We start from the raw sequence: 144,179 nt of genomic DNA on the forward strand, positions 1-144,179 counted from the left end.
CAATTATTATTGGTATCGATTGTTCATTTTTGTTATTCATTAAATTGCAAATAATTTACTATCCGACTGTTACTTTATTGTTTTACCCAATCGAATATATAATTGATAATATTTACTTGTTTAATATTTGTTGAACATTTTAGTTATTAATTTTGTTCTTATAAACATTTTTTGGACATTGTAACAATAATTCTTTTGATATAATGCAATGTCTATGTCACTATTTCCTTCGAATTGCATCCATTTCTTTATACAACATGTTATTATTACTTTATACAACATTTCTTTATTACTTTGTTATAAATTTAGGTTTACTTGTCATAATAGTTAGTTAATGTTAGGCATAGTTATTTACTACATAGATAGGCAGTCCTTAGATATGACTAGTTGGCATGTTGGAAGTTGAAAAGGGACGGGTTGATGAATTTTATTTACTAGTAATGAAGTCATTTAGAAGGCTTAGTTGGTAAAGATGAGTAATATTTATTATTAATGCATCAGTCTATTGATCACCAGGCGAAGTTAGGGTTAAGAAGCCCTCTCTAACACTTAACATGGGGACCAACGTCTTAAAGGTGACATCGGAACCACCGCCAATTTATGGCCGGGCAGGCGGGCTGCTTGCAAGGATAGGATCGCTCAGCAGTCACCCATCCAAGCAGCAGCCACGCTCGACGTTGCTTGTTTCGGTTATCTTACGATAATCACTGTACCCGCCACACTCCATTACAGACACAGAACGAGAGAGAGATTAATACGTGAGAAAGTGTCAAAAGCATTTATAAAAGTTAAAAGCAGCTTCTAACTCTATTACGACATCTATAACCGGTAGTCCACGGCTCTACTTTTAATTAACCATCAACACGCTGCATTTAATTACTACATCTCATGGATCGTATTTTTAACGTCCACTTTTATAGAAGTGGACTCTTAAAGAAATAAATATATATGACTTTTAAAGCACGGCGGTAAGATCCTTTGTTGCAGGGACTTTTCAATTTTCTTTTCCCTTGAATGGCCAGGCAATATTGTTGCTATGGCCCGCAATAACCTGTCCGTCATTCGCGATCCAATAATATGGCCTCTCCCCTCTCAGATCATACTCTGTGTTCTAGACATTGCCGGTTTACAAACTAATTGTACCAGAGTTACTTTGCGTAACTTCTAGTTACTGGTTGTGGTTATAACTGTGGTCAGTGAATTTTCTTTACAAACAATTAAAGTGTCTCTAGCCATTAAGAAGAATAGTATTATAGAGGAACTAGGACTTTCCCGGGCATTTGCCATCGTCCAGTCATACGAGAAATCAGTGACACTACATTTCTAAATGTGCAATCTGCACTCTTCCTCAGGTGGATAAGTGACCTAATACATAACTACAATCTAAGTTTAAGAAACAAATCATACCAGAGCGTTTTGACACACAAGTCAGAAATCACAACACCGCGCACAATATCTCTAAAACAATACAGTTAATGGATAGGTCTTCACAGAAATAGTAATATTAAACAAAATGGCATGCTCTTGTAAGCTGTTTTCCATTTCTGTGTTGCATCAAGTAACCTATACCTGGTTACTAATGAACGGTCTGGTAACATTTCATCCAACTAAGAAATCGAAACCGGGAATCATGGCTCTGCCCTGTGATCCTATCTTAAGAAGATATTATAGTGGAAATAATAGAATGTGATTTGAATTTTCTAATCAGGTCACCTGACATCTCTTAAATGATACTGACACTCTGAAGAGGAGAAGTATTAGAATTTGGAATTTGTAAAAGGCCCCATTCCAATACAACAAAAACTGAAACCTTTGTGCCTGTTGGCACATATCTAGGAGTGCTGCCTTAAAAGAAGTATTACCTTCTGCCATTTACTGATCAGTTGTACTGTTTTTAATTTTTCTTACAATTTAATACAACAAGCAGCATTATTTTTGGACGTAAAAGGAGTACTAAAAAGGTCTGATAAAGTGTCTGAAAGGTTATGACCAGTAAAAACTAACTAACCATGTGCTTTTGCACTGGTTAGTGCAAAATTCTGACTGTTGCAAAAACTCTGCGTTTTTAAAACATATAATTTATAATTTTATTTAAATACAAAAAATTATGATTTTTTATTTTTTAATAATTAAAATTAGGTTCCAGCATATTGACCTTATAACTACGTATTTTATATGTATTTTATTCTTTATGGTATCTCATTATTAAATAACTGCTTTCCCCATGTGTGTGTATAATATTTTTATTCTTTGGGCTCAAAAAATATATTTACAAAACAATTTTAAAGAAATCTATAACAACATGCAAGAAATATCAAAGATATAGAATCAAATGACGTGTTTCAAAGATTGTATAAAAATAAAATAAAGTTGTATTTATTTAACCAATTGTAAAATTCCAAAAAGAGCGGAAGGAAACCATTCACAGTGACACGTATAGATGGCAGCGAGAGTTTCAGCAGAACAATTTCAAGTTCCCACCTGCTGCCTTGTCGTGTTGGGAGATTGACTAGACTACCTCTCTTGGCTTTGCCAATGAGAGTTTCAGCAGAACAATTTCAGGTTTCCACCTGCTGCCTTGTCGTGTTAGATTGACTAGACTACCTCTCTTGGCTTTGCCAATGAGAGTTTCAGCAGAACAATTTCAAGTTCCCACGTGCTGCCTTGTCGTGTTGGGAGATTGACTAGACTACCTCTCTTGGCTTTGCCAATGAGAGTTTCAGCAGAACAATTTCAGGTTTCCCACCTGCTGCCTTGTCGTGTTGGGAGATTGACTAGACTACCTCTCTTGGCTTTGCCAATGAGAGTTTCAGCAGAACAATTTCAAGTTCCCACCTGCTGCCTTGTCGTGTTGGGAGATTGACTAGACTACCTCTCTTGGCTTTGCCAATGAGAGTTTCAGCAGAACAATTTCAGGTTTCCCACCTGCTGCCTTGTCGTGTTAGATTGACTAGACTACCTCTCTTGGCTTTGCAAATGAGAGTTTTCAGCAGAACAATTTCAGGTTCCCACCCTGTGCCTGTCGTGTTGGGAGATTGACTAGACTACAGCTCTTGTCTTTGCCAATGAGAGTTTCAGCAGAACAATTTCAAGTTCCCACCTGCTGCCTTGTTGTGTTGGGTAGATTGACTAGACTACCTCTCTTGGCTTTGCCAATGATAGTTTCAGCAGAACAATTTCAGGTTTCCACCTGCTGCCTTGTCGTGTTAGATTGACTAGACTACCTCTCTTGGCTTTGCCAATGAGAGTTTCAGCAGAACAATTTCAAGTTCCCACGTGCTGCCTTGTCGTGTTGGGAGATTGACTAGACTACCTCTCTTGGCTTTGCAAATGAGAGTTTCAGCAGAACAATTTCAGATTCCCACCTGCTGCCTTGTCGTGTTGGGAGATTGACTAGACTACCTCTCTTGGCTTTGCAATGAGAATTTTAGCAGAACAATTTCAGGTTCCCACCTGCTGCCTTGTCGTGTTGGGAGATTGACTAGACTACCTCTCTTGGCTTTGCCAAATGATAGTTTCAGCAGAACAATTTCAGGTTCCCACCTGCTGCCTTGTCGTGTTGGGAGATTGACTAGACTACCTCTCTTGGCTTTGCAAATGATAGTTTCAGGAGAACAATTTCAGGTTCCCACCTGCTGCCTTGTCGTGTTGGGAGATTGACTAGACTACCCGGAGGGAGGTGATAAAGTCATCTACGAGCATCTTGAAGGACGATTGGTGAACCTTTTGGGGTCTTCCTCTAGGATTATTGTCGCTTCCCTTCCGCACCGCCACGACTTGCCACCATGCCATCCTATCAACCAGCGCATTCTCCTGGTAAATGCATATATCGAGGAGCTATGTGAGAGACATCCCCGTGTTGACTTTTTCGATTTCGCTGGCATCTCAAGACAGCATTTTACAAGGCATGGGATGCATCTTACGTTTCGTGGGAAGAAAGTCCTCGCGCGTCTGCTGTTGACTTGCCTTCGATCCGATGGAGGACAAAAATCGACTCAAGCGCCACGTTCGCTGCCGCCAGAACTGGACATGCTGAGCCCAAGTCCAGCTGACCTGCAGACTCCTCCATCGGAGGCTTCTAACCTCCAAACACCATCACGACAACAGCAGACCCACTCTCTGATGACGGAAGTTCCTCGTGTTTTTTTAGGGACCCCATTTCAAGGCGACGAGCAAAGTTGACACACTCAATCCAAATTGGCGAAACAAATACAAAATTTCAAAATCAATTTGTATTAAGGCTGCTCCACCAAAACGCCCAATTCGCAACGAATAAATTGGAAGAAATCCAGCTCATGTGTGAAGATCTAAAGACAGATCTACTTGTTGTAACCGAAAACGGTTTTAACAATAAAAACATTGAGCTATGCAAAATTCAAAATTTTAAATTGGCCAACTCATATCACTTCAGTTACCTATACGATAAAAGAAACGGACGATAAACATTTTGAAGCAGCCGGGATTAAACTTCAAACCCAAAATTCAAAATTGGTCGTCATCGGCATCTATAGGTCTCCCAGTGGAAACGAAGACATATTTTTTTCAAAATTAGAATCCTTGTTGATGGACCTGACTCACCTTGACCTTGACTTCGTCCTGATGGGCGATTTCAATAATTAACGCTTTGTTGGGGCAACAACCACCAATCCACCAAACGTCTAGCCGACTTGCTAAGTCTTTTGATCTTGAATTATTAATAAAAACCCCCACAAGAATAACACTAACGTCACAATCGGCTATCGATAATATCATTTCCAAACCTTCCCAATGTCGCAGTGTCTGTGGTTAATTACAGCGATTTCAGACCACTATGGTCAAGAAGCTATAATCAGCGGGAAGAAATTCAAACGCGAGCCCAAAATTGTTAAAACAGTAAGAGACACAAGGCCAGAAAATATCGCCATCCTCAATGTTTCCAAAAGAAAAGTGGGAATTTTTAAATTCTTCTCAATCTGTAGAGCAGCTTTTCAAAATTTTCGACGATTGTCTTAATTTTCATCTTAATGTCTGCTGCCCTACAAAAAACTGTCAAAGTTTGTCATAAAAAAACATGAAAAATAATTGGATTACCAAAGGCATCCTGATTTCGAGAGAAAAACTTAAATTTTTCTCCGAAATTAACAGAAACACAAAAGACAATAACTTTAAAGTTTTTCTTCCGTAACTATAAAAAGATTTATAGAAAAGTTATTCAATCAAGCGGCAAATCATATGAAACATTAAATTCGATAAAGTCTTCCAAAAACCATTTCAAAAACCATTTGGGGCATTATTAACAATAAAATTCAAAGATTCGAAAAGTCCAAATTAAAATTGGGGATCGAATTGTGGATGATGAGATTGATGGTGGCACATGAATTTAACAAATTTTTCGCAAAATGTAGCCTGTGAGCAGGGCCCTCGTCCGTCATCACATCAAGTAAAACCCATTCAAAGACAAAGTCCAGTAACCTCAATGGCCTTGGACACCTGTCGCTGAGGAGAGGTGGATAGAAAATTCAAGAATCATTCAGCAGCTTCTATCGAAAAAGTCCAATGATACTAATTTAATGTCATGTGGCTCATCAAGCAGTGCTCTAAGCATATTGTGAGGCCTTTGACTGTATTAGTTAATCTGTCATTTCGCACAGGAGTTTTCCCCTCGCTCCTAAAAATCTCAAAGTAATCTCTATTTTCAAAAAAGACGATCCCACACTCATCAATAGTTATCGCCTGTCTCGATTTTGCCTGTAATAAGCAAAATATTCGAAAAGCTTTTTTTATTACGAATGCTGTCAGTTTTCTTAACAAATACAATCAGCTCTCAAATGAACAATTTGGATTCTGAAAGGGCAAATCAAACGATAGACGCAATTGTGAGTCTTGTTGAGGGACGATTGTAGATGCGGGCTTCTAGAGAGTCGAAATCACACGTTAAGTGTGTTTCTCGATCTATCTAAAGCATTCGATTGTATTGACCATCTTACGCTGCTTGACAAATTGCGGGTCCATGGGCATTCGAGGCGTGCCGCTCTTGTGGCTTAGTTCATTTTTAAGCCACAGATCTCAAGTTTGTCCAAATTTCAAACCATGTTTCTAATTCTATGAAAATTATTTTATGGATAAGTCCTTCAAGGATCAATTCTCAGCCCTATTCTGTTCCTGCTCTATGTCAATGACATAGAATCATCACTACCACACGGAAGAATCGTGCAGTATGCGGATGATACGACTCTATGTTTTAATGAAACAACAAAATCAGTTTTAGAACAAAACACCTCTGTTTGCAGTTGTGTGCAAAATTTTCATAGCCTCAATCTAAAAAACAAATTCTTCAAAATCCAATGTTATAAATTTTTTCTTTGCGCTCGACAGACTGCGAATATGGCCCGGCCATCGTGTTGGATGAGGCCATATTGGAAGAGGTCTGTTCCTCGAAATTCCTTGGAATTACCATGATCAAGGTTTGACATGGAATGTTCATATCGATTACGTTTGCTCCAAATTAGCCTCAGGCATTTATGTGCTGAGGTCTCTAGCTAAATACTGCCCTATTCAGGTTATGATGACGGCTTATTATGGCTTGATCTATCCACATCTCACCTATGGACTAGTGCTGTGGGGTTGCATGTGCAAGTAACCAATTTTAAGAGCGTTCAAGCTTCAAAAACGAGCGATACGCATCATTGCAAAATTAAAATTATGAGAGTCGTGCAGGCCAGCTTTCAAAAGATTGCAACTGTTGACTCTGCCAAGCCTCTACATTTTAGAAACGACGTCATATTGTATGCTCAAATGCACCTTGACCAACGGACGGGATGTTCACTCGTACGAGACAAGAGCAGAGAAAAACTACCGAACCAGGAGACACAGGACGGTAGTTCATTGAACGTTTTGCACTCACAGGCAGGAGTTCATCTCATCAACAGCTTGCCAGATGAAATTAAAAATTCACCTACGCATACAAAAATTTAAAAACTCGTTTGAAAAACGCTGTTTAGTGTCCAACGCTTTTTATAGCGTGAACGAGTTTTATGACATATAAACTGGGAGACCGCACAATCAGAAGACTTGCTCTCGAATTGAGGTGGGTAAAAATTGGCGATGAATGGAGCAGAGTGAGTGTCAAATGTATGTATGAATGAGAGTTCGATGTAACATGTGTGTATAAATTATTAGATACTTGACGATTGCTATACAAATGTACTATTTAGTCTCCGCAATAATACTTGACTATTGACCTCTCTTGGCTTTGCCAATGAGAGTTTCAGCAGAACAATTTTCAGGTTCATCCTGCTGCCTTGTTGTGTTGGGAGATTGACTAGACTACCTCTCTTGGCTTTGCCAATGAGAGTTTCAGCAGAACAATTTCAGGTTCCCACCTTGCTGCCTTGTCGTGTTGGGAGATTGACTTAGACTACCTCTCTTGGCTTTGCCAATGAGAGTTTCAGCAGAACAATTTCAGGTTCCCACGTGCTGCCTTGTCGTGTTGGGGGGATTGACTAGACTACCTCTCTTGGCTTTGCCAATGAGAGTTTCATCAGAACAATTCAAGTTTTTCCACCCTGCTGCCTTGTCGTGTTGGGAGATTGACTAGACTTATACCTCTCTTGCTTTGCCAATGAAAGTTTGAGCAGAACAATTTCAAGTTCCCAGCAGAACAATTTCAGGTTCCCACCTGCTGCCTTGTCGTGTTGGGAGATTGACTAGACTACCTCTCTTGGCTTTGCCAATGAGAGTTTTCAGCAAGAACAATTTCAAGTTCCCACCTGCATGCCGTTGTCGTGTTGGGAGATTGACTAGACTACCTCTCTTGGCTTTGCTAATGAGAGTTTTAGCAGAAAACAATTTCAAGTTCCCACCTGCTGCCTTGTCGTGTTGGGAGATTGACTAGACTACCTTCTCTTGGCTTTTGCCAATGAGAGTTTCAGCAGAACAATTTCAAGTTCCCACCTGCTGCCTTGTCGTGTTGGGAGATTGACTAGACTACCTTCCTTGGCTTTGCCAATGAGAGGGTTTCAGCAGAACAATTTCAAGTTCCCACTGCTGCTAGACTGCCTAGATTGCTTTAGCACTCCCATTTGGAAAATTATGTATAGGGATTGCCACTCATATTAGCATTTTGACTGAAGGTGTAATATTTAGAAATGGAACGTACCATCACCATCGGTGGTTGCTGGAAAGTTAATACTTAGTTTATTATCTTAAATGTCCGGCCATTATCCTGAATCAGTCATGTTATGTTAACTTACGTTTTCATAAATAATTTATAAAACTTATCAGGACAAACTACAACGTGTCATAAATTGCATGTTAAAAAATTGTCATATTAAATAGAGAAAGTCCATTGAAACCAAGGAGACGAACAATAATGTCCAGACTTTATGCATGTTTTCAGGCAAAGCATGTTAACGCCCAAGTACAACCATGCATGTTGTAAGGATGCAAATCGTTAGTAATGTATATTTATTTAACACGAAGATTGAAAGTGTTTACATTTTTCATAGTTCAGTGTTCATATCTTTGTTACTCTGTAGGGTGGTAAATCATCTCTGTTATGAGAAGCGTAAGTGTTTGTTCGGACCAAACGGATATCGTGTATTTAATCGTTTTCAATCAAGTGATATATTAGTGGTTGATTAGCGTATCATAGCATTTTACTTCTTTTTTTTTTTATCGATTTTTAAACAAACGAAATCAATGTGCTGAATAATAGAGTGTGTCAAAACACGTCATGCACGTATGGCGGATTAAAAACTTGCTATGCATAATTAAGTCAATTGCTTAAAACTAATTTAATTATTAGCATTACCAATTGGATTCGTTACTGTAAAAACGAACTATCAGACTAGTTGTTCAATATTACTACAAGTATGGTAGTCCTGTTTAATGTTTAATTGGACTAAAGCTACAACAAATGATACTCCCTCGCAGTTTGGAAGCGCTGACTTTAGAGTTGCTATCCGGTGTTTCCTCAGACATTAACAAGAGCGTGACACAACACCATTCTTAAATAGCAAGAATTCCTTTGATTAGTCATGGCCATCTTCAGATCTTTCCCAAGTTTTTTTGTGGTCAATTCATCGAGTGTTAAAGTGAACCACTGGCGTGACGTGTGGAAGGAGACCAGTCCCACATGCGGTCCAGCAGCATTTTCATTAAACGCTTCATCTCTGATATGACAGGTGGATCTTTTTTTTAGGAGAGACCGATCCCCTTTTAAGCCTTATTCTGTCCGTCCTCATGGGCCACTGGCCTGTGCGAGGATCTTATCAAACAGAATAAGGCGGAGAGTCGATACAGTACAAGGTCGATGGTACTGATAAAAAGTGCAACGGTCACAGACAGGATTTGAACCAGCGCTATCTCTAACTCAGACCCAAAGTCCAACGACTTAGACCGCTCGGCCATCGGCACTCCCAATATATCGGGCAATGAATAAACGTCAACCTCTTCTGTCATCATCAGGGAACTTCTATCACAGTGAAAGTGACCGGCTATGTATTTGGCGTGCCTTGAATTCTAGAAGTCCCTTCAGTTCACATGAACCTTCCCAGGACTCCCTCGACCCCACAGGCTCTTCGCATTGTGGGCGGAGTCACTCTCAAGTCTCGATGAATAGACTTTTAGTTTAAAGACCATTCGTGGGTAACCTAAACTCTGAAACTGTTTTTAGACACTGAAACTTGAGTTTCTGATGCAAGATGAATGTCTATTAGCGTTATGATATCTATAAAAAGGTCAGTAGGGTGAAGCCCTGAAGCCCAGAGATGATACCCGTTTCCTGGTGGACAACATGCAATAAATGACTGTGCTAAGAGAAATCTCTTTAGAGATTTCTCTTAAATATTATATTTCTCTTAGCACAGACATCTATTGCATTTAGTAGATTTAGTATTTTTTGCCATTGGCGTAGCGTAGCGGGCACAACGGTTATCGCAAGATAACCGGAACAAACAACATCGAACGTAGCTACTCCTTGGAGGGGTGACCGCTGAGCGATTCTGTCCTTGCAAGCAGCCGCCACTGGTAGTGGTTCGGAAGTCATCTTTAAGCCGTCGGTCCCCAGGTTGTGTTAGAAAAGGCCAGCTTCTTAGACCTAACTTCACCTGGTAAAATAAGACATCTTTACTTAACTTTATAAATATCGGTAATTTGCTAGAGTTTATTCATTTCTAACCTTTAACACTAGAGGGCTGAATCGAATCAAAATGTTCATTTTCACAAATTTCACATAGATGCTGTACATGTTAAAAAAATAAAACGCTTGCTAACATAATCATAATAAAAAACTAAATTTTAATTTGTCAGTTTTCATGATTCAAATAAGACAAAACTTTATAATGTTCTAATACCTTTCTTACATTGTATTATATGTTTTATACCTGTAAGGGGTTTTCCCCTCTCTCACTAAACACTTCTATCCCGCGGGAAAACCCACCTCCGCACTAGTCTTTTGTAAGGGGATTCTATCCTGGGTCACTAAACTAAAATGAGAAACACAGTTTAAGTGAAACACTGGTCTGCTTTATTACATCTATCCCCAGTCTATGTACAATATATACAAATGAGCTCTAATTCCTTAACTCTAATATTTACAACTTGGTGTTCCCTTGAGAACTCCCGCACTGGACCTGGAGCTGGATGGCCGAGCTGGGTATCGAACCACGATCTCGTCAGGTGCAGTCCTGGGATCGACTGGTAGCCCCCGTAAGCTCCTTAACCTCCGTTGAAGTGCTCGAGGTCTAGTAGCAGGCTTCGGAGATCAGCATAGCTGTCATGACTCTATGGTCCCCGGTTGAAACAGTGGCGTATGATGTCCCCTAGCTCCGTGTCCTCTCGACTGGCTGGCAGACCATCACATCCAAAATCACGACTCCTACGAGTACTTCTGATCAGGTAGCGATCCTGCATCAGAATGAATCTGAAAACATACAAACTCTCTTTATATGTATCAGATAACATGTGGAAGGAGTGGGGGGCCATCCCCATCCAACCACATCTGTTACTAATGACATCGGTGGCTCAACACGCCCTTCCGATGTTCCGCGGGCTCAACACGCCCCTGCGGGGGTGTCGGGGGCTCAACACGCCCGTCCCGACGAGGTACCGGGGGCTCAACACGCCCGTCCGGTGTCCCGCGGGCTCAACACGCCCATGCGGGGGTGTCGGGGGCTCAACACGCCCGTCCGACGAGGTACCGGGGGCTCAACACGCCCGTCCGGTGTCCCGCGGGCTCAACACGCCCATGCGGGGGTGTCGGGGGCTCAACACGCCCGTCCGACGAGGTACCGGGGGCTCAACACGCCCGTCCGGTGTCCCGCGGGCTCAACACGCCCATGCGGGAGTGTCGGGGGCTCAACACGCCCGTCCGACGAGGTACCGGGGGCTCAACACGCCCGTCCGGTGTCCCGCGGGCTCAACACGCCCATGCGGGGGTGTCGGGGGCTCAACACGCCCGTCCGACTGGTCAGGCCGCTAGGGCCCGACTGCCTTGCCAGCTCCACGCCTCCTGCTTATCTAGTAAAAGAGTTGTGGTGGGGGTTGCCTGTTATGGTGGGGGCTGGAAAGCAGTAGGGCATTGCTTGATTTATTATACATTTTCTAATCCCATTTACATAAATTGTCTTATCTCTTTTGATTTTCTACGACCAAGTATTGTTTTTCCCTTTTTATTACTTGGGGACTCAAACACTTCGTTACATACCATACAGTACAATATTTGTGCACATAAAGTTCGCTAAATGAAAAGGAAATCATTATGAAAATAATTGAAGATTATATGTCTTTTTGGTATTATTAGGTAGATTTGAGTTTTCTTTAAATTTCCAGAAACAATATCAGTTGGTCAGCAAACGGATACTAAATTATAATAATTAAACAATACAGCCATAAAAATAAATACAATAATGCGATTAATATGCATACCAAGAATAACCAATTACATTTTACAATCAATGCTATTTTAAAACTGTACAGTTTTGATACAATATTTAAGTTTAAAATACAAGCGGACATAACAATGTTTGCGCTCGGTTGAGTATGCTTTCAACGAAGAATCAATCAAAGACAATGATTTCTAGCATTAATACAACAGGAATAAAAATAGGACGAAACCTAATTTCAGTATTGACTGTTATATATTATTTTGTCTAAAACCTTCACTTACTGAATAAACATGTTTAAAAAAAAACTAAAAATTCAACATATTTTTAGGTAAACGGCCGTTTCTTCAATTATTATATATGTTCTTTATTTTTTATATTTTAATATGTTTAGGTTATTTATTTAATATTCTAGGAGCTGTTAAATTGACAGTTAAGTATGGTGTAAAGATTGTCCATATTTAAAAGTTTCTGTTTAGAACAAACAATACCAAATAGCACAACTCCAATTACATCAAATGGGTAAGAATAACTCATGACTGTTCGTTTCCGAGTAAACACAGCGGTAACACGCGTACACGAATGTGAATACAGAGGTAAAACTCGTACACGAATGTGAATACAGAGATAACACTCGTACACGAATATGAATACAGAGGTAAAACTCGTACACGAATGTGAATACAGAGGTAAAACTCGTACACGAATGTGAATACAGAGGTAACACTCGTACACGAATGTGAACACAGAGGTTACACCCGTACACGAATTATTGCAATTATTCACAGTGTTTGGTTCTGTACTTTTCTATTTCGGTAACTATGCTTACTGAAGTAATTAAAAGTGTTTTGTAATGCGACGCCCATATGATAGTTGTGTAACAGTAGTAACTGGTGTGGCATAATTTCTTTAGCCAGTTGCATAATGTACCTCAGTGATAGACTTAAAGGTCTCTTGAAGAACTTTGTAAACAATCTTAATTCAATTAAAAGTTTAAGTATGGCCGTTTACGTCGTGTAGAAAGTTAATCCCTGAGCTATTTCCTAATAGTCTTGTTAATTAAAAGTTATTTATTGGCGGTGTTCTAGTTCAATTTTGAACTCAGATTAGCAAATATTTGCATTATCAACATCTTTTCATAATTTATATTGAACCTCTCTGGTTTTGTAAAACTTCTTTTAAAATCTAAACAGTGTGTGGAATCTAAGTGTTCTTCAAAGACTTATAAACATATTGCTATAACCTAATTTTGTTCAAAAATACCTACAAATACAAACATTTGTAATATATCGGTGAAAATATTTATCACGAGATTAAAAGACGCCGGTAACATAACTATGGAGCAAATACAATCTAAAATAAAAACGTATGTACTCATGATTATGAGACGGAAACATTTATTTATCTTCTGCAAAACAATGCAATGTAGATCGTATTGTAATGTGTTTATTGCTATTGAGTGTAGTAATATTATTATAATATACTTATTTGTTAAGGGTAGTCGATGGTAAAAAAAGGGCCTAATGGTTCTAACTTTGTCAATTACGCAAAGAGCTGATACATTCATTTACATCTACAGTATATTTCATCAATACAGTATACTATCACTACAGTATAGTTACCTGGTCCCTAATAAAAATATACCTTAGATAATTACGCATTATTCACAGATTAACGAACTTAATTACGAACAATAAACCTCCAACTTGCCTTAAACAAATAAATTCCTTCCTTGTAAATAAGATACTGGTACCATAACAACTTCAAGAAATAAACTTGTCCAAGAACAATATCGTTATAAATACCACTTCAAACTTAGAGATAACAAAATATTTGTATATAATCGCAGTTGTTTTCCACATCGCTCTGTAAGTCTACAAAAGGGGTAGACTCACAAATGGCCCGCAGCAGAGACAGTGTAGTTTATTGCTTTGGTCTCATTCTCATGCTGCCGGCAGGCTTGTCTCGCTGCTGTCAGGCCGAACTCTGCTTTACATCGATACTACCCTGTCACCGTCCAGGTCCCGTGATCTTTGGCTGCTGGGTCCTGCATGGCACACTGGTACCAGTGTAGTTTATTGCTTTGGTCTCATTCTCATGCTGCCGGCAGGCTTGTCTCGCTGCTGTCAGGCCGAACTCTGCTTTACATCGATACTACCCTGTCACCGTCTAGGTCCCGTGATCTTTGGCTGTTGGGTCCTGCATGGCACACTGGTACCAGTGTAGTTTATTGCTTTGGTCTCATTCTCATGCTGCCGGCAGGCTTGTCTCGCTGCTGTCAGGCCGAACTCTGCTTTACATCGATACTACCCTGTCACCATCCAGGTCCCGTGATCTTTGGTTGCTGGGTCCTGCACGGCACACTGGTACCAGTGTAGTTTATTGCTCTGGTCTTTTTCTCATGCTGCCGGCAGACCTGTCTCGCTGCTGTCAGGCCGAACTCTGCATTACATCGATACTACCCTGTCACAATCCAGGTCCCGTGATCTTTGGCTGCTGGGTCCTGCATGGCTCACTGGTACCAGTGTAGTTTATTGCTCTGGTCTTTTTCTCATGCTGCCGGCAGACCTGTCTCGCTGCTGTCAGGCCGAACTCTGCATTACATCGATACTACCCTGTCACAATCCAGGTCCCGTGATCTTTGGCTGTTGGGTCCTGCATGGCTCACTGGTACCAGTGTAGTTTATTGCTCTGGTCTTTTTCTCATGCTGCCGGCAGACCTGTCTCGCTGCTGTCAGGCCGACTCTGCATTACATCGATACTACCCTGTCACAATCCAGGTCCCGTGATCTTTGGCTGCTGGGTCCTGCATGGCTCACTGGTACCAGTGTAGTTTATTGCTTTGGTCTTTTTCTCATGCTGCCGGCAGACCTGTCTCGCTGCTGTCAGACCGATCTCTGCTTTACTTTACATTAGCCTGTCACCATCTAGGTCCCGTGATCTTTGGCTGTTGGGTCCTGCATGGCACACTGGTACCAGTGTAGTTTATTGCTTTGGTCTCATTCTCATGCTGCCGGCAGGCTTGTCTCGCTGCTGTCAGGCCGATCTCTGCTTTACATCGATACTACCCTGTCACCATCTAGGTCCCGTGATCTTTGGCTGTTGGGTCCTGCATGGCACACTGGTACCAGTGTAGTTTATTGCTTTGGTCTCATTCTCATGCTGCCGGCAGGCTTGTCTCGCTGCTGTCAGGTCGAACTCTGCTTTATATCGATACTACCCTGTCACCATCTAGGTCCCGTGATCTTTGGCTGTTGGGTCCTGCATGGCACACTGGTACCAGTGCAGTTTATTTGCTTTGGTATCATTCTCATGTTGCCGGCAGGTCTCTCTGCTGTCTGGCCGAACTTTACTTTACATCGATACTACCTGTGATCTTTGGCTGTTGGGTCCTGCACGACACACTGGTACCAATGCAGTTTATTGCTCTGGGCTCATTCTCATGCTGTCGGCAGGCTTGTCTCTCTGCTGTCAGGCCGAACTCTGCTTTATATTAATACTAGGTCATTAAATCTGTAGCTGCGGTATCTTATATATATATATACAGTGGAATAACACACAATACGTAGTTTATTTATAATTATCTAAATTATTCTTGATAGATCGACGAGCAGGGTAAGTATGACTAACTTTTTATCGCCATGAAGTCTCTTTACTTTCATTCTCTGGAATTACTGAGTAATTTATATATATATATATATATATATATATATATATATATATATTTTGAATATTATTATTATTTATTCGGCTTGTGTAGGTGTGCCTTTCTTATTATTTAACAGATTTTATGCATCTAAGGATGAATTTAATTTACACCATTTTTTGACGTAAATATGATTGCAGTCTTTTTGTAAGCCATTCATTAGTATATAAGTTCATAACACATACGATCTAGCTAGCAATATGTGTTATACTAGTCTGTTATGTCAAGATTGAGTGTGTGATCAATTTGGATTTCATAAGTCATCAAAATATCAGTTTCCTTAATTCAAATTTAATATTTAGTTATAAACTACTACTATTGGTTCACTTTTTAATTACTTTCTAACGAGAACGACCTGTAAGTTAATAATGTAATGGGTCTAAAAAACATTCATTATTCATTTAGATATTTTTTTTTAAGGAATACATAAGGCATATTTCATTTTAACGTTAACATCTGTAGAGAAGATACTTTGACTAATACAACACATTACACATGCTTTCATCGAACACTTCCCTTGTGCTTGTGCGGGGAGGGGAAGAGGCATACTTCCGTGGAGACAAAGAGGTATCCTAGGCCTTGTGAATAGCCCTTCACCTCAAGACCACTCGCAAATATTGTCAGCCGACCTCCTCAGGGTGTTATTACGCTACTCTACTTTGTGCTTACCTCTCACTCGTCCGCATTACCGCCCTTCCGTAACCGTCACTTGCCATTTTCCATCATTCCTTCATTCCTCTCCTTCTTATATACACGAGAGGGAAAAAGTGGAGGAACACTTCCGTTCTTTTCTACCTTCCCCTCGTACGCATGTCTACCCTACCATCATGATTACACGAGAAGAGATGATTAGTGCGATACTTCTGTCCTAGTCTACCTCTCACTAGTCATTATTTCTTCCCTTCCACCATGATTACACGAGAGGAGATGATTAGTGCGATACTTCTGTCCTAGTCTACCTCTCACTAGTCAGCATTTCTTCCCTTCCACCATGATTACACGAGAGGAGATGATTAGTGCGATACTTCTGTCCTAGTCTACCTCTCACTAGTCAACATTTCTTCCCTTCCACCATGATTACACGAGAGGAGATGATTAGTGCGATACTTCTGTCCTAGTCTACCTCTCACTAGTCATCATTTCTGCCCTTCCATCATGATTACACGAGAGGAGATGATTAGTGCGATACTTCTGTCCTAGTCTACCTCTCACTAGTCAACATTTCTTCCCTTCCACCATGATTACACGAGAGGAGATGATTAGTGCGATACTTCTGTCCTAGTCTACCTCTCACTAGTCAGCATTTCTGCCCTTCCACCATGATTACACGAGAGGAGAGGAGTAGTGCGATACTTCTGTCCTAGTCTACCTCTCACTAGTCAGCATTTCTTCCCTTCCACCATGATTACACGAGAGGAGATGATTAGTGCGATACTTCTGTCCTTAGTCTACCTCTCACTAGTCATCATTTCTTCCCTTCCACCATGATTACACGAGAGGAGATGATTAGTGCGATACTTCTGTCCTAGTCTACCTCTCACTAGTCATCATTTCTTCCCTTCCACCATGATTACACGAGAGGAGAGATGATTAGTGCGATACTTCTGTCCTAGTCTACCTACCTCTCACTAGTCATCATTTCTGCCCTTCCATCATGATTACACGAGAGGAGATAATTAGTGCGATACTTCTGTCTTAGTCTCCCTCTCACTAGTCAACATTTCTTCCCTTCCATCATGATTACACGAGAGGAGATGATTAGTGCGATACTTCTTTCCTAGTCTACCTCTCACTAGTCAGCATTTCTGCCCTTCCATCTATGATTACACGAGAGGAGATGATTAGTGCGATACTTCTGTCCTAGTCTACCTCTCACTAGTCAATCATTTCTTCCCTTCCACCATGATTACACGAGAGGAGATGATTAGTGCGATACTTCTGTCCTAGTCTACCTCTCACTAGTCAGCATTTCTTCCCTTCCACCATGATTACACGAGAGGAGATGATTAGTGCGATACTTCTGTCCTAGTCTACCTCTCACTAGTCATCATTTCTGCCCTTCCATCATGATTACACGAGAGGAGATGATTAGTGCGATACTTCTGTCTTAGTCTACCTCTCACTAGTCAACATTTCTTCCCTTCCACCATGATTACACGAGAGGAGATGATTAGTGCGATACTTCTGTCCTAGTCTACCTCTCACTAGTCATCATTTCTGCCCTTCCATCATGATTACACGAGAGGAGATGATTAGTGCGATACTTCTGTCTTAGTCTACCTCTCACTAGTCAGCATTTCTTCCCTTCCACCATGATTACACGAGAGGAGATGATTAGTGCGATACTTCTGTCCTAGTCTACCTCTCACTAGTCAGCATTTCTGCCCTTCCATCATGATTACACGAGAGGAGATGATTAGTGCGATACTTCTGTCCTAGTCTACCTCTCACTAGTCAGCATTTCTGCCCTTCCATCATGATTACACGAGAGGAGATGATTAGTGCGATACTTCTGTCCTAGTCTACCTCTCACTAGTCAGCATTTCTTCCCTTCCACCATGATTACACGAGAGGAGATGATTAGTGCGATACTTCTGTCCTAGTCTACCTCTCACTAGTCAACATTTCTTCCCTTCCACCATGATTACACGAGAGGAGATGATTAGTGCGATACTTCTGTCCTAGTCTACCTCTCACTAGTCAGCATTTCTGTCCTTCCATCATGATTACACGAGAGGAGATGAGTAGACGGATACTTCTGTCCCAGTCTACCTCTCATTAGTCAGCTTTACCATCCATCCATAACAATCTCTTGTTTTTCTCTTTATTCCTCTCTTTCTCATATAGATGAAAATCAGGAATAGTATTGCATGCAGAAAACATGTTTGGATAGTTAAATGTGTATTTTAGGGGAGGTTTGAAGCAATACTACGTTATCTCTTTTTTCTGTTTTATGTACTTTACGTCAATTAATCTTATCGCTTAGCAAATAACGTCAGACAGACTGTTCAGTTACGAGATTAATACATTATCTCTTAAATGTACCATCAATATTAATGTAAAACACTGTGCATTATGTAATATGACATCGTACATAATAATTTACTTTAATATCTCACAACAACTAATACCCGTTTATTTCATCAGTATAGTAAAACAACCTATGACTAACCCAACCTATCATAGCCTTGCCTGCCCTAACCTAAATAACTACGACTAAAGACAAAAATACTAGGAGCCTAGTAATATTAAATCCATACTGATCATTATTTTGTCATATTGGTCTCTGATTAGTTAAGTTAACCACTCTTTAACTCACCTGTGTAAGCTGACTTATTTTATTAGCAGTTTCCTTAACACCTGTCTACTAAGGTGGCTCCCCACACCGAGGTCGACATATTTGCAGAATGTATGGATGTCATTGCAACAGTTGTTTATGCTTGTGTTTTGTAGATTCACGTATATGTTTATGTGTATTGTAACACACGTTTCTTGTTTGCAGGCAGCATGCAAGGTCCTCACGAAAAACGACTCCTGAACCATTTGCTCAGCATGGACAACTACAATACCCTAGAACGACCCGTAGCTAACGAATCAGAAGCATTAGAAGTTAGATTTGGACTTACTCTTCAACAGATTATAGATGTGGTAAGTTCATAACAATTAAAGAAAGTTTAAATTAACAGATAAATTTATGGAACCTCTTTAACATACTATTATTTACATCGGTTTAACTCATCATACGGTATAAAAATAGAACCAAAAGATGAGTTTGTTTTGAATTGAATTTCTGTTAATGTACTATGCACGAAAATAGTCCAATGGTATATGAGGTGATGTTGTCATATAACTGTTTACCAACAGCTGTCCCCGCTATGGCATTGCTGAGGTCATATACTGTATGCTTGATTTATATGCCTGAAAAACAAATGAATGAAACCAATGAATGTAAACGTACTTACGTTTGTTTACGGTAACAGCTGATGGTACTTGCGTAAAACTGGCAACAGTAAAAGGCGTGGCGCGTAGAGGGGGCACAGTCACCATTGGACTGTTTTCGTGCTAGGTACTCTAGTAACAATTCAATGCCGCAAACCACCTGTATGCTTCTCTCACAATATTTATCTGTGTCATCATACTATTAAATATTTTGTTTTAAACGTAAATTTTCAGTGATGTGGTTCTTTTTAGTTGTGAATATAATTTTGAACATGTCTTGACATTAACTGATAAATATAAATGGAATGTTGAGTTTAGCTCCAGTTCACCTTCCTCTTAGTGCAGCGTCTGATATCTGACGCTGTCACAGACTTGACTCCTGGAATCTGGAGTCACGTCCGTTTGAAAAGACACAAAAACAAGTCGGCAACAATGAACCTCAAAATGAAATCTTTACAACGATTCGACGTCAGAGACAACCACACTAAAAATTTAGTGTAATCTAAATGAAGAGGTAGTCTCATTGTCTCATTAGATGCACAATTGAGTGCATCGCCGTGTTCTAGACACTATCTCTAAGCACGGTGAAGCAACCGAGTTTTCTCCACGTAATGTACTGTAAGTGAACTGGAGCTAAACCAAACATTCACATTGATTCGACCCTTTCTACCATAACTACACTATATGCAAAGTGTGTTTTATAAAGTATTAAAGTATGACAGCACACTAACACGTACGATACTATATAAATTTGAAGATATTATGTACTATATATCTCAAGTTTTTCATTCGTAAAATAAGTGTAGTATCGATAAGTTAAATATATTTACTAAATAAATGTATTAAAGATTTGCTGTTTCATAAATAGTAAGTCGTCAGCAGTGTAATTATTTATTGTGTAATGATAAGAAATATTAAACAATATACACAGAGTTAAAGAGCGAACAAAGATGTGTGTTCTCAAATATTTAATAAAGTAAACTGACAAAACTTGTTTTGCTGTTTGAAAACTATATAAAGTACCAGTGAAATTGGAAAGGATATTTATGTATTGCTTGTAGGATGAAAAGAATCAAATTCTTACAACGAACGCGTGGTTGAATTTGGTAAGTTGAGCCTAGTCTTAAATGTGATATTGAAGGGGGCTTGTTTCTTGCTGCAATTATTGTTAGTTTTTTTGGAAAATGCAACCTTATCAGACTACTTGGACACAGCATGAGCTGTTTGAATGATTGGCAAATTTATGTAACATTGAAAATTGCAGCTGGGAATTGAGTTCACCAGTCCGCAGTTGTTTAAATGTTGCCATGAATAACCGCTAGGTGCTGCTGTGTGAAAGCGAACTGTGAAAGCTAATTTTACTGTGAAAGCAAACTGGCTTTCTCAAGCGAGCACATTTACTCTAGTGCAAGATTTCCTGCTGACAACTGTTCCATTTTGGGCGAATAAACAACTAATTTAGAATTTGACTTAAAACACGCCAAAACCGAGACAAGATTATTATTTACTGTAGTTCTAATAATTTCAAATCAGTAATAGTGCACTTAGTGCTTTTCACAGTTATTAGCTTAACTGCTCTGATTCTAGTGGTTCTCACTGATATTTTCATAGATTAATGCTAAAGGTATTACAAATAATTCTATTGTAATAAATGTTTTTAATATCGTTCTGTGAACTTTGAGAAGTTAATTTACGGTGGAGAAATCGGTTTTCGATTATGTTGCTTTTTTATTTCACGCTCAAAACCTTGTAAGATGACTTCCAGAAAGACCGAAAAACTAACAATTTTGTAATTTCAGGGGGAATTCTATACATTTGAAATCGTAATTTGGGTTTTAATGAAATGAGTCCTGCAGAAACACTGAAATGTGAATATGTCATGAAATTTACATTACCTACATAAAATATTACTGAAGGTAGTGACATGTTTATGTATTAAAGCATATAATTTTAGTTAGTAACGCTTTATTGAAACCCTTTAACTTTATACAACCAAATTTAATTACAAAATCTCTTTTTCCAACGTCAAAATATATTTTTAAATAATTTATTCCATTAAGTAATAATTACCATATTGTACAATTCAGCCAGGTTTTTCTTGAACCTGGTTACCAAATTGTCCAAAGAGATTAATTTAAATACCTGTGATTAATTTTTAATCTTTGAAATGGTATTTTAAAATATGTCCCTATGAAATGCCTTAAAATTCAACTCAACCAAATTCAGATAGTATAACCTCAAATCATGTACGATCCATCTTATTTATATTTTTCTCGGATCTATTGCATTTCAGTATTTTAACCCAGATTCTTTTACTATATTGTTTTATCTTCAAAATATTTTGATTTGGGGGTTTTAAAAGAACATGTTAGTGAAAAATATGAAAATTTGAAGTTTTTTAGAAGATTAGGTAGAATTAATCTAAACTCAATCTATGTTATACGATTTACAAAGAAGTTCGAAGAGCAATTTGTGTACTTTGATAATTTGATGGCACAAAATATTTTTAAATTCTAGTGATCAAAGGCACCAGAGTATATAGTTGGTTGGACATGTACCTTGACGACCAATCGCCATGGTTTTACAAGGGTGAATCAAGTATAAACCGAACTTTCTTTACTACAGCGTAGCGTAACGCGTGAACTGGCGCTGTAGTATGGATGAGAACAGCGGGGGGGGAGGGGGAGGTTATCATTACATTCATTCCTTAGGGGTTACGTAGGTTATTTACACTTTGTAGTCAGGCGTTTTATATCTACCGCACAATATTCAAATAATACTAAATAATAAATTGTGCCTCTGAGGCTTTTGAGAGTAAGATTGTAACAGTAAAACACGATTCACATTACTACGGTCTGATTACTACGTTGATAATCAGTTGTATTGTCACCAAGTCGAGAACTGGCACTGATAAAATTTTTCAGTTTGGGCAAAAATGGATTTCTAAACTTTTCAGAAACGGTGAAGAGATGCGCGCACTAAACTGATTCCAACAAACGGGGATAAATCTTGCTGAAGATGGTGACTTTATAAAAAAATTCGTCCACCACTGTATTCACGAATCGATAATGGCAAATGCGTCTTTCAAAATAATTTTTACAAAGTCAACAGTACCATTTAACAAAACAGATGGGGTAATCTCCGTCTTCCGGACCTGTTTTAAAGAAGAAATGTACTGCTAGTACGAAACTGAATTATTAATTAATTAATCATCAATGAACAAAAATTTTCCCATCAGTGCAACTGCTCGGCCATTCGTGAATCCAATAGAGATACTGCAGTTGCTACAGCATACTTATAGCTAATATTTTAATAATGTTATAAATGTGAAAGTGCCTTTGTTTGGTTTCCTTTACTCGTAAACTATTAAACGATTGCACTGAAATTGTACATGAACATTCTGAGGGTATTACCTGGTATAAATTATAGGCATATTCTTAATTCGAAAATCCCTCCGGGCTACGCCTCTCTGGCCTTTAAAGCACAGAAAAATCCTATATTGGTATTTAAGCTGCTAAATATATATCAAAAGAGCATGTCTAATGTAATCAACTGTTATGTGTAAACATTGTTCTATGACAGCACAAAAACATGTTTAAGTATTTAACCACTATCTTCAGTAGGTTTATATTTTGTTGTTCGCCATTTTTACCCAGAGCATTATCCGAAAAACAGATTGAAAAACTTCTACAACTCAAAACCTATCATAAATGATTACCGAGAAGTTGCAAAACTTCCTAAGGATTCCCCTATATACCGGGAGTAGATGTTTTTTGACCGTAGTAGTCTTCTCAGTCCTAAGTATGTATGCATATTTTCTTCATCGTTACAACAAGGCAAACTCAGCTATGTCACTTGAAATATCTTAGACCGAAAGAAGATTGTAAGACACGTTAGTACAACCTTTTTGATAGAAGTAAGTTACTTGGACCTCCATGTCTATAATGTATATTTTCTTGGTCGGGACAGTAAATTAAACTGAAATTTGACACCGTATATACATTAGACCGGAAGTTAATTTAAACGGCCTGAAGTAGACGCTTTTTGGCCGAAGTAGGCTTCTCACCCCTACGTGTTTACATTGAGTCTACTTATGATGAGGATAATTTTGACTATAAATTTAAAGACTGTTATAAAACCCATATTAGTTGTTTTTAATAGAAATAGGCTTCTCAATTTTAGTTTTGTGTAGGTATATATATTTTCTTGATCGAAAAACAAGGCAATATCAACTATAAAACAAAAATACCACAGTAAATTAAAATGGCCATTAATATACACTTTTTGACATATCTTCTTGATCGTGACATGATTCAATATTGGCATCGGAATTATACGTGCAAAGCCTACGAAATTGTGTGCGAAGGAGCCGTTAACTGCTAGTAGTATTATATTTTTAAAATATGACAGCAAACAATTATTTACTATTTTTCAAATATTCAAAAATTGTCGAGAGCTCAGTAATAAGTATAAAATTAGAAAAATATGGAGATAATTTTTGGAAATTGTTAAGCATTCGAATGTACTGGTACAGATAATAATTCAACATCCATCGCTTGTATTCAGAAAACTGTGTAAGTTATTTGCCGAACAAAATCATAACTCTTCTAATTTCTAATTCCTTCCAAGGAAAGAATTGAAAAAGATAAGTATGAGAAGATGGGATTAAAATAATACTTCTTATTTTAGAAAAGATGGTAAATAATCTCGGTTAGCATCAGATGTACAAAGGTACTAACATGCCATACGCAGGACTAATACAGATGCTCTTAAATTGAACAGTAGGTATGGGGGTCATCTTTGAGTTTCAGTCATTGTATTATTTATATTAAATATCTTGCTTTGTCACTAAATTCTGCAATTTTTTTGTTTATGGTCTCTCATGGAATTCTGATTACACCGATAAGCGCGGCAAATCACTTGCTGCGGAAACAAAAGTCCGCTTCATACTTTGGTTCACCCTTCAATTAGAAATATTGACATCTCCCTCTAAGAAGTTTGCCTTCATCAAATTGTTTAACATAATATTGTTTTAAGAACAGTTCTAGTAATTCACGCTCTTTTGGTGTGTAAACGCAGAAATCGCGTAACAAAATTGGACAGTTGTTGCAGCAGGGAAGCTCTTGTCGAATTGTTGCATGGCACTAACACATGTTACTTTCTGTTGCTCGAAATGTTCCTCCTAGGACGAGAAGAATCAACTTCTAATTACAAATATTTGGCTATCTCTGGTAAGTCCTTACACCCTGTACCTCGCTGCCCACCCAAGCATACACACACGGCAGTTTTTTACCATTGTTTGTTAGTTTTGTTTAGTTCCAGTTCCTTCTGGTCAGTACAAGAACCAGGGTATACAGGAAATTAGTTGCTTTTCGTCTTTTTTCACAATTCACAGCTAGGATAGAATAGGTCCATGGGCTTACCTCAGCCGGTCTCCTAGTTTTTCTATAGAGAATGTAGTTTGAAGTAGGACTAAGTAGTCTTTAGCAGCCATCCTTGTAGATTTACAAAGTTCGATCGCTTTTATATACTGGGAATTTTTTGTTTGTTATAACAGAAAAAGACATCTCTGTTATTATTTTACATTTTTGCATTAAGACCTTTAACATATGAAGTGCATATATGTGAAATACCAAGTTATTTTCATAATAAGCTATATTTTTTGTAATCATAAAAACCACATGGTATGCTTTTTTTTCAAAATATATCTTTTGAGACAATGCACCTGTATCTGTGCTTTATGTATATATCACCACAGTTTTTTTTTTATTTACTCGTTCTTTCACAATTCCTTGTGTATTTTGTACATATTGGTTGATGTGTGTTCACATTTTGGACTGGGTTTAAAAACTGTCGTGTTCCAACCAACTGACTGTACATTTGTACTTATTTGGTGTAGCATCACTTTGATCAATTCGTTTCTCGCATTTTTTCCATTTGTTTTCTTCTTTTCTCTCTAATACCACTGTAGATATTAATTATGCACAGTAGTTTAACTAAGTTAGTCTCACTCGTGTCGGTCTACTATATTCGCTTCTAAAACTGTCAAAATGTTCCAAAACTGTTTGTGTGTTGTTTAATTTAAAACGTAATTTTAATGTTCGAGTAAAACGTTAGGACCTAATGGACACATTTTAAATTATTCCTGCAGGATATGTACGTTGTATAACTCCTAAAAGTAAAAATATAAACAAATCGACATGTTTGAACTTGTGCTCTTTAAAAGCGTCACCAATATATAAATTCTAGGAATAGCAAATAGAGGTGTATGCAGGATATTGTTAAACCATCCTTGACGTAGGCTGCCGTGTGTGTTGCATTGAAAAATAAAAATTCTTTACATTCCTCACCTAATCGATCTAAACACAAAATACGATTTAAATATTTTTGATTAACAGTATTTCATACCCTAAACAATTATAATTTTTATTTCAAAAAATCCAATCAATTAAACCTGGTCGTTTATTAATTTATCTTAACTGTCATTATAAAAACTAAAGGAAAAGATCTAATATATTTTTTAAGTATAAAACTTGTAAAACAGGAGTATATCATTGAACTTACTAGTGCTTCCATGAATGTCTAAAGCGTCTAAGTCTAAGGCTTAAATGGAGTTTGAGTAATTCAACGTAAGTCTTACTTTCTGCATGATAAACTTGCTGAGTTAAGTCGTTGAGTTGCACGTTTTCATGGTTTTTGAAATATTCTGAAAGCTTTGTGTGTTTTATTGTTACTGACTGTTGTGCAGCGTATTATTACTTATAATTATAACTAAAAATATTGATTTAGGTAACTACCTTTTATAGGTTCACATCATTTTTTTTTGTCTTTGAAATACATATTTCTTATTTTTAAGTTACACTGACTTTTGTGTTTTTAGTCTAAATACGATTTTGATTATTAAATTTATAAAATCTTATAAGTACGAGCGTGAGTGATGAAAATCTAATTAAGACCGTTCAAGGCAGCCATGATCTGGCCAAGTTTAGAATTTTCGAAAATCTTGATACTTTAGGTCATCAAACCTCATCCAAGTGTAAAGTTTTTCTAAAACCGGCTTCTGTAGGTATGCATACTTTCTTAAGCTTATTTACATACATACTTACATGCATATAAACACAGGTAAACCAAATTTCATCAACAAACTGATTTATGAGTATCAATAAATTTATTTTTGTAATAATTTCTTTCCATGTACTTTGGAAGGGGATGAGTAATACATTTCATGCAAGCAGTAATTTTCGTAAAGTATCTTTTTATTTTAGTAGCTTTTTATTAAGCAACACAAAGATGGCCCTGTACACGTAATTTTCTATTTTCCTAACGTAATGTTCTATTGATAACGTTGTTTTCATTTTATAACGCAATAAATATAGTAATATACTCAGAATTTTTAACTAAATATAATAATAACTCTGTTGTAACTCGTATTATTTAGTTTAAAATTATTTTCCTGGGGACGTTTTTTTGTGTCCTTAAAAATGTAGCTCAAACATCATAGGCCAACGTAATGAGAAATATCTTATTAAAATAATATTCAAAAGTTAACATTATCTTAAAATAATTAATGTCATTTATTTTACGTGTCAGACATTTTAAAATTTACTACACATTACATATGTGTAGCACAAACCGAGATATTATATTAAGATTTTAATAATTTCTATCATAACTATAATTTTTTAGTTTGCCTGTGTTGGTCATGTAAAGTTTTTTAGGCATGTACAGTTATTATGTCTAGTTCCTGTAATTTACTGTAATGATTAGTTGGGCGTTCATCGTTAATGTATATGTTGTTTGCAAAATAATTTTATTGCTATTTTTATTAGAATTAGTGGTCGTATATTCTTGGTGTCTGTTAGTGTAATTCGATGTATTGCTTTCTTCTTAATTGTAAATTATTTATAAGATTTTAAATTAAATTTAATTTTAATTTTGTAATATTACAACAAGAACTGTCGTATGGACAATATAAATAGATTATGAAAGGACACTACCTTGAACAACGTATTAAACTATATTCTTAAGTTGCTTTATATATATTTTTTTTACAAATTCACAAATTCAATTACTATCCATATGCTATTCTTAAATTGCGCATCTCTTTAAAATTCATTAAAATGCATCTTTTAAATCCTTTATCTCATCGTCCTCTCATTTACTGAGAACTATAGATACCGAATTCCTGTCCAGGTTTAGTGGAAGGTTATATGTTAATTACACGTCAAGAGTTTTTTATATTTATTTGTGTGAACTCTGTTTTATTAAATAAAGCATTACATATCTATTTGTTTTGCTCGTATCACCAACATATAGTCATTTTATAATAAGTTCTTATTATTTATACATCGGTTGGTACAAATCAGTAGTATTAAAAACATAACACAGGTTCGTAATGTACACTATCTTGATTGGACTTCAAAGAATAATGGTCAGGGAAGAAAAGAAATCTTTAACAATACTTTCGTGTAATCCACTACATAACGTAGCCTGGAAAAATTGGGGGGGGGGGGGGGGTAAAGACAACTGACTTTTCCCTTGGTGGACAGAAAGTAAGGCAAATGTAGTAAACCGCGCTCATTCCCCATTTTGTTCCTTAACAAGTTCTTGACCCGTTTCAATGTTGAGAACGATCTTTCAGCAGTACATGTCAGTAATAATCGTTTGCTAAAAAAGCAATTAAAATGAAATTTTAGGGGGTCCATCCCCTTGGACCCCCTCGCTGGCTATGTACTTGATCCCCTGCACGTACCCACTACTCTACATGCTCTTTTGGTTTCTACAGATTTTCACGAAAGTGAACTTTCCACATTTCCCTCTTCTATCTCGGACACTGAAAAGTTTCCTACGATGTGGATGCGAAGAACTCGACATAGAAATAAATAAAGGAACCTTTAATTGCTTTCTTGGAATTTCCTTATTTTCCCAGTCAATTTCCTCGCATCTACTTCTAGGAAAATTTAATTGTTAGAGATACAAGAGAGTTAGTTTAAAATGGTAGAAAGCTTACTAAAGTTTTGTGGAAATCTGTAGAAACCGAAAGATCATAATCTGTATTTGTGTAGTGTATTTACTCTAAACTATACACAATATTTAGGGTATCAAATATATACGAATACCTCTCTACTAAACTCTTCTACTACGAATTTGGAGTAAAAATCTTTACTAAATGTTGAATAAAATCATATTTAATTTTACTATTTATATTTATTTCAATTTATTAAAGATTAGAGAGAGAGACGAATAACTCAAGAATGTGTATCAACAAAACTCATCTAGTCATGAATAACATGTAAAATAAGAGCAAATTTAAAATTATTTTTAAGGTCAAATTTAATGTAATGGTAATGGCATTTTCAAGAGTTTAAATCTCAATAGTAATGGGTTGAACGCGGGTTTCTCTATCATTTAGTGGTGATAAAATGGATGATCTCAGTTAAAATTTTGGTTTGCCTTCCATCTTTGTCTTTTCGGGAAAGGGGATAAATAAAAATATATTTATTCAAAACAAGCTTTAAGGAAAACGGATTTATCCGGACATCTGCCATCGTTCAGCGATACAACAAATCAGTAAAACTACGTTTCAAAATCTGTAATATGACCTCTTTTTCAGGTAAATACCCTTCAAAGTCAATGTGTTAGGTTAGTTATTTACCTGAAAAAGAGATCAGATTGCAGATCTCGAAACGTAGTGTTACTGATTTGTTGTATCGCTGAACGATGGCAGATGTCCGGAAAAAATCCTGTTCCTTCACAATTATTCTTCCCTTGTCAAAAAGAAACTTCAAACAAACAAGCTTTAGGAAGTAAACAACCTTCCTTCCTCCACAAAATACTTAGTTATTATTTTAATTCTAAACGATGTTAAGAGCTGTTTATTCTAACTAGATAGAATAGTTCATTTATAACCATTGTTGTGAGCTTTGTCAAATACATTTAACTAAGTGGGACAATTAATTATTTAAGCCCATTTAATATATAACACGTTTAGTGTTTGTAATGATAATTTCGATTAATTAAGTATAAACAATTATGTATTGATACTTTTTTAAAGAAATAAAATATAGTAAATAAATGTTAATACATATACATGTATAACGTAGAACAGAAGCAGGTATGTTTATATAACGGACTGACGTGTGCGAGCATTCATTATGTTTTTCCACATGAAGGAATGGAACGATTACAATCTAAGGTGGAACGAGTCGGAATATGGAGGAGTCAAGGACCTCAGGATCACGCCGACGAAGATCTGGAGGCCCGATGTGTTAATGTACAACAGGTAATGTGCTACCACACATGTATGATATAGATTTTGGTGTTTATTGCACATGTGTAAAACAACGTATACTCTGTAATGAAGAATTCATATCTAACATCTCAATTGTACCTTACAAATGTGTGACCTTTCGTGTGACATGTACACATGTAATATATATATAAAAGGATGTGTGTGTGTGTATATATATATATATATATATATATATATATATATATATTATTTATTTATATTCATTTTCATAAATTTTAAAACACTCCAACAATATACCTTTTAATTTTTTAGGCCTTTCGTCCTCAAGGAACACATCATCAGACCTACATAACTGAATAAAAGTGGTTACAATAATAATACAAACAGTTTTGTCCTTAAATAAACACGCATGTCATTAAAAATTAATTTTAATTAATTAAAAAGGTAATATTTTATAACACCGTGTATATATATATTTATTAAATTTGTATAAGTGGCAATCGCCTAATTCAATTTCAATAAACATTGAATCACAAAAAGTACTTGCTCCGCCGGGACTTGAACCCGGATCTCTCACTTGCCGGGTGAATGTGCTACCCACCACAGAGCCCTTACTTTTTACGTTTCAATTATTTTGTATTTGGCCGTTTCTTTCACATGTGTGTTTAATAACTAAACTAACATATGATCGGAAGACCAAATACCTGTCAAATGACTTGTATTTACATTCATTAAATTTGTATAAGTGGCAATAGCCTAATTTAATTTCAAGAAACATTGAATCACAAAAAGTACTTGCTCTGCCGGGACTCGAACCCGGATCTCTTACAAGTATACCTGTATATATAATTAATAACAATCAACTTGATAGATCAAATAAAGTTAAGGTGGATTTTGAAAAGGCCCAGCCAGGCTCATTATTTACTAGATTATTTTGGTCCCCATTATAAAAATTGTTTCATATGCATGGAGGAATTTTTTATTTTGGATTTCTTTTTATAATCTTGCATTTGAAAAAGAGCGTCCAGTTTGAAGTGCATTTGTAGATACATTAATATTGGCATGTTTTTTAAAACTTTTAGTAATATCTGTAGATAAATTGTTGTAGGAAACAGATATCCTTTTCCTTTTTTCTGATTATTTACATTTGATTGCATAGAGAGTTGTTTTAGAATTTCTTTCAATAATTTTCTTTTTCTTGTTTATGATATTGTCAATCATATGTGGGTCTGATGATGTGTTCCTTGACCACGAAAGGCCTCTCAAAAATAAAAAAAGTATATTATTGGAGTGTTTATTTTTAAAATTTTTAAATAATTTCAATAAGAAAGGAGCTCCTAGAATATATTTATTTTTTGTTACAGATTTCCTTCTTTTCACTTTGGGTACTAATTACGGTGTATCCCAAATAAACCTATGTACAATTTCCCTTTCAGCTAAAATGGTATAAACTACAATCCAATCCCAAAAATCCTCAAATATATTTAGTAATCTACTATCCAATGTGCTTATTTATTTATCTAACATAAAGTTATTGGTAATTAATCAAATGTTTTCTTTGCTTCCAAAACTCACAACATATTAATAATTGTACTATTAAAATTTATTCAAACCTAATGTGCTAAATTAATGAAAAATACAAAAAAAACTGAAGATATTCCCAATAAAGTGAAGTTTGGCGCCTATTTCATTTAAATACGACATAAACATTTATATTGAGGATGTTTTGCTATTATCCAAGATAATTTTCAGTAGTAGTAATACTGACATTTTTCAATTTTGTATACTACAAATATTTAAAGGTAAACCACTATGAAACATTACAATGCCATAATTTAAACCGATCATATTTTTGAAATGATTAATACCAATTACCAACCATTTTTTGATAACGGATTTTTAAAAGTAAAGAATATGGGAAACCAAGCGTCTTGTCGCATACCTTCATAAGAGCATCCTTTGTCTTTTTATGAATAACCACGTCCAAAGTGGTAATTGATTTTTAATAATCCTTCTTCAAATTTGTTTCGGGGTTTTACATTTTTCTTATTGGGCTAAAATCCCGATGGCTACTACTACTACATCAGCCTAAAGTAAATTATAATTTCTGAAGTGATTATAGTTTCGAAGCAAGTGCATAAATAGCCTACTATCTGACATGAATTTTTACGACTTCATTAGAAAAATGTTCTTTATAGAAAGAAACAAACTTTAATATAAAATATAATATATTGTTTACTTTGCTACGCATTTAAGATTATCTTGTCATTTCGCTATTTAAATATATTGTATTTTAAATGCCTCAAATGTGATACATATATATTTTATGAAAATGGTGAATTTAATCCTTTCGCCACCTTTTGGTTGAAACTTTTTTTTTTCAAAAATTCCAAGAAAGTTTTTGGGGGCGCAAATGTTTTAATTCCGGGAGCCCAACATAGTTGAATCCGCCATTTCTGAATGTCCTGTATCGTTCCCATTCTAGCATATTGTCTCAAAGCATTTATCGTAGGCTTACATCACATTATCCTTTAATACGTACAACCGTTACACTTTTTGAATAAGTTATGTCTTGAGAAACAATGGTATATTGCTGGCGCATTTTCATGTGTTGAACAAACTGCCAAACTGTGTTAAGTAAGATTAATTTTACTTTTGTCATTATGTATTGCAATAATCTAATAACAAATGTAATGTGCCATGTGTGTGAGCAAGGTAAGGGCAGAAAGAAGAGGAGATAAGCCAACTGTAGAGGTATGACAGTCTCGCATGTACCATCCCCCACTCTTGTATCGACCCTCTTCTAGCTGTTGTGCCCTTTACCGGCCCTCGACCTTGCAGGATGGGTTTGTGCGGCTAGTATACGCAGCGTACCGTTACTGTGTGCCACTCGATCTAACAATCAGCTGATTAAAACAAAAAATAAAAAAGCCTCAATTCGCTTCAAATAACGTATTGAGCTCCTTTCTCTTGCTTTTGTACTTGTTTTTTTTATTATTATTCAACTACTGCACAAAGTGCTGTTACCATTTTTTTTAATTTTTTTATTCGTTAAGCAAAATTAGGATTTTCTATTGGACTTTTATCTATTTGAGATCAATTAGAAATAACATTTAAAGCTGCAAGGTACGAAACACTGTTACCATTTTTTTATTTTAACTTATTGCGGAGCAGGGAAGCAAATACGTCATTTCAAGCGAATTTGGTGTCCTGTTAAAAACCCTTCATAAACGTAAAAATAAATGTATAATAAAAAAACTTGGTCATGTAAATTATTAACGTTTATCCTTAAATGCTTCATTATGTTTTAATTATAATAAACATTCGATTTTTACGTATAAAATATTTGTAAAAAAGTAGTTTTAAATTTTCAGTATCATTGACTTTTAATTTCAAAACAAACGTAGTTGCTTAAACGGTGTAGCACAAACTAATAATAATGTAATAATGTTTTTATGTGTATCATTAAATGTGATTAATAGTCCTTAATTATATATAATCGAATCGATCAAATACTCATATCAAAGTGATTTAACACAATTGATAAAGTGTTAAATTTTAAACTTTTTTTAAAGCGTAATTTGTAATATTAATAATCCCTAATAAATATTTTAAAATAAAATTGTGGTACAAAGTCATTTTAAACAACAAATCTAATAGCAACATTGAGCTTAACATTTCAGAATTTGAACCACTCTCTTCTCATAAACGACAACCAAACCAAAGTTGCTGGCTGTTCATTCAAAAAGAAAATATAATGAATTTGTCATTGTGTAAGTATATAATATGTTGGACTAGTGCCGACGAGGGTTTCGACGGGACATACCACACTAATGTAGTGGTCAGACATAACGGTAGCTGCCTGTACGTACCGCCTGGAATCTTCAAGAGCACATGCAAGATAGACATTACGTGGTTCCCCTTTGATGACCAGCATTGTGAGATGAAGTTCGGTAGCTGGACCTATGACGGAAACCAGGTAGCCTAGTGTAACATAGCCTAACCTAGCCTAACCTAACCTAACCTAACCTGACCTGACCTAACCTAAACGTAAAGATCGTAATTCGCACCACCATGGGTTAACACGGGATCTAGACTAGATAAGAGGTAGCACATACACTAGCATGAAATAAACTGACCAAATAGAATGTAGGTCAAATAAACTGCATGCCTAAACAGTTCAGGATAGTACAGGTGCAACCAAATCACTAAAATGTTGCTGTAGTTTAATAGTTAGTCCCAGTTTGTTGTGAGGTTAGATTGTTTAAAATACCTGTAGACAGGTTTACCAATTACGGATACTAGAAGAAAACTTACGAAGGGATTTTATGAGTTACATGTCGTAGGCTGTAAACATAAAGTAGATTATTAAACGTAAAGCTAGGCTAATTGGTTAATATCTAGGAGCACACCCTACTGTAAACCAACGCCAAGTTAAATTGTTGGAAATAAAAAACCTATTTTTATCATCATTTGTTATTTTGATTATAACAGATAGTTTTCTTGTTTCTAGATATTGTATAGAATAAAATTACCACATATTATGTATTTAAAGAGAATATGATTTACAGTATTTTCCTACCCCTCCTTTTCTGGCGATCTTTTTATTTGTTGTCCCCTGTATGTAAACACTCACAAGTAATGATCATATTATCATTTTTATTATTGCACAATTCAGTTGCACAAATTGGAGGTTCTTACTTTGACCAATTGAATAATGGATGCATTTCCAAAGTAAACGTTTTCTTAATTTCTTACAGCACTTTTGCTAAATTTGTAACAAGGTCATGCCTACCTTTTTCTTACTGTGAATATGCCTGTAATCAGTGTGAATGAACATTCCATTAATACTATAAATTACTGCCTATAAAAAAATATATTACAATTAAAGGTATGTTTCTGGAAATATATTTATATCTTAGCATGAATGACAACGAACTTTACAATAAATTATGTCTAAATATTTAGTAGCCATAATTTCTTATAATTGAGCTTTAGTTCTGTAAGATATTTTTGTTTCTTCAACTATTTATCGATTATGTCTGAAGTATATATCAAAATTAATACTACGAGTACCGTATAAATTGTAAATTCATGTTATTCTTGTTCCATAATTCAAAACATACATTATTAAAACCAGAAATTATTTCTAATTTGTCATTGCTATATAGTATTGAACTTCACCAATATAGCAGACTGTACAAAAACTAAGAAGTTTATGTATAATAAATACCCATATCCCTATTTTATTATTTAACCCACAGATTTCAGCGATGGGAATTGTAAAATTGTGATATTATTTCAGTTTAGCGTAGTAAATACAAAAAATCAACAAGATTTTACAATTTAATTTTTTTTTATAATGTAAAATATTGAAGAATTATTATTCCTTGTTAGATAAAATGATAATCACGACAAGTAATACACCTTGGCCATTACGAATTTGTCACTTAGAGTTAAATGAATATTGATAAACGTAGATGATAAGTATAACTAAACAATAAACTGTTTTTACCTTAATAAAATACACTATATTAATGATAACGTTGATGAAATTACTGTATAGTAATTAATTATTTATATTAAGTGCATCAAGCAAGAATTGAGGTGAAGAACTCCACAGAAGACATACAGGTTTTACTGTAGCGTTGTTATAAATAAATAAAAATAATTATAACAGCTTTATTTTTAAGAGGCTTTCAGCTTTCAGCGACACAGCTTCTCACTGAGGGGTACCAATCCAGTAATGAAAACTATTTTGCATGGTGCAAAATACAGCATTTCTTCCTCTAACATTGTCTGATCAGACCACTATCTATAACCACTAAACTACAGACACTTCATGAAAACAACACAAATATTAAGAGCGTAATATAAAAAATGATCTAACATTGTTTTTCTTGTACGTCTATAAAAAAGGGTTATTTTTTACATCCATAATATTACCAAAAATCGTTATTCCAAAGAATTATTTATACCGGTTTCAACGTATGCTTTAATACAGACTATAAAGTTAAAACCGATCAAATAAATTAATATTTAATTTTTTGCTGAATTATTAGTTTATTCTTGAAGAAAACTCTTGGTTTAATTTAACTACATTACTAAATAGCCATACCACTAGAGAAACTATTTTCATTTTGACATTTCTACTTGTGATGAAAGTTAAAGTATCTATAATATTTGTTGTTGAAAACTGCATGTTCTACGGGGTATTTATTGTTACATTTCAAAACATAGAAGAAAAAGTAGACACCCATAACATAAAATTAATTAATTAGATATGATAAAGAAAGAAGTAAAGTATGTTCGCTTAGTGAATTCTTTAGGGTATTTATTTTAATAAAACCATAGATTTTAACGTTGAATTTCAACAAAGACGTCCTTACTAATAAATGGCTTAAACTTTCTTAACAAAGTAAATAGCAGACAGTGTTAGGGGTTGAAGTGCTGAGGGATAATAACTTCGGAAGCATGGATTTCCTACAAGCCTGAGCTCTCCGCTTTGCATGCAAGCATGATTGTCTAATATATGCAATTGCAAACTATTGGAAACGTTTCAAACTAAATTGAAATTCTTTCTATCACAGTAAAATGTTATACTCGTTCTACGTAGTAAAAAGATGCTTGCTTCGTCAGTACAATAATGTAAATACACTAAAATTATTAACAAGTTTCGTGACTCCGTATAAACTTGCTAGCATACTTGTTATGTATAATAATAGTCTCATGTTTATCATCAATTAACTAATGAGACAGTAAGTTTAGATAATGCTATTGCTATTTAACTGTTTCAAGCGTAGGCCTACAAAATACTTCCGAAGTAATGTCATACTCAAGTTACAACAACGAGAAACAAGATATGTAACACTCCTATCTCAAGCTTTACAAAGTAATTTGGAACAAAACTGATGACGTACAAGTTTTACTAAACGAATACTAAAAAGAACTAAATTCATTATTCTACTAAAATACTGGTTTACTTGGAAATTATGGAAAAGAACGTGATTTTACCGGTCTATAAAAATAAAACTCACATTTTATTATTTACTGGCTTATTGTATACGTGTTAACGACGGTAAATCTTAAGCTCAGCGACTACCGCTCCAATCGCCGTGATTTTTTGCATACTAACACAGGTTAACGTAATTTCACCGAAAAAAATAATCCCGATTATCGCTAACATATAAAAACCAGTTTTTCGGCAGTAAAATGTTGGCAATACAAAAACACATCGCTGAGCTTAAGATTTGCCGATATGTGTAAATGAAAAGTTTATCGATGTAGCAGTTAAAATAACAACGTTAAATCTCAAAATGTAATACATTATTAAACATATTTAAATATTCTTACAGTGTTCATAGGGCATTTCATTGGTTGCTTGGTTTATTATTTTTAATAAATTGAGTCTGTAATCGAATCGAACACAAAATTCTTTGTTTTGTTTTAAATTTAATTTAGAGCAGATTTGTAATGCTTTTAATTTTGAATTATGCCATTAATTTCATTTAAATTGATAGTTTATGAATAACCGAACTAGTGTATCGCTTGCTTTTGCTACCCAAATTGGACTACTTTGTACCTGCATATAAATGGTATGCTAAACAAATCAATTATACAGGTACATGTAGGGCCTGCATGAACACTAAGCAGCGGCTGGGCGCAAAGCGATGACAACGCTGTGCTAATTCAACTAATAATATCATTTTAAGCTGTAAATTCGCCAGTACAGAATCGTTTATTTTTATTTATGTTGTACAGTATATATAACAGGTAGTTTGTAACTAGATTGTTTTACAATATAACAGTTTAAAGTTCAGGACTTCAGAAACAAGGGAAAATAACCATTACGTCAAAAAAGTTTTAAAATTCGTATATTTACTGTTAGTGAATTATATCCTAAACCAATTTAATATGTAAAGTCAATCAGTTGTAATTTATAATGGATATGATAATATTAATAGATTAAATACGCGTTTTAATAATGCCATTCGTTCATTATCAACAATGATGCCAATTTCCAATGGCGCAGTGTAGCGGGTACAACGGTTATCGCAAGATAACCAGATCAAGTAACGTCTAACGTGGCTGCTGCTTGGAGGGGTGACCGCTGAGCGATGCTGTCCTTGCAAGCAGCACGCCTGCCCGGCCATTGATGGTGGTTCGGAAGTCACCTTTAAGCCGTTGGTCCCCAGGTTAAGTGTTAGAGAGGGCTTCTTAGCCCTAACATCGCCTGGTAAAATAAGACATCTTCACTTATCATCTATTCTCAATACACAATATTTGAAGATTTCGACTGGATTACTGAACCATTTCCAGTTATGTGACGAATCGTGCAGTATACATTCTATTCTATACGGCGGTATTTTTTATCTATTTAACTTACCATCTATACATTTGTCATTTATATAGCTATACACAATGTTTTATTACAATAATCGTTTTACTTCGATCAAAAAGGTCATATTTTCATTTTTAGACATACGTTGTAATAATGTAGGCTATACTGTCATGTTTTACAGTCTTATATGCATGTTGTATACTTATGTATGTTTTTGGAGAGTTATTGGACTTTCATTGGGATTATAATTATAGTGAATCAGTAAAACATTTCATCTTCAGCATGATTTAAACTTCAGAGTAAGTTAAAGAATTGTAGTGACCTTGGTAATTTTGTTTGACAGTAACTTAGTTCATCGACCCAATCGCATGCCTAGCTTCACTATTCTACATTAGTAACCTTATCTTATCTTATCTCTAATGCTTTACGATATCTGCAAAGCTTAAAACGTTATCAGTTGCTCTTCTCTGTATTTCGTAACGTATTTACTGTCCTGGTCTAGATCTGAATGGATAATCTGCTATTTATTTGTACTTGGTATAACAACATTTACATCCTGTGTATATCGAAAAATCTTTTTCAGTACTGAATGTATTTCACTTGTGCTTTGTAATGTGAATATATTAAACTTTTTCATTTTATTTTACAGCTAAATTTAGAATTAAAATCGGAGTCTGGAGGCGACCTTTCGGACTTCATCACCAACGGAGAATGGTATTTATTAGGTGAGTTTATTAAACTGCCTCGGCGTATTGAAATTCATGGCAGCACATATTGTAAGTATAGTTTGTTTATATTCATACAGTCCTTTCTTAGGTTAGCACTTTTAACCTAAACACGATTTCCACAGGAAAGAACAATACATTTGGTGTAAAAAAACAATAAGTTATAACAACTACTGGGTTTGTTTTTTATATTATTCGACTTTTTTGTATAATTTATAATACGCCGGGATCTGTTTGTATTTTTCTAATGTATTTGTAAAGACGTTAATCACATTCGTTTTTCGAAAACCATAACTTTTTAATACGACTTTTTATTATTTTCTAAAGGGTATAATCTATCTAACATGGTGGCACACCAATTTCTACCTCTAACCTATCCGTCCAAAAATAACATATAATTTAGTGTTCTAGCCTTTATTGTGTCGGATTAAACTAAGAATTGATTGATACCACAAGCTTGGCTTTAATTTGATTACATTTGAAAATATCTGCAAATTTTTAATTTATACTTTAAGAATGTTAGCTTCAATAAATAATATAATGTTTAACATAAAACGTCGTATTTTATTGAAACTAATATTCTTGTACTTTAATCACATTAAAGTCCAAATGTTGAGTTTTAATTGTTTAAGAATTTCACAGATGAAAATCAATATTCCTTATCCCCTGTTGATCCCGTAGAAGTTTGAGGAGTTTGACCCTTCTTCTTCTTCCACAATCCCTTCCAGAATAGAGTTGTAAATGAACTCCATTTGTTCAGAAGTAAGGAGAATTTTCGGAAAACCAGATTGAAGTATGCCCACCCACAGTCACTTGCTTGTATGACAGTTTGGTAGGTGCAGATTGCTCATTCGTGTCTCTTGTTATCCTTCATTCCTCTTTTTTTCTCAAATGTACCTCCGGAGTGGAGCCATTTAAGTGAGGTCTTTTTGGATTTCCCTCTCTTTGTTTTATGAGCCACGGGTGCTGTTGATTGTTTTAAGGCCAATTCCCTGGTTTTCTTCTTGGTAGTGCTCATGTCTTTCAAACCATGCCGTTCTTTTCCTGGCATCGCTTAGGACACTCCAGGGCAAGCCTTCCAGCTTAAGCACCCTGGTCCATTTGTCGGTCGTCTTCTAGTGTGGCATACTCTTCTGATGTATCAACTCGTACTGAGTCCGGGAATCCAGGACTTCTTCTGGGAAGCCTTTCTGTCTCCTTCGATTGTTCCAAGTGTTCAGGATAGCAAGGGTCAGATTCGCCCATTACTAATTCCTCTTACGTGAACTTTCATCCACATTTTGAGACCTGCTCGAGTTCTCTGGTTTGGTTTTTGGTTTTCAGTGCTACTCATAGTGTTTCCGCGAGTAGGTAGAACTAAAAGTCTCACACTCAAATCTACCCGGAGGTCATCAGCTATCCAGAGGTCACATATTAGAGATCAAGCTCCCTTTACAAGTAGCCCTCGGTAAATGCTGTTCCACCTTGGTTTGGAAATCGGGGGAAACTAAGCCAAGACAGCTTTTTGGGAGAAGGATTTCCCGATAGATGAGGGTAGACCAAAAAGAAACTAAGTGAGTGATAGAGGATAGGAATAAAGCCAGTCAGTTCAGCTCAGTCTGATTGGTAATAATGAGAAGATGGATCAGGCAATCCCCAGGTGCTTGATGAGACAGGATGATGAGATAAGGTGGCTATGATAGTGCTTCTTGCACTCACTGATTTGGCTCATGTGTTAGAATATGAAGATTCTGCCACTTTGCACACAGACTAACAGCGTAGACCTTATATGCTTATCTTCGAATCCCATGGAAAAATTTCCTTGGATATCATTTGAGACCATGTGAGACAACAAGTCATGTCATGGGACCTTTATTAAATAAATGACAGAATTGGCCTGCCTCAAAATTATTTTCTTCCCATAGATTTTACTTTTTTAGCAGAATACACATATGTAAAATATATATGTAACTCCACACCCCATTGCAGTAAATAAAGTGAGTAAGTCAGATTAAGGCTCTGTATCTTTGAACGAACAGGTCACATAGCATTTTTAATTAATGAACTTAACTTGTGATTAGCAAAAAAATATATATTTACATTAAGTAAAACTTCTATTTAGCACTCGTGTAATTATTGTAAGTAGGCTTTAATGTGTCTCCTTGAACGCTCTTATCGTGTTGTAATAGATCTCATTACATAACTTGTTGTTGTATCAGCAATTGCCATCGTTATAGGTTATTAAGGTATAACACAAAGTTTCGAGAATTGGAATCTACCCTCTTCGTCAGGTGGAGGAGGTATTAATACATACAAAAATAAAGAACAGAAAGAAGTAAAGGAGGGAAAGAAAAGGGTTCAAACATACCCCTTAAACAGTGTGATGTGAATTGTGATCCTCTTACTTGTGATTTGTACTCGGGACTAGCATCCTGTGCAGTGACAACGCCTGGACTGGACTCCAAGCAGCTTTTGGGTATGTTTGATCCCTTTTCTTTTCCTTCTTTACTTCTTTCTGTTCTTTATTTTTGTATGTATTAATACCTCCTCCACCTGACGAAGAGGGTAGATTCCAATCCTCGAAACGTTGTGTTATACCTTTTATAACCTATAACGATGGCAAATGTCCGAAATCCTGTTATCCTTTCAAACCTTCAATTACAAACTTTAAACAAAGAATCAGCAATTGATTGCTCTATTTCTCTTCCTGTACCTCTTCGTGTTGTATATATAATACATTCACACATTCACTGTACTGTTCATGTTTGTTTTTCAGGAATGCCAGGCAAGAAGAACGTTATGAACTACGCCTGCTGTCCTGAGCCTTACATCGATGTTACATTCACAATCCAAATCCGAAGAAGAACGTTGTACTACTTCTTCAACCTTATAGTGCCCTGTGTCCTTATCTCCTCTATGGCTCTGCTGGGCTTCACTCTGCCTCCAGACTCAGGGGAGAAACTAACCTTAGGTGGGTTTCCTTAGACAGTGAATTTCCGTTGTCTCCCAAGATATACTGTGGCAGCTGTAAGTTATGGCATTCCTTTACTGACTAAGAGAGTCAGTTGACGTTTTCTACGTTTAACGTATCCTGTGTCCTTTCCTCCACTAGGCTTTTCTGGCTCTCAGTCTACCTCCAGACTCAAGGGCGAAACTAGGTTTTGGTAGTCTTTCTTAGAGCAAACCCCTTGGCACCCAGAGGGAGTATTGGTAACAGAAAAGTCTTCAGTTTGTAGTTCAACTTGAGATCAAGTAATTTTTTCCCCACTAAAGTAGATTTCTTAGTAAACTGGTAGGTTTCCTCAGCTGACAATGAAAGATTGTCTTTGATGGTGACTAAAAGGTCAGTTTTCTTGACTTACTCCTCAAAATGAGATTCCAGTATCGTTGTACAATGTTAAGGTATATTTACAATCTACATTAAGTTCTGAAAAATAATATTTTACTTTAATATGTTTGAGCAAAACCATTATAAATTTATAATACCAGCTTATTATAACTATTTAAGTTACAATCTCCACTATCAGCCTAGAGCACTGAGTTTTTGTTGCCTGCCAACCTGAGTAACTCATTGAAGTTATTTAAGAACGAAATTGGTTTTTATTGTCGGTTAAGAACATAATGAGTTCCATTGTGAGCAAGATCAGAGTAATTTTAATTGTTAAATAAAATCTAAATGAGATTCCATTATGTATTTACCAAGTAATGAGTGTGTTTCCTTACTTATAAAGAGCAGGATAGATTGTTAATAAGATTTTGGCTATGCATTATCAATTATAAACGTGGAAAACGCTTCCATTGTGAACCGTAGCAGGGTTCAGTGTGTCATTGTCAGTACAAGCAGAATGAGTTTTCACTCTTAACAGGAACAGAATGAGTTCCTTTCTTAACCAACAGCAAAATGAGCGAATGAGCAAAATGAGTTTTAACTGTTATGAAAAAGAAAAATTATTAATAGTCACTAAAGTTTTGCCTATAGTTAATTTTTCAATGTTACCGTACAAAAACCTTAGAGAGTATGTTTAGATCAATTGAAAATTTTAAAATGTTAGGGCATTTATTTTCAAGACTGAAATTTTGCTCCTCTCAATTTCTAAATTTTCAATTATTACGCTTTTCAAGTAACAGGATGGAATGTTAAAATTAGATTAGTCATAATGACAGAGTTTAGTTTTATCTAAAGTAATTACAAATCGCTACAAAGGTACTTAGTGCAAAATTATAATTTTAACTTTGTTTTTATTTTTGGAATAGAAAAGTTTTGTTGCTGAAGTGGAGATTTCTGTTTTTGACTAAGAGATTCTCACAAATTTAGAGTAATTTTGTCCTGAGAAAATAGATTTCCTAATATTTTAAACCTTTTTTTGATTAAGAGAGGAAGGTTTTAGTGGTGGAATAATATGTAGTGTTTATACTGTCAATAGGTTGATATGTTTTCACAATCAATGAGGGAAAACGGATTTTAACACCCAAGAGGAGGTTTCCGTTCTTGATGTAAAGAGATTCTTAACCTATTGGATTGATCTTGAGAGAATGGATTTTCTACTGTGATCAGTCTTTTTCAGTAACTGTAGGAAGTTTTGTTCGTTGGTTGAAATATAGTAACTTTTACTATCATTAGGTTATATTATTATTAATTAGAAGTGGTTTTAATGTCCAAATAGAAATTTCCATTGTTGGCAAAGAGATTTCCACACACTACACTTTGATACAGCATGTATGTGAAAACAAGTACACCTACTGGATGTCCATGATACGTATCAGTATCCACTTTTTATCCAGTGACAAAGCACAAATATACAAAATGGCATTCAGTGAGTATCTTCACTAATATCAGTGCTATTCATTGTTTATACAACAACTATTCCATTCATTGTATGTTCATAAGCTCTGTATTTGTGCATAGTGTAAAGTTACCCTATGTGAAGTGGAGAGATAAAATGTATTCAGTGGATAACCACGATATCAATTCTTTTTAAAGGAATTTAAATCAGTTTACATTCAATGAATGAACTTTTTGTTCCAAGAATAACAAAAGCGTTGTCTCCGCTTCTGTCAACATTGCTCCGGGATTTTCAACTGTTATCCTCCCTGGACCATAGAACAGAAAAAAGAAATCGTTTCAACAGATATTTTACATTTACCAGCCAAAGTGTGATGTAATTTTATAATGCTCCTTGTATAAACCTTTTTACAAAACATATTTCAATACTATTATTAAAATAAACTAATTGAAAGATAAAACCCAAACTAGATATTTCATACATAAGTATGTTACAGTCATATAATTGTAGCAGAAACGTGGATGTCACAGTTTTAGTATATTTTAAATTTGGAAATCGACGAGAAGTTACCAGAAGTTAACTGTAAAACTGAATCGTTTCATTTTACTAACATATTACACTAACAAATCTCAGACCACTAATAAGCTCAAATCACACAAATAATTGTATTTCTGAAAATTTCAATGTAAATACTTAACATTTTTAAGAACTCTAAAACCTATCCATTACCTACGTACCTCAAAGATTTTTACTCAGTAATGTACTATACATAGTTATTTGTGATTGGTTATTTCAAGACAACTTGAAATTTTTGCATAAATTAATTAATTTTAAAACCTTTTTTGCTTTCACTAGTCCGATAATATGCACTCTTTAAATGTACGCTTTAGAAAATTTTAAAGGGTATTTGAATGTTTTATTCATAAACTTTTTTTATAATCCATTAACTTATTTAATTGTTATATTTATAACATTAACAACATATTGTGGAAAAATAAATACATTAATAAGTTTAAGAAATGGACAAACGTTTATAAATTTATACAAAAATATGTACCAAATTTATAAAAACATTGCCTATCCACAAGGGCCATTTTAATATTCATGCGCTGTTCTAGAATTCAAACTTATGTTTGACTATAAAAGGGTACTGAGAAACAAATATATTTTTATTTTTAAATTACAGTATTGTTATTCAATAAAACATATAAAATTAATTTTATTACGAATTTATTACTGATTTTCACTAAATTATGTAATAGCACAGAAAACAAATCACAGAAGTTTCACTGAAACACAGCTTACAACGTAATCCTACAGCCAGACTTAGGAACTACCATATTTTTTTACTTCTAATTATAGTTAGCTATCTCTAGGTTCAGAGTGTTTTTGTAAATCAGGTCTCACAGAATTGATAGTTGTTGACCCAGGGATTTTGATTAAAGAGGAAATCAGAAAGGTATAAATAAAGTTCAAAATTTTAAAAATGTTTATTATATTTTAAACCCAATTTTGAAAAAGTTTCAAAAAATCATCTGTTCATTTTAACAATCAGCGGATTATTAATAAGTGGTTAAACAACATTCATAACTCAATTTAAGGAATGGCACTCAGTAAGACAAATCGGTTATTATTTGTCATAGCGAAATAGTCTAGTATGAAAATTTTTGTGACCCAAATTTTACTACTCTTATAAATGTCATGAAACTTCTTGTTTTTGAGTTATTACCAGTATTGTCACCATTTTGAAACCAGGCATATTTTTCATCTATTTTTCAAAAACTAGTCTTAGACTGAACAGTTTAAACTTTATACTTTTATTCAATTTTAAGATATAATTTTTTTCCCTAAAAAACACAAACAGACAGACTGACGGAAAATTAAGAAAAATAACTTATGTGACATTTCTGGGTTAGTTTGACCTGAAAAATTAAACGGTGAAGATTTATAAAACAATTTATGGACATCAATCATTATATAGGCATTTGATTGACCTTTCTCATGTATCCATCCAGTCATAAAACGTTATAGGTAATAATATATGGTTTAGTCAACTGATAAGGATGGATCACCTTGCCAATTGAAACTGAGGAACCTTTCATTGTACTTGATCCCAAAAGAACTTTTACTTTCAGAAGGACAGGATATTTAAAACTGACAAGGTTGGAAGTAGGAGCCGCACCCAGTTGAGATTCTATGTTACAATGAGTAGGGATACATACTCAGTTGAGATTCTGTGTTACAATGAGCAGGGATAGGCACCAAGTTGAGATTCTATGTTACAATGAGTAGGGATACGTACCGAGTTGAGATTCTATGTTACAATGAGTAGGGATATGTACCGAGTTGAGATTCTATGTTATAATGAGTAGGGATACGTACCCAGTTGAGATTCTATGTTACAATGAGTAGGGATACGTACTCAGTTGAGATTCTGTGTTACAATGAGCAGGGATAGGCACCAAGTTGAGATTCTATGTTACAATGAGTAGGGATAGGCACCAAGTTGAGATTCTATGTTACAATGAGTAGGGATATGTACCGAGTTGAGATTCTATGTTACAATGAGTAGGGATACGTACCCAGTTGAGATTCTATGTTACAATGAGTAGGGATACATACTCAGTTGAGATTCTGTGTTACAATGAGCAGGGATAGGCACCAAGTTGAGATTCTATGTTACAATGAGTAGGGATAGGCACCCAGTTGAGATTCTATGTTACAATGAGTAGGGATACATACTCAGTTGAGATTCTGTGTTACAATGAGCAGGGATAGGCACCAAGTTGAGATTCTATGTTACAATGAGTAGGGATAGGCACCAAGTTGAGATTCTATGTTACAATGAGTAGGGATATGTACCGAGTTGAGATTCTATGTTACAATGAGTAGGGATACGTACCCAGTTGAGATTCTATGTTATAATGAGTAGGAATACGTACCCAGTTGAGATTCTATGTTACAATGAGTAGGGATACGTACCCAGTTGAGATTCTATGTTACAATGAGTAGGGATACGTACCCAGTTGAGATTCTATGTTACAATGAGTAGGGATACGTACCGAGTTGAGATTCTATGTTACAATGAGTAGGGATACGTACCGAGTTGAGATTCTGTGTTACAACGAGTAGGGATACATAACGAGTTGAGATTCTATGTTACAAGGAGTAGGGATGGGCACTCAGTAATGGGACCTTGGAAGAAGGGGAGGCTAGTTCTGCTTCAGGGAGCTCCAACCACTACATCTGTCATCCTGCATAGTAGACTAGACCCTTGTACCCCAATATACTGATATTAGTAGTCAATGATGTGGCGCTCCTGGGAATCCAGGGGATTGCCCAAATGTAAGTAACATGGGGTTTTCCTGTACTCAGTGTAGGTTTAACTAGAAATTATAAACCAGAATTGGTTTACAGAATTGATTTTTTACTGCACTAAAATAAATAGTCTTTGATTTTACCGCTCACTCAACTGAAAGAGGGTTTCTCTGATTATGTAGCAATAAATTTTCTATGGTTCATAAGTTATTGCAGTTTAGAACTTTACAATACATATTTTACTTTATATCAATAAACAAATACATTGGAATTGTACAGATATAAATTACTTTGTAAATCAATATTTGCAGCATCTGTAATGGTTGTTTCGTCCTTGGGTATATATAACTTTATCATTATTTCATTAGTTTAACACTTTTATTATGAATAGCAAAAGCAAGGGTATAGTTCAAATATAGATAACGAGCTATTGAACATAGTAAGTAAGGAGAACAGTGTTACAATATTGTAACACAATTGCCATCAATATCTTTAACCATGATATACAGTTTTACAAATACCTGTAACAAGCCCTATTGCTACCAATAGTTGGACACTTTATCTCAAGTAAGTACTCTTTGGATGAGTGTGTAGCACGGAGGAGTGCGAACTTTTAATTTCTAAAAATGATGAAAAATATTCAAACTTTCATTCTACAAAACTTGACCAGTCTTATATAAAGATTTTTCTTGCACAAAATCTTTAAATCTGTATTTTCTAAAACTGCATCTAAAATATGGAACGTTTACTATCCAGGTTGTTTTTGAACTTTGCTTACATTTTGGGTATTTGTTTTTTGTCAAGAGAACCACAAAACATAAAATTTCTAAAGATGTGAAGTGCTTACGCATAAAATATAAAACTATTGGTATCTTGTCTGCTTATTTTAAGGTAACTGAGAAAAACATTTTTCCTGATCATATGGAACACCTTTTAGCTGAGTTTATGTGTACTCAAAATGTATTTTCTCAGTTGTTTTATGATTTTTTAACAAGCAAGGTACCAAAAATTAAGTATTTCTATATTCTATCATTCCTTTTGTTATTATGACAATTTTTATGACATTTAAAAATAAGATCTTCAAAAACTCAGTCGTTTTGAGATACAATTTTTTCTACTTTATGTTCAAATTTATATTTTCATAGAGTCCATGGAAAATTTTAATAACATAGATAATGTATGAATTTTAATTTTAAAAAAGAGTGAAGAGGAGCAACAAATAGTTCAAATCGAAAGTTACACAGTTTTGTGCTTAGCTTGACTCAAAAGATCAAATCCCCGAAGATGATGAGATAATTCTGAAACATCCTGCCTGTAGCAGTTCGCCCGCCTACGTTGTGACTGTTAGACGTTAAGTGTTGTAAACTCTGTGATGTTTCCAGGAGTAACGATACTATTGTCGTTGACTGTGTTCCTCAACTTGGTGGCGGAATCTATGCCGACCACTTCCGACGCGGTCCCGCTCATAGGTAACTCTCCTACGTAGTCCAATCGGAGTGTGTGGACCAGTCTTTGATACTTGGAGAGTTGCAAGGCTCTCACTTATTGCTTTTTTTGCAATCGGATCTTTTGACCGACACCGGGTGTTTTTTACAGACAATAAATCCGCAAAAATCATGGTCCACTTTGATGATTCAGGAAGTTTTTTAATTCGGAAGACGACTTTTTAATTTTTGACAATTCCACAAACAAAACATGTGCAAAAACGATGTATGTGTAGCATTCAACTAATAATTTGTAAAAGTTTGCAATTCGAAGAATCATCGATTTTGTTGTATGATTTTCATCTCTCTGTCATATCCACCATAGTTTTTGACAAGCGTAGAAGATTTTTGCTGAGGTTCTTGTTGCCCCCGGGGGTGACACTCACCGTAGGGCACTAACCAATGTTCTGTTTCAGGCGTCACCATTTTACTGTCCCTGACGGTGTTCCTCAATTTGGTAGCCGAAACACTGCCCCAAGTCTCCGACGCTATCCCCCTGCTAGGTACCCACTGCCGTTCCTTTCGCTCTCGCTAGCTTGACTTATTATCTCTTCTATTTGTGTTTTGATTGGCTTTGATGTGTGCCTTGCTACTGGTACTTGGTTGTAGGAGGCGGCATTAAACCATACTACTGCCCTCCGTAAACTCAGCTCACCTATTCGTCAAAATAACCATTAAAATATAAAAATTACATAAAACATCCATAAATAAAATATACCACATCTCCTTAACTATTATTACAAACCATAGTACTGTTGAAAAGCTTAAACAAGTAACGGGTGTGTAATTTTGTATTATAGATTAATTGTGTTTTTATGACTTTCACTTGTTCGCTTTGGATTTGCTATGTGTAATGTTTTAATTCTTTTATCAATCATCAATATTCTATTTTGTATTTTTAATATTGAGATACATTATATATATTTGGTTAAATATAAAAATATGAAGTGAATCATCTATTAAAGTTTTTATTGTGCTTTTCAGATTGAAAACTCTATTTTAATGTCTACACGCTTCATTCAAATTATTAAAAATTCAACTTTCCCAAGATGTAATATGTGCGCAAATTATTAGTAAAATCATCTAGCACTATATAAAAATTGTATTGCCAGTAATTGTAATTACAGTTACCTTCTGAATCCTCATATGTGCATGTTTTATAATAATTTTTTATGTATTGCTTACCTAATAACTTTAGATTTAATTTCAGGCTGTAATACGAGAATTAATATTTGTACAGATTTTCAGTTTTTACACTACTAAAAATATATATCAACTTCATTTTAATAATTAAGGAATATGAGTAGTAAAATGTTACACCAAGCAGTTCAAATTATTTTTGAACAGTAGAGTTATGTAAAATCAAAAGCATTTTTACTCCAAAAATATCGATATGGTTTGTTCTGTATTTTTATAAAAAAGTTTTTGGTGTGTTATTTTTAAGACTTTTTTTACCAACTCTATTTTTTTAACTCTGTAATACAAATTTTATTTTGTAACTCAGTCACCTGCATAGCTCTTGACTTGTTTATTTCAGTACTTTATGATTTTTTAAAGCTAATAACACCCTTGACAATTATAACACTTGGATACCATCTTACACACAAGCTAGTTAACTATGATTATTAAAAATGAATTCAAAACAATATAGTTTACACATTTTACTAATCTAATAGAAAAATAATTTAAATTGCAGTGGAATGTGGATTTCTCCAATAAACAATAAACCAGCTTTAATAACACGTAATGTTAAATATTAGGTAAGTAGCTAACAGCTGAGTTTGCGGAGCTGCCTAAATATTGTTCAGCTTTATTTTGGCACAGGTCCAGTAAACATCTTAAAACTGATTTACCTAAGCATTCCATGTTTTACAATAATGTTTTTAAATTTTAATTTACAACTAAAATATTGGTCAATCAAATCGCAAGAACCTGTCATAATTCCTAACCTTAAATGCCATCCATAACTAAGAAAATCCATAAATAGATAAATATAATGAACGGACAATATCAATGTATCAAAATATCTTTTTTAAATCTATTTTAAACCAACATTTTGATCAGTTACTTCTAAAATTTTTTAACAAAGTCTATCTGTCTATTTTAGATTTTTCAAATTTTTGAATGTGACTTTTTTATTACTTTTGATTTTTTTACAACTACCTAGTTCCTTAATTTTCACAATTCAAATGCCATAAAAAGAACTTTAAAATTTTGACTAATTTAAACTAGTGAAACAACTTAAATTCTTTGTTATAAAAGTGTTCAGGGAAGTTATGTTTGGAGAAGGTACATTGTCAACACTTCACATGATTATTTTTTATTTGGAGGCTAGGTTGGTACGATTGTCTGTTCCAGGTGTAACAATTCTCCTGTCCCAGACTGTATTTCTCCTCCGGTTGGCGCAAGTTTTACCCCAAACCTCTGAGGCCCTACCAGTTTTAGGTACACATATGTACTAAAGTACAATTCAAAGTTTTGGGTTACAATTATATATAATACACATAAAAAAATGTATTTTACTACAGTAAAAAAGTTTATCTTTGAATTATAAAAAAACCTATCATAACCATAATAGATTTTTACAAATCTGTTAAAATTCTAGAAATTGCAAGGCTATAAACACTAATGACCTATTGGTATATTTCAAAACAATAATATTTTTTGTCATACGTGATTGACATACATAATTTATTAATATCATATTGGCATACATTAAAACTTACAAGAAATGTTTAAATTATAAAATAAATAGTAAAAATTATTTCTTTTTTTATTCAACATAAATATTTATTATCATGCACTAGGAAACATATTTACATTATACATTTATTTTGTTTAAATAATTTTGATATACATTATTATCTCTAAATGAATACATCAAAAACAATATATAAAAATATAATGTTAATTCTGCTTACACTACTCAAAATAAAGAATGGAAAAAATTATTTATATATAATTTGTGTTAATTTAAAAATAACTGAACCATTACGTCCAACTTCAAATAAAAACCAGTAGAAATCAATTAATATACAAACATGTAATTGAAACATTATTTATAGATTTTCAAAAACATTAATCATCAATTAATCATGTCCTGTGCCAAAACATTAATATATATTCAGATTTTGTGTATTGTTAAAATAATCCAATCTGTCTTTGGTTGGAATAATGTTTTTATTTAAAAAGAAATTTTTAGCCTCAGCCCTTTATATAATCTGTAGTATATGTTTTTCTTAAACAGGAAAAATATAAAACAGTTCCAGGAGGGTTGTTGGCATTTGAAGAAAAAATCAGGGACATCTTAGAATCAGCCCTAACAAAAATAGTTGGAGATTAAGATATTTTTTTTAGTGTGTATGTAATAAATGACTGGAAGAATCACATTTTTTTTATTAAAATATTTTGTTGATAAATATGTTATTTTCTTAAAATATGTTTCATAAAAATATATAATTGACTTAAGCGATAAATATTTTATATATTTATTTAATTCCTAGAAGCTACTTTATAAAATACTTTTTAAAGTTCACATTTTTATGTTTAGCTATTGTTATTTTAGCCTGGTTGCAAAATTTATGAGTACAAAAAGTACCAATTTGATTAATCAATTTGCAAAATTTATAATTTTTAAAGAGCTAAAAATATTGATAAAAATATAGTTTTATAAATATAAATTATTTGTAATAAAAGAACATATTTTAATAGTAATCTCTGATATTATTAATATTATTATAAAGTCTGTGTTAAACTTAAAAACATGAAACGTAGTACCCTTTAATACATATTTTTATTTATTGACACTTTCACCAATGCTATGAGCACGGTAGTTAGTCTCAAGTAAACTAAAAATACATAAATGTAAATAAATCAGGAGAAAAGAATGAATATGTTAATATTGCATAAAAAACTAAATTATTAGCTCTTTTGGCAATATTTAAGATGTTATTTTACATTTGAAGTACTAAAAATTGGGCAAGGAACATGATCTCATGCTTAGCACCTGTTCAACATGTCTCGTATATTGTTCCATGACAGTTCTATGATACATGTACTGTATCTTATTTAGACCTCTCTTTGAATTGTTACTGATTTGTAAATCCATCACTCGCTCTGTAAGATTACCACCACATTGTATTTTATGCCAGACCATAGTGCAATATGCCTGCCGCGTCATTTGTTCATATCTTCCTTTCCCAACTTCCCATCTGACATTTGACCACCTGATTACTCTCCACCAAGAGTCGGCTCCTATTATACAGTTGAAGCTATGGGAAATTTTTAAAACTAGATTACTCGAATACCGTCATTCAGCTCAATTAAAATGTGCTTGTTCAGGACATGTTTCAACATGACCAGACTGTGTGATATCGGTTATTTGGTCATATGGAAGTTGTCGATTAACCACAAAGTTTTGTCAAATGAATAAAATTATAATACATTATAAAACACACAACACAGCTAATAAATATAATAACATGAAACTGATAATTAATAAATATTGACATAACTTAATTATAGCAAGGGACAAGGTCAGACTGATTGGTTCCTAACAGCTTCATCATACTTATCAGATTGAATAGATACATGTGTAATTTTCTGTTACCAAAGAGAGTATTGAAAATGGTGTGAGAGTTGAATTAAATTTATATTTCAGTAGGTATTAAATGTGTACTTCATAGCTTTTGAAATATATATAGCCTATATATACATTGATTATTCTACAAGTATCCATTTTTTCTGTCCCATCACAAATTTATAATACTTCTAAGCTGTTTTCTATCTTACAACGGAATGATTATGGCCATTTAATTATTGCCCTAAGGTAGACTTTTCCCTGTTTATTTTAAAATTGGGTCGGTGTTTCTTAATACTAGTCTTAAATCCACATCTCATTTGATGAAAAAGGACATTAATCACCTTTTCTTGTATACACTTGAAAACTATTTTTTTCAAAACTGTCATTGTTTTTTTTTTATTGACTCATGCATTTTTATGCTTTGTAATTCACTTGACAAAGCTTCTGGATAATCAAGAACTTCCATCTGACAAACAATGTGCTATTGCCGAGCGAAAATATAAATACTGCTAGGTTCCTTCCAACACAGCAAAGAACCTGTTGAAATCTTTGGTTATATCACCACATTTCTTTATTTATATTGGCAAAGTGTGAGATAAACTTTCGTATAGGAAATGCCTCTTTATTTTAGGATTTTCTTGCCAATTTATTAATAATCTGCCAAAATTGCTTAGGGTCATTTTAAACATTCATTCAATTTGGATCTGTAGTAAATTAATTTAAATTTTTTTAAGATCTCCCCAAATGCTGTCTTAATGTTTGATATTGATTTAAAAAATTCAAATTTGATGGTTGCTTTTTTAATTTTTTCATGATTTTTAATGACTTTTACAATAATACTGAAAATCAACACTTCCCAATTTTAAGACTTTCAACACAATTATTTAGATCGGTAAAAAATGTTCCCTTGTTAATTAATAATAAATAATAATCACAATATGCACGTAATATGAAAATGTACGTTTGGGCTGAGTGTTTTGGCACATTCTGTACACTCTCCTTGATTAAATTTACGCACCACTTGGTATTACTAATCATTATAACCATACTATGAACGTACTATCTAATTTCAGAACTTCTGTAATGCATATCTAGGAAATGCTATAAAACTAAAAAGTATGAAGATTGCTGTGATACAAAAATAAAATAGAGGACAGGAACAAACTATTAAGATATAATAGTATACCTGTGTGGTGCAGTAATGTTTACTTAAACCATTATTAAGAATAAACTACCTAAAACATATTTTAGTTCCAAAAAAATGTTAATAAACCTAAAGTTAAACACTGATGGATTAGAAATCCCAGCTTATGCTTACACCAGCAGTAAAATTTAGTTTTATTTGCTAGCACTATAAAATAAACAAATTAATTAAACATAAGCTAACATTTATTGCATTGTTAAGTTCCTCGAGAATGTTGATGCACAGTAATAAAATGTCTTAATAAATTAAATTAGTTTTAATGAATGCATAACTACGTTTAATATGTTTTTAATGATTTAGGTTTGCACTGTGACCCAAAACTTTGAAAATATTTATGATATAAGATTGTGCATGGTGTTGAAGACACTGAGACTAATCCACCAATGTGTCTAAACTATTGCAGAGTGCTTAATCTAAAGAAAATGACTTTGTAAATTTTCAAAATGAAGAAGTGCACAGTTTTCGTGCCTATGAAGCGTAAAGCGCATGAGCATGACTAGTCCCCTCCTCATAAAATGGTAACAGATTAATGAGGAACAGAATATAATTAACAGCTTTTGAAGACTTCTGGATAAAATAACAAATGTATAACTGACTACCTGGTTTGTTCTAAAAGTATCAAATTAAACCTGTCTAGAAAATTTTGCCAAAACTAAACAAAATTGTATTACAATACCAAAACATACTACAAGTACAGTTTACTGTCACTATAGCACAGAGGGTTTGCAAAAATTATATAGGACATACAGAAAAATCTGTAAATTAAAACATAACTATGCCAGTAGCAAATTTTATATAATTGCTACAACAATTTTGAGCAAGAAACAACAGTATTCTATTTTAAAATTTCTTTCACATCAAATTGCCTCATTTCATGTTTTAAAGTGTAGGTTTCAAATTTTTGCCAACAATTTTACTGGATTTTTCCGTAAAACTCATTGGTACATTGCCATTATCATGTGGTAAACAAGCAATATTTTTGTATGATGTCTACTTACAAAATTATACAACCAGAAAACTTCTTTTTTATTAATAGTTAAATAGTCTAATAGTAAAATCAGTCATTAAAAAAATATATATGATATTAACAAAACATTTAAGTAGACATTGCTTAATGGTTCATTCTTTTATTGTTATGTACCTAGAAAAGACTGTTTTTATACCTAAATTAATTTAGAGCAAGCCAAATTCCATCAAAACCTAATTCAACATCCCAATTCCCAGCAATTTTACCAACAAATCACACTGAAAAGAAAGCACAATACAACACCTCCAGGTACGTTATTGTTAACTCTCTCCCTGGTACGAGTACTTGGGTAAGAGAGATTGCAGAAACAGAGGGTTCAAATCATTTCTGCAGAATGTTCCATTGGAAAGTTTCAACAACGCAAATTGTTGCGATACAGTGTTCGATATGGGGATAGCCGAGCATGTCTGGTCTTACATTTCTTTGCATTAGGATAGGATTCATGCCAACCGACAAGGGTGTAGCAATGGACGTTTACTAAAATTATAAATTATCTAATATTTTTAAAATTAAAATGATCAAGTATAAAATTGCAGTACTACTTTAATTTGCATTTAACATTCTATTATAATTTTAAAATCCACAATTTTGTATTTCCTGACTAACCCAAATCTTCGTTCTGAAATAATCCACAGGTGGGAAAGCGAATGGCTGAGCGTAACTTTGGATCTGAGTTAGAGATAGTGCAGGTTGAAATCCTGTCTGTGACTGTACCACTTTTATCCAATACCATCACCCTTGTATTGCATCAATTCTCCATCTCATTTCTGTCTGATGCACAAGCGAGTGGCCCAAGAAGAAGGACAGAGTAAGGTTTAAAAAGGACTCGGCCTCTCCTTAAAACAATTGAATTATTAGTTTTTATTGTTGTACAGGGAAAAGGAAAAAAGTTATTTTTAATATGAACGGCCCTCCCTCACTTTCCAGTATTTCATAAGTTTTGCCTTGTACAAAAACTACAAATTTTGGTAAAAAACTAATTTTGACTTTTTTATTGAAGTCAAAAACTTATTTAATGAGGATATTTTGAGTGATTTTATTCATCCTCTCAAAATGATATAAAACTATTTTAAATTATTTTAGAGTAACCCACAGTGGGGTTCTCATTCATATACGAGGTGTGGCTATAAATAACGCAATTGATGTTGTAAAAAATTATTTTATTTTTAGTTTATACATAATCACTTATTGTCATCTTCAATATACACTCGTTTTATTTCTCTAAAACGCTCCATGCGGATTTTCTATTATTAAAAACAGTGCTGGAAGTCAACTTCGGTCAGCTCCTTCAGGACATGTGCCTCTTTCTCTTTTACACCTTTCACAGACTCAAATCTTATCCTTTTTAATGCAGATTTCAAGTTAGGAAACAGGTAGAAGTCTCATGGTGTAAGATCTGATGAATAAGGTGAATGTTCTATCGCTGCGATGCTGTACTTAGCTAGGAACCTCTTGAAAGAACACAGAATGAGCTGGCACATTGTCTTGGTGGAGAATCGATGACTTGTTCTTCCACTTTCACAGCGTTTTTCCTTACTCTTTGGCGTAGTTTAGAAAGTAGCTCAAGGTAGTATTATTGATTAATTGTTTGACCTTCAGGAACACAATGGGGGTATATAATCCCATGGATATAAAAGAAATCATCATTGCTTTAAATGTTGACTTGCTCATACAAACCTTTTTAGCTCTCGGTGAAGTTGGATTCTTCCAGTGCATGGATTGGTGCTTTTTTCCGGAGCATAAGTAAAAACCCACGTTTCATCACATGTTATTTTCGTTTCAAAAAAATTTGGGTCATTTTCAATTGGGTACAGAGTGTTAGTACAAATGTTTCTGGGAACTTTGTGTTGTTCAAACGTTAGAATTTTAGGCACCATATTAGCACACACTTTTTGTATGTTAAAACTGTTGTATAAAATTTGCTGTACACATTCTTTATCAATTTATACAGGTTCACCAATTGGGCAAATACTTAATCGACTGTCAGACCGAATCAAATTACCAACATTTTCATCCGTTTTTGACGTTGAAGGGTGACCTGGCCGCAAATCTTCTTTAACGTCTTCTCTGCCATCTTTAAAACGCTTAAAGCATTAAAAAATATATGGCTGCAATAAACATTCACTGCCATACACTTCTATCCGTCCCTCACAGTCTAAAGGCTTATGGATATTCCTCGTTTAAAAACAATCTCAGACTGGCTTTGGAGGAGGAGTGTTTCACCCCTAAATAGCTGTTTAATGTAATGTATTATCGGCTTGATTAGTTCAATTTTGTATTTCTCGGATGATGATAGATAGATTTGTATGTGCCTTGATTGAAAATGTATGACTTGAGTTATTTTGAAAAACAACAATATAATGTTGAAAATCGCTTCAAATAAAGACGTTATTATTATTATCAGTAAATTATATGTTTCAGTAGCAGTTTTTCCAAGTTTCAAGTGAAATTTCACAATAATTCTGAATTATTTTATCCACCGAAACAACAATAACGTGAACGTAGGTTCTGACTGAACTGTGTTGTTTACAGAAGTGAGACTAGCTGCATACTAAAGAGAAAGGTTCACACTAAACAGCTGTTGATTATTAGCGGTTGGCATATACCTCCTTGATCCGCAGCAGCACAATCTTGATCTTTAATAGCCACACCTCGTATATTCAGTTTTTAGGTCATATTACCAACAAAAATATTGAAGTGTTTTACTTTTCAAAAGCGTTTAAATTCTTGTTATATATTTAATGTGCGTTATTAGTTGCATGATTTCACATGAAAAGTTTCTTGATGATCACTACACATGAAAGTCTGTCTTCAAGCCACGGAAATGCTTCTTGAGGACTTCACCACATACAGTGATGATCCACAAGACAAGGTCAAAAATGGCCTATTTTATTGAAGATTAACTAAGTGATTTTTAAATTAATGTTTTTAAGTTGAGGACCCCATAAAGACTGCAAAGTGCAGAAGGATTTTACAGAGAGAGGTCGTAATGGCCAAGCAGCTTCAAGAGTTAAAACACTACTGAGGGTAGTGCGCGTTGAGACCTGTCTAATTTTGGAATATATCCTACAGGGGTATGGAGAAATGGTTCACGTTTCTCATTCACTTTTACTCTAGTTTGATACAGTGCAACAATTGTGAAACAGGCACTCTGATCGCTGTTCAATCCAAATAAACAAGGATCTGCTTGATTTAAAAATTAGGTTACAGGAAACTAAATTCTAAAGAGATTAAATACATATTCCTAAAATCTGTAATATATTCACTTACACGTATAAAGTCAAGTCTTCACCGCTCATATAGTAGAGGGCATTGTAATATTAGGTTTCACTTAAAATAAATCAACACCATTCCAATGTGGATTTAATCTAATTTTGTATAAACAATTATCATTTTCATTTCACTTTTCTCTAGTGCAGTTGTATTCTTAAGTTTTTATATTTAAATTATTATTGTGTGTAATAAAAATAAATCAAGCCAACCGTTCACAAGTTAGAAGGTGTAGGATTTCAGTGGGGCTGCGAGAAAAGTGTTTTAAATTCGAAAATAATTTGTTTTAAATTTACTCTTGAAGTGCAGTCTTTTGTTTACAAGGAATACATTTTACATAATAAATACTATCTGAATGATATATCTTACATACAATGTTTATTGTGTTGTAATGGATATACACAATAAAAAGCTTTCATTGTAATTTATTACTTACACTTGTTATGAATTTTTATTTATTTGATTTTGTTTTCTAAAATTTTTAAATGGAAATTCAAAATGTTCAAGTGTTAAAGCACATTTTTTGACCCATAAAATGAAAGTAAAACTAAATTCAACACCATTTATAGCACTGTCATTAACATTAACTGTCATTTTAGCATTTAATAACTGTCATCCAGTGTAGATGTAAAGTGGTAGCAGTTTAAAATTTAAATTAATTTCACAATTCAAAATCTTTAGTTGCTCCCAATGCCTGTTAGGAAAAACTAAAAAAGTTTAAAATTTACAATACCAAATTATTGAATGACATACTTATAAGTTCATTCAATGTACCTCGAAGTTTTTTTGTATTCTTTAATCTAACATATTATAAAAAAGAATTCTGTTTGTTTAATTCACAAAATGTTTAAAACTCCATTAAACTTATAAGTTTCATTGGCTTGTGTTTTTTTTTAATGATATTTGTTACAAGATGGGGATTATAACCACTACCGTTGCAATTACCATTAAATGTTTAAAAAATTTGAATTCTCAAGTAAAAGGCTACAGAAATCTTCATATTTGCATGAATTAAACAAGATTTAAATCTATCCATTGAAGTGTGTCCTTAATGTAATGAATTTAATCAAACCAACCAAAATTCATTGTACCGTCTTTATATTTAATCTGTGACTAAATCTTTGCATTTTTTATAATTTCAAATGTTAAGATTAATTATGTATTATCTATGTACAGTAAATACAGTCATTATACAGTATATTGTATTACTGCACTACTGTATTTACAGCAGTTGTGGATTATGTAGTTATTTATTGCATCATGTTTAATTTTTGCAAAACATTATTTTTGTAAAAGTGTCCGTATGCTATATTGATCTATAATTCGTTATTTTTTTACCCACAACTATTACATAATGTATAGTACTGCACTTGCCTTTCATCAACAATCCAGAATTTTTTTATGTCCTATGGTATACAATTTTATAGATTTGTTCCATCATCTACAGGCCAAACAAAGAAATGGATGGCTTTATGACCTTATATAAAAAGTTGACAAAACCAAAGTTACAAAACAACACAATACACAAGAAAAGAACCACCATAAAATAAATAACAAATAAAACACTGCTGCTGCTTGTGAATAACATTTAAAAAATATTCTGGATTTTTATGGAAGGCAAGGACCCAACTAAAAAAATTATATAAATCAAATAGTTTATAATATTACCTTTTGAAATGTTGTTGAAATTTTAAGGAAAGGAGAGAAATACAAACTTATTTTAAAACAAAATACAAATAGTAACAATTGTTACGGTATTTCTTGTGACAATCATCTAATTTCTATGAAAATTACTGGCTCTGTCAGTTTTGGTTTAATATGTGGTGACTATAGATAGCTCCCCACAGTGAGTCCACAATACCTGAATATTTTAATTGTGTTAACAATGTTTCTACACAATGTGAACTGTAAAACCTAGATGATAGCCATGAAACTAAAATGTTTATTTGAGCTGATTAAAAGGTGATATTTTAATTCATTTTCATTCTGGATTCCTTTCCAACTGAATCGTTTAATTTGAGCTCTAAATTAATGTTATGCTAATATTCTTATACAAGTTCTGTACTAGCTTTTTTCAACAGTCTATAATTCACCCTTAATATTTTTTAATAGGTATACAGGGTGTATAAAATGTCTGAAAAACCCTTAACATTTTTTAAACTGTAGGCGATAAAATCTACAAACTTTGCACATACGAGCTACAAACTCGTATACGGCTATTTTAAGTACTTTTTTGTGCGATTATCATCACATGCTTACGTTGGTGAGACAACCTGTAGGGAGTGTCTTTAAAATTTGAAATACAAGTCTGTCAGTATGCATATCATTTTAAGGTATTTGTCATTGGAACGTATCACTGCAAACCACACCAATAACACCCAAATATTCCTTTTAATACCCAAAATTCAGAGTTTCAGTGGTATTAAGAAATTTAATACTCAAAGTCCGCTATTTTCTGATAGAATGATTCCAAAAGCATTCATCTTATACAAAATGGGGGTTCCTTAAAGGTCCAATATTTATATTGTTTCAATAGCCTCCATTTTAGTAGTTAATGAAATTTAAGAAGTGTGGTGTGCAGAATTACATTCTAATAATAGAGAGCTTTAAAATGATTTGCATATTACTTAGGCTTGCATTTAACATTTCCAAGACACTTCTCGTGGGCTTTCCCCCAATATAGACATAGATATACACAGTGCATTGCATAAAATGTAATTTAGATAGTCGTACAATACACCACTGTGCAAAGTTTAAAATAAAATACAATATATTTTTGTTTTGGATATGAATGTTATTTTGTTATTTGATTAAACGCCTATACAACACAGGTGTTAAGCTAAACTTATATTACTTTAAAATTAATTAAACTACAAACGTACAAAATCCTCTGCTATGCCTACGAATACAATGGCTCACTAATAGAGAAGTTACAGATTCAGTTGTCAGCAAGGGGAATAAAAATTGTCTGAATGGTTTTAGTATCTTTAATGTAGATACCAATCATTTTTAAAGAAGTTAACAACAAATGTTTAAATTATCACAGGCAAATTATTTTGTGCAAAAGTATTTTCGGGTATATGTCATAAAAAGACAAAAAATAAATTGTAAACTATGTGAATTTTTAAGGAATTTCTTAGCTAGTTTCATATGTGCTTAGAATTCTATGCCAATGCCCTACAACTGGTAGGTACGCAATCCTCTGAATTAATTTGCTACTAGTACAAGTATAGACACTAATGCGGTCTAATGCTTGTACTTGACTTCGTTGCTACGCCCTTGTCCACTAAACTACATATAGATCCACTGACCACATAGTGTTCAGCACTTAGCTACACTCAGCACAACTAGAACACCTGTAACACATGCCAACCTCTCTACAAACGCAAAATTGTGCAGAAAATATGCGGCAACAAAATAACTTGATGAAACCAATTAATCCAAACAAGATGATAAAAAGTTGAAAACTGATTTAAAACTTCACAATTGGAGTTTTAAACTTGGAAAGATTAACGAACATAAATGTCAAAAGACGTTCTGAATTTTAGAATGCTTAAGCTTCTTAACTGGACTCTTCTTCTTCTTCTCTTCTATATGTGCACATTTCTTTAATATCCTGAAAATACTTCAATACAAGTTCGACAATTTCTTTAACTATCTTTTCCCGACATGACTGTAATTATATTATATTTCTCAGTTTTTTTGTATGTGACCTTTTTTCTATTCTATTTTACAATTTAGCATTGTTTTCAAGTATAAACGTAACGTAAACGTATAAACGTAAAACTTGTCTCAGTCTATGTCGTGAACATTGAAGTTTTTTCAGGAGCCATTTCCATTGACACTAACTCTTCTATAGTTATATTTTACAGGACATCTCTTCTACAGGTGAGAAGTTGCTTTCACTTTTTAAATTTACTCTTAACTATCTCTAACTACTGCTAAATAAAAGCGTACGATAAATGTATCCAGAATGTAAATAAAGAGAAGCATCTAACAGAACATCTAACCGACATCTAACATCCACCTCCAAGTATCATTGACTAGTTCGAGTATATTCGATCTGTTTATGTGCTCCTAATTGTGCTAATGTGTTTCGTTGTTGATGCCTCCTCCTCATCTAACCACACCAGCTAAACCATCTAAACTAACCTGTACAGATAAATAACGCATGCACTAATATAAACTGTAAATACAGCAAATAAAGCGCACAGATAAATACATGTGATTCGTGTAAAATGTAATTCTGTGACACAGGCTTTTGGCTGACTAAAACCACTTTAAACAGAAGATAACAGGAATACCGGTAAGCAATAAGGTAAATAAAAGATAATCAATTACTTTTAAATAATTTACTTTTTAAATATTACGATTGCTTAATTTCAACTAAAAACTATGAATAACAAAGATAATACTTTTCTTTTCTAACTCTCACTTTGTTCTGTTCGTTTCACTTTGAACTTTCAAACATTCTATCACTTGGCTTTGCGTAGATATGGCGTAGTCTCATTATGAATACATCGGACAAGTAACATAAAACGCTCCACTCCGTTACTAAACAAATAAATGTATATTTAAAGAAACCTTACATAAATAAATGTATGCAACAAAGAGGAGGTTCCAGCGTGTGACTGTTATGTGTTGCTTGACTTTTTGTTCATTCCATGTCTGTTTGGCTACAAACGATAAATGTGTTATATTTGTTATTTATTAAACCATAAATCAGTGTTTGTAGCATTAGTCGGTTAATACAGCATGAATAGATTAAGTTCCTATTCTCTAAGTTATTACATTTTAAATTCACGTATTTTTAAAGTTGTTTTGTAACAGCACCTGTGGTATTTTGTAAAAATAGAGCATAAAATGATTAATAGTGATTTAAATTGTGTTTGTATTGTAGGTAAAACGTTATGACATTAGTCTCTAAGTTAATTTTGTATCAAAAACTCGTACTACAAGCATCTAATTTTCAGTACTAATTTTTTTTAACTGAATAATATTTATCATAATTCAAGACATATTGATTATGTAGTGTTGATTCTGTACAATAATGTATAAACACACAGTAAATGGGAGCACGAGTGCCGATGCCTGAACCAGACTTTAATTCTGAGTCAGAGATAGCGCAGGTTCAAATCCTGTCTACGATCATTATACTTTTCATCAGTACAGTAACTTGTACTGTATCGAATCTTCTCCTTACGAACTACCGGAAGACTGTAGAGATGGTCCAAAAGTGAATCTTTAACTCGATTGATTAAAGATCGGTTAGTAACGCTTGTTCAATTTTAATCCATTCTCTTTTACACTTCATATAAAACTAAATAATAGAAACCTTCTTCCGATCCTTGCTAAAAATGTTACGTCACAGTTGCTAGAAATTTCTCAAAGGCTTCTGAACCAAGAAGTAATCTTAATTTTTTGAACCAATCAGATTTGAATGAAGCTCAGCAAAATTTCAATATTGTGGATTTGTACAATATTTATTGATTAAAATGCTATATTGGTAAATGAGTATTAAAATTATTATATTTCTTAATTTACATTTTAGAACTAAGTAATGATTTTTTTATCTAACTAATGATTTTTTAGAATTTGAAATATTAAAAATAGTTTATAATGTACTTAGAGGTTCAATGATGATTTCAACATTATATTAATAAGTATAATTACAAGTTGAATTTAAACAAAATCAAATAACCTGTATTGCTGATATTGATAATAACAGTTTAGTTCTATTTTTTAACCAGTTTTCAATCACTGGTCAATATTTTATTATTCAGTTATTTAAAAATAATTTTAAATAAGTTATTTAAAATTATTTTAAAAAAATGCTTTAGTTGTTTCATTTTTGACAAAATTTTTATTTAGTCTAAAGAACTATTTTTATTATAAAATATATTTTGATTCAGTTTTTTACCTATATATAAGAACCAAAATTGGTCCTTTTGTTTGTTTATGATCATTACTTATACCTATATACTTGTATGTAAACATATAATGAATATTTTCCAAAAATAATTTTTCTCAGAGGCTCCAAAATTTATATTTAAATTAAAAATAAAATCTAAGTTTTTTTTACTTTTACAATATTTAAACATATTATGACAAAAAAAGTAAAAACAGAAACAAATTTTCAAACAAATCCACGTGAAAATGAATTTAAAGTTCTTATTCACGTTTCATAATATTAGTTAAATTATGCATACTACAAAAATAACATTCTCATTCAATAACATTTTAATTCGAGTGTTCCTCACATGATATTACAATGATTCTTTGATAATGTTTTTGTTAGTTTGTGTGTGATAAAAAATATTCTCTGTTAAAAATATCCATGGCGTTAACTATTTTTGAAGTCATCCATTATGAGTTAGTCTGGAAACTATTAATTGGACTGATTGTATACTAATGATTAATATTGGCTTCGTAGAATCTTTTACTGTGACACTACATAATGAATATTAAATATTCATTATTATTCAAGCTATCGAGCAATCCATTCTGACAAAATACTAGAGGTGCTAAAGCATGGTATGTAAAATACTGACTACTTTCAAGGTTTTTACCCTCTTTAGGATAAATGTTTGCATTTTCTATTAAAAAATATGTTTTATATATTTAGTACGTTTAAAATGTACAGGCAGTTGGATAATTATGGTAAACTATGCATATCCTTTTAAGTTGTTGTTGAAATGTGTATCATTAAAATCTTGTTTATGACATTTGTTTACCTTATCCTTGTATCTGGTGTTTGAATTTGAAGTGGAAAGCGTATGAGTGTGTTTAAGTGTTAAGATTATTTCTTTTTTAATCCTACACTAATTTTAGTCCTTTCAGCTGCATGGAGTTATCATGTTCTGAGTTATTAATCTACTGTAGGTTTCAACAGGAATTTTCCTCTGATTTTTTTGTATTTGTTAATCAGCCATTAGAAATGTATATCTACAAATTTTAAAGATCATATTTAAAACCGTTTTTAAATTGGTACATATTCAATTGAGAAACCAATATTGAAATATTTAATTTAGAGTGAAGTTCTTATTACAAATGTAATGCTTGGAAAATATGTCACAACATTTTGGTTTTTCAAAACAAGTTATAATAGTTTTTATTTGTATGAATGAAAACGGGGGTTGAATGCCAAAATGGGATCCAACAACCACATGGCACCATTTTTATAGATCATTTACACCATTGTAATATTTATTTATGGGTATTAACAACCAACTGGATAATTCAATATGGGTATTCAGATCAATCATTTTGGTATTTACTAATAACATCAACCAGTTTGATAATTTTGTTTTGGATAAAACTATTTGGATAATTGTTTACGGGTAACATCAACCAGCTGTATAAAAGATGAATAGATAAGATCAACCAGTTGGATAATTACTTATGGATAAGACTAACCATTTGGTAAATTGTAAGCATTTGATAATTATTGTTGATGGATGCTTAACCATTTTAATAATTGTTGATTGATAACGACAAACAGTTGGATTGTTGTTGATAGATAACATTAACTGGTTTAGGAATTGTGGTTTCATTTAATTTATTGTTTCACTGATGAACACGTGATTATTGAATGAATTATAGCAACTAATTGATTCTGGTAATATTGATTAGTTGGAAGCATTTGTTGGTGGTCGAACTCTATGAAAACTTATTGTTTTCTTCATTTTAATTGGTTTGTTTGTAATATTATTTTAAAGATTGAATCGATGTAAAGATCTATTATTTAACACGTTCACTGCAGTGGACGCACATTACTACTTTTACAGCTGTCCTAATGACTTTTATTGCAGTGAAGGTGTTAATAAACCGTTGGTTTAACAATGGATTACTGACGAATAATATGATATTGAAACTGCTGTACTAGGTATGAGTACACCACACCACGTGTTTTTGTAAAACGCTTTGCTGAGGTTGCATGACAAATTTCTATTCTATAACTCATTTAATTCTAGAGATGTCCTGTGGGCAAATAGACAGATAATCATACGGAAAAGAAATTGACACAAAAATTATAATCAGCTAAATTCCTTGGAATTTGTAACAGAACACATTCTTATCTATCTAGAAATGAATTTTCATCCAAAATTTTAAGTCTACTGATGAAATTTTAAGTCTCGAAAAATACCTTGCCACATGATACATTCAAACGATTGTTCATTAAGTTAGGATACATAGCAATGTTCAAATAATAAAAGTTTCTAATGAGCTGGGGTGCGCTGAAATCAAACGTCATAAGTTTTAATACTGACTGACTTTCCACTCTTTTTTCTTTTTTCATTAAATAATGAATGAGCCAGATCATAACATTCAACTGAACAGGATAAATTGGATGACCTGAATCTCAGATCAGTAAATGTTTTAGAACAATTTAGCTAGTTGTATAACTGTTTGTTGATAACATCAACCAGTTAGATGATTATTTATTGATAACATGTACCAACTGGACCTTTGCTGATAGATAACAACAACCAGATGGTTAATTAGTAATTGATAACATTATAATCAATATCAGCTATTGATGGGTCAGATAAAGTTTAATAATTAATATCAACCAATTGGATGGTTGTTGTAGACACAAATAAACCATCAGTTAATTATTGATAGATAATACCTTTCATTAGCTTCTTGATGAGTCAGCTGGATAAAGTTATATTAATAGCATCAACCACTTGCATACTTGATGGATAATATCAACCGGGATGATTTTGATTGATGAATAAACAATCTGCATAAAATCATAGTAATATCAAGTTTGTATTGTAAAAATCTTAAAATAATATCAACACTTAGTTTCACAGCACAATAGAACCAATTTAACCTAGAGTTTTTCATAGATGAAAGAAAGGTGCACTAAGTTAGGATGTTTTATGTGAGATGTGTTTAGTGTAGACATTAGTGGAAAGTGGTAAGTAGTGTTCTCAAATTTTATTAGGGAAAAGTATCTTATTAAAACGTTTATCCAAACAAGATTTTTCCTTCTGTACGTATTATGAGCCACAAGTTTTAGGAAACTAGTCGAAGTATGTAGTTGTGTTTTAACATCAGTTTGTGTAGAGTGCAATTTTTAACAAATAATGTAAGTGTAGTTGGCTTAACAGTTCTTAATAGAAAAACAGCCAAATTTGGTCACATTCATTCATAACCATATTATAAGTTGATAAAAAAGCACATTTTCACATGTGACTAGTAATATACTGTTGAATGGTTTCACAACCAAGAAGATTGGCTGTGTACAATCATAGTTGCAATTAATAGTGCTAGATAAAAAGATCCTTCCAATATCCAAAAAATTACTATTTTTAATAACCTTACAATTAAAAAGGTAAAATTTTTGTAAATTGAACCACTTTTGGGTGATGTCTAATCAGCTTTTAAACTCAAATACATTATATTGAAAACAAATTTAACATGATGATCAATATTACTTCAGTTTTAAAACAATATGAATAATTTATAAGAAAAAAATATTAAGAATTGCTAAGACCTCTACACGTAAATTATACTATTGATTGCTAGTGTAGTGTTTTCAAAATAAATGCTACAGACTTGTTTCTATTCCTATCATAACATTGCTGGTTCACCACTGCCCAGACCTACTACAGCTATAACTTGTCTAAGCTAACACACAACATGGTTATTTTTACAGGGACGTATTTCAATTGTATAATGTTCATGGTGGCTTCATCAGTGGTGCTAACCGTGGTCGTGCTCAACTATCATCATAGGACCGCGGACATCCATGAGATGCCCCCTTGGGTATGTACTTCAGTAATATATTGCTCATAGTACTTAGTTCATCAATAGTGCTGACCGTGGTCGTGCTCAACTATCATCATAGGACCGCGGACATCCATGAGATGCCCCCTTGGGTATGTACTTCAGTAATATATTGCTCATAGTGCTTATTTCATCAGTGGTGCTAACCGTGGTCGTGCTCAACTATCATCATAGGACCGCGGACATCCATGAGATGCCCCCTTGGGTATGTACTTCAGTAATATATTGCTCATAGTGCTTATTTCATCAAGTGGTACTAACCGTGGTCGTGCTCAACTATCATCATAGGACCGCGGACATCCATGAGATGCCCCCCTTGGGTATGTACTTCAGTAATATATTGCTCATAGTGCTTATTTCATCAGTGGTGCTGACCGTGGTCGTGCTCAACTATCATCATAGGACCAAGGACATCCATGAGATGCCCCCTTGGGTATGTACTTCAGTAATATATTGCTCATAGTGCTTATTTCATCAGTGGTGCTAACCGTGGTCGTGCTCAACTATCATCATAGGACCGCGGACATCCATGAGATGCCCCCTTGGGTATGTACTTCAGTAATATATTGCTCATAGTACTTAGTTCATCAATAGTGCTGACCGTGGTCGTGCTCAACTATCATCATAGGACCAAGGACATCCATGAGATGCCCCCTTGGGTATGTACTTCAGTAATATATTGCTCATAGTGCTTATCTCATCAGTGGTGCTGACCGTGGTTGTGCTCAACTATCATAGGACCAAGGACATCCATAAGGTACCTCCTTGGGTATGTACTTCAGTAATATATTTGCTCATAGTGCTTATTTCATCAATAGTGTGCTGACTGTGGTTGTGCATCAACTATCTATCATAGGACCGCTGCGAACATCCATGACGAGTGGCCACTGGGGTATGTACTTCAGTTTAATATATTTGCTGCATTAGTGCTTATCTCATCAGTGGTGCTGACCGTGGTTGTGCTCACACTATCATTATGACCAAGGACATACATGAGACGCATCCCTTGGGGTATGTTACTTCAGTTAATATATTGCTTCATATTGCTTATCTCATCAGTGGTGCCTTGGACGTGGTTGTGCTCAAACTATCATAGGACCAAGGACATCCATAATTGTAACCTTCCTTGGGTTATTGTTACCTTCAGTAATATATTGCTCATAGTGCCTTATCTCATCAGTGGTGCTGTCCGTGGTTTTGCGTCAAACTATCAGAGGACCAAGGGACATCCATAAGGTACCTTCCTTGGGTTATGTACTTCCAGTAATATATTGCTCACTCTTAGTTCTTAATTTCACCAAGTGTGTTGCCATGACCCGTGGTTGTGCTCAAAACTATCATCATAGGACCCAGCGGGAACATCCAATGAGATGCCCCCTTGGGTATGTTACTTCAGTAATATTATTGCTCATAGTCTTATCTCATCAGTGGTGCTGACCGTGGTTGTGCTCAAACCATCATAGGACCAGAAGAAAATCCGATGAGATGCCCCCTTTGGGTATGTTACTTCACAGTAATATATTGCTTCATAGTGCTTATCTCGCATTCAGTGGGTGCTGGACCGTGGATGTGCTCAGAACTATCCATAGGACCAAAGACTATAAGGGTACATACTTGGGTATGTACTTCAAGTAATATTATTGCTCATAGTGCTTATTTCATCAGTAGTGCTAACCGTGGTTTGTGCTCAACTATTCAAAGGCCAGGGTCATCCTATAAGGTACCTACCCCTTGGGTATGTACTTTCAGTAATATATGTGCTCATAGTGATTATCCTCATCAGTGGGTGGCTGACTGTGGTTTGTGCTTCAGACTAATCATTAGGGGAACCAAGGACATCCATAAGGTACCTCCTTGGGTATGTACTTCAGTAATCTATTTGCTCATAGTGCTTATTTCATCAGTGGTGCTGACCGTGGTTGTGACTCAAACTTATCATATAGGAACACAAGGACTCATCCATATGTACCTCCTTGGGGTATATACTTCAGTAATATTATTGCTCCATAGTGCTTTTTCATCAATTAGTGCTGACTGTGGTTGTGATCAACTAATCATAATAGGGACCGCGACGAAACATCATGAGATGCCCCCTTGGGTATGTACTTCAGTAAGATATTAATGCTCATAGGTTGCTTTATCTCAATCAGTGGTGCTCTGACCGTGGTTGTGCTCAACTATCATTAGGGACCAAGGGAACAGCCACTAAGGGTACCTCCTTGGGTATATACTTAAGTAATATAGTGCTTATAGTGCTTTATGTTCATTTTCAATAGTGCAGACTGGATGTGGTTAGTGCTCAACTATTCATCATAGGACCGCGAATCATCCATGAGAGTGCCCCTTGGGTATGTACTTCAGTTAATATATTGCTTCTTAGCATAGTGCTTATCTCATCCAGTGGTGCCTGACCGGGGTTGTGGCTCAAACTAATCATATGACCAAGGACATTACATGAGACGCTCCCTTGGGTATGTACTTCAGTAAAGTATTATTGCTCATAGTGCTTAAATCTCATCAGTGGTGCTTTGACCGTGGTTGTGCTCTACTATTCATAGAAAAAAGACCAATGGAACATCCATAATGTACCTACCCCCTTGGGTATTGTTACTTCAGTAATATATTGCTCATAGTGCTTAATCTCATCAGTGGGTGCTGTGACCGTTGGTTGTGCTCAATTTCCATAGGACCAAGGGACATCCATATGGTACCTCCTTGGGTATGTACTTCTGTAATATATTGCTCATAGTGCTTATATTATCAGTAGTGCTAACCGTAGGTTGTGCTCAACTATCATTTAGGACCAAGGACATCCATTAAGGTACCTCCTTGGGTATGTACTTCAGTAATATATTGCTCATTAGTGCTTGTTAATCTCATCAGTGGTGCTGACCGTGGTTGTGCTCAACTATCACTTAAGGACCAAGGGACATCCATAAGGTCCCTACCTCCTTGAGGTATGTACTTCAAGTTAATAAATTGCTCATAGTTCTTATTTCAACCTGTGGTGAGAGCATGTCTGTGGTTGTGCTCAACTATCATCATTAGGGAGCGCGGAAATCCTTGATAGATTGCCCCCCTTGGGTATGTACCTTCAGTAATATATCTGACTTCATTGTGCTTATCTCATCAGTGGTGCTGAACCGTGGTTGTGCTCAACCATTCATAGGACCAAGAAAATCCATGGAGATAGCCCCCATTCGGGTATGTACTTCAGTAATATATTGCTCATAGTGCTTATCTCATCCAGTGGTTGCTCTGACCGTGGTTGTGCTCAACTATCATAGGAACCATAGACATCCATAAGGTACCTCCTTGGGTTATTGTACTTCAGTAATATAATTGTCTCAATAGTATGCTTATTTCATCAGTGAGTGCTAACCGTGGTTGTGAATAACTATCATAGGACCAAGAACATCCATAAGGTAACCTCCTTGGGTATGTACTTCAGTAATATATTGCTCATAGTGCTTATCTCATCAGTGGTGCTGACCGTGGTTGTGCTCAACTATCATAGGACCAAGGACATCCATAAGGTACCTCCTTGGGTATGTACTTCAGTAATATATTGCTCATAGTGCTTATTTCATCAGTGGTGCTGACCGTGGTTGTGCTCAACTATCATCATAGGACCAAGGACATCCATAAGGTACCTCCTTGGGTATGTACTTAAGTAATATATTTAAATTTAATCTTGAGCTATTTAACCCTCATTGTATGAAGCCAACTTTATTTCAAAAATGTTAAACTGGAATTCTACTGAAGAACTTAGCTAACAGTCATGCAACATAAGTTTAAGTACTAAAATAAAATTGCAAACTTTCATTGAAATTTTACTCTCACATTTCTACAAGTATGTCCACTATAGTAGACTTGAAACAGTTTATGGATAAAAAATGTTAAAGTTTAAAAAGCTGTTATTAAAAACACTGAACTGATACTAATTTCATATAAAACTTGATCATGTTACAGATAAAAAGTGTGTTCCTGCAATGGTTGCCCTGGATCCTTGGGATGGGGAGACCGGGGAAGAAGATCACCCGGAAGACCATCTTGATGAGCAACCGGATGAAGGAGCTGGAACTGAAGGAGAGATCGTCCAAGAGTCTGCTCGCGAACGTGTTAGACATTGACGACGATTTCCGGCATTGCACGTCGGCAAACAGTAGTTACATGAGGGGGGGGATAACGATCGACGAGTCCGCCCCGTGTTCGTGGGGGCAGCGAGACCTCCAGTGTATCCTCAAGGAGCTGCAGTTCATCACCAATCGGATGAAGAAAGCCGACGAGGAAGCGGAACTGATCAGTGACTGGAAGTTTGCGGCGATGGTGGTCGACAGGTTCTGTCTGATAGTGTTCACGTTGTTCACGGTGATAGCGACTGTTGCCGTCCTGCTCTCCGCTCCCCATATCATCGTGCAGTAACCTCCCTACCCCCACTGCAAACAGCACATCAGACAATACACTAACATACCCCAACGACACGTTGTTAAAACATATACTTTACTTAAGCGCAACAACTAATACAGGTAAATAAATAGGTTAAACGTTATACTAACCGAGGTTTTGTAGTTTAATATGACTTAACCAAAATCATCTCTAGTTCATATGTTTTTACGTAAACTAATCGAATTTATGAACGCTCTTAATCGTGACCAACTAATACAATCATTTTAATACATATAGCTAAAATGTAATGAGTAAAAATTCATCTTTATACACCTAATAGATATTTTACTAAATTTTAACGATAACAAATACCTAAGTTTGATAAAGCACAATACATTTAAAACCTATAAGGTACATTGTTTACCGTTTTATAAAATGGCCAGTTTAAACTGGGATAAACTCATCCTTGAGAATTGTGTATTTTTCTAAAAGAAAATTAGTTTGACGTGTACATTTTAAAGCTTGTATTAAAGCTAACAGACAAATGTCTAAATATTGCATTAATAATACAGAATTTTCAGATTCTGATATACTTCAATGTCTAAAACTAATCGGGAGGATCTTTTGGGTAATATTTTGTTACGGTAACCAAAAAATTAGTTAATTTTAAAACGGGGCAACAATTTGTACTTCCAACGAATTATTAGTGTGTAGGTATTTCAATACATCGTAGTAAAAACTTGCACTTTTTCCAGTTACCATCCCTAACAAATTGTAAACGTTTTATAGGAACTGCTAGTATAGTATCTGAAAAATGTACTTTCCATTATGGAAAACGGTATAAAAAAGCATCTTGTACACATTCTGATTTTCACAGCGTTGTCTGCTTTAAAGTCTAGTTACACAAACGTAATATGTGACATTCGTATTTTATACAATCCTTTGGTCACAAAAGATAGAAGCAGTATAGCAGTATGACTAAACATGATAGACGATTGTTATAGATAAGTACAAAATTCCCAAAAGTTGTTAAGTACCGTATTGTAGAAAAATTCTATATTCTCAAGGATCGCCTTAATAATGAATATAAATAAGACGTAAACCTTTAGTTTCCTAAAAAAATATATATATATTTATACTACCAAGTACTCAACTTAGCCGTATGAAATTGGTACTCGTAAGTTCACTATGAACAAGGTGAATTCAATGTCTGTGAACGTAAGTCGTGGTGTGAAAACCTTCTAGTGAAAAACTTCAGCAAGGAAGTGAAGTATGAACGGGGAATATTTAAAAGTTTAGTGATTTCTGTGATATGTTTAATAAAACTTTGAATAAATAATATGAAGATTGTTAACATTGAAGCTAAAATAGGAGATTACGTTGTTTTTTATAAAATGAAGACCAATTTAATAAAAGATACTCTAGCACAAAATTAATAAGATTAATTTTGTGCATTTTGTTGATTAAGTGGTAAGATTTTAAAGCTAGTGTACAATAAAATGAATTGTAAATCCTGTTAATTTTTTCACTCGTAATATTTTTACAATGATAAGTTTTAGGTGTTTCATTTTAGTTGATTTTTTGGGCACTAATCACTAACTTAGGAGGCTCAAAGGAAGGCTGCCCTCATGCTTCAAACTTGAAACATCTAACAGTATCTTAGAACTTATTCAGTTCACGCTTTTCATGTTGGAAACACATTTTTTACTATAAATATAGTATGTGTTATAGTAATAAACAAAATTATATTTCATTTAATTTTTTTATCCACCATTAAATATGTTCTTGTGCTATACATAATTAAAAATCTGTGATACAAATTACAGATTAGTTAAATTTAGCATTAATAAATAATACATATCATTATTACATAAAAATATTATCTTTTTGTGTAAAACCTTTATTATAATACACTTTATATTATCAAAAAATATCCTTATCTCAGAATTGGTAAAAATGGATTTCTGTATTGTATTTCTTCCACATCAAGATTTTTTTTTCCAACAGCGAATTTACTATCAGTTTGAAGAAACGACCCAAGTCAAATTTGGGGCACTCCAGCTACCTAAGCACTGCTAATTGAGGGCAGGCTTCCATGTTTGTTCTGTTTACAAGGTGTGTGATACAGATTATTTACTGACAGCTGATACAAAGTGTCCGCTTTCAAATTTATTTTTTTGAAAAATAATAAATTTCAACTAAAAGGAATTGAGATTGTAAGGTTATGTGTGATTTTTTAAATAATTACATTAGATACATCAATGTTGTTAGACCATATTATGGGCTAATAGTGTCCTAACATATGTATGCTTGTTATAAGGTCGAAAATGTCTCTTTCTTAGTTGATTAAACATAATTTCGTGTTGTTTTGTTCATATTGAATGTTCTGTATTCGATGAGTGGTACCGTAGTTTACAGATGGAATTGTAATTATTTCAGCTTTCACGTTATATATTGTGGTTATTTTATACCGTGTTGGTTCAAACTATTTAATGAAACTTATTATAAAAGAAATTCAAAATTCATGGGTCTGATGTGCTGTACTATTTTATTTCAATTTAATTTACTTTTAATTCATTATCCTAGAATTGCAGTGTGTTTCTGAGTTTATGACATCAGCATTTAAGGATTAAAAATGTAACTTCTTCAACTGACATTACTCACCACTCAGAGCTAAAAGGGAACAAAAATTTTAAAATGCAAAAAGAATTCTCAATACTTTCAAATTTAAGAACATAAACTACATTAGTTGAGCTAAATAATATATCTGTCATAATATTGTTTTTCCTCAAACTTATAATTATTTAAAGATTTAGTTCAATAACCACAGAACTTTCACTTACTATTCAAATTACTTATCTATTGTGTTCTTTTAATTTTCATTAGCTGCTCCAAATGGAAATTCTAATTATTCAATCTTTTAACCATTAAAATTTGCAATATGATCAGTGTTGCGGTATACGATAGACAGCACCATAATACGACCTATGTTCCATTAATCGCATTGATAACCTCCTCTGCGTTATATAAAAAAATCATTTTATTCACATTGTCACCAATTTCCCACGTTTTTCTATACATCTTAAAAGTTTCAAAGTACGAAAAAACCGATTTCAAAACGACCACAATATAAAGCGGTGAAGGCTGGAAATATCGTCATTATAACTTTTTAACTTGTACTAATTTGCTTGTTTACCGATAGAATGAGTATAAAAAGCCACCATCACACTAGCGCAGTATATTTTGAAGGGCAGTAGTGTTTTTACAAAGCAAACATGACTCGGTGTGCCTACTCGGCAGCAGCTCACGTTTATACAAGTTCTACACAATTGTTGGCTGTGTAGAACACGACAAATGTAGAACTAAACTGTGTTATTACAAATATACTGTTATGTTTCGACACTGTCTGGGTTATTTCTTGTCAAGCTACAGCTACAGTACTAGTTAGCCCTGTGAGAACTTAACGCACACTGAGAGTGTGACTGCTGATACAAGAACAATAACCAGACGGGTAAATAGTAATAAACTGTTAGATGTGGAACTCAGATGCTCATGACAAATACGTAGTCATTTACGTTACGTTAACAACTACTGGCTCTTGACATTATGAAGGCCTTAAACATTCATGTTAATTACTACTTTAAGATCTGTGTCTGAAATAAAACTGTAAACTATTTTTAAACAAATCATTATAAAAAATGACTAAATCGTTTGCTAAACGGAAGTGCGATATTAGTATTTCGATAAATACATGTGTATGATATTTTTAATACTGAGATAATGAGAAGCATCTGTACTTTTTACAACATGTGTACTAGCGATAGTGTTTTTACAGTAAATTACAATTTAACTTGCAACGTTATGTTGATAATAAATAATGTTAAAATAAAACGATGTTGAGAGAAATAGTGTAGCATGTTTCCAGTCTGCAGTGTTTTTGTTCTCTTAGTCTTATACTGGCGTGAAAACAGCAAATAAAACTATTAACTGAACACAAAAACAAAAATTTCATAACAACGTAATCAAATTTTATACTTGACATATCACTTCAAAAATTAAATAGTAATGAAGCAAACTAACGTATACAATTAGTTTACAGGTTGCTTCATACCTCTATATGAAAATACCACTCAGTAAGATAGTATACATCATAAAAAAATCAAAGAAAAAATACTTAGTTTGGTAAAACTCCTGATAAAAACACAGACTACAATTTTAATATAATTTTAATTGGTCAAGACATTTACACAAAACTACAAATTTTCCAATCTTTAAATTAAAATAAATCAGGATGATAGGAAAAACAAAATATAAACGTACTATGATACAGCTAATTAATTTAAAAATAAATAATATAAAATTATACATGCTAATTATTATTCTGTAGATTAATTGTTGTGCCCAGAAGTTATTTGAAAGACTTCAAAATGATACCTTTGAATTACAAATTTAAAAGTACAAATGTTTATTGTAATATGTTTCAAAATTTATTGTATGGTGAATTAAATATTTTAAGATTTATTTTGGCCCTTAGTTAAATATTATTATTTACAAAGCTCATCTTAAATTCCAATTTATTTTATTTAGCAATCAATAATTGTTCTTTTAAAGCCAAATTGAAGCTTCTTTTACTGTTTACTACCACAATTTTATTGTGTTCACTGAACCATTATGATGGATAATGTGAACCATTCATTAGACAGTTAAAAGTCATTATTGACTTTATGCATGGCAATATAACAGTATGTATCTATATTGTGTTACAAATAAGTAACTTTTATATTTAAATGAATTATAGAAACATTGAACAAGTCTAGAAGTACATCAGCTTTTGTGTGAGTTCTTGTCTACAAGGAATTTTTAACAAGTAGACTAATAGTTTACAATGATTGCTACAAAGGTTCACTGTACACAGTCCTTCACTAATCGCTGTCTGAAGGTGCCCTAAGGCATTAAACTGATCACCATTAAAATACACTGATTATTAAGTTAAGCTTTAAATCAAACAGATATGTACAAGTGTGCAGTTTTATCACGTACAGCATGAGAGGAAAGTTGCGTAACACGAAGAAACAGTGATTACCAGAGTGTTGCGTAGACATTTCACGTGTTTGTTAGATACCAAAAGTGTATCTTTATACTTATTTTTGGGAAATTCCAAAAATTCTAATTTTCAATAGACGATGGAGGTTGAGGTTACTTTAGCAAGGTAAGTACTCGAGCGTTTACAATGTTTTGATCAATTATTGCATCAGACATAAATTCTGATTGAAGTTATCACTCCATATCTCACTCTTGATATTGACATTGATATGTAATATCAACTCAATGATCTATTACCAAATAGTGCTAAAAATATAGTCCAGAACCAGTAAGGTTGAGGACTTTTAGTATATTATACTTCCAGGTATCCAAAACATTGTCCCATAGTTGGTTTTACCACTTATTGGCTTTCCTTATAGACGTCTCACTTGGCCATTCATTGACTAGACTACACAGAATGCAAATTGGTTTTCAACACTAGTATCCCATCATTCCATTGTTACAAAATATCTTTATAACTTCTTATCTTGTGTACAATATCTAGACTAGGAGACACTCTTCCCCAACTCATGAGCTAAACCTGGCAATATGGTTGCTCATTTCTTACTTTATCATTAATGTGCTTAAGATTGTTAAGTCCTTTAAACATACACTATTATATAAAATATCAGGAAACAAGCTTTGCACAGTATTTTTTCCTGGTAAATCGTGTTTTGGGATTCATTTGACGATATACTTGTTCGCAAACGATAAAACTATAAATGCCAAGGCTATTTATTGTTCTGTCATCTTCTGCATTAAAGGATGCTAGAGCAAAAAATGCATTTGGTCCTTATTTTTTATGACTCTTCAAAATACGGGTGACGGTTTAAAAAAAGTCGTACTAATTCATTTGAAAATTTTGGTTGCTCCATTAAAATTCCTCTGTGCAAACAACAGTCACCAAAAGAAGTCCTAAGGAGTGATATTGCACAGCTGCAGTAACGGCACATTTATATGTTGGTAAATAATTATTAAGTTCTAAAGCCCTACAACGTCTTCCGTCTCAACGTCTTTGTTCTTCTAATAAGTATTCTCGCTGTTCGTCAGTAGCTAAACCTTTATGACTGAACACATATTTTATCAATCATTTCACCCCAAACCAAATAGCTATTGGCGTACTTCTCTCGTTATAATACATCAGATGTCATTTACTATACAATGTAAACAAAGAAATAAAAAATAAATAAATGTATACGTTGTAGCAGTTTGTCATTCAGTTTGCTTGAAAACACGGATAAAACAACGTTTTCTAAAAATGAAACCTAGCTAGATTGATGTATCGCCCTCAAAACCCCCCTTCATATTAAATTTCATGATAATCGTTGGAGCCGTTTTTGAGATTCAAGTTATATATATTGAATAACACAAGAATTGCTCATTTAAAGGTATTAGATATCCATTTAGAAGTATTTCAATATAAACATGAAAAAAGGAGAAATAATTTAATAAATAAAACAGTAATAAGTGGGAGAGAGAAAAGGTGGCGTCAGGGTCTATGGTATCTTTGCTATGGACTTGAGTTAGAGATAGCGTAGGTTCAAATCCTGTCTGTGACTAAAGCATTTTTTATCAGTACCATTGCAACTCTCTCCCCATATATTGTTTACTAAGATCCTCCTACAAGCCAGTGGCCCATGAGAAAAAGCAGAATAAGATTAAAGGGGGATTGGTCTGACCTTTTGTTAAAAAAGAAAATTTTTAAGGTGGTTATGTCAAAGATAGTTTCGTAATTAACTACTTAAAAATCAGTTTCTCAAATTTCCAGATTGTTACAAGTATTCCAGATTTAACCTTTGAATGTGTGTGTGTGTGTGTGTGTGTGTGTGTGTGTGTGTGTGTGTGTGTGTGTGTGTGTGTGCGCGCGTGCGCATGCAAGTAGTACTCGTATCCATAATTTATTTTGTAACTATAAAACTACAAGTTTGATACTTGTAGGTTTGGAAAAATAACTAAAATTATGAACTTTCAATTCATAGTAAAACATAGAAATATAATTGATGTACTGATTATAAAAATAATAATACAGTAATAATAATAGACAATTCCTTATTAACAATATCTTTGAGATGTGTTACAGTCATGAAAAAAGAAAAGAAATAGAATTGGGAAGTGATAGGGAAATTTATGATTTGGACGAGGTCATATTTCAGTTTAAAACTGATCATTCCATTTTTAAAGTTTATTATTACTGTATAGTGTATTATTATTAAATAATAATACAAATTTAATATGTAATGTAAGTGTATTGGGTAATAGGTAGAAAGTGCTTTCTCAGCAGTCAGTAAGTATAAAAAGGGCAAAAAGGAACGAAAGCTAAAATCGTTATATGACAAATCTGTTAAATTTAAGAAAAGTTATTAAAGTTGGTTTTGATGGAAGTGATTCATCTAACACTGCAGAGGTCAAAGGTTATAATATAATTTATTTTTTATGTTTCATTTCATTTAGTAGGTTTTAACCATTAATCAATTACCATATTTTGCATTGGTCAAACAATGGACTTTTGACCAATGAATGGGAAAAGGTAATGGGAAGTGAGCACTCAAGAATACTCCGGACCAGCTGTGTATCTGGAAGGAGAGTATGATGGATGAAACATTCCTAAAATGTACAGGGTGGCGCATATGTCAGTTTCCCTATAAATTGGGATATTTTATCTCGATATGTTGGTAACAATGTTAAGTTGGCAGAAACACAGAGTAAGTTCATTGTTGTCTGTTCCAGTGGCTAGTAAAAAGTGACACTCTTTGCATCTGTTATTTGTTTTTTGTGTATTTTAAAAATGTTTGCAATCCTTACAAGAGTTTACATCCTTCAGTTTTGGTGGAAGCATAGTAAAAATACTGCTATAATAAATGAAGAATTTAGTGGTAAATATCCAGGTGTCACGGTACCCACTCAAAAGTATATGCGGAAGTTAAATAAGAAATTTGAAAACACAGGAAGCGTTTTAAATGACCCGAAGTGTGGTCATCCACGATCAATTTGCAATAAAGAAAACCTGCAGACAGTTGCTCAAGTTTTTGTAGCCAGTCCCGGTAAATCGACTTGAAAGGTATCTGTTGAACTAGAAATATCAAGAAGAAGTGTGAAAAGAATGTTAAAGCAATTTAAATTTAAGCCATACCATCCATCTTTACTCCAAGCGCTTCATGAGGATGATTCTGATAGGCAATTGAAATTCTGTGAGACAGTAAATTGTCCACTCAGTGGCTGATCAAAATTTCTTGTGATCAATTTTGTGGTGTGATGAGGCATGTTTCTACCTAAATGGACTCGTTAATCAGCATAAATGCGTGTACTGATTGGATGTAAATCCTCATAACGTAACCCAAGCAGACCTCAATTTGCCTGGTGTTATGGTATGGGGAGCTATTTCGAGTACTGCACTGATTGGTCCTTATTTTCTTCAACGAAATGTTAACTCAGAAAGTTATTTACGGTTGCTGCACGATGTAGTAGCTCCCGAGCTCAGAAACAGTCCTGTTTTCATTATTCATTCGCTCATCTGGCAACAAGACGGTTCCCCACTCAGCACATTTCGATATCCAAGTTCGAGATTTTTTAAATAACACATTTAATGAATGGATTGGTCACCGTGGTACAATCGATTGCTGGCCTGCGCACTCTCCAGACCTGATCCCATGTGATTTTTCACTGTTGGGTAATATAAAGGAGACTGTGTATAGTTCAAAACCACAAAATCTTGACGAACTCAGAAACCTAATTAGAAGTGCATTTGAGCTTGTTAATAACGATAAACCTTTATAGCTAAATATTTGTGATTCTGTTCTCAGTCGTATGAAGTGTTAAAATCAAGGTCGACAACTGACGTGAATCAATTTCGAACAACTGACATATTCTGGTGAAACTGACATATGTGCCACCCTATATATAAAAAATGAGTTTGCAGCCCATTTTTATAGTGTAAATTTTATTTTATTAATAATAACGGTGAACAATATATACTGCACACATTACTGATATTATACAGGGTGAATTTAAGTTAGTGTCAAAAAATTTTTTGGGTGATACTACTCAGTATTATAGACCAAAATATGAAAATAAAAAATCCCTATCCCATCTATCTTTTAACTACGACCAATTTCGCTATTTTGTTAAAAAATCATGTTTTGTTTCAATAAAACTCAATTTCCTCCATTATTTTTAATGTTTTTTTTTTTTAATTCTGAATCCATTTTTGAAATCTACACAAAATTTTACATGGGAATAATGGAGAAAAACTGTCTTGAAAATGAGTTTGATACAAACAAATTGCTAATAAATCAAATTCTTAAGTTTTCGGCAAAAACATTAAAAAGATATTAGACCTGAGGAATTAAATGAAGTTAATTCTGAAGAGAGAGGCCAATACCACAAAAAACTTGCCCATTTTGTGGGCTTTAAAATGACATAATGCAACGTTACTTTTATTTTCATCTTCTACTGGTTATTAAAGAATCAGTATTGGAAAACAAAAAATTTTCCCCATTCCCCTTATCTTTTTTTAAATACGACCAAATTTTGCTATTTTGTTAAAAAAACAGGGTTTTTTTTCAATAAAAAAATCAATTTCCTCCCTTATTTTTAATGTTTTTTTTTTAAATTTTGAATCCATTTTTGAAATCTACACAAAATTTTACTGGGGAAAAATTCCCCCCCCCCCCACCCCCCCCCCCCCCCACCCCCCCCCCCCCCCACCCCCCCCCCCCCCCACCCCCCCCCCCCCCCACCCCCCCCCCCCCCCACCCCCCAGGAAAACCAATTAGTCACCACAAACTTGCCCACGTTTCATCAGTTGACATCATTCCTAGAAAATAGGTGTAATATTTTAGAAGCTATTGATCTAAATAGACCTTTAAACAGTAACACAAGTTTTAAACAAAGTAGTAATAAATTTAATTCAAACCATCAACAACTCAAAAAACCTTCTAGTTCATTTTTCAGCAACACACCATGTTGCCCCTTATGCAAAAAGGGTCATAAAATATATCAGTGTGATAGTTTTCAAAATATGCCTGTATTATCCAGACTACAATCAGTGAAAGATTTAGGTCTATGCATTAACTGTCTATCACATACACATATTATCAAAGGACTGCAAGTCAAATGGTTGCAAAACTTGCAGCAAAAAACACAACACACTTTTACACCTTCAAAAGGACCACTCCACTCCAACAGCAAAAATTTAAATTTTGAGTCAAGAAAAGGTCATCCTGCAGCCTTAACGTCTAATGTTACTGACAAACACATTCTCCTCTCAACAGCAGTAGTAGATATAGAGGATAATAATGGCGGGACAACAGCGTGCAGAGTGTTGTTGGATTCGGCTTCACAGTCGAATTTCATTACAGAAAGGATGGTGAGAGCATTAAATTTGCAAAAGGTACGCTCAAATATCCAAATCACTGGCATCGGAAATAGGCAAGCCTCCATCTCACACGTTGTCTATTGCACCATCCACTCACAACATAATGCTTACAAAACTACATTAAGCTGTCTCATTTTACCTAAAATAACTAACGATTTGCCCCACACTCAGATTGACACAAGCAATTGGAATCTGCCATCAACAATGACTCTAGCAGATTTTAATTTTAACTCACCAGGGCCAATAGACATGCTCATAGGAGCAGAGCTCTTTTTTAGTTTATTGTGTGTTGGACAGGTGAGACCACACAGATCGGCGCCAATTTTCCAAAAGACATCATTAGGTTGGGTCGCCTCTGGTAGGGTTGCTACTAGGAAACAAAAACCAACCTTGACATGCAATTTATCTATAGATGATCAAGTAACAAGGCAAGTGCAACGTTTCTGGGAAATTGAAGATTGTGACGTTCACACATCCCCAGCCAGTCAAACTACCACGTGTGAACGGATGTACACAGAGAAAGAACAACGTACAGGGATTCTACAGGCAAATATGTAGTTAACTTGCCATGTAGTGATGACATAAATAGTCTAGGTGAGTCCAAGAAAACAGCTGAATCTCGATTTAGTCAACTGGAAAGAAAAGTAGAAAGAGATCCCAATCTACATGCAGCATATTCACAATTCATGAATGAATATGAAGCACTAGGGCATATGGAAGCGGTGGAACCCCAACGTGAAGCCAGTTGGTCCAGTATATTACATTCCGCATCTACCTGTCGTTAGAGAAGACAGTTCAACAACGAAGCTCAGAGTTGTATTTGATGCTTCGGCCAAAACGAAGCAGTGGGTCGATCATTAAATGACTGTCTTTTAGTTGGTCCTACCATTCAGCAAGATGTCTTCTCAATCTTAACAAAATTTCGATATCATACATACGTATTAAGTGCAGATATAGAGAAAATGTACCGCCAGGTATACATTAATGAGAAACAACTGGACTTACAGCGCATACTATGGGAGACAAGGTAGAGATCAACCTCTAAAAGTCTATAGGTTAAAAACTGTCACCTATGGTACAGCAGCAGCACCCTTCTTAGCAATCAGGACCCTCCATCAACTGGCCACAGATGAACGATCAACATATCCTATAGCCTCATCTATAGCGCTATCAGATTTCTATGTAGATGATCTTATGACAGGTGCAAAAACACTTGAGGACGCTAAAGTCATTCAAACACAAATGTCGCAAATGCTTAACTCAGGAGGATTTAATTTAAGAAAATGGAATTCAAATTCGAAGGAATTGTTGGAAACAATCCCAGATAAAAATAGAGCGAAACAAAAACTAATACCAACTACATTGGCGGTTGTCAGCACTGAGCCACTAATAGATGTTGCAAAATACTCATCTCTAAGCACACTCACAAGAGTTACAGCGTATTGTCTTAGATTCATCAGCAACCTGAAGAATTCACATCATAAACTTACAGGTCCATTAACTACAGAAGAGCTCAACCATGCCACAAATCATCTCATCAGAGCAGAACAGGAACATTACATGAGAGAAGATTATAATAGGCTCATGGAAGGAAAGAAGATTAGGAAAGACAGTCCATTGTGGAATCTTCAATCTTTTTTTGGTCCCGAGAAACTCATCAGAGTAGGCGGGAGATTAAAACATGCAGAAATCAAAATAGATCAAAAACATCCCATTGTTTTACCATACAAGTCACATCTAACAGAACTTATTTTTCGTCATGAGCACATCAGACTTCTGCATGCGGCACCTCAACTGCTGCTTGCATCGTTGCGGCAACGATATTGGCCCCTTAATGGACGAAATTTAGCAAGACGTACCACACACAGTTGCGTCAAGTGTTTTAAGGCTAATCCAAAAACAACGCAACCTCAGATGGGTGACTTACCATCAGATCGAGTACGCCCATGTCGACCTTTCAGTAATACTGGCACTGATATCAGCGGCCCAGTATTTATTAAAGCCTCAAAAAGACGAAACAGTCCTACATCGAAGGGATACATAGTGATATTTGTATGTCTTGCAACCAAAGCTGTACATTTAGAAGTAGTAACAGACATGACCAGTGAAGCATTTATAGCAGCATTCAAGAGATTTATTTCACGACGAGGAATTGTTACAAACATGTACTCGGACAATGGCACCAATTTCGTAGGCGCAGAGAGAGAGCTTCGAGAGCTTCAAGATCTGTTTACAAACGAAGAACATCAGAGAAGAATCGTCGAAGAATCAACCGCTCACCTCATTAAGTGGCACTTCATTCCACCCCGATCCCCTCATTTCGGAGGCTTATGGGAAGCTGCTGTTCGGTCAGTGAAACATCATTTGAAACGAGTTGTAGCCAACGCCTCACTCACCTTCGAGGAATTTTACACTACTTTAACAATGATTGAAGCTTGCTTGAACTCTCGTCCTCTCACTCCCCTTTCCACTGACCCAAATGACCTTTCACCATTAACCCCTGGTCACTTTCTCACTGGTGATGCTTTAACCGCATTACCTGAACCGAACATTTGTTACATTCAATTAAACAGGTTGTCACATTGGCAGAGGACACAGCAGATTGCGCAGCACTTTTGGACACGATGGTCCAAAGAATATCTGTCTCTCTTACAACAACGGCCAAAGTGGAGATCAGAAGCAGCCAACATCCAGCTCAATCAACTAGTTCTCCTGAAAGAAGACAACTTGCCCCCTCTCAAGTGGGTTACAGGTCGAGTGGTGGCGGTCCATCCTGGAGCGGACAATAGGATCCGAGTCGCCACCGTAAAGACGTCGTCTGGCACCTTCAGGAGAGCAGTCAACAAGCTATGTATCCTCCCCCTAGAACCTAATACAGTGCAAGAGTGTAATGTGTAAAGCGAAGGTCAGTGTATTCGTGTATATAGTTAATCATACATTTAACATCATAGTGACCTCAAATACTCATAGTTTAGTCCGTTGTATAGCATAGCTTAGTTTAAGTAGTAATTTTCAATTATAGTAGCGAAGTTCAAAGACACACATCCAATTGTTTGTAGTTCTATTCAGTCGTAGGTATTCTACTCAACCGTGTCATCATTTCTAATTACAAACTGTCTATGTTTAATTGTGTATTAATAACAGATTGATTTATAGTTGAATATTTCATTGTATTTGTTTCAATTTCAATATTTTCATAATCTTTGTTGTTATTAACTCTGTGTAAAAACTATAGTAAATGTAAATTAGATTTTCAATTTACTTATCCTTGTTCTGCTAACTACCATGTTTAAGTTTTGTCTTGTACACATACATTTTATAGACTTATATTTTGATTAGTATTGTTCCATTGTTTAGTTTCATTGTTTCGTCCTGCACATGTGTCATTAGTAGAAATTTAGAATGTTTCATCACATAGCTTCAACAAATCAATTAGTTTTGAAATCAATATTTCAAGGCGGGGAGTATGTTACGGCCCGGTCTTAGTCCTTTATTTTATTTGTTTATTAGATATAGTTCATTTATGTTAGGTATAAATATATTTGTAATTAGTTTAGTATCTTACTGTTAGTTTATTATTGTATTGTTAGAGGGGAGAATTGTTGTCTGGATATTACGGGTGACATCCCTAATATTTATGACAAGGTCGCCTGGAGGTGTGGAGTTCTTGTTCTCAGGGCGTGGGAGGCGACAGAGCTTTCACTCCCATTGTTAGAGGTGGCCTTCCACGAACCAAGGGATGTTACCCCCAGGTTTATGGTAGGGTCGCTTCAGGGCGGGAGGGGCTGGCCCTCACGCCTCATGGGAGCAAGAAAGAACCTTTACCTGGGACAAGGGCCTAGAACGAGGCTCCTCTAGTCAGTTCTTCATTGTACTCCGGAGGCGTAGGGTAGAGAGCACACAGCTCTCTACATTACATATAGTTTAGGACAGCTAGCGCCAGCTAGCTGTATTACAATACAGTCCGCTTATTCCACTTTTTGTATTAACATTTTAGTTTGTTGAGAAAATACAAGTTCAGTTCGTTCAAAAACAAGTGTTTCATTTCATATAAATATTCCAGTATTCAAGGCCCGTCATGCGCGCCGCCAACAATAGCTGACATTAAAATATAATAAAAACTACCCTAAATCCTTTGATTCATACCGCATTATGATAACATGCCTGAAGACAAAACAAGTAGAAACTTTGTTTGCAAATTTCACTTGACATTACAGCCATTAAAAGCTGGCAATTTCGATCCTTTTGTAATCAGGCCCCCCAGAAAAGGCTGAAGGTAAAAATTTGGATACTTTGGTATTATCCGAGGCTAGTATTTTTTTAACAGTTTTTCTTACCAGGGACCTAAAAATACTTCATTATTAGAAAGAACAGTCTTTAATTGAATTACTATGAAAATTACACGTCATTATGACGATTTCATGAAGTTGCATGATGATGGAATCTTGAATTCTGAAAGGGCTCGCAGAAATAAAATTTAGATTGGAAAATGTGTAATAATTTACTACTAATAAATTATTAATTAATATCATTCCAATGCTCGAAGAATCTTCATTATGACGAATGATGATTGGTTCTTGTTTCCTGCCTCCCGAAAGGAAGCGGTGTTGGCTAAGAGGCCACTCTGTCCCTATCTCTTTCACTTAATAACATGTATTTTGCTGCAATGCATTTCTTATGGGACTTTTCACAACCATAGAGGCCAGTGGAGTGGAGCTCTGTAAACTTTTAAGATATTTTATATAAATATTCAAAAAAATAAACTTCAAACAAAGGATATTTTAATAATTAGTCTATTATTCGGGGCGGAGAAAAATCCAAAAAATCAGAAATCTTTATAATCGGTACAGCCATTTTGAGTTATAAATGGTGTTACTAACCCGACTTTGTTTTCTGTATATATATAAGAGATTAATAATAGTTTGAAGTAATTATATACTTTTGCACTTCTCGAATTGTTAGATTAAAGCAGTGACTGATAAACCTAAAAAAAGGTTTTACAGTATTTAGTATGTATTGAAATAATAGACATTACTATTTCCAACTGCATAACAAGACGGGTGTGATACGCCTGCAAATCTGTTGATACCATCTCACAGCAGAAAGGTGTTGTTATTGTATTATGGAAATGGCAGGCTGAGAATAAAATTCAATATAGCTCTGCGTTGTTGACTTTCTCACTTGTTCCACTGAAACTTCGTTAGACTGAATTCGCCTAGGTGCATTTTCTGAAGCGTAGAATAAGATCGTTGTACATTGTCACAAGTTATTGGAAAATGAATAAAAAAGTATACAAAATTGTTCTAAAAATTACTGATTTAGGAGGAAACATTGAAATCATATGTTACTAATTCACTCTAGTTTGGTTTAGGAAAAACAATAAATCCAAAACCTTACATCCAAATAAATCCTTACATTCATTACAACCTTACAATGTGGGACTTCAGCAAGTGGTTTTTAAACTCTTAAAAATTGTGTTATAAAATAGGAATTACAGCCATTCATTCATTTAGGATATTTTTAAAGGAGTAGTGCCTCAAAATACTTTATAGTAGCTTTTAAATGAATTTTATTTATAAAAAACCCAATTGTTGTAGTAATACTGTTAAATATAACGTCGGTATAGTCTACTGTTGTACAAATGGTATAATCTTAATTTTAATCTAATGCAAGAGATCATAGAAATTATAAGTGAGGCGTGGGTTATTGATTAATTTTGGAAGGCAATAGTGAAATATTGAAATGTTTTAGCCCATAAGAACAACGTAAAGCCTTTTATGCCTTTATTTTTGATCTTACAATTACTGTAGATGTCTAAGTTTAAAGAAATGATCTTTTGAATATCCTGCTAAAATATAAAACGCTTTAAAATAAAAAGTTAGCATGCCTATTATCTTTGAAATGACAAGTTTCTGATGATTCTAGGGCCAAAATAAAGGCGTACCTTCCAGGTGTTTGAGGTATAACATTGTTCTAATGAGGTAATTAATTCAAAAGGTGGTTTCCCTACAACCAGCTCTTAAACAAAGGCACCGACTTCTATAACCTAAGTCACACTTTGATCAGAAGGCCCATTTTGGGTAAAGTACGATAAGCGGACCCGGTTTTTATATCGAAATTATCAAACGATGTTTAATTATTATACCCATCGATATAATCAACCAATAGTAATTAATTAGAACAATAGTTAAATTATCTGCACCAACAGTACATATATTTTTATATTCTAAACACAATTTGTTCTATAAGTAAGTTCTTTTAAGTAAAAAAAGATAGTTAACTTTAGAAAACTATACAAAATAACACTAAAGGATGATTAACTGTGTTTTTATCTATTTCAAGATGTTTGTTTTGTTACGTTTTCTTTATTATTTAAATGTAATTTTTCCTATTATCGGTCCTAATTTTATCGTTTGATTAATGGTTACGGTTCATTTATAAATTACGGCAGTTAGCAATTGTTTAAACTATTTAGTGTTTTAGATACATTGATATCGATTGATAGTTCTGTTATTCGATATATAAAGTATCGATGATTGTAATAAGCGATATAAAACCAGGTCTGCTTATCGTAATCTGTCTTTCATTTCTACAGAAATCAAATTTACTCTTAAATGCCTTTTAAACAAATACTACTTCGAACTATCAAGTTTTGTAAATACATTGGCAGCGGGGATTATTAAAACATATTCTCCACTCTTAGCTAATCGATTTAAAAATCTGGGCAAATAAATTACGTTTCTAGCCATCAGGAGGAGACTCTGAAAATACTGACACAACCTATTGAATTTAATTACATTAAAACTTATTGTCGAAGAATTAGGTTTGATACATTTGCTGGTCATTATCCGCTTTTGTTTAAATACGTTTTAATCGTTGCCAGAACTGGAGTATATTTATTCAAGTTTTATTGAAAAATGGGGTGTGACTCACAAACTACCTCTGTGACAAATAAGGGTAAGTTACGTAAAATAGTTTTCGGTTTTTGTCACATTTTGATGGTATTGTTTGTGTCTAGATCTGACTCTAAAACGTCAGACAAAATGGGAGTTTTGTTACCACGATATAGTGATAATATCCCCCTCTTCCTTAAAAATCATCTTAAAGCGCCGTACAGAGACCATTTATGTATGTGCGACTTCCAATATGATTTCCTAGTCATAAACTTAAAAAGGTGACTGGAGCCACCAGGGGCAGTCCTTTTTCACTAAAACAGTATTCGTTAGATTGGTCTGATAGTTTTGAAAACGTAGGTTGAAACCTCTAAAGAAGAGACATAGGAATATATCGAATTGTAAACTCGATATAAAACCCATTATAATCGATAATACGGGTTAATAGATTACATATATAGAAATTCATTCTAACGCATTACAACCGTAGACTTGTTAATTGTCATATATTTATAACATGTTTAATTATACCCATACTTCATTTATCCGTTGTTAACAAAGTAGAATAAATAGCCATCATGAGCCACAAAGTGTCTTCGTATTTATTCGATATTTACAGATCTAAATACGGTGTGGAATTTCATCTACAGAGGCGTAACTAGGATGTTTTGGTGAGGGAGGGGGGTTGCACCAGATTGAAGAGCACACCACAGAAGTGGGGTGGGGGGGGGGTTGGAATAAATCTGGATAGATATAAATTAGATAGGTTCAGTTCAAAAAGTAAAAACATTTAACTACAAACAAGTTGAATTGCTGTTATACATGCATATTTGAAATCCTGTATAGCATTCCTGTTTAAATGGGAGGATACTAAACTCCCCCACCTTAGTTACATCACTGTTCAACTAATATCGGCATTCCAACAGTGCTGTGTGAGCTTGACCAGCAACAGAGACCACCACATGCTGCTACACTCCCAGGGCACAACGTCGGAAACTATGGTCTGCGGTCTGGAGGCGAGCGCCTCCGATGGAAGCGGTATCGATGACGATGGATGACCGACAAGACCCGAGGACAACACACGTGACCTGGATGGTGGACGGGGAAGTATGACGCGGTCCAGATACAGCCGATGTCACTGCCGTACAATGGCCATCGTCCATGCAAATAGCCGGAACATTGTCCTTCAGCAGCTGCAAGAAATGGCGGCAGGCGGAACGTGGGGTGACAACAAACTCATCTCAGCGGCACAGAACAGGTCTTCAGCAGGTTTCAACAATTTCACTCCGGTCTATATTACACGCACTCGATTTGGTTATAACAACATTGTAAGATGTCACCAGTCTGTGTAATACGGCATACTGTAAGCATTATATGTAAAATGCTTTTATACTTTTCACAAAATCCAAAACATTTTTATGTGTCGCATACAAGATCTCTGATGTACTAAAGAAGCAGGTGGTGTTAAAAAGCAGGTTTGAATTTGAATGTATTGATAGCAAAAATACTACAGCATTAGAGCCTCATTAAGTAAACATGATTTATCGGTGAAGACGCAATAAAATTTGACATTTATGTTTAATTCATATTATACTTTAAATTATTGAGAGTGATTTCAAAATTTGAGTTGCCGTGGTGCAAACATACCTAATATAATAATGAGTGGCAGTTAATAAATAGAAGGAAACACTTATAACAAGTAAATACATATTCAACTACAACTAAGTTTACCCAAAGAAATGAATACAAAATACAGACTTTAAAGATATCAACAATAATAAACTTTAAATCAAATAAAAAAAATGCAAAACAAGAATAATAATAGTAAACAAGTAACAAAATATAGTACTATGACACAATACTAAACTTAAGTTTGAAAAACAGTGCAAAAATGTATAAAATAGTAATAAATAACAAACAATAGGAAATTCAACAAGCAGTATAATAAATAACATGAATGTAATAATTAATACCATTGTAATAGATAACACGCAAAGTGTGTGGCTATTTATCTATTTAAATTAATTGAAAAGATAACTGGAATAACACTTTGTGAGTATTAACAAAATATTGAAGCACCGTAAAATGATCAAAATTGGACATGAATTTTCCTTTTGGTGCTTTATTAAGCTATCCCCGATTATGGGTCATAAGCCACTTTTGCAATGCCTTTTAAAAATATTTCCAATTAATTATATTTTTAATTTTATCTAGAATTAAATCAAAATAATAAAGAGTATAAATCTCTCTGGAAACCTATCTCCATACTTGATATATTATGTCCTAGTATTATGTATTTTATATTGGACTGAGTGTTACAAAATTTTACAATTGTATTGTAGGCTGACGATCAGTCGCCATACCAACAACTAGGGAGGCTGACAATCAGTCACCATACAAATAACTAGGGAGGCTGACGATCAGTCGCCATACCAACAACTGGGGAGGCTGACGATCAATCGCCACACCAACAACTAGGGAGGCTGACGATCAGTCGCCATACCAACAACTAGGGAGGCTGACGATCAGTCACCATACCAACAACTAGGGAGGCTGACGATCAATCGCCATACCAACAACTGGGGAGGCTGACGATCAGTCGCCATACCAACAACTAAGGAGGCTGACGATCAATCGCCACACCAACAACTGGGGAGGCTGACGATCAATCGCCACACCAACAACTGGGGAGGCTGACGATCAGTCGCCATACCAACAATTGGGGAGGCTGACGATCAGTCACCATACCAACAACTGGGGAGGCTGACGATCAGTCGCCATACCAACAACTGGGGAGGCTGACGATCAGTCGCCATACCGCCATACCAACAACTAGGGAGGCTGACGATCAGTCTTGCCATACCAACAACTGGGGAGGCTGACGATCAGTCGCCATACCAACAACAACTGGGGAGGCTGACGATCAGGCGCCATACCAACAACTGGGGAGGCTGACGATCAGGCACAATACCAACAACTGGGGAGGCTGACGATCACTTGCCATACCAACAACTGGGGAGGCTGACGATCAGGCACCATACCAACAACTAGGGAGGCTGACGATCAGTCGTCATACCAACAACTGGGGAGGCTGACGATCAGGCACCATACCAACAACTAGGGAGGCAGACGATCAATCTTAGGAAACATTTCTCCATCAACGTCACGAACAAGCTATATTGTTAACATGTGCGACAAACTGGCTTTCAGCTCTTGGACTATCCCTTCGCGCGCGTTATTAAGTAGATAATTAGAATGACATATAATAGCAGTGGCGTATGTAGAAAGCTATGTCGGAGGGGCTGCACACTGAGTTGTTTAGGAGGTACAAAAACCCCCCAAACATGGACACGGGAATACGAGTTCTCCAAAACTTTAACACCTCATAAATGTGTTCTAAATTAACCCCAGGTATAAGAATGATTCCAAATTTAACTATTTTCAAAAATTTGGACTCACATTATTAAACCTTTATTATATCAGATACATTAAAAAAGAAGAGATCTGGCCCTACATGATATATAAGATGTTGGGTTTTGACCCCAAACTAAAATCCAGGGTACGCCAGTGAGTAGGTGCAATAAGTGTGGTACATTTCGTACCAACACAGTATGCAAAGTGTGAGATGATGGCGGAAATTGTGCGAGCGCGAGCGCTGATGCGATTTGCTGCGGAAAGTCAAGGAACCGGTCAGACCAGGCAGGCCAGGTTTAATGAACGCACACCGCGCCAGGGCGGGAGAGGAGCGGCCGCGCATGCGCCGACATTCACCGTTAGTCAGCTGATTACCATATTGTTCTCAACAGCTGACTTTGACACTTGTTTTGTCCGATTAGCGCCTCTTGTTCTATTGTGTAGCCGGAGCCGGTATCTCAGCGAAACTGGGCGATTAACCGACACCCTCTCGTACATCACGCACCCTTCCCTGTACTGATAGTGTGGGGTCATCTCTCCAGCTCGTGAAATGGAAAATATTAAGTAACATATATCTGCTTTTAAGTCATCGTAAAAGTATTAGGTTCCTTAATATTACACACATTCTAAATTCCAAACCAATAAACAAACAAAAAGGAGTTCCAAAATGAATAGTAGCAGCAACAAGCAACTGATACATGTGCAATGATGTCTTTAAAGTGGTCGTGCTCGCCATGTGTTGACGGATTCCGTTGAAACAAGTACCGTTAGAATTGTTGTAAAAATTTAAAAATAGTTGGTATCTTGTAAAAGTTTTATAACCAATGTAAAACAGCTCCTGCCTATCAAAAGACAAAATGATTGCTGCTCCCGGCTTGTGCAAGCGTATCTTTAAAGTGGTCGTGCTGGTTTATGCGTTGATGGATTTCGTTCAAACAAGAACCCCTGGAATTGTAATAAAATTGTTCAAATAATTAGTTTCTGGTTAATTTTTATAACTATACTATTCTTTTTAATTATTTGACTTAAAAATGTTTGAACAGACGCTATTTTGTTTATATTAAATAAAATAACACAATATTTAAAAAAATTTCTATTACCTATTCCAACCTCTGTATCAAATTTGGTTTATTTCTCGACCTATGTTTACAACAAATTTTTTGTTTGGAATGAGAACTATCAGCCACAGAAATCTGTGAACACCCTGTATATATATATATATATATATATATATATGTGTGTGTGTGTGTGTGTGTGTGTGTGTGTGTGTGTGTGTGTGTGTGGTGTGTGTGTGTGTGTGTGTGCGCGCGCGTGCGCGCGCGCGCGCGCGAGTGTGTGTGTGTAGGACTGACAATCCCTACGAATACGGCTTTTTATCATGGAAACGATCTAAAAATGTCTATTCTCACAAATGAAATTCACTTCCAAACTAATTTATTTACAGTGCCATAGTTGAGTTTGCGTTGCTGCCCCGACCAAGAAAATATATGCATACGTAAACTTAAAAATACTTCTACTGTCAAACCATGTACTTCCGTAGCTTGTCTTATGCTTGCGATAAGAGTGGGAAATCCTGGAAACTATTTTATAATAGGTTTTGCACGATAGAAGCAAGAATGGCTAGTTAAGGCGTATGTGTATCCATTCCCTTGTTTTTCCTTGAGCCACAGTAAAAATGTGATGCACAATGTCAAGGAACCCATCCAGGTTCGAGTACATTATGTGAAAATCTTTACAGCTTTGTTCATTACGGTGGGTTATATAACAGCGTTTAATTAGTAATTCTAAAGCATAAGGTGGTTTAAATTTATCACTGCGCAATCTGTAGTAATAATTATATCGCAATTTCGTTTTATTTTGAAATTTTAGTACTCAGCTTATCAAGCATTGAATATTTAATATTTCATAAAATTTAAATAAAAAAAATGTTTCTAACTATTTGATAAACTTCAGCTGAAAGTGTCAACATATGTTAACGGTCAGTTAAATTTAGATTACGTTTTTGTAAATATTATGTTTATTATTATTCCGGGAAGCTTTCGATTTTTCTGTCCATAAAAACCTTTATTGGAGCTAAACAAATTTGAAAAATTTGCAAAATACTCCTACCGTTAAAGAATTTGCGCTTAGCAACACATTTAGCAATGTATTTACGAGTATAAGATCACGTCAAGCACTACTCATAGATAAAGAGAGTTAAAGTCACCAATCTAATGGTATGTATTATACATGTGGGGTTGACTGACGCAGTCGAGTCAACATTTATTTACGTCTCTGATGGTTTTATTGTTTGACGTGTCTTGGAAGTGCGTAAACCTAAGAAAAATATGAAATCGTGAATATATTATCATTTTATACCTTTAGCCCTTTTGATATTCTTCTATTTTGACACCATTAAAATAAGCGCCCCACGATCTACTTCATTCTCAGTAAAATTTCTCTTACAATTTCAAGAAAGACCGCGATGTTCTCATACAGTGCAGATTTACTCTCAGCTCCTGAAATATTTTTTTATGATGGTTTACACACATTGATACTTTTTTGAGAAAAACATGCGGACAAGCTTAGAAAGATTAACAAAGATCACTGAGAATGTATAGAAACAAAAATTAGCTAAATAAAAATTATTTCAACTATAACTAGCTTTAAAAAAAAACTGTTTTAAAGATAAAATATTTATGCTTTTGTGAAAAAGGACTAGTGTGAATTGACAACTAGAATCGTGTCTACTTTTATTACACGTAACTTAGTTGCAGTAGTCACACGTCAGACTATTACCATTTGATCAAAGCGTTTAATACGTGTAATTACTGCATTGACCAGCAGAGAGTGGTAACATGGGAGTTCGCATTGAATGTCTGACACCTGCGGTTACCACCGTAACGTTTGATAGTGGAGACAGTTTCTTCTCGACTGCAATATCATCAGTACACCTCTAGAGTACGGTGCACTAGATCACCACAGTTCCGTTTGATATTGGGGACTGTTTCCTCTCGACTGTAATATCATCAGTACACCTCTAGAGTACGGTGCACTAGATCACCACAGTTACGTTTGATATTGGAGACTGTTTCCTCTCGACTGTAATATCATCAGTACACCTCTAGAGTACGGTGCACTAGATCACCACAGTTACGTTTGATATTGGAGACAGTTTCCTCTCGACTGTAATATCATCAGTACACCTCTAGAGTACGGTGCACTAGATCACCACAGTTACGTTTGATATTGGAGACTGTTTCCTCTCGACTGTAATATCATCAGTACACCTCTAGAGTATGGTAGACTAGATCACCACCGTAACGTTTGATAGTGGAGACAGTTTCCTCTCGACTGTAATATCATCAGTACACCTCTAGAGTATGGTAGACTAGATCACCACCGTAACGTCTGATAGTGGAGACAGTTTCCTCTCGACTGTAATATCATCAGTACACCTCTAGAGTACGATGCACTAGATCGCCGCAGTTACGTTTGATATTGGAGACTGTTTCCTCTCGACTGTAATATCATCAGTACACCTCTAGAGTATGGTAGACTAGATCACCACCGTAACGTTTGATAGTGGAGACAGTTTCCTCTCGACTGTAATATCATCAGTACACACCTTATAGAGTACGGTGCACTAGATCGCCGCAGTTACGTTTGATATTGGAGACTGTTTCCTCTCGACTGTAATATCATCAGTACACCTCTAGAGTATGGTAGACTAGATCACCACCGTAACGTTTGATAGTGGAGACAGTTTCTTCTCGACTGTAATATCATCAGTACACCTCTAGAGTATGGTAGACTAAATAACCACAGTAACGTTTGATAGTGGAGACAGTTTCTTCTCGACTGTAATATTATCAGTACACCTCTAGAGTATGGTAGACTAGATAACCACAGTAACGTATGATGTTGCAAAATCTTTCCTCTCAACTGTAATATTATTAGCATAATTCTATAGTATGATGGACCAGATCACCACAGTAAACGTCTGATACAGTTGCGTTAGATATTGCAGAGTTTTGTGAAGGATTCCTTTCCAAAAAGCTCTCACTATAGTGTTCATTCTGCTCCTGTACATGTTGATCTGTTTCTAACCTTGTTTAGTATTCTTAGTAAAACACTAGCTATAAAATATCAATTGTGCTACGATCCTGTAATATGAAGTCTCAGATTCAGTCGATTAATTCACTATTGTCCTCTGACAGGGCTCCTTTTTGGCTGACTTTTACCTTCCAGGGGAACCTTTACCAGCCACGTAAAAATAGATATCATTCATATTTTCTGACAACTTAATTTGGGTTTAATAAAGTGGGATACATTAATCAATAAGTCTATTTTAATGAGGAGAATGATTTTTTGAATGGAGTCCCCTTAGTTTCAAAGGTTTTACTGATCCTAAACACAAGGTAGAACTCTCCTTTGTTCACTTTGGCTGCCAGGGACCGGAATTGAGTCTGAACATCTCCCAAGGTAGCATGACAGAATAGTGCCCACTATAACGTCATGACGGCTGTGCCTAGGAATTTCCGATTTGTGGTGAGCCCAAAAACATGCCCTAGTGAAGAAAATCACTGACTCCATCCAGAACTTTGTCTGGTCAAATTTTACTGAATCATTTGTTTTAGTTTCAGCCAAACATTTAAAAGAATGTCTGATTTTATTGAGATCCCTTTTACAAACAAAGCCATAACAGTGTTAGCGAATTCTTTCTTCGAAGAGCTCTGTTCCAAATATGTTAAGTATAAATCATGGGTACACCATAAACCGTACAATATTTTATTTATATTTTAAAATATGTTGAATAACAAATTGCCAAGAACATTCTCTGTATTCATTGATTTTATCAGTTGTGTTGGCCTCTTTTGTCGCAGTTGAATGAAATTGAGCTTTGATATTGCGGTCAATCTGTACATTAGCTATATTAATTTTCATTAAAATTACTTCACTATTGAGAACCATTGAATACACCATTATTCATACAACTTAATATAAGAATAGGATTAAAATATGAATAAAAATACGGTACAATATTAAAGCCATTAACAATTGTAAAAATTTAAATTTATAGCTAGATAAAATAATAAAAACACAAACCAGTTAAACTAATCGTGTTTAAACAACAAACAAAACTGTAGTGAGCACAGAGATTGTTGTTTTATTGAGCGCTAAACTTTATAAACTCCAGATCATCTCAGAAAACTGAACTAGTTGTTTAATCTTTACAGTACCCTTGTCTCTTTCTTTGTGTCAGGAACTTTTGAATTGTGTCCGGAAACCACTATCCTGGTATTTAAGGGTTTAATTCCTTTGATGTATATTATTTTTGGTCTAGTTTGAGGTGATGATACTTTTAAGCTCTAAAGTATAAGAGCAAACTGTTTATCAGATATTTGTAAATATTTAAGTCACCTTCAGTTTAATATCATCAACGTTTTGAGGTACGTCGAATAATTACTAACACAACTAAAACTTGAGGCGTTTAGGATTCATTGTGGCTCGATATAGTCAATCAATAGACGTTACTTCAAAACTGACGGAACCAGTAATGCACATCCGATTATACACGTTAGTCGATGGGGCGAAGCTGTATCATTTTGGCTGAAGCTCAACCAATCATCAATATCGATCTAACCAATCAACGATGAGTATGGCTTCTTTAAGAATAGCTTTTCGATGATATGATGTTATTCTTTTGCTGACATTGGTTCTGACAGTTTTTGTTTAACCCATGTTGACTGAAAATAGATCTGCACAGTGAGACCAACGTAACTCAAGATTTTAATCATTTTAACAATTATTCCAGGGTATAGAAAATGATGGAATACAGATCCATGGATTATGCCACTACACCAAACAACCAAAAAGATGTATTGGAATCCATACTACGGTGATTCATAAGTATAACTAGCATTTACGAGTGGTTGCCGAGTTGGTGATGACATCTCAGAGCTGATTTGATTAATAAAGTTGATAGTTTCAACATATACCAATACGTTCTCTTCAGCAAGGGCCCATTACCATAACCACACAGAGCATTGTTTGCAGGTTTCTCAGGTACTTTAGATAACGATATCGACTTAGATACTTGAAGTGATCCACTTCCACATCTTTGGGTTTGCGAGACAGTCAAATGTTTACATTCCTTCATCATTCAAAAAACTTTTCTACTATAGTACAGTAAAGAGATAGATGAGGATTGGAAGTACAGTCTGTGCAGATTTGGACTTTTTGGGATGTCATTTGGGAGGATCGTTGAATCTTGATACGGGCTTGATTTTCCATGGAGCAAGTTACTCATTTATTCTTTCCGAGTTGCAAAAATCGTTAAAAAGTGAAATTATATTATTGTTTATGTTGTAAATTAAACTATTATCTCTATTATAGTTCACATCTCCTTCATTATTAATATTTATATCAGTTCTATGAATATCATTTATACTTATTATCTTGTATATATTTACCAAAGTTTATTTCATTATTATCATATTTATATATGTACCAGCAGTTATCATATTGTATTGTATTCATATTGAATAACTGGTACATCATAGGAATATCCATTTTATGGAAACCTTTTAAAATACTCCATAAAGATAATGTGAAACTCGTTGAGTGAAACAGTTTATATGAGTACCAACAAAGTACACAAAGTTCTCTGCAACATTCCATAATATTTGTATAATTTGCGCTAAAAGTTTCTGTAACACAAACTATTAGGCCAGAGTGGAGAAATACTAAGTCCATAGGCACTTACGACTTATACGATATACGTTATAGCTCTAAGATAATTTTAAATTGGAAGTCAATATGTTTAGGGTCATTATTTCAGTGTGCATTCTTAAAATGATCAAGGGTTAAACACAATTGGCATAGGTTCTTATTTCAGGTTTAGCGTGTGATGAAGGAATTTTGGTTCGAATTAATTATTAATCAGACGCCATGATAGAGTTTGACTTAGTTCAACGATAAAAAAATACATACTAAATATGTCTGAAAAGCTTATTTGGTCAAAATGCCTCTACTTCCATCCATAATCTACTTGCGTTTAAGGTTTTCTCTAGATCCGTAGTAATGGCATTGTTGCTTCCCATACAGTAACATAGTTCCATATGAAACATATAAAGTACATATAATATGGGTCTGAAACGTCTTCTTTGATCATTAAGCATCTCTTTCTGGGTACTGTAATCTATTTGCGGTCTAGGGGGTACCTCCGGCGCAAATGTTTGTCTGAAAAGTCAAATTCGATCAAAAAGCATCTACTTCCTGTCATTGTAATCTACGTCTGCTCTAAGCTATTTGTGTTGTTGCTACAAAAAAGAATATATATTCCTTTTTATATGTGGTATTACCAACATATAATTACCAACATTTTGAATAGTTGTATATTTCCTTTTTTAAGGGAACCCAAGAGTGAGCAAGTACTTTTTGCGATTCAATGTTTATTGAAATAAATTAAATTCGGCTATTGCCATTTATACAAATTTAATGAATGTAAATAAAAGTCATTCGACAGGTATTTGGTCTTCCGATCATATGTTAGTTTGGTTATTTAAACACATATGTGAAAGAAACGCCCAAATACAAAATAATTGAATCGTAAAAAGTGAGGGCTCTGTGGTGTAATGGTAGCACATTCACCCGGCAAGTGAGAGATCCGGGTTCGAGTCCCGGCGGAGCAAGTACTTTTTGCGATTCAATGTTTATTGAAATAAATTAAATTCGGCTATTGCCATTTATACAAATTTAATGAATGTATATATATATATATATATATATATATATATTATATATATATATATATATATATATATATATATATATATATATATATATATATATATATATATATATATATAATGAATGTTTGTGTGTTTGTCCTTTATGGAATCGTGAACTATTTGAACGATCATTATGAAAATTTGTATGTATATGTATTTTTACACGGAGAAGGTTTATATGCTACGCTCATTGATGTAACTCGTCAAGTGACGCTGCAAAAGATAATAGGTCTTTAAAGCGCCTGCACATTATTAACTGCAATTACCTGACAGTTATGTATATTAAATAACCAAATACTATTTGAAGGCGCTAAGTTATGATGGGGAATTTCTCTTTAAGATAAATTTCTTTTCTTTAACTTAAAGCTTGAGTGTTAGACTACTTTATAATAAAGTAAAGGTACGTGTACAATAGCTATAAATGTACAGACACTTTCTTGGTCGTGGCAACAAGGCAAACTCTACATCGGCGTTGGAAATCTAATTGTCTTGTACCAGAAATGCACATACACGGGCAAAGCTTACGTACAGCGTGCGAAGCCGCGGGAATCAGCTAGTTAATTATATATCAAAAGTTAATATAAAGAATCAATAATTACGAATGATTTACATTAGTGATGTACGACTGATCTTAGTGGTCTCAAGGCCTTAGAGGCAGATTAATGTGATACACAATTAGTTTATTTAGAGAAAAAAATAATTGTACTGAATTAACTATATAATATTTTTATTACATACTCTCAAATAGTTATTTATGAAGATCGTCCCAACAAATTTTGGTGGAAGATATATTATAACGTGTTACTAATACAGTTGTGCCAGTAAAGAGAGAGAATTGTCAGTTCTGTGTATTGGATGGAAACCCGATCACTGCCGATAGAACCGTTTCTAGGTTCGGTTTCGGAATATAACGGAATAGGGGAGTAGTTCGGGCTTATTACCCAATTTGGGCCGATAATAACTAGTTATGTCGCCTTCCTCACGCCGGTACAAGCTCTGGACACGGCCTCAGGCGACTCCGGGTGTGTAAACTAATCATAACAGAGTTTCTCATTTTCCCACAAGATTGTTTGAGTACCTTTTAAATAGTTTCTGTGCAATACAACTCAACAAACTCACTTTAAACATGCAATCACTAAAAATTGCAACTATGGAAGATAACGATCATAAGCAACAACCTTAAAAAATTGAAAAGTAAAAAAAAAAAACAATATTTAATAATAAATTATCAAAATTAATTTAATGTTTTTCATTTCCATGGTTGTAGATTAAAATTTTGAAAGTAATAATTATAACAAATATACTTTATACTGCTTCTGAAGGACTATAATGTATTTGAATAACTCCCAGTTACAAAATAGTTATTCGCCTTTGACTATTTTTCCATAAGATGCTCTAAAACTCTTCCTTATATGAGCCAGAACTCTTCCTCTGTTCTGGGAGCCAATCTTGCTTTATCTTTACGCTCACCGAAAATCTACCAGCATGAAAGTGGTGGCACATTTCTAAAAGAATTCATTCATCATCGCACAAATAGTCGACGAAAAAAATCGACTATTATAAAATATCGTGTTACTGGCATCTAATTATTCTAGTTTTTGTAGTTAATTTAGAAGAAGTAAGTACTTATTGAACTAGAGCAATTAAAAACAGCGTCACTTTGATTGCTGAAACATTTATCCTTTGCACAAATCTAAATCCAACTCTTGGATGCTAGACGAATCTTAATGCATTGTTTTGACACATTTGAAAAGGGTAGATTTTCTCATTCTAGGATAGTGAAATTAAGGTTTCCTCCCTTTTAGAATTAGAGCTTTATGTTTTGTAAAATAAAAAACGAATAATTATTATCCTAAGCGACCTCTGGAAGAATTCGATGTAATCTAAATAGGTGCAGAGTCGGTTTTTTTTCATTTACTAATTTACTAATCTAAGTCAGGTCGGTTTAGCAACAACGTTTATCTCTGTATCACTGCTTATCTAATCTAAGGCGCAATCTGGATGTATTTGTATCTAAGATTCAGGTAAGTCTATCACTGGCAAAAATGAAGTTAATTAAATCCTTACAACAATCTGCAAGAAATGACTCTAAAAGAACTTTATATTTTAGACCAAAACCTTTAGAAATAGGAATTTTGTGTTTAGATTTAAAATTAAAAACACTTTTAGTTGACTGACTTTTGACACAGTCTGTAAATGACATTTTATAATTTGAACTTTAAATACTGATATAAAAAAACAAAAAAATTATCAAAATTATTTGATCGTCAATGCTGGAACATATTATCCAAAGTGATATTTTGCGAAAAGAAATTAAAGCTCTGGGTCAGATTCCGTTATATGCCCCCAACGCTTAAACTTTTTTCAATGAACTTAGATAGAACGTTATAAAACGATGTAGTTGAGTAACAGAACTAACATTCCATCAATCAACAAGCATTTCCAGGTATTTCGATCGGTATTCTTGTCGCTGTTATCTTATCTTTCTCGAGAATCCCGATTACGGCAGGCCGCGCGGCATCACATGATTATTTAAGTTTTTTTTTCACGGTACATAATTGCCTTTCCATTACAATTCAATTTATATTTTCTGATCAGCCCCTCTAGAATTTGATATTTTACTGATAGGTACTATCTCAAGGGATGTTTTTCTTTCGTTGACATCAGCGCGGGTTCGGTGCTGTAGTCCGCGCTGATGGCCGGAGGCACTCGCATTTTGGAGTGTGATCAAGAATAAAAACAAGTTTTGTGTGTTTTTTCAATAAAGAGTTTAGTTTTTGTTTGGTAATGTTTGTTTTTGTTGAAATTTTTGTGTTTGGTCGATATAATACGTAAGTACCCTTTTTTCCTAGCTAGTAACCAATTGTAATTCATTATAAGCATCCGTAAATGAAAAAGTAGCGTTGGGGGCATAATGCTAGTTCTGTTACTCAACTAAATCGTTTTATAACGTTCTAAGTTCATTGAAAAAAGTTTAAGCGTTGGGAGCATATAACGGAATCTGACCGGGCTCTGGTTTGTAGAGAAGTAGAGGAGAGTATTACTCTTAATTATGAATCCTTGTCAGAAGGATTCATAACCAAGTGAAAATAAAAGGAAACTTTCCAAGGTCAAGTATTTTCAGGATTGATGAATAGTAACTGTTGAGCAGAAGGGATGCCTCCCTAATTTATAAGGATAATAAAATAAGCTAATATGGATTTCACAATGGTTTGCTTAAAGCATACAACTAATATAACTTAATTCACTCTCTAAACCATCGGGAAGAAACTAGTGGGTCATACAGAAAAAGTTCTTAAATTCTACTTAAAGTTGAGATCCAGAAAAATAACAGTGAATTCGTTTCTAAACTAATTACTGATTCTAATAAATCAACTTTGTGTCAAATATCCCACTATTTGCCGAGTGTCATGTTAGCGTATAATCCAGGACTGCCATGAATACACAATATTGTTATTTCTGACTCTGTTGACTTCATCAACTATGTTAAAAAGTGCAGATCACGTTCTAACCACTTTCTGAATCCAGATTGAGGTTCAAACATGACTTCTTTGCCGTCAATAAACTACAATTAGCTCTCCTATTCTTCTTATATCACCCTTGAAAATATATAAAACTTACGTCAAATTCTATAGATTTACAAATTCCTCATTCTCCACAAACAGAAATTAGAACGATTATTTCGTTATTTTAAAAAGTTATTTGGTAATAAATTTAATGATATCTGCGGTAGTAGTCTCTATGGAAAAATAAGAATCCAATTCATCTTTTTGGATTGATAATTAATTTCGTGTCGCATTTATTGCTACTTCTCTGCATTATCTTCCAGAATGATTTTCGTTCATATCAACTGTTTTATAAGTACTATGCTGCTTCTTATCTGAAATTAATCGATTCTTGTGTTGAAATAATATCTTGCATTTAGATATTTGGTTTATTTAGGTGAAAAATGTCATTGTAAACCTTTTAGACTGTTCTTACATTACTTAAAGTTTTGTTTTAAGCCCTTTCCATTTTGCTCTTTTTTTTAAATAATGTTTGAATGGGAAAAAAAACAACACGAACACAAATATTTAACAATTTCTATGCAAAATGTTTTCCTAACTTCATAGGAAAATGATGTCGGTTTGAAAGTCGGAGTTTATACTCCGACAAATATTTGTTTGGACTGGCTGAGGATATGGATTAACATGGCGTTTTTGTCTCTAACAAATTTTATACTAATATAAAATAACACTTAAAGCTTAATAAACTCAGCTTATTGCCTAAACGAGTTTGGGATTAAAATGAGCAATCTCCATTTTTGGAGGAAGGTATTAATTAAATAATGTACCACAAACTTTACAACTCTGTATAATGCCAATTATTTTTAAAATACTCAATTCTGCAATCAATTTCAACAATTTCGGATTAGAAGAGGGTTTTTATATTTTGAATCCGTAAATAAATAAATAAATATATGTATATTTTAGTTACACCTCTCTCCCATCCTTTAAGGAAAGTGGGAAATCTGTAAAAACTTCAAAGTATACGTGAAATAAATGAATATATTGCAAAAAGATTTTGTTCTCATTGTATTTACTAATGAATGCGTTTAAGTGATTTATATTTTCAAAGCTACTTCAAAATCACCCGAAAATACATTAAGAGAAACCTGGTTACTTGTAGATGGGGCTGAAATGTAAGGGGGTGGTATTGGAAAAAAGCGAAATCTTTAACTCTCCAGATTGTCGCAGAACTTTAATAAAGTCTGAAATATTTTATGCAAATCAGCGAACGGTTTAACAAAGAGAAGGAGTTCATTAAATGAGCCATCTCCTTGTTTTACTGTTGGCCACGACCACTCATAAGTACAATTAGCATCAATTAGCTTATAATAGCGTGTTGCTGGCCACCAGATTCTGTTACTGGTGCACATCTGGTCACCGCTGACCCAGTTGCTCACTCACCTCTGTGCGTATCATCATTTGTTTGCCGCACTCATTTATATTTCACGGCGAGGCGCGGCGGCGGCGATGCGCGTCAAAATGGAAATTGCTGAATTCCAACCGACGCCTTCCACGGTCAGCGAGCCTGTGTCGGCCCAACACGTGCAGGCCGAATTATCCCCAGTAGCCCACATTTACAACACAATTACAATGTTTCATATTTATATAAATATTTTATCGGCTTAGCGCTAGCGAAACCTTTCACTCGAGGGGGTCTCTTTGTCTATCCGCACGGTACTTCGAGAAGGAACACTTGAAATCCTGCACGAATTACGACGTACTCAGGTCTGTACACTTGAGACTGCGCGAGGCTTCATTTCTGTACAAGAAACTTTGAGTTCGATGATGGCGCATTCCACATCATAGGATTTGGCTAACAGTTGCATATACGTTCAGGGCCGTATTGAGAAAATACAGGCCCCTAGAATTCACCTGCGTTGTGGTTTGGGGGGGATTCCATCCCCCCCCCCCAATGAAAGGAAGGTCCGGGGCCCTTCTCCCGGGGAAAATTTGAAAAAAGTAGGTACAAAATTCTAGGCTTCTCGACGATTTCAACAATGATGCGGCTGTGTTCATATCGCTTCTAGGGGGTTTTAAAGGTTCATTAGTTTTGTTTACTAGACCCAAAATATTGTCCCCAAAAACGGCATACAGCCCTGTCTCCAGCCTGTTCATTTTTTGAACTGAACTCAGAGCATCCGCTCTTGAAATTCTTGAATCCTCCAAAGTCTTCCGTAATTTTCACCAGTGACTCCTTGATGTCCTCACAAAGTTCTTTTGCAGTATCAGCTCGACGTAACCATCGTGTTTTTGTCGCCCTTTTTTGGTACAAGAATGTCTTTTTCAGTTCCTGCTAATTTAAAGTATTTGGTTAGAGTCTGGTATATTTTGGTTGAGGCAGTGAAATATACAAAAATCTATTCTTTGTTTGAAGTTTGTTTTTCACGATGAAAGGATTGTGAAGGAAACATGATTTGCCGGACATTTGCCATCGTTCAGTGATACAAGAAATCAGTAACACTACGTTTCGAGATTTGCAATCTGATCTCTTCTTCAGGTAAATAACTAACCTACAGTAACACATAATTACAAACTAGGTTAAAATAAACATATTATACTAGAGCGTTGTGACGTCAGGAATCACAACCACCATGTTGTGTGTCAATTTCACTAACTCTAAAACATCCACTTAATAATCCTCTTATTTCTGCCATGACGATTGCCATTTGCTATTGGCCTCTGGTCAGTCGTAGTTGATTGGTCGGCGAATACAGGCCTATGTGACCTGTATTCTGTAGTTAAATTGTAATTATTAGTGTTATGTTTAGTCTTTTATTAAGTGCATGTTTTAGAGTTAGTGAAGTTAACTAACTAAGAGAGTAAGTTCCTGACTTCCATGTGTCACAAATGCTCAGGCATGATTTGTTTATTTTAACCTAGTTTGTAATTATGTATTAGGTCAGTTATTTACTTGAAGAAGAGATCAGATTGGAGATCTCGAAACGTAGTGTTACTGATTTATTGTATCACTGAACGATGGCAAATGTCCGAAAAATTTCCTGTTTCCTTCACAGAAAAATCAACGTACTACATACGATAATAAAACATGGCCAGTGACATTATTTTGTAATTGTAATTGTGGTGCGGACCTCTGGGCCCTACACACGTCTTATGTTAACTATAATGGTAAAGAGAAAATCGTAGAATATACACATTTTTGAACAAATTGAGATCTATCATTTGACAAATTTAACTTGCATATTTTGTGGATTGGTTGGTAAGACTTTATCAGGTCCTTCTATACTCTGTTGTACGGTATCAGCTTATTTATATACAAGGTAGAGTGCATTGATGGTGTATAAACGTGAAATACTTTGGCTACTTATTACTAGAGGTTCTAGCAAAATTTCTCTTCTGTCTTCTTCTGTGTCTGCAACGCTAGATGGCTCAAAAACAAATGAGCTATGGACTAAAAAGTTAACATGTAACGTCATTTATACGTATGCAACGTAATTTAATGATGGGAGTATGTCTGAGCTGTTACATATCCTAACTATCTGCAATCGATTTCATATTTAGACTTTGAATTCTGCATGAAACTACATACTCGTACATACACAAGAATTAATTCGATGAAGGTGCATGCCTATCAATTCCGAGTACATCAAAGCTTACGATGTAGGTTGTGTATAAGTTCAGCCATCTTTGACGGGAAGAGCACGGAGTGGAAAGTAACTTAGATGGTTAGTGGAGAAACGCCCATCAAGGATGAAGGAATGTTACCGGCCGATCCACCAGAAGATGGTGATTCTGGACCTACGCCAAGCAGACATAACCGGCTGCTACATGTAGCGGGTTTCTTTCACATCTCAAGTGTCCGCCTGAGGTAACGTGTAGCAACCGAGCGAGTCAGTATCATCGTGGTCTCGGAAGTGTTACCTCTAACACTCGCTAATCCAGGTGGGCCAACCCAGCAGAGATCACTTCTGGCTGGTTTATACCTTCCAGTTGAACCTACCATTGGGCACAGCAAAAACCGGAGTGTCACTTAAATCTGGGCAACCTTATGGATATCTAGGAGCGGCAAATCGCTAACCGCAAATGTCGAGATTCTGGGGTTCAAGGGCAATTCGATAGGTCTAGTTTACTGAGGGAGATGACTGTTGGAGTTGGAGGGGTTTGCTCCCTAACCTCAGAGGTTCTTGCTAGCCTCAACAAGGGTGTGCCACCCCCTACCTACTTTGACTGGAGAGGTTGGTTCAGAGCTGGCCTCCCCTCTTCCGGGGAACACATGACTTTGAGATTAGCGCCCTAATTCTTCCTCATGGATCTCGATAGAAGGCGATCCCTACTCCCTAACCTTACCCATCCTGAATATCCTGTCATCCTAGAAGCAGCGCAATGGTTCTCATAGGACTAAGTGCAATTTATAAGCTTCTTATCCTAAGAGAACAACTTAGGTGGCCGTCGCAACACTTCAAGTGCCTGCCCTATTCATCAGCTGGTACCAGGGAGTACAGAAATTACTATGTTTATTTTCTAATTCACTGAAATACCGGAATCCCACGAAGAGGTTTAAACGTTTGATTTTATATTGCTTGCCCATTTAAGCACCGAACATTTTCAAACTCTACACAATTTATTAAATAGGGGTTTAAAATATTCTGTGAAAATTTCAGCTCTCCAGTAATTGTTGAAACAAAATGGTGATACATTGAAAATTTTACCATTTTTCCTCCTGTAAAAATTCATTCTCGAATTACCTGATTTGATTACTGCGTTTTATTTGATTTGATTACAGAACAGGTTTTAAACGGACAAGTCTTGCCTCATTTTACGGTTCCAGAAGTGGATCAAGCGATCTTCCAACAAGATGGTGCTCTTCCTCATTTCGTAAATCCTGTCAAGCGATTACTAAATGACAACCTTCATGGCCGTTGGATTGGTTGTGGAAGTGAGTTTTTAAATCGCTAACCCCGATCTCCAGATTTAACTGTGTGTGATTTCTTTCCATGGGGTTACTTAAAGGAACAAGTTTATACTCGTAGCTTCAATAATGATGAGGAATTAAAACAATCAATTGAAGAGAAACTTCTCCGGATACTGCAGAGTTTCTTTGTAAGAGCTTACGATTTATTTGTTCAGCGCTGTTATCAGTGTGTCGCTGTGGATGGATTACAGTTCGAATAATTGTGGACTGTAATTGTAGGTTAATTAAGGTTAAGCCCATGTTCTAATTTTCTGATTGAAATGCTTTATCTTTCTTGCATATGACAATAAATAATTTAAAAAAAACCCAAAAATACTGTTTTTATTACTGTTTTTAAATTATAGTTTTTAAAAATACCACTATTATGTTTCAACAATTGCTAGAGAGCTGAAATTTTCACAGAATATTTTTAAAACCTATAATGAATTGTGTAGAGTTTGAAAATGTTCGGTGCATAATGGGCAAGTAATATAAAATCAAACGTTTAAACCTCTTCGTGAGACACCCGGTGAAATCTTCATGAAAAGTAATAAGAACTAATCTAAACACGGCCCAAGAGTGACATAATAAATTAATATATGATAAATACCCAACAATAATATATGCAATTAACCTCTTCACTGCGGGTCTATAATGAATGGTCCTTGAATAATGTAACAAGTACTACCCCAAAGGCGTCAACCGCAGTTTACGTGTAATAGTTGTGAGATGAGAAATTCAATAATAGACCAACACCTATAAACGTTATCTTTACCATTTCATAAGTACATCGTGCTTTGAGTAATTTTCCTTATTTTGTTCCTACACAAGAAAGAGAATCAACCGAATTTGATAAAAATAATGAAAGTGATGCACGTTGGAAATGTAGTTGATGAAAGAATGTGCATCATTGTGATGCAAGCGCTTGTGTAGCGAGTGTCCGTGATTCTTCAGAGTATCTTGGACATTTTAGGAGGAACGTTTCAGGTTTAGAATTTAAAGTTTTTTAATTAAGCAGTTCTTTTGGAACAAACAGAACGCAAAAACATTAGGTAAAATGCTTCAACATCCTAGACTACTCAGGATCGATGTTTGGATGTTGAGGTATTGTTCTTATGTAATTGGGGCAATGGAGTAGAGATTTTTTAAGAAACAGGAAACGGGGCAATCGAGTCACTGTAAACTGCAGTTTTACTGGTAATAAACCTGCGCCTGTTGTACAGAGGGGCATTTGGCGTGGACTTTTATGGCGTTCCAGGACATCTAATTCCATTTGATGCTTTTTAGTACAGTAACAGTATTTTATAGGATTAGTACAGCTACAGTACAGTGGTATACTGCGCCCATGCTGTACAAGTAGCCCGAGAGGAGGTAGTAACTTAGTGTGTCACCAAGGAGAATTAAAATTCTAGCATTACGATATGGACAAATAACTTTTATTGGGTCTTGGGAAATATCTGTCAGAGATACACTAATTCTTTGTTTGAAGTTTGTTCTTGACGACGGAAAGATTTTGAAGGAAACAGGATTTTTTCCGGACGTTTGCAAACTTTTGTATTGCTGGTTTATATCAATGAACGATGGAAAATGTTCGGAAAATCCTGTTTCCTTCATACACTAATTGACGAAGTTATTTGTCACACTTATATGGGAGTTTACATTAAAACATATTAAATATTGTTGTTTGACTTTCATGACATACGCCAAAAAATTCCTTTATGTTTAAAAATTTCGACCTGTGTCTATGTTCCTTAGGATTTGGGGGGTGGGGGAGGGGTGCAACAGAGAACGTTATTGTGTCCAATTACAGATAGATATATTTTTAGCTAAGGTCCTTATCTGTTGTACCAACTTTACTTAAGGCCGGTTATTTTACTTTATTTTACTCTACTGTACAGGGAGCAAGGTTTATGTACGAGTATTGTGTGTATATGTATATATATATGTATAAGCATGCACGTATGTATGTGCGTATGTGTGTGCTTTTTGTATGCTATATATCTGCTATATAAGTCATGTATATGGTTAAGACTTATAAGCAATTTAGGTCGGACCTATCTTTCTCGGACTCGTATCTATGCTCAGGCTTGCCTAATGTGGATACTTTTCCCTATATTTTAAGAAATCAATCCTATATTTTAATATTTTAAAAATATTATAGTATAAATTAATCTATTATGGAATTGCTAATTTTTTTATTTGTGGCAATAAATACTTTTTGTAATGAAATTGAAAAAATCCTTTCTTTGTGTCGTCAACAGAATTTTTCCGAAATTACTGATGATGGATGCCAAATTTTAAATGTAAGTAATAATTATGCGTTGTAAAACATGATATTTGGAGATATAAGTTGATTGATTGTATAATAAAGTTTAAAAAGATGTATGCAGATGTTTTAGTCATGGTCTTATGAGTTAACAAGTGTCGCTGAATTAATTCGCTATCAAGTCAGATTGATAATTATACTTATGAATCATACTTTCCTAGATTGTATAATCTCTTATATACATAAAACATTGTGTAGTAATATTGAACATAATGGCCGACGCAGTGTAGGCTACTTACCAATATTCATCTCTTGAATGTACAAATTACTATTATTTGAAGTTCAACAATCTAAAACTTTCCCTTCATAGCTTATGAAATATTACACACTATATTTATACAGACTGTAAAAAGGACGACATTTTTATAAAGTACTAGCTGTTGCCCACGGTTTTGCACAAAATTTATAAAATAGGTTGTAGTAAATTAAATATTAGCTTCGTTTTTACAATTATTAAACTATTCATCAAGAACTGAATATTTATTATAACATTAAAATTAAACAAAATTAATGTTCCTGTTTGTTTGGAAAACTTCAGCTGAAAGTGTGAACAGCTGTTTACTAACTGCCACACATTGTGTTTAGTCAATATATTATTATCATTACTTTCCGGTTTCTAAACTATTCCGAAATGTGTTCCTGATTTGTCTCTCCATAAAAACCTTTCTCGGACTGTAATGAATATTTTAGAAAAGGAATTAGCTGCATTGGTCCTGCCGTTCGCAAAGTTAGCGCTTAGCAACACATTTAGCAATTCATTTTTAGTTATAAGATAATATGCTTAGTTATGACCAAACTTTATTTCTCTTGTCAGCAAGAATTTGCAAGAATAAATCACTGTGAACCACAGAGGGTTTTCACATTTACAATACGTTTACAGATATAAATACAACGTTGGACTTGAGCTATATAATATTGACATTCCAAACAAGTGAGGAAAGCAAACTTGTAAACTGTGCTGCGTGAGGTTGACCACTAATGACCTTGACCTAGTCACATACCGGCTGGGTGCGAAGCAACCTTCTGTCTACCGTTACTATTGGAGATAACCATCTCACTCTGCCAGTCCACTCCTCACAATTCAATACTTGTCTGTTCTATGCATCAACGGTAAAACTGAAAGGTAATTATCTGAATAAGTATCTGTCATCAGTCTCTGTCTTGGTGTACAATCAATTTTATAGTTTTTGTTGTTGTGAAATTGAGTATTTTTGTCTACTATTTTCGCGTTCCACAAGATTGTACAACAAAGGATCTCAGTTGAAAGAATGAAAGAACGAACTTTGTCCCTACCTGATGACGGTTGAGTCATGAGAAAAGAATGAGGTCTTCTTTAGTACTGGAAATCAATATGGATATTTTTACTCTCGGCTACCAGTTTTCCAGCTCCCGAAGTCTTCAGATCCAACATGGAGAACCACATGGCCTCTGAGAACGTCTTTAGGCATAATAAATATCATTGACCATTTAGCTTTTAAGAGCCTTCAGTATACGGACGCATATATAATTTTGAAACCCTGAGCCACAGAAATTAAATTTGCCACAGCAAATGGGGCACAGCCATTATAAATCCTGAAGTGATAGTTTATTTAGGCATAACGTAGCTATGGTACTCGGTTGCTCCACCGTGCTTATAGATCATGTCTATCACATCGTAGTGCACTCAATTGTGTACCTGATGAGACAATGAGACTACCACTTCATCTATATTATAGGTGTCTCTGGTGTTGAAACGATGTAAATGTTTCGTTTTGAGCTTCTTCGTCGTCGACTTTCTGTGGGTATCTTCAGACGCAGATGACTCTAGATTGCAGGAGTCAAGTCTGAGACAGTGTCAGATACCAGACGCTGCAATAAAAGAAAGTTGAACTGGAGCTAAACTCAATTCAGTATAATTAGGATAGGTAAGGTTGGTGAGGGAATGACTCCTGTCGAGGTTCTTCATGAGGAGGGATAATAGGAGGTATCTGAGTCATGTCACCTTGTAAGAAGTAGAATATACCTCTGTTTCAGCTTCTCCTAGTCAAAATGAACATTGAGCGAATACTTTGTCCTGTTTAGGCTTGCAGAAACCTTCAACATTAAGTAAGCTCTAAACACTCCAACAGTCATCTTCTGCTGTAAACTTGACCCTCCATCCATGCATACACCCATACTTATCCACACATTTGCGCCGCTCTTGTATATCCATCAGGATGTCCAGTTATAAGTTCAGTTTTTACTGTGTCCATTGTGGTTCTACTGACAGGTATAAACCAGCTAAGAGTGAACACTCTACATCATTTTGTAAACGCTGTTGATTACCTTATGTTTTATTAATAATCCGTACAATAACATTTAGAGGAACTTATTTAATGCATTTGCAAGCTCAGTGACGCCCTAGCTAAAAAAGAACTCGCCAACAGAATGAAACACTTTTGTTACCTGCGTCATTATGCAGATAGCGAGACAGTAGCGGCTGTTTTTTTATGATCCTGGTAGAGCTGTACTTGCATACTCAATTTTCTACCTACAAAACCATTTTACAAACATTTATAGTAAGTAAATGGGGTCAATTCATTACATTTACGGATAAACCGTTGATAAAAAACTGACACTAGCACTAATATTACTGTATTTTTCAAATGCAACAACAGAACGTGAACAGAATGCGTGTTAGAGGACCGTGTTGTGTTTTATAACGTGCAGCATAATTCGAGGTCCTTATTTTCGCACGGTTCGAGCATTATTTGAGAAGTCTATAGCATCAGGCTACATATAGCCATGTCCGGTCTTGTCCAGTCATGTTCAATGTAGTGAAATCTTGTCCAGTCATGTTCGGTCATGTCCAGTCATGACTAGCATGTTCCTCAGTTTACTGAATCAACTGATACCAGATATTTTACAATGTATTAAGTAATTTTCAGTGTTACTACAAACCTATTTCAATTTTTGAACAATAACATTTAATTTTAAATAAATAAATAATTAATATATATATATATATATAAAATAATATAAATAAAAAAATATATATATATATATATATATTTATAATAATAATAAATAAATATATTGTTTATGCTTTTGATTTTTAGTCCAATGAAAATGTAATACTGTTACATCACGTTAGATTGAATTAAATATCAACATAATTAAATATTTTTGGAGTGACTGTCAATGGGTGAATGATTTTCCAGGCAATTTCGTACATGTGAGTACATTGCCAGCTTTTGATTCGGTCTGTTGGTTTAAAATTGAATTTGATGACATCTCCTCCATTATTTCTAACACAATCCCCAAAGTTTAAACATAAAAATCTTTGAAATTTCGATCTAGAAGAAAATGTTTCTTAAAATTCTTAAAAATATTTAATATCTGTGTATTTTTCATGAACCTTAACTAAAACATTTTTCAAACATCCCAACTTGTGTGTGTGTAATAATCAAATATAACTAGTTTGAATACCCATAACTAAATTATTAACTTTAGTTTTACACTACAGTTTATTACATAAATGATCATAGTATTACTATAATTTTGGTTAGTCCACCCAATACTATTAATGTTAATACAACATAATCTGATAATGGACAGATAATAGGAGCTCAACTAGCGGTTTGTACACACCCGATTATTTGTGGTTATATCAAAGTGTCCTTTCTGACACCTCTATACTGTACTGTCTCACTTGTGTTACTTTTAGTATCACGTTGTATATAACTTAGATTTTACTAGCTGAACGTTACAACAGCGTATCATTCGAGGTACTAAAGAAAATTTTATTTCGTCTGTCTGTCTATTCGCACTACATCTCGAGAACGGACTGACATATAAACTTCAAATTTTGCATGAACTTTTATTTGTATATAGAAATGGTCAGATTCCGTTATATGCCCCAACGCTTAAACTTTTTTCAATGAACTTAGAACATTATAAAACGATGTAGGCCTAGTTGAGTAACAGAACTAATATTCCATCAATCAACAAGCATTTCCAGGTATTGCGGTCGGTATTGTTGTCGCTGTTATCTTATCTTTCTCGAGAATCCCGATTACGGCAGGCCGCGCGGCATCACACGATCATTTAAGTTTTTTACACGGTACATAATTGCCTTTCCATTACAATTCAATTTATATTTCTGATCAGCCCCTCTAGAATTTGATATTTTACTGATAGGTACTATCTCGAGGGATGTTTTTCTTTTGTTGACATCAGCGCGGGCTTCGGCAGCACCGACCGAAGGTGCTGCCGAAGCCCGCGCTAATGGCCGGAGGCACTCGCATTGTGGGTGGCGTAGTGTGATCAAAAATAAAAACAAGTTTTGTGAGTTTTTTCAATAAAGAGTTTAGTTTTTGTTTGGTAATGTTTGTTTTTGTTGAATGTTTGTGTTGTGAGAAATGTAGGGGTGTGGTCGATATAATACCTAAGTACCCTTTTTTCTTAGCTAGTAACCAATTCTAATTCAATATAATCATCCGTAAATGAAAAATTAGCGTTGGTGGCATAATGTTTAGTTCTATTACTCAACTACATCGTTTTATAACGTTCTAAGTTCATTGAAAAAAGTTTAAGCGTTGGGGGCATATAACGGAATCTGACCGAAAACACGAGTTCAATGATGAGCATTTCACTACATGAGATTTAGTTGAGAGTGCTATATTAGTAACTAGTAACTAATATTGTATTGTAGTAACCAATTAGTAACTACGATTGCATCGTGAGAATTGCAGAATAAATAAGTATGTAAACAGAATAAAATCATGACTTTTCACATGTGGCATATAGAAATACAAGTAGCCTAATGAAATGAGTTATAGACTTAAGCGCATAAGCTAACCTCAGCGAAGCCTGTTGCGCATAAGTGTTGTGGCGTACTCCTACCACACCTATTATCCTAATAATATTATAAATGCGAAAGTGCCTCCTTTTGCTTATTTTGCTTTCGCGCGTTTATTATTTAACCGATTGAACTGGAATTTTGCATGGACATTTTTACGATCCATGGTATGAATATAGGCCTATTCATATTTCGAAATTCCTTCTAGGCTAGGCTCCATTGGCCTTTAAAGTACCGAAAAATCCCATATTGGTCTCTAAAGCTGTGAAATATTAATTGAAAGAGCCTGTCAAATATAATCAATTCTTCTGTGTAAATATCGCTTTATGACAGCACATTTGTTTAGTTAATTTAACCACTATTTTACATTTGTTTACATTTATAGTGTGTAAGTTCTCTAAGGAGTAACCTATTGGTTCTCACGTAGTTTTTTAAATTTCAGCGATTAGGTAAGTACTCATCTATCTTAGAAAATGGTAAGAACTATTTATTGTAGATGAAGGTTGGCTGAACTGTGTTTTTTGAACTAATGCACCAATTCCAGCTTATGTTACTAGAAATATTTTACAGTTTATAAAGAAACAAATACTTAAGTTAATTTACTTAATAACCATTGTTAATACACTAATAACTTTATAATTTTAAAAAAATATTAACTATTATATATAAAACACAAATTTTGTATCTGACTTTTACTATAATTTTAAAGACTGCTAAATCGGAGAACAAGGCATAATGTAATATGGAACAAAAATACCAACGAAGTAAATTAATGGCTATAAATAAACACTCTTTGACATATTTTCCTGACAACAAGGCAAACTCAAAATTGTCATCTGAAAATAATTCACTCGAACCAGCAGTGGTCATACACGTACATCGCCCACTAAATTGTGTCTAAAGTAGCGGGTAACTGCTAGCAGTGCATTTATATAAGACTAAGTAGACTAACCTTTTACTATACATTTAAAGACTGTAATGAAACCCATCGTATTTGCCTTTAGACATAAGTTGGCTTCTTAGAGTTTTGTATGTATCTATATTTTCTTTGTCAGAAGAAAGGCAAATTCAATTATGGAACAAAAATACTAAGACCCGAGTAAATTACAACGGCCATAAATATACACTTTTTAATATATTTTTTTCTATTGTGGCAACAAGGAAAGCTCAACATTGGCGTCGGAAAATGTTTAGTTGTGTATCAATTATGTCTTTCAAATTAGACATTGGCCAAAAACGAATACAAACGTGTTTGGAGTTGAACAGTTCTTATGGAGTAAAACTCGGATTGGTTCTTCAGCCGGCTATCAAACATATTGTAGATCTATGTCTATGCATATGCAATGAATTTTCCCTACTTATATCTCAAATGTTTGCAAAACGTTCAATTCTAATAACTTTTGTCCAAACTTCTGAGGTTAGACGGATTGACATATTTTATTCTAATCTTAATATCGTAGAAATGCTCTAAGTGGAAAATCTAATTTGTCAATTTAAATAACTTCTATTACTGAAAAGACTATAAGAACGGAGTCTGCATACGTTTCTTGACTTTAAATATTTACTCAGAGACCGGATTTAATTAAAACACTCCGGAAATTTATGAACATTAGGTATGTAGACACACATTGAGGTTAAGTGGTGTAGAGAGGACTTTATTGTCCTAACTTCGCTTCTAATAAAGACACTTTTCATTTAATTTTAATTTTACACTGATTCATAAATGCCTGGGTATTTCTCAGCCCTGCTTACAATACATTTAAGCCTCATTACTAAATTTCTTAAGACAAAGTTAGAGATATTTATATTTAAAAGCTGTTAGGTTAGATGTACTAGATTACGATATTGTTTATTTCGATTAAAATATAGGTTACTAAAATAAAATCTCACAAAAAATAAAAATGGTATTATTATTTTTTTTTAAACCGTTCATAAATTATTAATGCGTAAACCTCTTCCAATTAAAAAATATTTTTAGAAAATTCATAACAACTTGGTGTCGTATTTATTAATAAAATATTTATTGATATATTTAATAGAGTATTCGATTTGTCGTGATTGTGTTCAAATAAGGGGATTACGAATGTAACGAAATGTATGTCTTTATTAAAGAGGCAAAGTTAGGACTTTTCCAAGAAAAGATCAAGTAAAAAGTCCACTTTCCACTTTATAAAATAAAGGATTTTAAAGAAAAAATATATTAAAGGATGGCAACAAAGAATAGAAATTCGCTCAGATGGCAATAGCAGATAGATTTATATAAAATTTGTGTATGTACCATTTTAAGGGCTACGCGGCAAATGCACTTTGTCGCTAAATGTCAATGTCGAAGGCACCCGGAGGGTTCTGATAGCGAGTAGGAGGAAAGAAAGGACTGGGAGAGACATAAAGTAGGCTAGGAGTCCCGTCCCAGGATCAAAATGGAAGGTTTACTGCCAACTTTTTACGACTCACAAACTCTAGTCTCTCTGAATTTGCATGAATATTTTCACTCACTGACCCGAGTCCAAGTAACAAATTTAACTGTAAAGAAGCAGATTTAATATACGACTCAATAAAAATCACACATCGTCACTCGAAGTGGAATCAAACGATATTTAGGAAGCGATTTTAGTTAACCGAATGAATTAATTTATAAACAAATATCTCGTAATTGTTATACTTAACAATTTTATAGGAAACAGGATTTTCCGGAAATTTGCCATCGTTCAGCGATACAAGAAATCAGTAACAGTACGTTTCGAGATCTGTAATCTGATCTCTTCTTCAGGTAAATAACTAACCTATCATTTAATTACAAACTAGGTTAGAATAAACAAATCATACCAGAGCGTTGTGACACGAGTAAGTAAGGAATCACAACCGCCATGTTTGTGCCAACTTCACTAACTCTAAAACATGCACTTAATAAAAAACTAAACATTAGTGTTAAAACTTAATGTGATTCCAGGCTTACGCGTGTCACAACGCTCTGGTATGATTTTTTTATTTTGGCGTAAGTGGTAATTGGTAACCGCGCATTTTGGTTTTTATTACTTTTTTTCTTAATACGCTAAACATGTTTAAAAATAACCCTAATACTCTAAAACGCCTCGTTCAAAATTAATAAATAAGGGGCGCACAGATTCACGCTAAACCTATCATAATTATATCAATCATTTCCGTACCTGTTTTTAAGGTTATATAGACGTACAAATAGAAATTTATTAATACTAAACCAATATTTTTGTTTTATTTAAGGTTTTAATCTAATAATTCGTTAATATTAAATAATCCGTCATAAATGATGCCATTTGTAAAAGAAACTGCGACAGAGTATTTTATTATTTTACAGATATTTTGTTAGCAGTGGCACCCTTGAATAAGTCATTGCCTTGTTTACTAGGTTCATCATGAATATTTAAGTTTGTTCGTCATAAATAAAACCTTGCTTAAATTCTACAAGACAGTGCTGAAAACTATATTTGCCTTCTTATTTGCTCGATTAATGGCTTGTTTCTAATATTTCACACCAATACTGAGAAAGCTGTAGTCACTAAGTTTCTGCCCGCCAGTTTTCCTTTACAAGCCCGAGGAGTACAGAAGCCACTGAGGTGCTACCAACTCACTAGCCGCGACAAAGAATGTCCGGCGGATGTGTCACATTGGGTGCAAGGTGGTAGGTTATTGAACCCATGGTGTGAAAGTGTAGCACTACTTCCATGTGGTAATGAAACCAGTGACGGCTCTAGGCGAGGGCGACGGGGGGGGGGGGGGCAAGTGTCTTTCTGAGACTGTGAAACTACCACAGCGAATCTGTCAATAATCAGATTAAATAAAGAAACCCGTACTAGGTTATAGGTTCCACTGAGCAATATCGGGAAGTCAACAAATAGTATAGAATGCATTCATAACTTACCAAGTATCATAACATATGCTAATGCAATGGGCCCACATGAAATAGACTAGAAGAAACAAGAAGTCACAATTCAACAAGCTAACAGGAATAATTAACGTATAAATTATGTTTAAACATTAATATATATATAAAAATTATAGCCTGGTAAAACCGCTCTTTATTTGGTCACAAAGCAAATAGAAATGAAAGTATACTTGTATTTTACCAATTAAGAAAGCAGATTGAAAAACTCGACAGCAAAAATATTGTTACGAACTATAAAATACACAGAAAGACGGTTACTGAATAAAATATCCCTCATAATCAGATAATACAACACATTATTGGTAAAGCATACATAGTGGAGTATGGAGTGTATTTCCTAATACGATAATAAAAAAATCATGATATATATATATATATACATAAACATTGAATCACAAAAAGTACTTGCTCTGCCGGGACTCGAACCCGGATCTCTCACTTGATATATATATATATTTTTTTTATTTATTTATGACCGGCTGATCCTGGCCACGATTATCAATGTTTATTTTTGTATCGAGGGAAGACAATGTCATTTTGTTTCCTTGAGGGAGAAGTTTGGCTGGATGAGGTGGAGCCGATCTCGGCAATTTGCTCGAGGTTGTCAAGGAATTTCTCCCTTCACTCAAAATTTGAATGCACCAAATAAAATATACCGCACTCAGCGTATGTGGGACATCCACATCCACCATACATTGTAAATGACATTGAGTGTCATAAACTCACTAATCAAGGAAGTTTTTATTTGTTTAAAGTTTATTATTGACGATGGAAGTTTTGAAAGGATAACAGGATTTCGGACATTTACCATCGTTATAGGTTATAAAAGGTATACTTAACCTTGTGTGTTATACCTTTTATAACCTATAACGATGGGAAATATCGAAATCCTGTTATCCCTTCAAAGGAAGTTTGCTTGTGTAAGCAGTTGTCAGCAATGTTCTATTAGATGTATTTATTGATTGCTTTAATGGACCAAGGGGACGCCTAAAATGAGTGAATACGAAATGAATGATGTGTAAGAGTGCGTGTGAGCGCCCTGTGTAGTAGTGTTACTGTCTACAGTCCACTAATATTTAGAAAGGGTCGTTAACCTAAAGTCTGGGGAAACGGAAAATACTTTAATGAAACATCATCACCTCTAATCTAAACAATTGGCTATGAGTTAGTATTTCATTCTCGAAGGAGTTCTAGCCTATTTAACAACAAACTTAATGATGAGATTGTCCCGGCTTTCGGCTGATTGTGGAGGGCGCAGGGAGGACGTACAGTGGAGGTTTATCTTAGTGTAGCCTGTGAGCTTGGCAAATATGTAAATCAGTCAAACACATCGCAAGAGCCGGTCACGAGTAAGCCTCTACCTGATGAGCTAAGTGGTTAATAATGGGTTAACGATTACCTGACAGGAGAACGTAACGGTGTACACACGCATGCGTGCGCTCTTACACGTACATGACCGCATAAGCGCGCATTACAGTTCCTGGGCCGCAATACTGCAAGTCGTTCTGCAAGACGTTCCGCAGTGACTGCAGGACTCCGGGGTACTTTGTTCGCTTCCTCTCAGCACATTGCATAATACAGCGTATTGTATGCAAGGAAAACACAATTGATACGTTAATAACACTGCTACCCTAAGTTTGGCAATATTCATAAACAGATGTTTCAACACATTCCGAGTATTTTCCCAAAACTGTATATCACAAAAGTCAATGATATCACAAACAATTATGACTTTTTTCAATGAGTTTTGAATTGCATTTTTTTGTTATTATGGGTGTTCTAAGTATACATGCTTTACCCAGCAGGGATTACTTCTGGCTGCTTTGTACCTTCCAGTTGAACCTACCACTGGGCACAGCAAAATCTCTTATATCTGGGCAACCTTATGGATGTCCAGGAGCGGCACATCACTAACCGCAAATGTCGAGATTCTGTGGTGCAAGGTTAGATCGATAGTTCTAGTCTACTGAGGGAGATGACTGTTGGAGTTGCTGAGGTTTGTTCCCTAACCTCAGAGGTTCTTGCTAGCCTCAACAAGGGTGTGCCATCAACTACCTACTTTGACTGGAAAGGCTGGTTCAGAGCTGGCCTTCTCTTCTTCCGAGGGGACATGATTTTGAGATTATTGCCTTAATTCTTCCTCATGGATCTTGATAGGGGTGGTCCCTACCCCCTAATACCCATCAAGATCCATGAGGAAGAATTAGAGCACTAATCTCAAAGTCATGTCTCCCGGAGGGATGGGGAGGCCAGCTCTGAACCAGCTTCTCCTGTCAAAGTAGGCTGGGGGTTGCACACCCTTGTTGAGGCTAGCAAGAACCTCTGATAGTTAGGGAACGAACCCCATCCTGAATATCTTATCACTACGGAGGCACCTTTAAGGTTCTTATTGGACTAAGTGCAATTTATAAGCTTCTTGTCCTTCTTAGGACAGAAAGAAATGTATACATACTTTCTGATTGATTTTAAATATTTTTGGTTTTCCACGATTTCAGTAATATTTTTTACGAAATATTATTTATTTGGTTGTTTTATTTCTTCAGTGACATTTTCTTACAAATTTTAGGTTTTCCCAAGTCCAGCGAACTTGTCAGCAAAATCTATAATTTCCAATAACTTTTAAATTAAGTACATTACAATAATATGAAGTACATACCATCCATTTACATTATTCTATCAGATAAATCTGAACTTTGTGTGGCTGGGTGGGAGAATTCATTACTTATAATACTCGTATTATAATATTAGCATTATTACGACAATAACCTCAATTTTACTGGTGACAAAATGATGTTTTGAGCAAGGGACCATTGGAAAGTGGACAGCACAGAACAACAAACAAGAGGGACTGTGGATTATGAATTATGGAACAGGAGACTACTGGAATCTGGTTAAAAATGGCGAAGCAGTCAGAGTAGATCCTGGATGGCCTGGATGTGTGTTTATCACCGAGTACAATAGTAAAATATATTAACATTGATGGGACAACTCCACTTATGTAACACAAGTTTGAACTTCCACCCTTCCCAATATTTGTATTGTGTTAAATGTTTATTAAGCTTCTCCAGCTCTCAGGAGCTAACAACCATAGAGTGATAACTGCAAACTATTTTGTATTTATTAATATTTATTAAAAAAAGGTTTCCTTCTTATTATGTACTATTACACTCCAGAACTTATCTTGTGTTGGTCACACCTAGGTTTGTACGAAACCTATGAAGGATTTTATGTCATCAGCTCAGCCGCGGTAGTTTTGGCTGGCGGTAACAGAAATGGAAGCGTATCTGAAAGATTACGACGATTTATTCTCAGATTTGTTGTAGCTTAGCACATTTAAAACTAACCGTCAGTAACGCAAATAAAAAATTAAAAGTATAGTTTCAAATTTCCTAACCCTTTCACTACCCTACCATTTCGATCCCTAACCTACAACAGCGTGGCTCTCGGTCGTTTTCTTGCTTAGGAGAATTTCATCTATCAAGTTTAAGCAATTAATTATAAAAATCTATGTTGTGTGTTTGCACAATGCAAATTGCCTCTCGGCTTCTACAATATCACAGGCATCGGGGTTGTGGCAGACAACTATGAGTTAATAAAGAGTCTGTACATAGTTTGGCATAGTCTGTACAACGTTACTACTAATGAGGACAGGTATGAGGTGTACCTGCAACAAATATGGGTTCGTTTGCACGCATCTGTGCCTGAATCGTGTTGAATCGCAACAGTGAATTTGAAAAACTATTGGTCATCAACTAAATAAATAATTAAATAAGAACTGTATCGAATTATTAGAGTGATACAAAGTCTTTCATAGAATATACTCCGAGCCTGCTTTCAAGCAATAAGAGACGATATAAAAAACTGCTAATATAAATAAAGAGGTGACCAAGGCTAGAAGGATCTCTACAGCCTTGAAAACGATTAAATACACATTTATGAGAGCAAGTAGGCTAACAAGGATAAAGAAAAATATATATAAATATCAATAAACCATTGTTAAATACTATGTAATGGACTCCTTATCAAAACCCACACGTGGAAAAAATATTAAATTCTCATAGCTTTTTGAATTGAGTTGCACTAATCTATGAGAGATATTGGATTTGCATTATAAGTAAAGATTTGCATTTTTTACTTAAACCGAGTAAAAAATGCAAATTTGAAAACTTTTATAATATGAGAAATGTTTGTTCAAAGCTAAATTTCCTCATTAAGTTATACTTTATAAAATAATGATTTATTATTTTTTACTGGTTTGTTTACTCGTTTAGTATACATATGTAAAAATTTAAAACCGTTTGTGAACATTTTGTAGTAGAACATTTTCAAGTACAAACATGTGGCGCATTGTCTTGATATGCCTGATAGAAATAATGAATAGTTTTTAAACTTTCATTAACTTGAACACTTCGTTAACAACTTGAATATTTATTGTTACATCAACTAAGGTATCCTCGATTTTTTTTATTAATTGGCAAAAAAACCGTTGATAAATATACGTAGATTTGACTATAACTATTATGTTGTTATATAATAATTCATGCAATAGTCTTCTCTTAAAAACACTTTGAAAGAAATTTGAGCTATATTGTAATCGGAGATTTATTGATGGGAAACGAAAACGTTCCCTAGGAGTTTATTGACAGTGTCCACTATTCTTAGAGATATTTGGCGGTGTTTTTGAGATATATTTCTAAATATCTCAAAAACTCTCATTGTATTTACATTCTCTTAAAAACACTTTGAAATAAATTTGAACTATATTGTAATCGGAGATTTATTGTTGGGAAACGAAAACGTTCCCTAGTAGTTTTATTGACAGTGTCCACTATTCTTAGAGATATTTGGCGGTGTTTTTGAGATATATTTCTAAATATCTCAAAAACTCTCATTGTATTTACATTCTCTTAAAAACACTTTGAAAGAAATTTGAGCTATATTGTAAATCGGAGATTTATTGATGGGAAACGAAAACGTTCCCTAGGAGTTTATTGACAGTTCCACTATTCTTAGAGAGTTTATTGACAGTGTCCACTATTCTTAGAGATATTTGGCGGTGTTTTTGAGATATATTTCTAAATATTTCAAAAACTCTCATTGTATTTACATTCTCTTAAAAACACTTTGAAAGGAATTTGAGCTATATTGTAATCGGAGATTTATTGATGGGAAACGAAAACCTTCCCTAGGAGTTTATTGACAGTGTCCACTATTCTTAGAGATATTTGGCGGTGTTTTTGAGATATATTTCTAAATATCTCAAAAACTCTCATTGTATTTACATTCTCTTAAAAACACTTTGAAAGAAATTTGAGCTATATTGTAATCGGGGATTTATTGATGGGAAACGAAAACCTTCCCTAGGAGTTTATTGACAGTGTCCACTATTCTTAGAGATATTTGGCGGTGTTTTTTGAGATATATTTCTAAATATCTCAAAAACTCTCATTGTATTTACATTCTCTTAAAAACACTTTGAAAGAAATTTGAGCTATATTGTAATCGGGGATTTATTGATGGGAAACGAAAACGTTCCCTAGGAGTTTATTGACAGTGTCCACTATTCTTAGAGATATTTGGCGGTGTTTTTTGAGATATATTTCTAAATATCTCAAAAAACTCTCATTGTATTTACATTTATCATTATAATTAATTTGAAACAACACCAATAATTTTTGGGAAAAAAGCTTTTAGTTCACTTTTCTTTTTCTTTATTTTTAAGAAGAAGCCGATCCCCTTTTAAGCCTTATTCTGTCCGTCCTCATGGGCCACTGGCATATACGAGGATCTTATCAAACACAATAAGGAGGAGAGTCGATACAGTACAAGGTCGATGGTACTGATAAAACGTAGCGTTCACAGATAGGATTCTAACCTGCGCTATATCTAACTCAGACTCAAAGTCCAACGTCTTAGACCGCTCGGACATCAGCACTCCCAGTAATATAATAATAACAATGTAATAGTAACAATGACAATAACAATAATGATAGTAATAATAATAATTATTATGATGATGATAACAACAATAACAATAATAACAACAAAAACAATAATATTCATATTAAAATAATATCGGAATAGAATCATTTGGTATAAACTTTCGTGATGTGAAGATAGGTTATAGGGATTGCTAGAAATTCTTATATAAAAAACCCGTATAGATAGTTATTCTCAAAATTAAGATTTTAACATACGAGTCTATATTGGATTCGCACTTCTTCTTAATTATATTTCACATTAAACATGAAATATTAATCACATTAAAAGTTAAACATGATATTCTTATATAACGAATTTATTCTGCAATTTATGCTTTATTTTTGATAAACCTAGGTTTGTGCAACGCATCTAAATAGCTTTATACAGCAATTAAATGAATAAATTAAAATGTCAACAATTCCATTCATTGTTGTGTTGTTAAGATTGTAACATGGGAAGCGAGCCGGTGTAGCCCCTAGTAAGCGGGTTGTTGATAATCAAAGGGTTTAATATGTGTTGGCTTTCGTCCTATTTAATTAAATTTCACCCGCGGTCGTTGTTTGGAGGGGAATAAACGCGTTTCCTTGTTTATGGTGTTATTTGTTCTGCGTTTTCGGTTGTAAATACGTGACTGTAATCGATTCTGACGGGAAAGGAATTACGGTTTGACTGATTAAGTATGGCTCTGGAACATTATTTCTAAACGTAAATATGTCAACTAATTTTGTACATAGTTATTCGTTTACATGGACGTTGGAATGTAAGTAATAATTGTCTATGATTAATAAGAGTTTTTTTACATATAAGCAACAATCATTTTTGGTGCTTAAGAAGTAACTATAATAAACTTTTAATAATATAAATATAAGAAATCTTTATAATAATATCCAGGGCAATGATAGTAATATTATAATAATATGAGGTTTAATACAAAATTTTAAGTCTATAGCTACATATGTTACTATTTTATATTAAAATTTCATGAGTTGTACTCTTTTTTTCTTTTTTTGTTCTCTTTTAAGCCTCAGCTACAGCTATCTAGGCTTCGATTTGCAATGGTTAATTTTCGAAGTACACACACCTTTTCGTGTCTATATATTATTGGCCCTCCCCGGGATTTGAACCCGGGATCTCTCGGTTAGAGAGCCGAGACTATAACCATTAATTAGTCTACGGAGGAGGACCGAGTTGTACTCAATTTGTTTACAAGATTATTTATTCTGCGATTTCTTCTTGTTGTCATGGCTACCCATTAAACCAATGTAAAAATATTCACTGACGCTCAGCCAAATTCCATGGAGTGATAAGCACCATAATCGAACTCGATGTTTCCTATATAGATAACTGAAGCTTCGTGCAAAATTTTAAATCTATAGAGCAGATCGTTTTAGAGATATCGTACGTACAGACAGGCCAGTAGATAGACCAAAATGACACTTCTCCAGCCCCTCGAATGATACCCTTCGCTAACGCTCAGCCAATTACGCATTCACTCACATACCCGCCAAAAGAAGGTACACATTTAAGAGACTGAGACTATTTAATAAGAACAGGACCATCTATCTGCCGAAGCATTGATAACCTCACAACAAATGAAATTTCATGCTTAAAACTCTGCATAAATAATTCAATGCTGATTCAGTCAACAGCTAGGATTCCAAATAGCACTACTATTAATCATTGCTCTCAGATGTTCCTAAATATTAATATAAAATGCTCCGTCGCATCATAGATGCAACATAAGTATCTCTTTTAATACCACTAGTGAATTACAACACATATTTCAATAAATAATTTATTGTCAGGAAACTTCACACAAAAAGAAAAAAATAGAATGGAATCTTTGATTTTGAAAGGACTCGCAAATTTAAATAAATCATTGGAATATGTGTTTTAATTCACTAGTGGTATTAAATTAAATTATTTCCAATGCTCCAAGAATATTCATAAATAACTCTTGGTAGAACATAATTGAAGTAGATAATTTTAATTGTGGTAGAAATTGATTACACTGCCAGAGGGAATATTGGAAATATGAAAACAGATTTGGAGTATGAGAGTATGGTTTATGGTAAATAAATTTTTTCTAACTAAATAAGTGTCTAAAAATAAACATTGTAATAAAGTTTCAAACTCTTTAGATAATATTACAAAAAAAGAAAGAAGATAATGATTCAAACAGAAAATTATCCTCGAACATTATTTTTCAAAGAAGATAATTGAGAGGAAACATGAGAATACCTAAAACAGGTGCAGTAAAGGGGAACGCGAATAACTAATAACCTGAAATATGTGCAGTAAAAGAGGAACATGAATAACTAACAATAACAAAACAGGAACTCACGGTCGGTAGTAACTCCATAACGCTGCAGGTGGAGAAGCGCTCGACGTGCCAGTGACCCACTCACTGAGTTGACCCGTCAACAAGACTCTCCGTGCCGGCCAAGTTCAAGGTTTGGTGGGGGGACATTCCTACACAAGGAGGAGTTTAGTTATTGGCATCGGCCATCGGCCAGTTGCACAAGACTCGTCCTATTAGGGTGACTTCCGGCTCAGGGGGAGGAGGCGTTCGTTCACCTGTCCGTCCACGGCACACCGCGCCGTGCCTTTGAGAGAACACCAACACCCAAGCTGTAGAATAGTGAGGAACTTGATGGTGCTGACGTCAAGGATGAAAATATTTGAGGTGAAAGTAGTGCGAGCATAAAACAATATAAGGGAGCAGTTTCGTGGAAATTAACCGCCACTGAGTGTTAAAGACATGTACATTGTTTCATCCAACAGTAGTAGTGCATCTATTATTTGCCATTTGGTGGTTGCGCATTCCACTTTCTGAGGCTTCTAATTCTCTTTCCACCTTTTCTTAAACGCCCTTTAAAATATAACTCCAAATTTCTGCACTCTTATTTTATAATTTCCTACGAGTATTGTTCCTATTTTCCTAAATCAGTGAAATTATCTGTAAGGGGCAAGTAATATAACTGTGGCAGAGAAACCTGCAGAAGGTGATATTTCCTCTTCAGTCTTCCTTGTTGTTCAGTTCCTTATTAGTTGCTTACTTGTTAATTACAACGCTGATGCAGTTTATCTCCTTAAGTCATAATTAATTATCTGGCTTACAATCCTTCTTCCCATAAGAGACTGAGCGTTTGATTAGTTATTAGCTGAGACCCTGGAATTCAGTCCACCTAGATCAGCTCAGAATCAACTTAGATTCTTTACATTCACACACAACACGTTATAACTCATGTTTCCATTATATGTTTTCATCATGACGCAAGTTTCCTTAAAGTAAAATCATGAAGACAGACAGTAAGATTTTTATATGACAGGAAAACTAAAAAGGTCGTCTTGAGGGAGTCTGGATTATGTTCCAATAATGCGTATTGGTCTTTATAGTTTTGTTTAATCAAAAGCTTTTAAATATTTCAAAACTAAAGTTTTACTAACATTTAAGATTCATTGTTAAATTTATCCAGTGTTTAAATTCAATAACACTGGTTTTGGTTTAAATAAAATTTTCCAATAATAATTTTCATCAATCAATACAATTGAAATTGTATACTTCTTCGCTTATGAATATGTTTTGAGTTTTCTGATAACCTCTAGAATGTAATAACTTTTAATGGCTGAGATTTGTGTTAACACTTCTATCGTAAAACTATGAAATAATCTCTTTCTTATTAATTAATTTAAATTATGAGTACATTATACTTCTGTGTTAAGTGCAGGGTATCGAGATTTGACTTTGTGATTCAGATCAGTTGACATTCTTACCAAACTGAGATGTAAATAAGTAAATAAAAGTAAATAATTCGATAAATATTTTTATTAAATGAATATTAATTCAAAATTACGAAATGTTGATTTAAATTACGTTATGTTTATGTGTGATTGCTTAAAAAGTATTACATGATGAGCAAGATGTGTTATACATATTAAAACAACATTATACATATATTACAATTTGAATTAAATATTTTTCACGCACACGATATTTTTTCCTTGAAAAATTTCTCATACATTAAAGAATTACATGGTGAATAGGAAAATAATATTCAGCAACTTTTATTTTACGGACACATTGTTACACAAAACGTAAGTACTTTCTCAGAAAGGCGTTCCAGATTCGGACCAGACTGACCTAAATAGTTGAGCGAGTACAATGTACAAGAACGTTTATTTACAGTAGTCGGACTGCTATTTTCGGTCCGAATCATCGAACTTCCGAACAAACAAGATGTCCAAAAAACTTTATATCTTGTTCGATCTAGTGCACCGAGACATAATTCAGCAACCGTAATCAAAGTTTTCAGCGTTACGCTGAGTTACGGTGTTCCACTTAACGATGAAGAACTCAAGACAAAAACTAACAACATTAAAATAATAATAAATTACATTTATTGAAAGGTCATACATATTTTCCTTGCCAGTTCCTAGAATGGCAACACTAGAATGGCAAAGCCAAATGTGATCGTAAAATATCTTGGCTAACGTACAACGCCATTTCTTTCCGATATGGCGGCCTAGATAAATCTTGGGGTCTAGATAAAACTTTTTGTCCAAATTTTGTTGTCCAAGATTGTTTTAGCCAATAAGGAAAATGGTTTGGTCATCATAGAAACAACATTGGTTCGAGGGGGGGGGGGATGTCGTATGTTCCAACTGTATAACCAGTTGGAAAGTTATAGTCAACATAACACCTTATGATTGTTATTACACATGTGTGCGCGAGAGTTTGTGAATACTGCACTTAAAAATCATATTTTAGATCGATTTTTTCCAGTTGAGCCACAGCTCTCCTACCTGAAATCTCTGATAAATTTTTGACCTGAACTTTGGAAGATCAATTTATTTGAAAAATATTAAATATTTGAAATATTTGGGTATCTATTTGGTTAAACTAATATATTTGCGGCCTATACGAAAGAAATAAGTTCTTCCGCTCGGTCGATAAAACACATATTAATATGGGTAATTTTCCAAATGCAGACTCCAAATTAAGTTTGGACAAAACAATTTAATCTAGACTCCAAGATAACAAGGAGTTGTAAATTTCGTTTAGACTTTGAATGGCCGCCATATCGGAAAGAAAAGAAATGGCGTTGTACCTTAGCCAAGATATTTTACGATCACATTTGGCTTCGGCTTTTCTTTTGCCAGTTCTTGTCAGTAAACAATTCTGATGGAAATTACGTTTTTTATATATAAAACTGGTCAGGAGGGTTTACTTCTGGCTGGTTTATTTATATGTATATACCTTCCAGTTGAACCCACACTGGCTAATGGCTATAGCAAAAACCTATATGTCACGGGCAACCTAATGGATGACCAGGAACACATCAAATCACTAACCGCAAATGTCGAAATTCTGGGGTGCAAGGACAAGGGTAGTTAGTTATAGGTTTAGTCTAGTGCGGGAGATGACTGTTGGAGTTAGTAGAGTTCCCTTAGAGTCAAAGGTTTCTAGCTAGCCTAGACATAAGATGTACCACCCCCTGCTTGCTTTGACTTGCTGGCTTCTCCTCCATCCAAGGGGACGTGGCAGACTAATACCCTACATTTTCCCCATAGATTGCGATAGGAGGTAGCCCCTACCCCAGACCTTACCAGATTACCAGAATATCCTGTCATCCCGGAAACAGCACAAGGTCCTTTTAGGACTAGGTGCAATTTATCAGCTTCTTGTCCTAAGAGAACTAAAAATCCAACTGGTCAATGAATTTAGTCGAGATATTTACGATATACGAGTATAAACATACTTTTATCCTAAGTTTCAACTTGCAGGCCTGTTTGAAACAATTCTCATTTCCACAAGCTGCGTCGTATAGCATTAGCAAGTTATGTACAGTAGTGATTTAAAAGCTTTCTAAAATTTATTGCATTTTACGATTTAATAATTTTTAAATTTTGAATTCCTGAAGAATTGAAAATGACGGACTGAAAACATTTCAGACAAACCCTCAAGAACTGGCTACTGGATCGACCATTTTACTCGCTAAAACGAATTCTACGGAAGGAGGACCTAAGACCAACAAGACAACTAGACCTAAACCTTTATTTGTTACAATTACTAAACTTAAAATTTATGTAAAAAAAGATGATTTGACTTTGACTTTAATCATGAACTGTACTCGATATTAAAACTTTTATGAATTATAATACTAAAAAAGAGGAATAATGTTAGGTACTTAAAATCTTAAGATTACTTGCTCGATTCTTTTCGGTCCACATTGCATCGAAACATTACAGGATTGTCTCAGTTTAACCTCTCTTGACTGAATTTGAATCTTCACAGCGAAATATCCCACGCTAATTGTTAATTAGTCAGTAGTGTGTAATGTATGCGGGTCGACACTGTACTCTCTATGGGTCGGGAAGAATAATTAAACTACACATTTAGAGTAACATTGCTCTAGGACCGCTCGTAAAGGAACGGACGGGACGCGGAGGTTACATGACGGTGTCTGGTGGTTGGACTCCGGGTGGACTGCTGGCTGGCCAGCTTGGACCGTTGGTTGTAGGGTAGTGGCGTGATGTGACGTCACAGGAGAGCAGCCTAAAGCATTCTTTATTCTTTTAGACCACATCGTATGTTACATCGCCTGACAATACATACTGCCAACATCACTGGTGCAGACATTAAATATCACTATGGATACCTACCAACTTAGTACTTCTCACACTAAATACACTACAATCCTCCCCCTTAAATACATAAGTCCCCTACAATTTTAGAAATTTATCAATTACAATTTGTTTTACCAATTCTCCAATTTTAAATCAATTACAATGAATAAGAAAATTGACATTATACTCTTTTATTTTTGTAAGTATAGATTATAGAGAACAAAATACAAACTCAATATAATCATTTCACAAATCACAAACACTTCAATCAAAACCAATAAATCAGAATATAGCAATTAATAACACATTGAATGAACACAATTAACAAATCGATAATAATAATGCTTAAACAATATTAATTATATACAAGTCACAATTGGGTTGTATTTACAAGTCCATTTTGACTAAAGGTTTACGATCCCTTAGTGGGTATCGTCTAACAGGTGTCATTTGTTTGGGTGAAACGCTGGAACTGTTATTGTTTACATTTGTACGTGGGCTGGGGCTTTGCCCCTGAGCGTTTCTGTTTATTGTTTATGGTTTTGCGGAGAGGGGGGCAAGGTCGTTGCTAAAAGTACTGGCGACCTTGCGCTCGCTCTGTCCCGCGACTGTATATCGATCGTTTCCTGCGTGTGCTCTGTTGCCACGCTTGCGTCTGGGAGTCTAGGCATTGTTGTCAACTCAGACATTTCCGGACTACACTGTAAACCCATTGTCTTCAAGTCTTTTGACACACTAGTCTAAGTCTATGCATGTGTTCCTCATTGTTTTTTACCTGTTACTAGAATGTCATCTAAAAATACAGTTTACCCCGGGATACCTTGTAATGTTCGTTCTATTATTCTCTGGAATATTCCCGGTGCTGAACTGATACCAAAACATAGGCGATTGTAAGCATACAATCCTTTGTGTGTGCTAATTGTACAATACGTTTGACTATCTACATCTAGTTTTAAGCTGCTGATAAGCTGAAGATAAATCTATTTTAGAGAATTTTTCTCCGTTTTGTAGGCTGGCAAATATTTCTTTCAATTTTCGGTAACGGGTGTCGGTCTACCTCCAAGAAAGGATTTACAGTTATTTTATAATCCCCACAAATTCTTATTTTCCCATTAGCCTTAATAATTGGTACAATGGGAGTCCCCCATTCACTGGTATCTACTGGTGAAATAACGTTCTCTTGTTCTAGTCTAGTCAGCTCGGCTTCTACTTTTTCTTTAAGTGTAAAAGGTAACGTCCTAGGTTTAAAGTATTTTGGTACTACATTTTCTTTTAACTTTAATTTAACTGGTGCACCCTTGAAACATCCCAACTTAATCCGTAATTACATTTGGAAACTCATTGTACAGTAATTCTACTTGTTTGTTGTTGTTGACAACAGACGGATTGACAGATGTTTGTTTGTTTACCTCTACAGGTGTGTTGTGGCTTCCACTGACAGGCGTGCATGCGTCTGCCGCGCTGCCGCCTGCAGTTGGCACAAACCCCCACCATGCTCGTTGTGCGATCAGCTGACTGTACATTGTTTACATTACTAGGCACTCTAACTGTTAAATCTAATGCTTGCATCCAATCACGCCCTAACAAGGGATTAGCCCCATTAGCTACGATGTATAAAGCTAATTGTTTCTCTTTTACCTTTATGTTGTACATTGACCATAACCTTACCTAAAGGCCTGATCTTTTCCATGTGTATATGAACTTAATACTAAGCTAGTTGGATACATGTTTATATTTCCTACTTAGTCTTACAATCTTTTTCTGACATAACTGAAACACAAGCTCCACTATCGACTTCAAATACAATTTCCTTACTTTCCACTAATAACTGTACCGTTATTGCTCAATTTTATTAATCTTAGTTTCTATTTCTTTAACCGTAAATAGATTGGAAATGTCATACACATCGTCATTGTCTTTATGTTTCCAGTGATTATCTGAACCGGACTCTGCTGATTCTTTACTTTCCTCTACATAGTGCTGCCTACCTTTATAAACATATTGCTTTTTTATTGCTGTAAAACTGTTTCCCTTTAGCTGAAAGCTCCTTAGACCTATTTGTAAAAAAACATTTGGTTTGTTCTCATTAGGTTTGTTAACATAATTTTTTTTCGATCTACAAAACTCTTTCAAGGTGTCCCTTCTTTTTACAATGATTACACGTGTACTCACGAAACCGACATTGCGATGCTGTGTGTGATCCTCGCTTGCCGCAACAATAGCAGGTGATGTCTCCCAGCGCCTTCCCGCCGTCCGATGACCGTCTCGCTGCGATGCTCGCCGCCTGTGTCCTTTTCGGTATCGACCCGCTGCTCTGCATCCGGTGAATACGTCCTCCTGCAGTTGTCATCTGGGCCGCCCCCTTCTCAGCAAATTCCATTGCAGTAGCTAGTTGCACGGCTTTTTCATAAGTGAGGTTCTCCTCCCGAGAGAAGTCTTTTCTGTATCTGTTGGTCTCGCAGACCCCGCGACTAATCTGTCCCTTAAGTAGTCTGGCAATTTATCACCAAATTCACAATACTTAGATAACTGTTTTAAATGCACAATATAATCGCTAACCGTTTCATGATCCAATTGATTCCGCCTACTAAATTTAAATCTTTCCGTGATAAAAGAAGGCTTGGGATGCAGATGATTCGCTATAGTGTCCACAATTTCCTTGTACGACTTGTCAGACGGTTTGTCTGGTGTAATTAAGTCTTTCAGTAACGTATAGGTCCTTACACCCATCACTGTCAACAAAGTGCTTAGTTTCTTTGAATTATCGATATCATTACAATCAATAAAAAAACTCAAATCTCTCTATATAAGACTGCCACGATTCTTCCGCACTATCAAAATAACCCATAGACCCGATAGTTGCCATTTTGTTTTCTTGTACACTCCGTAATAACTGTTTAAAATGTCCCCGGTAAAAATAATCGTCTAACGGCATTAATTGCAACGATTAAAATCAGCTTGTGCGCTGCTTACACCCAGAATAGTTTATATCGATCGGCGTACCTTACTTACTACTCCCGACCGTTGGAATGTCCGGAATGTCCTTGCACATTCGCGGTTATTTGCACGTGTTCATTACGATAAGTTGCCCTTCCGCACTATATCACTGTAATTCACTGTTTCAATGTCCCGAATGTCCCTGCACATTCGTTGTTATTTGCACGTGTTCATTACGCTTGTTGCCCTTCCGCACTAAATCACTGTAATTCACTGTTGCAGTTGTTTTCCTCGTCGCCACTGTAAGCGACGTTCCACTGTTGCAGTTGTTTTCCTCGTCGCCACTGTAAGCGACGTTCCACTGTGCAGTTGTTTTTCCTCGTCGCCACTGTAATGTATGCGGGTCGACACTGTACTCTCTATGGGTCGGGAAGAATAATTAAACTACACATTTAGAGTAACATTGCTCTAGGACCGCTCGTAAAGGAACGGACGGGACGCGGAGGTTACATGACGGTGTCTGGTGGTGGACTCCGGGTGGACTGCTGGCTGGCCAGCTTGGACCGTTGGTTGTAGGGTAGTGGCGTGATGTGACGTCACAGGAGAGCAGCCTAAGAGCATTCTTTATTCTTTTAGACCACATCGTATGTTACATCGCCTGACAATACATACTGCCAACATCACTGGTGCAGACATTAAATATCACTATGGATACCTACCAACTTAGTACTTCTCACACTAAATACACTACATAGTGTTTTGACCTGGTGTGAACCAAAAGGGTGAAAATTATTATAATATATTACATTAATCTTTTAGCTTACAACATCTAATCACCTAAAAATTTGAGTATTGTACTAAATTAAAAATACAAATAACATTCCTATGTACTGGCATTTATCAATAATATAACATTGGAAAGTTTATAATGTTGACTTGAACAAAGTTGATACTATGTTGTTCTTTAATACCTAGCATGCCGAAGAATTTTACAACATTTTGATTTCCCAACACCATAATACGTTGTAAATAGTAAATTAGTTACTGTAAATATATCATTTATAGAGTTTTAGTTTTTTTTTTTCAGAACATTTGACCGTGGGTCAGTTTTAGATTCTAGGGATCTTGATCGGTAAAGATATAAAAAGATTCTTTTGAGAAATTTTCTCACGAAGGCGCAGGAAACAGGTTAAAGAAATCTACTTGTTAAGTATTTTATGAGAAGTATAAATTAGTGGTCTTTTTAAAAGGTTATTTTGGAATTTACTCTGATTACGTTGTTATTTTTGAGCTTTCAGACGAATTATTTTGCTTTTGGAATGACAAAGGTTATGTCGACGAGATTTATGCGGCATTTATAACATAATCGAAATTCACGATTTTCGTGGAGGAATGTCAAAAACGTTAAGAAAAATAGTAAATTAGGGTTACGGAAAGAAAGGAAATAGAGTCATCCACGAAGGAGGTATTTGCAATTCATTATCTATCAGCACGGCCACGGCCAGGTTCTGCGTCTAATAAGTGAGAGAACAATAACAGAATTGGGTCAGAGTATGACCTTGAACACCTGAGCTGAACGGTTCACTGACACACCTGAACTACTCTTCTACCATTACCGACCGACGGCTCATCTGAATGTGACCTAACAACAGTTATTGTTTTGTGGTTTCATGAATTGAGAGAATTATCTGGTTATGGTAACTATTATTTTAGTGGGCAGGCGTTCTTTTGGCATTGCCTTCAGGTACTAATCAAATACTGTGGGTGAGTGGATATGGTGACTCCAGTTTTATTTATCACCGAAGTGGATAACACATATACAGGGTGTAAATTAAGTCCTGATACGCCTGGGTATATTCCAAACGGATTGATATATCATTTTAAAACCTTCACCAAACTTACTTTTTTTAACTTTTTGAGGGTTAAAACATTTACCTCCCCCTTTCAATTGCAATCCCTATCTTGTGACATGTCATATTAAAGGTCTATTAAATAAAAACATAATGACAATAAGAACCTCTTGCCGTTTCGAGTTATGGGCAAATAACGCAAAAATAATAATCTGAAGGGATAATTCCAATGTCTTTTGCGAATATCAACACAATGCATGCGTGATATTGTTTAGTAAGTCTTTAAAGGGGCCCAGCATATCCCTTTACGTAGTACTAATGTTTCTTGTGTGCATAGTTTTGGTATCTTTTTCTTGGCGGCATTACGATGTAAAGGATTATTTGCCCGTAACTTTTGCTAGGATCGTCGTAGAGATGTTTTGTTCATGTCATTGTGTTTCCATAGAATATACCTTTAAAATGACATGTCATAAGATAGGGGGTGCAATTTACAAATTTAAAGTTATCACTCCATACCCTCCTTTGAAAAGGGGGGTAAAATTATTTACCCTCCTAAAAACCAAGAAAGTAATTTAATAAAAATGAAGGTTGTTCATTGATATTTCAATCCGTTTAGAAAATATCCAGGCGTATCAGGACTTAATGTACATCCTGTATATATATATATATACATACATATATATATATATATATAAATATATATATATATATATATATATATATATATATATGACTATTCTCATACTTCCGGAATTGGAATTATGAAAGAATATGGTTATTATGTTTTCCACTTCGGTGCACTAGCAGTTCAAGTTTGACAGTTTGACATCAAACAATTTTATAGCGGAATTAATTAAAAAGCCATTGGCGTTGACAAAACCTAACACCTCGTACACATGAATGAGTCATAATACGGCCGTATAAATTGCAATGAATGGAATAAAATTTTATCCTTTTCTTTTTAATATTCTTTTTATGTTTTTTCCTCTAAATCAGAGGATATAATTGATGATTTCTAAGAGAATTAAGCTGATTGTCCACATCGTCAGACACAACTAAACATCTTTCAAAGAATAATCACAGGGAAAGATGAAGAGGAGGGCATAAGAAACATTTTCAGAACAAATAGATCTTATGGCAGATGAAGACTTTGGCAGTAAAAACTCTAAACATCGACATAACTCAGCCTTTAGACATTGATAATGATAGTTCTATAAAATAAACTAATATTAAACTAAATTAATTAATTTTATAACTGGGAGTTATTAGTGAAAAAGTAAAAAAATGATGTTAGTTACTGGAGTGTAATTTTACAAGTTTATTTGTTTAACTATCTATTTAAAATTTCTAAAAATCAATGATGTCATAGAAATTTATGGCAGTGGATTTATATGGGTTTAATATGGCCTTGGGTATCTATTGTATCCCTTTTCAGCCAAAATGAGTGAAGAAAGAGCGGCATAAATATTATCCACACAACTAACCTACACGTCGTATAATTGCGAAGATCAATGCTTAAGTTAATAAGAGTAGTTCTAGAGACTGATGTCTCGAACTCTGGGCCAACGCCAAGTGTAAGATGCTTGTCGCAGAAATTCGGCACCAAAATACACAATGCATGTAAACACTAACCTAACTCTAAAACATGCACCTTCCTTTTTATTGCCGCAATATTGTTTCTGCCATTTGCTATTGGCCTATGGTCAGTCGTAGGCGATTGGTCGACGAATAAATTCAACTCATTAACTGGAATGCAGACGTATTGTCACCTGTATTCCGTAGTTAAGTTTTAATGATTAGTGTTGTGTTTAGTTTTTTATTAAGTGCATGTTTTAGAGTTAGTGAAGTTGACACACAAAATGGTGGTTGTAATTCCTGACTTATGCGTGTCACAACGCTCTGGTATGATTTGTTTATTTTAACCTAGTTTGTAATTATGTGTTAGGTTAGTTTTTTTACCTGAAGAAGAGATCAGATTGCAGATCTCGAAATGTAGTGTTACTGCTATTTTGTATCACTAAACGATGGAAAATGTCCAAAAACATCATGTTTCCTTCACAGTCCGTGCATCGTCAAAAATAAGGAAATCACTCCAAACAAAGAAAGGAAATAGTTATATACACTGAACCCCTCACTGCAGCCAGGTTGTATGTTTGGAAGGATTAATGTGTGGGTAGCAGTGACATGCTATAACCCTTCAAGGGTTAATTTTCTTTCTTCAGAGAATATTTAAATATTCATTTTTAATCCAGAAAACCCCTGTTTAGACTAAAATAAAGAAAAAAATATTTTCGAAATCATTATTTCCTGAGCTTGAATAAACACGTGTAAAGATATCGAATGAATGAGTTGGTGGGATTAGGACTTTCAAGGTAAATACTAATTTAGAAAATTGGGTGCACAAAGAAACCGTTCAATACCAGCCCGTTTACAAAGTTTGTATAATGTAGACGTTGTTGATTCAGTCGAGAACGGCAAATAAGGCAACTCAGTTTCTTGTTTATAGCCCTACTGCTTTTCTAACTTTCTGATTAGTATTGGATACATGCTATTCGCTACACACAAGTTCATTGGGTATAAATGTAATGGAAATCATACTATAGTATATATACACATGTGAAGTAGAAATAAAATCTGACTTAAAAATATTTGTTTATTAACCTACATTAAGAGTGTTTGTAATTTTTTAAATTTGTGGGTGCGTGATCAAAACTGCACGTGATTTAGTTGGACTGCATGTAAACCACTTTTAATGAGAAAGTTTGACACTTTATAAGCAAAAGGACCCTTAATATATCAATCCTGACTTTTGCTAATCCAACCTTTTCTCCAATCCCTCACTCTATTTAAAAAAAATATTTCAATATAAACAGACCCAATTAAGATCTGCTAGCATGTACTAAACTCTTTGATTTAGCCACTTCATAACTGTTAGCATATTATTAGAAGAGCAAAATCTTGCGGAGTGTAGAATAAGTGTCATGGCGCTGCATAAGACACGAAGTCTGTGGCTTTGTTCGACGATGTCAAGAAGTGATGCAGCAAACCTGGCATAATATACTGAAGAGGGTCGACCCAGAAGTTATCGTAGTTTCTAAGCTTAAGCAGGTTTATATCACGTCGAAAATTTATTTAACATTGCTTTGATAGTGGTGTGACGTCATGAGAGCCGAAATAGTAAACTTACTGAGTTTAAAGTTGTGTAAGCTTCGGGTCATGAAAATGCCCACAATTCTTAGAGAATAAATTTGTCAAAAAAGTACAATGGCGAAGTTTCCAATATCACTTCATGACGCTTTGCTTTAACGTTCTTAGTATGCTTGGATCTTGTATAAGGTTCTCTGAATCAACCATATTAACAAAAATAACGAACAGAGCTACGGGGGCTACGTGGGATCTGAAAGGCCTTCCAATCTGTCCAATTGTAGAAGTTTGGTGAATAAAACAGGACCTGTGCCACGGCTCATCCAATAATTCAATTTACTCTCCAATTTCTATTCTTATTTCGACATGTATTGAACCAACGTTCTTCCAATAACGAATTTTATCTCCAATACCTATTCTTGTTCCAAACCGCATTGAAACTACGTTCTTTCAATAATGCCGCTCCTCTCCAATTTCTAATCTTCTTCCGACCTGTATCGTACCTACGCTCTTCCAATAGTGCCGCTCCTCTCCAATTTTTAATCTTCTTCCGACCTGTATCGTACCTACGCTCTTCCAATAGTGCCGCTCCTCTCCAATTTCTAATCTTCTTCAGACCTGTATCGTACCTACGCTCTTCCAATAGTGCCGCTCCTCTCCAATTTCTAATCTTCTTCCGACCTGTATCGTACCTACGCTCTTCCAATAGTGCCGCTCCTCTCCAATTTCTAATCTTCTTCCGACCTGTATCGTACCTACGCTCTTCCAATAGTGCCGCTCCTCTCCAATTTCTAATCTTCTTCCGACCTGTATCGTACCTACGCTCTTCCAATAGTGCCGCTCCTCTCCAATTTCTTATCTTCTTCCGACCTGTATCGTACCTACGCTCTTCCAATAGTGCCGCTCCTCTCCAATTTCTTATCTTCTTCCGACCTGTATCGTACCTACGCTCTTCCAATAGTGCCGCTCCTCTCCAATTTCTAATCTTCTTCCGACCTGTATCGTACCTACGCTCTTCCAATAGTGCCGCTCCTCTCCAATTTCTAATCTTCTTCCGACCTGTATCGTACCTACGCTCTTCCAATAGTGCCGCTCCTCTCCAATTTCTTATCTTCTTCCGACCTGTATCGTACCTACGCTCTTCCAATAGTGCCGCTCCTCTCCAATTTCTTATCTTCTTCCGACCTGTATCGTACCTACGCTCTTCCAATAATGCCGCTTCCGACCTGTATCGTACCTACGCTCTTCCTCATCTTCTTCCGACCTGTATCGTACCTTGCCGCTCCTCTCCAATTTCTAATCTTCTTCCGACCTGTATCGTACCTACGCTCTTCCAATATGCCGCTCCTCTCCTTCTTCCACCTGTATCGTACCTACGCTCTTCCAATAGTGCCGCTCCTCTCCAATTTCTCATCTTCTTCCGACCTGTATCGTACATGCGCTCTTCCAATAATACCCAAATTATATTCCCGTTCTCTTTTGCACCAATATTTGTCACGAGCAATAAAAAGCCTGACAGCCTTCGGTAAAAGCAACACGAATGCTCTGTTCTCGTAATAGTTTGATCGACGTATCTATTAACTTTAAATCCCACTTATACAAATAAAGAGACACAGTTTAGAGTTACCAAGTTTAGCATAAAACTTGATTCGAAAATGAAATAACACTCATTACATGTTTGAAAGTAAGAAGTTTAAAAATCCAAATTGTCCAAATTTTTTCTGTAAGCACTAAAACGTTTCACGTATTTTTATCTGTAATACCGATTGATTGATATTATTTCATGGCTGACTGAACTATTCGCTTTCCAAAGAGAACAAATGTTTATTAACATTTCTTTCATTAAGGCCACAAAGGAGGAGAGTGTCAAACTTTCCGAGATCACAAACATCTCCAGTTCTGGGAGTGAGAGAGAGCGCGGGGTGACACTTTCACAGTCGACCAAACTGTAAACATCCCTTAGACAAGACACGGAGACAACAGAATTGCGTCGTTCTCAACATTTCCCCTGAACCTTCGATACCGAACCTCCCGTTCTGTGATTGACAGCGTGAGGTAAGACTTTCACAGTCGACCAAAATGTAATGATCCCTTAATAAACCCATCCCTATTTTTCAGCCTAAGTAGGCGTAGACTTCGTATAGACGTATGTTCAGGTTTTGAGCGTACAATTTAGCTACAAATTTGATGCACACAAGACATAAAACCGCCCTAACTACTGGGAAATAAGGCTGACCGTTGTAAGCGTTTACTTCGAAATTGTTACAATTAAATATATATATATACCCTATATATATATATATATATATATATATATATATATATATATATATATATATATATATGCACACAAATATAACCTTATAAATTACAAAAAGTTCCACGCTACTGAATGCCCCATTCAGAATTAAATACTGAGACAAGTATTAATGCTGATCATAGAATGAAAATGTCAAATTTAACCATAGAAAATATAGTATATCTGCTAAACATTAAACCTTTCTCAAAGAATAGAAAATATTCAGAATGCTGCCCTGTGCTGGTAGTGAAGGAGTGTATTTTCTCATAGCTAGTGTCAGTTTGCTGTCGTACTAGAATGCTGACATTTGATGGTAGTGAAGGAGTGTATTTTCACATAGCTAGTGTCAGTTTGCTGTCGTACTAGAATGCTGACATTTGATGGTAGTGAAGGAGTGTATTTTCACATAGCTAGTGTCAGTTTGCTGTCGTACTAGAATGCTGACATTTGATGGTAGTGAAGGAGTGTATTTTCACATAGCTAGTGTCAGTTTGCTTTCTTACTAGAATGCTGACCTTTGATGGTAGTAAAGGATAAATTTACGTGTGGCAATATCCTATTTCTCAAAATAAAACCTTACCAATCATAAAGAGTTGGCCTAAATCATGTAACG

The 144,179-nt window shown here is 34.7% G+C and overlaps 2 protein-coding genes across 2 annotated transcripts; both read left to right on the forward strand.

Annotated features, from left to right (window-relative positions):
• Positions 1-19,077: 19,077 nt before the first annotated feature.
• On the forward strand, positions 19,078-76,062 carry LOC124355292 (neuronal acetylcholine receptor subunit alpha-7). The gene is made up of 9 exons (XM_046806363.1): positions 19,078-19,218; positions 24,696-24,740; positions 29,682-29,791; positions 33,560-33,740; positions 38,752-38,827; positions 41,583-41,777; positions 48,291-48,377; positions 68,143-68,252; positions 72,246-76,062. Exons 1-9 carry the CDS (start codon positions 19,078-19,080, stop codon positions 72,696-72,698), a joined length of 1,398 nt encoding a protein of 465 aa, XP_046662319.1. The 3' UTR covers positions 72,699-76,062.
• A 9,153-nt stretch (positions 76,063-85,215) lies between these two features.
• Positions 85,216-91,069, forward strand: LOC124355971. The gene is made up of 3 exons (XM_046807119.1): positions 85,216-86,012; positions 86,709-86,877; positions 90,938-91,069. The coding sequence occupies exons 1-3, from the start codon at positions 85,216-85,218 to the stop codon at positions 91,067-91,069; spliced, it is 1,098 nt and encodes a 365-aa protein (XP_046663075.1).
• Positions 91,070-144,179: the final 53,110 nt, after the last annotated feature.

This window comes from Homalodisca vitripennis, chromosome 2 (assembly GCF_021130785.1).
Source record: "Homalodisca vitripennis isolate AUS2020 chromosome 2, UT_GWSS_2.1, whole genome shotgun sequence".
NCBI lineage: Eukaryota > Metazoa > Arthropoda > Insecta > Hemiptera > Cicadellidae > Homalodisca > Homalodisca vitripennis.

Bases quoted from the DNA above. Each gene is read 5' to 3' on its own strand.
- LOC124355292 (XM_046806363.1), top strand. From the start codon at position 19,078: ATGCAAGGTCCTCACGAAAAACGACTCCTGAACCATTTGCTCAGCATG. The intron at 48,378-68,142 runs GTAACTCTCCTA...TTATTTTTACAG, and splicing joins CGACGCGGTCCCGCTCATAG to GGACGTATTTCAATTGTATA. The intron at 68,253-72,245 runs GTATGTACTTCA...ATCATGTTACAG, and splicing joins TCCATGAGATGCCCCCTTGG to ATAAAAAGTGTGTTCCTGCA.
- LOC124355971 (XM_046807119.1), top strand. From the start codon at position 85,216: ATGACCAGTGAAGCATTTATAGCAGCATTCAAGAGATTTATTTCACGA. The intron at 86,013-86,708 runs GTAAAGCGAAGG...TTGTATTGTTAG, and splicing joins ACAGTGCAAGAGTGTAATGT to AGGGGAGAATTGTTGTCTGG. The intron at 86,878-90,937 runs GTAGGGTCGCTT...GCATTCCAACAG, and splicing joins ATGTTACCCCCAGGTTTATG to TGCTGTGTGAGCTTGACCAG.